At 41.9% G+C, this 121,532-nt stretch overlaps 2 protein-coding genes across 4 annotated transcripts; both read right to left on the reverse strand.

Moving 5' to 3' along the window:
• Positions 1 to 9,512: 9,512 nt before the first annotated feature.
• LOC124280348 lies at positions 9,513 to 30,396 on the reverse strand. The gene is made up of 10 exons (XM_046716254.1): positions 30,293 to 30,396; positions 23,049 to 23,148; positions 22,540 to 22,674; positions 20,973 to 21,044; positions 19,520 to 19,580; positions 17,235 to 17,350; positions 13,522 to 13,630; positions 11,463 to 11,518; positions 10,550 to 10,741; positions 9,513 to 9,836 (listed from the first exon to the last, which is right to left on the reverse strand). The coding sequence occupies exons 1-10, from the start codon at positions 30,394 to 30,396 to the stop codon at positions 9,819 to 9,821; spliced, it is 963 nt and encodes a 320-aa protein (XP_046572210.1). The 3' UTR covers positions 9,513 to 9,818.
• A 3,204-nt stretch (positions 30,397 to 33,600) lies between these two features.
• On the reverse strand, positions 33,601 to 94,817 carry LOC124280347 (endothelin-converting enzyme 2-like). 3 transcript variants are annotated; one of them, XM_046716252.1, is made up of 25 exons: positions 94,485 to 94,817; positions 56,152 to 56,244; positions 55,074 to 55,213; positions 53,709 to 53,804; positions 53,139 to 53,204; positions 51,939 to 51,974; positions 51,243 to 51,404; positions 50,629 to 50,712; positions 49,245 to 49,444; positions 48,628 to 48,807; positions 45,650 to 45,736; positions 44,550 to 44,683; positions 43,084 to 43,177; positions 41,891 to 42,019; positions 41,532 to 41,630; positions 40,918 to 40,995; positions 40,226 to 40,329; positions 39,720 to 39,778; positions 39,065 to 39,116; positions 38,799 to 38,866; positions 37,976 to 38,100; positions 37,624 to 37,689; positions 37,265 to 37,360; positions 36,989 to 37,065; positions 33,601 to 36,396 (listed from the first exon to the last, which is right to left on the reverse strand). In XM_046716252.1, exons 2-25 carry the CDS (start codon positions 56,214 to 56,216, stop codon positions 36,297 to 36,299), a joined length of 2,397 nt encoding a protein of 798 aa, XP_046572208.1. In that variant the 5' UTR covers positions 56,217 to 56,244; positions 94,485 to 94,817; the 3' UTR covers positions 33,601 to 36,296. The 3 variants fall into 3 exon arrangements, with proteins under 3 accessions (XP_046572208.1, XP_046572207.1, XP_046572209.1); XM_046716251.1 differs by lacking the exon at positions 94,485 to 94,817 and adding an exon at positions 68,024 to 68,471; XM_046716253.1 differs by lacking the exons at positions 53,139 to 53,204; positions 94,485 to 94,817 and adding an exon at positions 68,024 to 68,470.
• Between the last annotated feature and the right edge of the window lie 26,715 nt (positions 94,818 to 121,532).

Below are 121,532 nucleotides of genomic sequence, written 5' to 3' on the forward strand. Positions count from 1 at the left end.
GCCATGGTACAAAAATGTGTTAAACCATGGTGCTGTGTGGGAAGCCATGACACAGTGTGTTAAAAAAACTATAGTCTGGGAAGCCATAGTACAATGTGTTAAACCATGGTACAATGTGGTAAGCCATGGTACATTGTAGTAAACCATGGTACATTGTGAGAAGCCATGGTACATTGTATTAAACCATGACACAGTGTGGGAAGCCATGGTAAAGAGTGGGAAGTCATGGTGCAATGTGTTAAACCAAGGTACAGTGTGGGAAGCCATGGTACAGTGTATTAAACCAAGGTGCAATGGATTGAACCAAGGAACAGTGTGTGAAGCTATGGTACAATGGATTGAACCAAGGAACAGTGTGTGAAGCCATGGTACAATGGATTGAATCAAGGTATAGTGTGTGAAGTCATGGTGCAATGGATTGAATCAAGGAACATTGTGTGAAGCCATGGTACAATGGACTGAACCAAGGAACAGTGTGTGAAGCAATGGTACAATGGACTGAACCAAGGTACAGTGTGTGAAGCCATGGTACAATGGACTGTACCAAGAAACATTGTGTGAAGCAATGGTACAGTGGACTGAACCAAGGAACAGTGTGTGAAGTCATGGTGCATTGTGTTAAACCAGGGAACAGTGTGTGAAGCCATGGTGCATTGTGTTAAACCAGGGAACAGTGTGTGAAGCCATTGTACAATGGATTGAACCAAGGTGCAGTGTGGGAAGCCATGGTGCAATGGATGGAACCAATTAACAGTGTGTGAAGCCATGGTACAATGGATTGAATCAAGGTATAGTGTGTGAAGTCATGGTGCAATGGATTGAATCAAGGAACATTGTGTGAAGCCATGGTACAATGGACTGAACCAAGGAACAGTGTGTGAAGCAATGGTACAATGGACTGAACCAAGGTACAGTGTGTGAAGCCATGGTACAATGGACTGAACCAAGGAACATTGTGTGAAGCCATGGTACAATGGACTGAACCAAGGAACAGTGTGTGAAGCCATGGTACAGTGGACTGAACCAATTAACAGTGTGTGAAGGCATGGTGCATTGTGTTAAACCAAGGAACAGTGTTTGAAGGCATGGTACAATGGATTGAACTAAGGAGCAGTGTGTTAAACCGAGGAACAGTGTGTGAAGCCATGGTACAATGGGTTGAAGCAAGGAACAGTGTGCTTAACCAAGGAACAGTGTGTGAAGCCATGGTGCAGTGGATTGAACCAAGGAACAGTGTGTGAGTGAGTGAGTTAATATTTAACGTCACATCGGCAATATTGCAGCCATATCGTGACGGAACAGTGTGTGAAGCCATGGTACAATGTGTGAAGCCATGGTACAATGGATTGAACCAAGCAACAGTGTGTGAAGCCATGGTACAATGGATTGAACCAAGTTGAGGTGAAGATAGGTGAAATTTGGTTTAACGTCGTTCTTGAGAATATTTCACTCATATGACGACGTGCATGCGTGTGTATGTGTATGTGTGGCTGCTTGTATTAGCCCAGACTTAAGCTGGTTTTATAGTGCTAGCCCACTGAGATACCATGCAGCAGTGAAGCATGAATACCCCACTCAGACACATTATACTGACTCCGAGCCGGCGTGACGAGCGAACGCTTTAACCACTACACCACGGAGGCGGTTGATTGAACCAAGGAACAGTGTGTAAAGCCATCGTACAGTGGTGGACCAAGGAACAGTGTGTGAAGCCGTGGTACAATGGATTGAACCAAGGAACAGTGTGGGAAGCCATGGTACAATGGAATGAACCAAGGAACAGTGTGGGAAGCCATGGTACAATGGATTGAACCAAGGAACAGTGTGTGAAGCCATGGTACAATGGATTGAACCAAGGTACAGTGTGAGAAGCCATGGTACGATGGATTGAATCAAGGAACAGTGTGGGAAGCCATGGTACAATGGATTGAACCAAGGAACAGTGTGTTAAACCAAGGAACAGTGTGTGAAGCCATGGTACAATTGATTGAACCAAGGAACAGTGTGTGAAGCCATGGTACAATGGATTGAACCAAGGAACAGTGTACTGAACCAAGGAACAGTGTGTGAAGCCATGGCACAATGAATTGAACCAAGGAACAGTGTATTGAACCAAGGAACAGTGTGTGGAGCTGTAGTAGTGTCTAGTGTTGGGATGAAGTCTAAGAACCCAGTCCTAATGAGACCAACATTGCTTGCATTAACACATTCAACACTAGGCCAAACAGAATGAGGTTTTAACGCTGTGTCACACATTGTACAAAGGTAGGGGTCTTTGGGATGAGGAGCCAACCCTTTAACCACAAGGCTACCCCATCACCTCTTTGGTAAGACATCACACCACCGAGCTGGTCCTATTCAATACAAAATACTAGCTCAGTGGTGAAGCTGGGATTCAAACTATATACTAGCAGATGGATCAGCTGCACCTGAAACCACTGGGCCACTCTTACCAGAGTGATGCAACCTATCACCAGCACACAAAGTCAGCATTCTAACCCACTCAGCCACCACGGCTTCCGTGAAAATGGAAGCCTGACAACTGGTAGTCTATACCAAACGATCCCATTTCTGGTGTCCTCTCTCGTGATATTGCTGGAATATAGCTGAAAGCAGCATAAAACCAAACTCACTCTCTCTACCAAACAGCCAGGTTTAACCTAGGGAGCTTTCTGCAGGAATTCGTGGGAACCTCAATGCAGTAGGATGTCACGACCAGGTCCTTGTACTGGTGCTGTTAAGGTCTGCTCATGCTGAAGGCCTTCAATTCCAACATGACAATACGACACCACACACAGCTGTTCGGACACAAAATTTCATTCAAACTACAGGTATTGACGTCATGAAGTGGCCACTGAGATCACCTGACCTCAATCCCATCAAACACATAATGGATGCTTTTGGAAGAAGTCATCATGCCTTGAGCTGTCAATGCTAAAATGTTCAACCTGAGATTTGTAGCCACATTTGTACACTACATGTATCCACTGTCATTGGCTTCTACATGTAATTCCTTGTCATCACATTATTACGGTACTTCCCAATTATGAACTTCTTGTTGTTCTTGTTAATTAATTAATTAATTAATATATACATATATCCCTCTTTTCTCACCTGACTCATACTTGTTTGATAACGATACAAGAATCTGTATCGAAACGTCGCATCTCCCAAATTATATATATATATATAATCAGTGTATGAAATAAGCCCAAAACCCAGCCAGACATCTGGGCTGGTAACTTAAAAAAATTACCAGTCCAGAAGAGATTTAACCAGTCCTCCTTGAATACTAAATGGACAGTGCCAATGGACACGTAATCTGAATATTTTTTTTCACCCTTCCATCGGGCTGGTTAGCTGTAAAATTAGACCGTCCGGCAGAAATCTATCCCATCTCGGGCAGTCGTACAGGCCTTATATATAACCCTCTTTTCTTACCTGACTCATACTTGCTTGATAACGATACAAGAATCTGTATCGAAACGTCGCATCTCCCAAAAAAAGAAGTTCTTCATCCATAAAATATGTTCTTTTCTGATTCACTAGCTTCTAAATATGCCACTCAAAGAAAATATCATGCTACATCGGAATATTTTCTAAAAGGTATTGTGTCCTCACACCAACTAGCGCACACCATGAATTACTGTCACAAACATCAATGCCATTGCAGAAACAAAACACAACACACGAAACTTTGATAATAGTTTCTTTACTTTCATTATTTCAAAAATAAACTTTTCAGCAGGCTGCAGCTGTCTCCCTCCAGTAAATGTGGTTGTACAGGTATATGTATACAATGATATTACATGCTCTGCCAGACCAGTTCTGTCACCTGTTAATAAGCAAATACATTAGCAAAATATTTTTGTTCTATTTATCTTCTAACAAATATTAAATTTAGGGCAAGTTCATTTGCAGAAAAAAACACAGGCGGCCTAGCCTACATTTTGGTAACACATGTACTTCTGGTGCCATTGGTGTGAAACATTAAAATTACCATCAAACAATAAAACACCAAATTGTTACAATTACCATTAACCACTAAAAAAACACACAAGATGTTAACATTACCATTCAACAATCGTACACCAGGTTAATTGTCACCAAATCTGCAGCACTTCAGTAAAACCTTGTATGGGCTTGTTCACGATCATCCCCTCAGATATGAGGGCTTAAAAACATGCTGCATGCCCTTATTGCTGGTTATATCACAGAACCAAAAAAGGAGAAGCAAGACTAGAATATAAACACTTCCATGAGTCAACAAAATAATAATAAAATGATAATCAAACAAAAACCGTTATGATTTATTAAAAGCCAAATATGAATAAAGCTTTCCAAATGGTGTACATAAAACATTGCCTATTTCACTTAGACTTAATTAGGTTAAACTTCATTTCATACTATACGATAAAACAATGATAAAAAATACTGACAGGTTGAATGCTTGAATATCGCTTTCGTAACTATGACTGATGGAAAAGCACTGCCAAAATTTAAGGTCTGGCTTCATTTCATATTTCTACGATAAAACAATGATAAGAAAATACTGACATGTAGAAAGCTGGAATATCACTCTTGAAAGGGACAATGGATTAGGAGTAATCCCTCTAAAGAGATCACACAACATATATTTTATTAAAACATGAGAATGATGGCCAATGAGCATTGCAAATCATGCCCTCGTTCAAATATCAGAGATTAATAATACTACCTTTATGGGAAATATCTAAGATTATTATATAAGCATGTGCATCGTATTGATTTTACGAAACAAGGGTCAGAATTCTTGTACTTGCAGAATGAGAGCCAGTGTTATACACATATAATTATACAAATTTCTTGCAAGTATATATTTTTTTATTTAAGCTCCCCTCACGAAACATTCACAGATTTTTTAGGCTGCACAAAGACATGTACAAACCAACTACATGCTTTCCAAATACATGCATTAATACTGTCCGAATGTTTATTTGCTATCTATAAATGTATTGCTGTGACAAGACCAATTTATAGATGACACCTCCTAGTTAGCAAAACATCTATACTACTCAAAGAAGATAAAGAACGCATGATTGTTTCATTTGACTACAGTTAATCTGTCATACCCCTAAACCACTATAGCTCAAATTGCTTCTGCTTAAATGTTACTATTGCATTAAACAAGTACAGCAGGGGTGGACATAACCGATTGCCCGACGTCCGAGTCCAGTGTTGTTTTCGGTCGGGCAAGCTTATTTGTATATCATGTTGCACCGGTGTCCAGTTGACTTTCCAATGTTAATTATGTTGTTTATTTAAAAGATCAACAAAAAAATCGGCCGGTATAGTGGAAATATTATCAGGGCAAGTGATTTTACATGTGCCACTGTACCAGAGTACACTAGCAATTTTAAAGTATATTTCCACCCCTGTACATATATGTTTCATGAATTAATTGATCACTATGAGTAGAAAAGAATGGCCATGTGGTCTTTATATTCATGATTATAAAAGGTCTCAATTTGTAGACACAGGATTGACTGTACCAACAATAACAATGCCATACCTCAGATAATATTTAGAGTTATCTCCCTTTGGTAATTTACAACTGACTCTTGACCCATGGCTTTCTTTCTTCGATTTCTGATATTGGTTATTTAAATTAATATTCTGAACAGTCCGAGGAACCAGACCACACGCACGACAATAAAAACACAAACATATAATTAACATACAGAAAACATAGCCAACAACGGTATTCTAATACTGCAGATGATACATTACTGATCCACTGTAAAAACGCATAAGGGACCGTTCATAATTTATGGCCGGGGTGGGGTGGGGTTGTGTGGGGTGGGTGGGTGGGGGTTGTGGTTGTTTGATGATTTTTATGGAGAAGCATGTACAATGTGAATGACCCCCTAAAATTTATGTAATGAAGTAAGTGACCCCCTGCATGTCATGTCCAAAATCAATGACTTCCCCTCCCCCTTCCAATATTTTATAAGCATAATTTTAAAATATTTTATGTACAAAATTGATGACCACCACCCAAGGAACATGTGTACCAAATTGATGACCCCCCTACCTCCCCAGAACAAAATGGGTGGACCCCCCCCATAAAATCATCATCACACCCACACACACCCCACACACCCCTTTATGAATGGTCCCTAATCAACTTTAAATCAGAAAAGACGTGTTGTGTGCCTGTAAACAAAGACACTATTACCAAAATCTGAAAACAATCCATTAAATGATAGTAAAATTATTGGGTTAACAAATTTTCCCCAAGTAGAAGAGATGTAATTCATGATTTTTCTTGATAAAAAAAATAATATCAAAATAAAACTTTGCATTGAACCTCTCTTATAGACATAGAGTGTCATCACCATATTTCGAGAAGTATCCATGACAATGTGTTCACTTTATTGGCAGAACAAAACTTCCCTTGGGTCTTTTTCAAGTTCAAAAGATGTAAATTGAACAAACTTTCCTAAGTTCAATATTTTTACATAGCTGAAACTCTTTAAAGAATTAAAATATCAAAATATGCACCTCTTCTTTAGACAAAGACGGTGGTCCCCAAATAAACAATCTAACCAATAGTTTACAAGTTACTGGTTGAACAAAAATGTCTTCAGGTGGACAAATGAATGGACAGATGGAATTCCATGGTATAACTTGTGTAAAAGGTGTATTACGGTATCAAAACTAGTCCACACATGCATTTTCTACCAACATCAATGATAAATCCTGTTGCCAAATGCATGTGTCTTGATAAACAAGGTTTGACTATTACAAAAAGCTGATTATGTGTTTTCAAAGTGTATCAGTATACATAATCTGTATCTGGATTTCATTACATCTTGAATACAAGAAAAAAATAGTCTTTGATCATAGCTCTGTAATGCCTGTAGTTATACACAGAACTCACTGGGCCCACGTCCACAAACAGGGAGGTGAAATGGGGTTTAACAAGGCAGGGTAACAAAAGTACAGTGGAATCTGTCTTTTACGGACTGGCCTGGGACCGACTCATTTGTCCGGATTGTAAAGCAGTCCGGATTAGACAACTTTTGTCCATTACTGTAGAGACTGCCACGATGAGTTACTGTATATTACCGTAGATAAACCAAATTTTGAGGACCCATAAAAAAAACCAGTCTGTAGAAGGTGGTCGACTTATCTATGGATTACACATTCGTCAAACTTTTTTTCAGGGTAAGAAAACGACATCGTATCGAACAAACAACAGAAGATGACTTTGTCAGTAAAGACATCAAATTTGCAATTAAACATCACTAGACAAGATTATTTACCTTTTCAGTTCTAATTTATTTTTGCTAGGCATTGTCTTGATTGTAGGGATTAAGATTACTGTCCTTTAGCATATTTTGAAATTAAGTGGCCATGGAGGAATCCAAAGATCTTTGTTGTATCATGTAAATCCCACTTCACATCACAGACAGGTATATACCTCACCAAGTTAACAGTTTGTAAAGAAAGCACAGTTACCAGTTCTTTTATTCTTTTTCACCAACTTTAACCCCATATGGGTATTTTTGACATTATAATTCCTGTAAGTTTGTGTGTCCATTGGATAACAAACATGTGAGCTTACACATTTCTCTCAATTTCTTACAAGCAGGAAACATTCCTCTCATGATGTCAAACAGTAGGGATGACTATTGACTGACTGACTGAGTTTGGTTTTACACCGCTTTTAGCAATATTCCAGCAACATCACTGCGGGGGACACCAGAAATGGGCTTCACACATTGTACCCACGTGGAGATTCGAACCCGGGTCTTCAGCGTGACGAGCCAACGCTTTAACCACTAGGCTACCCCACCGCCCCAGGGATGACTATTGAGGGGGAACCAACTATTGCGATAGTGATAGTCTATTGCAACATTCAGACATGAGAATGGCAAAGCACAAAAAACACTGAAAATTTAGCCGGGGATCTTGGGGGTCTTTTAATGCAGATTTACATCGATCTCAAAACGTTCAAAATGAAACAAAAAAAACGGAAATCCACGGAAAAATCTCATGTCTGAACATACTATTGCGATTAACTATTGCAATACTATTGCAATAATGTTTTTCTCCTTGAATTGTCTCATTTGAAGTTATTTCCCAAATGAATGTATAGTTTATATGAAATAGAAACAAGTTGAAGTAGTTTCAGTCTCTTTTGATAACTGACAAGAAACTTGAAACCCAGATCATGTAAACAGATAAAACATAAACTCAATGAAGCTACAAGTCTGCACCCAATGATCCTGTATTTTGCTCTGCACATTTACCAACAGAAATCAATTACTAAACAATCGATACTATTGATGCATCGATAGTTTTTCGTTTCTACCATCGATTAATTGCTATTGGAGACTCAAAAATTGCAATCCACCGATAGTTCGATGCATCGTTACCGCCCTAACAGTGTTATGTCTTGAAACATTTATACAATCGTTACAACTTCATTGTCTGCACAAGCTTTCCATCAACTGGTGTAGATAATGTCAATTATGTGGTGCTTGGTAAGCAAATGGATTTACAAAATATCTGCACTACCATAATGGAATTGTTCTTTTAACTTTACTTTCGAGACAAACACCCAATGTCTGAAACTGTCAGTACAAGACAACAAGCTAGTCATGGTTCCCATGGCCCGTCAGACAACTGGTTTTATGAGTAAAGACGTGTCTGTACCACCTATAACAAAACAAATATCACTGGATAAAACAGTCGGGTCTACGATGCAACACAACACATCTGAGGCAGACTCTGAATTGTTGAAAGGACGCTGCACACAGCCAAAACCAGAAATATTGGCAATACTTCATGCGTTTGTATACACTAAGCTCCTCCATGACATGTGTGCTTGGATATATACTGTATTTCATCTGTATCTTGTCTGTCTACAAACAAACTTTGACTTCACTTGACTTGGGAATGCATGCCAGCTTTGAAAGTAGTTTTGTCGTGTGGAATGATACTGCACATTTCATGGGTTTGTATACACATACATTCCTCTATCACCTGTGAACGTACGCCAGCTTCGCTTGTAGTCTTGTCATGGGTCCACTTTAGTCAGCTAATACAAACAGGCTATGTATACTCACAGAAGTATAATGAAAACCTTATGGTCAAATGAGCAGTATTCTATGAATTGATTTTTGTGCAAATGCTGCCCAATATTTAACAACATTAAGAGCAAATATTGCAAAGTTTGGGCACATGTTTCAATCATCAGTGAGAATCACTGCTTTTTGTGAGATGTAACCTGGGAGCTAATTGGTTGAAGAACATTGTTGTCCTCACACGTAGGCTGAAAACAGGCGTTAAATGTATAGACACACATTTCATACATACTCCTGAAAACTGATGATACCCAAAATAATAATATACTCGAAAGTCGATATGGGGTCAAGTGCAGTTTTCTCAAGTTTCTTTAAAGAGGATGACAGGTTGTTCCGTGAGCTGTCTGAAACATGGCTGCACCCAAAACCACATTGAGCTGTCTGAAACATGGCTGCACCCAAACCACACCACCCTAGATGGCCACACACACACACACACACACACACACACACACACACACACACACACACACACACACACACACACACACACACACACACACACACACAAAATGTTAGCAGGAGCTGCACAAGCAGTAAGGCCACTTTGGTTCAAACAGACACTAGAAGCACTAGGTATTTGTAGAATGGAGCGCCTGAAAGTCCTGACCAAATGAACACAGTTTGGCGATGTCTCTTGTCTGCATCATACACCCTGTCATCTGTTCTCTTCGTCATCAATGTTCACAACATGTTCGCCATCTAAAACAGAGGAAGTGTTTGTTTCATATTTAACATGAAACGATATGCGGTCTTGCTTGGAAAATGTCAAACCTCCCAAACGATATGCGGTCTTGCTTGGGAAATGTCAAACCTCTTAACCGATATGCGGTCTTGCTTGGAAAATGTCAAACCTCCCAACCAATATGAGGTCTTGCTTGGAAAAGGTCAAACCTCTTAACCGATATGAGGTCTTGCTTGGAAAATGTCAAACCTCCCAAATGATATGCGGTCTTGCTTGGAAAACGTCAAACCTCCCAACCGATATGCGGTCTTGCTTGGAAAAAGTCAAACATCCCAACCAATATGTGGTCTTGCTTGGAAAAAGTCAAACCCCCCAACCAATATGCGGTCTTGCTTGGAAAAAGTCAAACCTCCCAACCGATATGCGGTCTTGCTTGGAAAATGTCAAACCTCCCAACCGATATGCGGTCTTGCTTGGAAAATGTCAAACCTCCCAACCGATATGCGGTCTTGCTTGGAAAAAGTAAAACCTCTTAACCTATATGAGGTCTTGCTAGGATAAAGTAAAACCTCCCAACCGATATGCGGTCTTGCTTGGAAAAAGTATAACCTCTTAACCGATATGAGGTCTTGCTTGGATAATATAAAACCTGTTCAGGAGTTATTACAACAAAAGCAAGTCTTGTCCAAAACATGGTCAGTATCCATTATAGGTTATAAGTGGTACTCACTGACTGAGAATTCAGGGGCCACATTTCCTTGTGGGCTGAAGGAATCATAGCGTCTCCGTCCGACAGTGCCGACTTTGGCCTTGGGGATGACCTTGGCCCTTGTTGTGATTCTTGATTCCGAATAATGTCGGCAAGTTTTGGCATCATCGACTGACTCAGAATGGAGGCAAAGTAGACAAAACTTAGCAGCATCTGTAATTCATACAATGTTAGATTACTGAAAAACATATTCTATTTCCAAGGCAGCATAAATGTAACACAGCATGATGATCAAATAAAAAGGGTCAATTTCAGTATTCCAAAGGGAGATAATTGCTGGGTTTTGATATAAATGTACAATAGTTGGCTGGTATTCCTGGTCACATTTGGACCTATATCAGCATCTTTATGACTGTTCCAGGGCGGTGGGGTAGCCTAATGGTTAAAGTGTCTGCTTGTCATGCTGAAGACCCAGGTTTGATTCCCAGGTTTCTGATTTCATGGTCAGAAACTAGCCTCACACTTCATACCCATATGGGGAATCAAACCTGGGCCTTTGGTCTAATGAGCAAATGCTTTAACTACTAGGCTACCCCAGTGACCCTACTGGTGTCAAGAGTGTCATCATAGTTAACAATCAGTTGATTGTGAGTTCAACAATTAGCCTACCAATGGGGAGCTGTGACCTACAGCAGTGAGGAGCCTCCTTGGGAAGTGGTAAGGGAGATAACTCTGATGATGTGTGATAAGAAATTGACATGTTCTATAAGAGTACCATGACTGATATATCTCTTCAACCGAGGGTTATTTCAATAAAATCAAGTCGTGAAGAACTCCCTAAGGATGTTGTTTACTCTTCTTCATTCTATTATATTTAACAAAACCATCAAAAAGCTATCAACCATTACCCGTATTTGGGCCGGATGAGACGTACCTGAGCTGCGGCAAATATACAGTTGTACCAGTCTTTAGGCAGGGCATTGTCAGATCCTGAAAAGATGAGATGACGTGAAATGAGGTCTAACACTGTGATTCAGGGCATTGTCAGATCCTGAAAAGATGAGATGACATGAATTGAGGTCTAACACTGTGATTCAGGGAATTGTCACATCCTGAAAAGATGAGATGACGTGAATTGAGGTCTAACACTGTGATTCAGGGCATTGTCAGATCCTGAAAAGATGAGATGACGTGAATTGAGGTCTAACACTGTGATTCAGAGCATTGTCAGATCCTGAAAAGATGACATGACATGAATTGAGGTCTAACCCTGTGATTCAGGGCATTGTCAGATCCTGAAAATTGTCAGATCCTGAAAAGATGTGATTCAGGGATGATCCTGAAAAGATGAGATTGATTGGTCTAACACTGTGATTCAGGGCATTGTCAGATCCTGAAAAGATGAGATGAGATGAATTGAGGTCTAACACTGTGATTCAGAGCATTGTCAGATCCTGAAAAGATGAGATGACATGAATTGAGGTCTAACACTGTGATTCAGGGCATTGTCAGATCCTGAAAAGATGAGATGAGATGAATTGAGGTCTAACACTGTGATTCAGGGCATTGTCAGATCCTGAAAAGATGAGATGCGTGAATTGAGGTCTAACACTGTGATTCAGGGCATTGTCAGATCCTGAAAAGATGAGATGACATGAATTGAGGTCTAACACTGTGATTCAGGGCATTGTCAGATCCTGAAAAGATGAGATGACGTGAATTGAGGTCTAACACTGTGATTCAGGGCATTGTCAGATCCTGAAAAGATGAGATGACATGAATTGAGGTCTAACACTGTGATTCAGGGCATTGTCAGATCCTGAAAAGATGAGATGACATGAATTGAGGTCTAACACTGTGATTCAGGGCATTGTCAGATCCTGAAAAGATGAGATGATGACATGAATTGAGGTCTAACACTGTGATTCAGGGCATTGTCAGATCCTGAAAAGATGAGATGACATGAATTGAGGTCTAACACTGTGATTCAGGGCATTGTCAGATCCTGAAAAGATGAGATGACATGAATTGAGGTCTAACACTGTGATTCAGGGCATTGTCAGATCCTGAAAAGATGAGATGACATGAATTGAGGTCTAACACTGTGATTCAGGGCATTGTCAGATCCTGAAAAGATGAGATGACGTGAATTGAGGTCTAACACTGTGATTCAGGGCATTGTCAGATCCTGAAAAGATGAGATGACGTGAATTGAGGTCTAACACTGTGATTCAGGGCATTGTCAGATCCTGAAAAGATGAGATGACGTGAATTGAGGTCTAACACTCTGATCGAGGTTATTAAACAATGTGAATACATGAGCATGTGTGTCACTGCTTGTACTAGTCGAGAATTATGCCAGTTTTATAGTGCTACCTCACTGAGATACCATGCTGCAGTTTGATAGTGATACACCAAAGAGGCACATTATCCTAGCATGTCGGCCTTGTGGTATCCCTTTATCACAAAACAAGGCATCGGTGAAAACAAGTATACAAGTAAAAAATGCAGCTTCAAATATTTAGAAGAAGTTGTTAAGATTGTCTTTTATGAGGGGATTCACATCAGCTAGTTTGAAGTGAACGCTTCTCAGTGAATGATTAAATCATTCAGCCAGGGTTTTGCACGATACAAAATAATGCATCCTATTAGCATAAATATTGAATAAGGACACAAATACTTTCAACTGTGAGGAATGTTGGCTGTTTAAAGCATGCTTCTGAACATGTACAACAATCTCACATGAGAGGAATCCCTGCACATACTGACTCCATCCTGGAACCCCAATAATCATGCTTACACACACCCCTTGTCAGTTTGCATTGTGAGTGAGTGAGTGAGTGAGTGAGTGAGGGACACCAGAAATGGGCTTCACGCATTGTACCCATGTGGGGAATCGAACCTGGTCTTCGGCGTGACAAGCGACAACTTTAACCACTAGGCTACCCGACCGCCCCGATTGTTCATAGAATGTACCCATGATGTCTGCTTACCACATAATGTTGCCGTGGAAACGGAGAAGAAGAGGAATTTGGCATACAGGACCACCACAAAGACAGGATCAGAGATCAGATCTTCCTGGATAAACTTCCATGAATTTGGCTGTGGAATTTTAGGTAAGAATTAACATACAAGAACGGTATCAGAAACAGAAGAACAATCTGGGAAAAGTGAGTGAGTGAGTGAGGTTTAATGCTGCTTTAAACAGTATTAAATGTATGTCAGGCTAATATTGGAGGATTGCTAAATTTAAGCAGGCCTCAGACGTTTACCAATTTGGTGAAACCCACAAGCACGAATCTGGTGCTGATGAACACAGAGGCATAATCAGAGTGAACGGAGATTCAGACCTACAATCCCAGGTGATTAAAGGACGTTACTACCTCCCTGAAGCATACAGGTGAGACACCTACCTGAAGCCTGTATGTAATACAGACGCCTACCTAGAAGCATACAGGTGAGACAGACAAATACCTGAAGCATACAGGTGAGACAGACAAATACCTGAAGCCTGTATGTAATACAGACAAATACCTGAAGCATACAGGTGAGACAGACACCTACCTGAAGCCTGTATGTAATACAGACACCTACCTGAAGCATACAGGTGAGACAGACAACACCTGAAGCCTGTATGTAATACAGACACCTACCTGAAGCATACAGATGAGACAGACACCTACCTGAAGCATACAGGTGAGACAGACACCTACCTGAAGCATACAGGTGAGACAGACACTCTACCTGAAGCCTGTATGTAATACAGACACTCCACCTGAAGCATACAGGTGAGACAGACACAATACCTGAAGCCTGTATGTAATACAGACACCTACCTGAAGCATACAGGTGAGACAGACACTTACCTGAAGCATACAGATGAGACAGACACCTACCTGAAGCCTGTATGTAATACAGACACCTACCTGAAGCATACAGGTGAGACAGACAAATACCTGAAGCCTGTATGTAATACAGACACCTACCTGAAGCATACAGGTGAGACAGACAAATACCTGAAGCCTGTATGTAATACAGACACTTACCTGAAGTATACAGGTGAGACAGACACTTACCTGAAGCATACAGGTGAGACAGACACCTACCTGAAGCCTGTATGTAATACAGACACCTACCTGAAACACACAGGTGAGACGGACGGACAAATACCTGAAGCCTGTATGTAATACAGACACCTACCTGAAGCATACAGGTGAGACAGACAAATACCTGAAGCATACAGATGAGACAGACACCTACCTGAAGCATACAGATGAGACAGACACCTACCTGAAGTATACAGGTGAGACAGACACCTACCTGAAGCATACAGGTGAGACAGACAATACCTGAAGCCTGTATGTAATACAGACACCTACCTGAAGCATACAGGTGAGACAGACAAATACCTGAAGCCTGTATGTAATACAGACACCTACCTGAAGTATACAGGTGAGACAGACACTTACCTGAAGCATACAGATGAGACAGACATCTACCTGAAGCCTGTATGTAATACAGACACCTACCTGAAGCATACAGGTGAGACAGACACCACTGAAATACCTGAAGCCTGTATGTAATACAGACACCTACCTGAAGCATACAGGTGAGACAGACAACACCTGAAGCCTGTATGTAATACAGACACCCACCTGAAGCATACAGGTGAGACAGACACTTACCTGAAGCATACAGATGAGACAGACACCTACCTGAAGCCTGTATGTAATACAGACACCTACCTGAAGCATACAGGGAGAGACAGACAAACACCTGAAGCATACAGGTGAGACAGACAACACCTGAAGCATACAGATGAGACAGACATCTACCTGAAGCATACAGGTGAGACAGACAAATACCTGAAGCCTGTATGTAATACAGACACCTACCTGAAGTATACAGGTGAGACAGACACTTACCTGAAGCATACAGGTGAGACAGACAAATACCTGTAGCATACAGGTGAGACAGACACCTACCTGAAGCCTGTATGTAATACAGACACCTACCTGAAACATACAGGTGAGACGGACAAATACCTGAAGCCTGTATGTAATACAGACACCTACCTGAAGCATACAGGTGAGACAGACAAATACCTGAAGCATACAGATGAGACAGACACCTACCTGAAGCATACAGATGAGACAGACACCTACCTGAAGTTTACAGGTGAGGCAGACACCTACCTGAAGCATACAGGTGAGACAGACACTTACCTGAAGCCTGTATGTAATACAGACACCTACCTGAAGCATACAGGTGAGACAGACAAATACCTGAAGCCTGTATGTAATACAGACACCTACCTGAAGTATACAGGTGAGACAGACACTTACCTGAAGCATACAGATGAGACAGACACCTACCTGAAGCCTGTATGTAATACAAACACCTACCTGAAGCATACAGGTGAGACAGACAAATACCTGAAGCCTGTATGTAATACAGACACCTACCTGAAGCATACAGGTGAGACAGACAAATACCTGAAGCCTGTATGTAATACAGACACCTACCTGAAGTATACAGGTGAGACAGACACTTACCTGAAGCATACAGATGAGACAGACACCTACCTGAAGCCTGTATGTAATACAGACACCTACCTGAAGCATACAGGTGAGACAGACAAATACCTGAAGCATACAGGTGAGACAGACAAATACCTGAAGTATACAGATGAGACAGACATCTACCTGAAGCATACAGGTGAGACAGACAAATACCTGAAGCCTGTATGTAATACAGACACCTACCTGAAGTATACAGATGAGACAGACACCTACCTGAAGCCTGTATGTAATACAGACACCTACCTGAAGTATACAGGTGAGACAGACACTTACCTGAAGGCTGTATATAATACAGACACCTACCTGAAGCATACAGGTGAGACAGACACCTACCTGAAGCCTGTATGTGGAACAGACACCTACCTGAAGCATATGGGAGAGACAGACACCTACCTGAAGCATACAGGTGAGGTAGACACCTACCTGAAGCCTGTATGTAATACAGACACCTACCTGAAGCATACAGGTGAGACAGACACCTACCTGAAGCCTTTATGTGAACTGACACCTACCTGAAGCATACAGGTGAGACAGACACCTACCTGAAGCCTGTATGTAATACAGACACCTACCAGCATATGGGAGAGACAGACACCTACCTGAAGCATACAGGTGAGGTAGGAAGCCATGTAATACAGACACCTACCTGAAGCATACAGGTGAGACAGACACCTACCTGAAGCCTTTATGTGAACTGACACCTACCTGAAGCATACAGGTGAGACAGACACCTACCTGAAGCCTGTATGTAATACAGACACCTACCTGAAGCATATGGGACAGACAGACACCTACCTGAAGCATATGGGACTATTGGGAGATACAGACACCTACCTGAAGCCTCTATGTGGAACAGTGAGTGAGTGAGTTTAGTTTTACGCCGCACTCAGCAATATTCGAGCTATATGACGGTGGTATGTAAATAATCGGGTCTTGACCAGACAATATAGAGATCAACAGCATGAATATATATATACGCAATTGGGATACCATGACGTGTCAACCAAGTCAGCGAGCCTGCCCACCAGATCCCGTTAGTCGCCTGTTACGACAAGCATGGGTTGCTGAATACCAATACTAACCCAGATCTTCACGGGTTGGACAACTTGGCCACTCACACCTACCTCAAGTCTGTATGTGAGTGTGTAGAGACCAGCAAACAGGAAGAGGGAAGATATGTAGCTCTGTGCCAGGACGAAGGCCGTAACTCGACGCCTCAGCAACAACTTAGCCAGCAACACTATAACCAAGAGACATTAGGATGATGCAGTTGTTTCATACATGAACACTTAAACCATGAGATTATAGGGAATAGAACATATAGAACATAGCATCAGAGTGAGGGCGTATTTCAGAATGAGGCTGTTCGTCAGAGTGAGGCTGAAACAGGAAATGATTGAAAGTTGATTGAAGGAGTCAGGCAATGGCATATTTCAGTTTTTGTAGTTCTTTCATTGTATGCACACACAAGATAATGTGGCAGGGAACTGTCCAATTACACTTCATCCAGTTTAAGATACTGTTTGTTGGAGAACAAGTTCTACATATCAAACATTGAGTATGCCTTGGAATGAACACTAAAGCTTCCCAAGTGGAGTAGGCATGCCCGGAAACCTGTACTCATACTGACAAATATGTCCCCATCTTCACAAGGGAGATAACTGACTGTAAAATTCTCAAATCCTTGCCTCAAATCCTAGAATTTTATTAGGGCTGGATGTTGCCCTGATTCTCATATTGCTATGTATTGCAATAATTTAAGAGATATTGCAATACACATTGTGATATATTGACATCATAAATTCATAATAGCTCTCTGTGTGCGACATCATCTTCTTAGTTGCTGTTACACCATACTTTCAGGCTCCCCGTCCCCATTGAGTATGGATGTATGCAAATGGTTTACAGAAAAATAAAATGATATAGAGCCTTAATATGGAATTGCAACAAATGATAAATGTGGGAGTATGATATGATTTTCTTGGTCAGTGTTGTTTGCTTCAACAGTATGTAATCATTGTTACTGTATGTCAGTGATTCATTCAGATTCGACCCGTGAAGATCCGGGGTAGAACAGGTCTTCAGCAACCCATGTGCTTGCCATAAAAAGGCGACTATCTTGTCGTAAGAGGCAACTAACGAGATCGGGTGGTCAGTTTCGCTGACTTGGTTGGCACATGTCATCGGTTCCCAATTGCGCAGATCGATGCTCATGCTGTTGATCACTGCATTGTCTGGTCCAGACTCGATTATTTACAGACCGCCGCCATATAGCTGGAATATTGCTGAGTGCGGCGTAAAACTAAACTCACTCACTCACTCACTCATTCAGATTCAACTCCAATATAAACATGTGTTAACATGAACTATTGCAAAATTAAACAAAAACATGATTTAGTTTAGCTTATTTGAGCTTAAAATCGCATGTGACCTCCAATAACTAAGATCCATGACTAGAATGTCTTTATACAGTCCTACAAAATTTATAACACTTAGACCTTTATGATGAATTGATGTCTTATGTCCCATTATGAAACAAACAAAAATAACAAAATACTGTGAATTGTGGAATGGTCACTCAGAGCCAGAGCCTCTACTGTAAGTCCAAATAGAAATCTTATCACTTGGAGACCACTTAATTCCTCCAAATGAAACCATTCAAACCCAGTAAACATAAAGCATTTGGTAGAATATTTGGCACTTTTGGAGCCACTTAAAAGACACTTCCACTTGTAAAATGTTACATGAAACCAACAGAAATAAAAGTATATTTGGCACGTTTAGAGCACATTTTTTTGCCATAGAAATCGAGGGCAGATAATTCAAAGGGAGCTAACTCTGGATGACCCAATACATTGCAGAATCTGAACCATATCCCGATAATCGTATCGCGAGATACTATACCGGTAATATTGCACAGCCCTAAATTTCATTGCTTGATGACAGCATCACCTGTGGCTATTATGAGTTATGTCTCTTCTATGTCTCTCCTAATGACCAGATTTTATCTCGCATATCACATACATCTGCTTCAAACAAAATAGCAGCACCAAGTAAAGATGATCTGATCACGTTTATCTAAAAGTTGTATATCTCAGACACCCTGTGCATGTGGATTGTAGCAGGACTTTAGCCTGCAATTAAGTTAGTGTGGAGTTACTGAGCCTTATGCATAGTCCAATCAAAACAAAGCACAAAATATCTATGGCAATATTGCTTCAGAAGAATAGCGCCATTGTAGCAGGGCATACATGCTAATGGGGTAAACCTCTTTGGTCACGTGGAATAAGCATGGTCTTTGGATCTGTAGGTCAGTGGTTCTAATTCTAGCACGGGACTCGGAATCTTAAAGTCGCTAGATAGTATATTGTATGTATTCTGCTGGCAGTGCCATCAGTCTGCTACTCACCGGACGTATACACAAGAGCTACCAGGTTCAACACCTGTAGCAGTATCATGGACGAAGCACTCTGAAAACAAACAGTATTCAAGATTACAGCAACAAAGAGACAGGTGATATACTACTCAACTTTTGGGTGGGATATTCAGATTTCCATGACAAGATAAAATGGTAAAACAGGTTTTTTCATGAAATATGTATTAGAAGGCTAATTGTGACCAATTTCAAAACTGAAATCTCGTCAAGAAAGTAAACAATTGAAATACATGTACTACATTCGGATGTTTTTCATGGCACCTGTGCTCAGGACCAATGAGAACAATGAATCTTATACAACAGACATTCATTGGGTGGCATTTTAGAAGTTGGGACGTACAATATGGATGACAACTTCTTCTATTATGAGGACATATCTGCTTGACAACGGTACAAGAATCTGTATCTGAATTGTATCGAAATGTCGCACTCCAGAAAAGAACAAGTTGTTATCCATAATGTTTGTTCAATATTTAACAGACATTATAGAACAACCTTAACGGATAGATGCTTGACATGGTACAAGAATCTGTATCGAAACGTCGCACTCACGAATAAAGAAGTTGTTATCCATAAAGTTTGTTCAATTTTAACAGACATTATAGAACAACCTTTACGGATAGATGCTTGGCACGGTACAAGAATCTGTATCGAAACGTCGCACTCACGAATAAAGAAGTTGTTCTCCATAAAGGTTGTTCTATATTGTACTTCTCAACTTCTAAAATGCCACTCAAAGAAGTTTTAACAGACATTCAGTACTGAATCTGAAAGGCACAATGTCACCCATTTTTGACAATATTTTGGCCTATATTACTATTCGCGGTGTATAAACCTAAAATGTTTTTTGAAAAGCATTAAAATAAAACCTGGCGAAATATAATACGTTTACAGTATATATATTGGGGGCATATGCACTCACTTTAGCTTCCTACTGATGCAATAAAAGACTTATTATACCTTACGACTTGCCTGAAATCGATAATCGAAACTTCCAGGCAAACAGCTTCCAAACAGTTCATACACTTGCGTAAATGATTGCTCTGTACATTGAAAACGATCACACACGGTGTTGTTGGTGTTTGCTGAACTGGTTACACTCACAAGTTGTGCGTAGGATATTCGTAAAGAACACTCCAAGGGACATAACTCTGTGGGGTTCGGTTGAAATAATGTTCAACCAGTAGAGGGCGCAAGTGTCGATTTAATGCAACGTTGCATTAATTAATTCAAACATTTTGATTTAATATTGTAATCTAAATACGTAATTTTGGGGAATAAATTTTTGGTAGCTTATCTGAATACTGATAGTTAGTATTATTGAGAGAAATGCATTATTAATTATTAGAGAAGTGTGGTGTGACATTGTGCCTTTAAATATTTGATTGTGAGTGCTTCAAGGAAGAATGTTTTTCAAAGAGCATACCACAATGATCACCACCTGGTCGTCCTTCCTGGGCCAGAAGTCAATCAGTGTAAGGATCACCAGATTCAAGGCCTGCAAGAAAAGCAACCAGTTACCATGGTTACTGTCACATATAACAGGAGCAGCTCATGTCAAAATGTATTTACCAATTTACTGGATGAGATAATCAGTTACATCATTCTGTGTCCTTGTTGTCTGCATATAGACATTAGTCAGTCTGACTGACTGAGTTTGGTTTTACGCCGCTTTTAGCAATATTCCAGCAACATCACGGCGGTGGACACCAGAAATGGGCTTCACGCATTGTGCCCATGTGGGGATTTGAACCCGGGTCTTCGGCATGATGAGCCAACGCTTTAACCATTAGGCTACCACACCGCCCCTGAGTCAGTCTGAACTTTCAAAGTTTCAGATTCCATTATAACAAAGGAACTGTTTAGCCGTATGCTAATTAGGTATAGTTTTATGGTTTTCAGCCTTTGAAATTCATGCTAGTCTGCTTGTAGTTGACATATTCAACTAATGAATGTTGTTTTATGCTGCATTCAGCAATATTCCAGCTACATGGAGGAGGTCTGTAAATAATCGAGTCTGGACCAGACAATCCAGTGATCAACAGCATGAGCATCAATCTATGCAATTGGGATACAATGTGTCAACCAAGTCAGCAAGTCAGCTACCTGACCACCCATACCAATTGGGATATGATGATCCTGTTAGCCTGATCACTCTATTCACCGACAAGCATGGGTTACTGAAGACCTAACCCGGATCTTCACGGGTCTTCAACTAATGAATCAAGCTACAGTATGGTTCCAGCTAGTCACCAAAATATTCAGGACTCTTAACAAAGTGCCTAAGGTAGACAAATTGGGAAATTTGTTGTTTTGGGTTTTTTTTAATTTAGATATTTAATTAGGCCAGATCAATTTTATTACTTGTTTTATGGATTTTTGTCCTCATAAAACCTAAAGGCAGGAGGAAAAAAAAACCCAAAAATAGAATCACCAGTCAAAGTAATATTCCTTCTAAATACTAAAAGTATTTTACTTTTGGCAATTTATGAAGTGTATATGAGGCAAAAAACAATCTAAAACAAATTGTCCTGTAAGTTTACATTTTTGGCCAACAAAAACATCAGGATTTTATTTTTTTGAGCGGGGTAAAATATATTTTTATTTTCTTTCTTATTCTTGAAAAAATATGACTGGCGGATCCATAAAACATGAAACAAACTTGGTCTGGCCTTACCTTCATAAATTAATAAGTATTTTAACAATGTGTTTTGAGGCTCCTTTCAAAAATGTAACATAAAACTAAGCATTAAAAATTCATTCTATTAATTGGTCTTGTTAACAGCAAAAAAAGTTGAAAAAAAGAGAAGTTATCTCAACAGAGTCACAAAATTAGTTCCTAGTGTATATTTTACACATAACTGAAAATCACTGTCAGAGCAGTACCAGATAAATCCATGTTTGTGCTCCCACAAGCTTTTTATTTAAGTTTAACAGTATTATCAACAGTACTGCAGTTATAGCACTAAATGCGATTGATGCCATCCTCTCACCTGGAGGACTATGGTAACTACAGAGATGTTTTTCGAGATCTTGGGGAAAACCTTTTGCTTGAGTACTCGAAAACATGGGGAACAGCGGTTGTTGTGCCTTCCCTGTCTCGCTCTCGTGATCTGTGACTGAGATTCCTGGAAAATCAGAAACATTCAAAGAATCGACAGCTAACCAATTTTCTTGTCTGGCCACACTTTTTGTTTTGTTTCATGGCATAAGAATTGTTAGTTGACCAGTAAGATTGGATGAACAGAATACATTTTTTGTGTGTATTTGTCTTAAAATTGAAACTGAATATAACTCAGAAAATGTAACCATAGTATTATTATATAGCATTAAACTAGTATTAAAATTGCTTTAATAAAAATGCTAATTTTGACTTTATTTTTATCTTTGTATTAAAATCCGGACATGGGCTTCATGGGCTTGTTTGGACATTATTTTTAATCAGCCATATCACAAAAGCTTCAAATTCACAAAGTTAATTATAAGATTTATTGAAACACACCTCAACATTGTCCAAGTAATGTAGGATTATCTCCCTTGTGGAGTCCAGGACACTGATCAGTTCATGTGCCTGCTCACAGCTGAGATATATACTGTCAGCACTGAAACAGAAATGAAGTGAGTGAGTGAGTATGGTTTTACACAGCTTTTAGCAATATTCCAGCAATATCACGGCAGGGGGACACCAGAAATGGGCTTCACACATAGTACCCATGTGGGGAATCAAACCAACAGGCTACCCCACTGCCCCGAGTGAATGAGTGAGTGAGTGAGTGAGTGCTGTCAAGTGAGTGAGTGAGTGGGTTTTGTTTGTTGTTTAAGCCATACTCAGCAACATTACAGACTGGTCGATATATGATAAAGATACATTTTATACGATATATATTTTAGTTTGCTATAACCGTATTTCGACTTAAATATACACCCGAAGAATAAAAACGCCCTGCTTGTTGTATCTGTCAGTTCGTTTTGTTTGTTTGTTCGTTGTTTAACGCCGCACTCAGCAATATTCCAGCTATATGACGGTGGTCTGTAAACAATCAATTCTGGACCAGACGATCCAGTGATCGACACCATGAGCATCAATCTACGCAATTAGGACAATGTGACATGTGTCAACCCAGTCAGTGAGCCTGACCACTCGATCTTGTTAATCGCCTGTTATAACAAGCATGGGTTATTGAAGACCAATTCTAGCCCACATCTTCACAGGTTCTGTATGCAGCTTAAAGCAATATTCTTTCATTCATGGGTCTGAGTGAGTGAGTGAGTGAGACTGACTGAGTGAGTGAGTGAGACTGACTGAGTGAGTAAGACTGTGAGTGAGTGATGCAATGCCTCACATCAAATTCTGGTGCTTTGGAACATTGAGCCACTCATACCTTCATTTGACTAATATATACATATTAATACACAAAAATATTATTAAAAAATACATGAAGATTATACTGAACCAGTGAATATATTCAAAGGAAAGACTAAGAAAAGCCTATCCCAAACCTGTCCATGTTAAAACCACTATATCTCGGTATTCCAACTTCCTCTCCAGTTACACGCAGACAGCCTGGAGGTGTACACTTTGACCTGGTATCTCACCGTGTGTGATAACTGCTGGTTTGATATGACAGATATACCACTGACCAGGGTACACTACTACCCACCACAGACAGTGATAGGTCAAGAAGTCCTCATATTTCACTATGTATACTTGATCATACATCAGCGACAGATATGGTTCGATAACAATGTACGTGCTGCAGTACTCATTATCATATTTTAAGCTATCAAGTTATCACATACCTGTTATCACTCCCCCTCCCTGCCCCCTTCCGCCACCCAAAAAAAATATGGATAATAAGAACTGATATCTCAAGTGCTTGCTGTTCATCGACAGGTGCTCACTGACATTATGACAAAGTTGAAACCACATATCCACATGGTCCGTCTCACAGTCCCTGATCCCTACTGCCTAGCTCTCCATGCAGTGCTAAACCCTGAATGAAGCAAATCTAGATTTCCTGAGGTTCAGGTGAATTTCTCATCTAACTGGGGCTCCTTTTCAATTTGAATGTTACAATCAAAGTGAGTGAGTTTTGGTTTAACTTTAAGCCACTTGTAGCAATATTCCAGCAATATCACTACAACATCTGGGGACACCAGAAATGGGCTTCACACATTGTACAATTGTGGGGAATCGAATCTGGGTCTTCAGCGTGGAGTGCGAATGCATTAACCTCTAGGTTACCCCACCACCCAGTTACTATCAAAATTACATATATTCAGAGACTTATATCCACACTATCCTGAAAGTCTAGTGAAATGCTGAGTGAAAGAGGTGAGTATTTAGGAAAGACTTGTGTACATTGTATTAGGTATGGACCCAACAAATGGGTGATTTGCTGTCAGTGGGCCAGTGGATGAGCAAGTGAGGTTTTATGCCACATAAAGCAAAATTCAACCAATATCACACTCTGTTCATAGCAAAGGGCACTGGAACCAAAGAACATGGATTTCAAACACTTTGTCAGACTAACAAACTGGTGTGCTAGACTTGCCTCTTTAAGGGATAGAATTACAATACATCCGTGAGAAAAGCACTCAGTACAGCCTTGGAGCAAGGCTATCTTACCCCAGTCACGGCCTGGCAATAAGGGATCTAATGACAGGGGGGACGGTGGGGTAGCCTAGTGGTTAAAGCGTTGGCTCATCACGCCGAAGACCCGGGTTCGAATCCCCACATGGGTACAATTCGTGAATCCCATTTCTGGTGTCCCCTGCCATGATATTGCTGGGATATTGCTAAAAGCGGCATAAAACTAAACTCACTCACTCTATCTAATAGTAAAAGGGACAAGGAAATGAAACAAATTCTTCCTGAATTTGGCCAGTCTTAGATTGTGTTTAAATTGATTTGTGTTTATTTTAAAACCATGTTGACATGGTGAAACATTTAAACATGTAAGGCCCAATCCTGAAGACTTGCATTCTGTATTAATACACACTGTAACACAGACCTCAGCAGTATATATACACACTGTAACACAGACCTCAGCCGTATATATACACACTGTAACACAGACCTCAGCAGTATATATATACACTGTAACACAGACCTCAGCAGTATATATATATACTGTAACAGACCTCAGCAGTATATATACACACTGTAACACAGACCTCAGCAGTATATATACACACTGTAACACAGACCTCAGCAGTATATATATACACTGTAACACAGACCTCAGCAGTATATATACACACTGTAACACAGACCTCAGCAGTATATATACACACTGTAACACAGACCTCAGCAGTATATATATACACTGTAACACAGACCTCAGCAGTATATATACACACTGTAACACAGACCTCAGCAGTATATATATACACTGTAACACAGACCTCAGTAGTATATATATATACTGTAACACAGACCTCAGTAGTATATATACACTGTAACACAGACCTCAGCAGTATATATATACACTGTAACACAGACCTGTATATATATACACTGTAACAGACCTCAGCAGACCTCAGCAGTATATATATACACTGTAACACAGACCTCAGCAGTATATATATATACTGTAACACAGACCTCAGCAGTATATATACACTGTAACACAGACCTCAGCAGTATATAAACACACTGTAACACAGACCTCAGCAGTATATATACACTGTAACACAGACCTCAGCAGTATATATACACACTGTAACACAGACCTCAGCAGTACATATATATACACTGTAACACAGACCTCAGCAGTATATATACACACTGTAACACAGACCTCAGCATATATATACACTGTAACACAGACCTCAGCAGTATATATACACACATACTTGTGGATATAATTCGGGTACAGTTACAGAGATAACTGACCTGATATGATCCAATACAAACAGGATCAAGGTTATGTGTTGAGGTTCTGTTATGACACTTGACATCGCTTACCTAACACCGATAATGGTTACAAACACTTACCAGGGCATGTGGAATGTGGTTTGGTGTACTGATATGACAATAATCGTGGTCAGGTTAACAATTAGAGTAACAAGGCTCTGCAGCTCACCTCCATAAAGTGAGTGAGTGAGTATGGTTTTATTCCGCTTTTAGCAATACTCATGGTGGGGAGTGAATGAGAATGAGTGAGTGAGTGAGTGAAGAAATGGACTTTGTACCCATTCTACCCATCTGAGGAATCGAACCTGGGACTTTGGAATGACGAACAATGCTTTAACCACTAGGCTACCCCGATTGTATAATGAAATATATGCAGGTGTAACCAAAGCTTTTTTTGTCTTGTCCAGTGACAAGATACCAGCATGAAGACACTTGTTAAAACCCTTTTGTAATATGGGCCATGGCCTTGAATACTCGAAATAAATTGTCAGTCTGTCTGTAACCATGGTGACCAGAGATCAATAGTGTGGGAAACATGGTGAAGCAAAGTGAATGCAATACATCCTTCGAAAACCAACTGATTTTTGTAACACTGTTCACTGCATAAGTGCCAATCATGATTCTCAAACAAACTTGAATGTGTATTTCCTTATGACCATCCACCAGGGCTTTATTTAAAGGGGCACTGACTTATGGCTTCTGCCATGAGACTACTTGTTAGCCAACACAACAGAAGGGGACATGAGACTTAGCTACATTTGTGAGGACACTGGTAACCATGGTAACTTTGAGTTGGTTGGTTGGTTTGTTGTTTAAATCCACACTCAGCGATATTCCAGCTATATGGCAACCGTCTGTAAATAATCCAGTGATCAACAGCATGAGCATCAGTCAAAGCATTTGGGATATGATGACATACGTCAACCAGGTCTGATGTGGTAAAGCAGAGCAGGTGAGTTAAAAAATATAGATTAAAAGATTAACCAGTAATACGATAGTCAATTACTCACTGTTATCTTGCACAGTGGATTTGTCAACGGTTTGTGTTCATGCATGTGGGTTTTTTAATGCAGACAGAAATACCCACATCCTGTCATTAAGTGCCCGTGTAAAAATAACATCCTTTGTTTAAAGGATCAGCTAATAACATGTTGATTGATTGCTCATTGTTGTTGACCTAAATGAACCACAGACATCATGAAAATAGTTGTCAGGTGTGTTCTTTCGACTGTCCAATGGGGCAAGAGTGAAAAACCAGAAACAAAGTCATGTGAACAGTTGCAAAACTACGAGTTATAATATCTCAAATGTTATATAATTTACAATATTAGATTGACATTTAACACGTTTCTTTGTCATTTAAAGATGGATGGGATGTTGTTTCTTTATGTTATATTGATCGGTACATTCCTTTTACAAGGTAACTGCCGGATATTTTAGATTGTTAAAAGACGTGTGACATGGAACATATTTCTTTGTCAGTTGCAGATGGATGGGCTATTGTTCCCTCATATGGATATTGATGCATACATTCCTTGAACGAGATTTTCCATGTAACTTTCGTTGGTTGTAATTGGCAATATTTGCTTTTTTTGCCCATTCAATTGTTGTACCACTGAACTGAATCGTTTCACTTAATTTTTGTTGATGCAAGACACACAACACAATACTTAGGTTAGTCTTAAGTAAGCCGTGCTGAATCAGGTGGTCAGGCTCGCTGACTTGGTTGACACATGTCATCGTATCCCAGTTGCGTAGATCGATGCTCATGCTGTTGATCACTGGATTGTCTGGTCCAGGCTTGATTATTTACAGACCCATGCCATACACATTAAGCTGGAATATTGCTGAGTGCGGCTTTAAACAACAACAAACCAACCAACCAACACAACACAAAGTTGTCATTTTCACAAGCCTTTTCGTTATAGGCGTGATGTGAAAATATTATTCCCTTAGGGTTTTGTATAATGCTTAGATATTACAGCCATTGCAATAATTCAATAAAAAACAGATGGACAATAATTTTTATGAAGTTCCAAAGTGCAATATAAAAACATAAAAATAGACTAATTGTGCCAGGATTAGAAGCCAGGAACATAATGACATACAATGACTTCCTTTTTCTTCCAATCCTAGCAAATGTTTGGAATTGTTCTCAAAATAAACCAGATGGACTTAATCTGCAGCCTGTTTGTAAAGTAACTGCAACATTAAAGTTTCACAAAGTTCACTATATTTCTCAATTAATCCCCAGATGAAACTGTATTTTATATCTGTTGATCAATCAGAGGATACGCCCTTATACTATCAACTGACGCAGCAGTGGTAGCGAACATGATAAGAATTCTGGGATATCATAGCATCATCCACAGTGAAGTGACTGATTTGAGATATGGAAATGGTGATGTCATTTCACGAACAAAGTATTAATTACTAGGGCTGCGCAATATAACCGGTTTACCGGTATTTACCGGTTCAGACATGAAAACAATACGTACTACAATACGCTGATTGAAAACCGGTATTTTGACATGCATTCGGAAAACTTCAGTAACACTCGGAAATCTTCGGATATTTCTGTTTTTTTAATTGTTCTTTTCCCTGTTTCATTAGTGCCAAATGTTACTTACATTTTTATTTTGTCATGATTTAAAGTTTTTATAAAAGGTTAATCAATCATAGTGATTTTGTTGTGTTTTTGCTTTATAATCAAGCATTAACTCGATTATAAGTAGTTTGTGTTAAAAAAATAATCCTTGCAATATATTGCAATACATATCGCAATATATGCTTCCGCATCGCAATATATTGCAATATGAAAATTCTCTGCAATACCCACCCCTATTAATTACCCAGTTGAGATATAACACATAGGGAGATCGGGGATAACTACAGCTTGGATGACACTGTCAATGAAACTTAAAACATCTGTCTGAGCATATATGAAATCAAGCTGTACTGACTAGCGACAGTGATCACCGTGTAACAGTTATCGCCAACACATCAGTATCACACGTGCACAGTTCCGGTCAATTACAATTCCAGTACTTTTTCCCCATGGTATTTGACAACAATAAAGGACAGCAAAAGAAAATGCTTCACCTTAAGTTATATAAAAGAAAACTGAAATGAAAAATGTTAATCAAACTATCTGCATGCTTTTGGTCATCAAAAGAGGGATGAGTGAGTGAAAGCTGGGTTGGACTTAACTAAACTTTGACCAGTACATCACCAGGGTGTTTTTACTTTAAACAACACTTAATAATGAATTGTAGTCCATTCGGACAACAGAATCCCAGTGCATTCTTACATGACAATGGGATTCGAACTTATAATCATTAAACAGTCTTGGGCCTCGTGTAACTGTAAACATCTTCGAACAATAAACATTTCCGAAATTCTGTAACTCTTGTGTTTGAACATGACTGACTGACTGACTGACTGACTGACTGAGTTTGGTTTTACGCCGCTTTTAGCAATATTCCAGCAACATCACGGCGGGGGACACCAGAAATGGGCTTCACACATTGTACCCATGTGGGGTAAAGCCAACGCTTTAACCACTAGGCTACCCCACCGCCCCTGTTTGAACATGACAGCATCAAGTATCATATATACTGCAAGCGTGTAGTAACGGTACAACTTCCACCAACACAACATGCATGATGTGAGCGAACGGCACCGTCCTTGACTACAGTACAGTATCGATACAGCAAGCAGTACAGTACAGCAAGATTACCACAGCGGGAGCGTGTATCAAGCACCTGTTGCCTGTCAACAGGGATCGTTCCTGCTTTTCATGGCCCCCTCACAGGCACTTTGCCTACCTGTAGAATGTAGAGTGACCATGCTTAGCCCCTTGCGCCATGTCGCTACTCTCAAACTCGACATCGGCCGCGTGATCCCAAAGAAGTTCTGTGTCGTCCGCCATTTTGACTGTTTACATCGTCACATGACACATTTTCACCGGAAATCGAAAGTTGGTCGCGAACCTGGAGCGACTGTTCAACTTTCGATTATGCTTTAAGACAGGAACTAAATTATGTGTGTGTAACTCATGAGTTTAAAATAATATTTCTGTATTTGAATGCAGAATATAAACTTTCAATATCATGTTAAACACCAGAAAAACTGCTGAATGCCAGTATAATATCTATTTAAATTCAAAGACTAGAATCTATATACATTTTAAGAAAATACCAAGATTTATGAAGTCTGTGATATTTAAACATAAAGCTAAAATCCGCATTCGTTTCACTGATTCAATTACCGCATTGGTTATTACAATGCACACGCATGTAAATTACCATAGGTCTAAAGGTTATAGATTGGCTGTGTATGACGTCACTATTTATACATTATATGTTATTGAGCATGCGGAGAAATCAATAACTACGAGAATCCGAGGCAAAACGACACAATTAACCATATTTCAAATGTTCAGCATCACTCGTAGCCGTATGCATATGACAGTGGTGGACTCCAGATATTTGATTGACATATTGTACACATGGAGAATCGAACCCACCAGACTAAGCAGTCCTCCTTTTAGTTTATGGGGCGGTGGGTAGGCCAGTGGTTAAAGCGTTCGCTCGTCACGCCGAAAACCCGGGTTCGATTTCCCACTTGGGTACAATAATTGGTGTCCCCCGCCATGATTGTTGGAATATTGCTAAAAGCCGCATAAAGTCCTACTCACTCACTCACTCCATTTATTGTGTTAGGCGTCGAAATGTGTTATGCTGAGTTGGAACCCATTAGGGACCGTTCATAATTTATGGCTAGTGTGTGTGTGTGTGTGTGTGTGTGTGTGTGTGTGTGTGTGTGTGTGTGTGATATGATTTTTATGGAGAAGCATGTACAATGTGAATGACACCCCCTAAAGTTTATGTACAAAGTAAGTGACCCTCCTGCTTGTCATGCACAAAATCAATTACCCCTAAGTTTTAAGCATAATTTTAAAATATTTTGATGTACAAAATTGCTGCCCCCACCCCAAGTGCATGTGTACAAAATTGCTGATCCCCTTACATCCCCAGAATAAAATGGGTGGCCCCGCTAAAAACATCACTCCTCCCCACCCCAAAAAAGAAAAAAAAGAAAAAAAAAAAAGCCATAAATTATGAATGGTCCCTTATAACGACTGGCGGTATGATCTAGCATGACTTCCGGTTGGCTTTGATCAAGTTTCTGTGTGTTTCAGCTCCATAACCCGTGCTTGTGGGTTTCACCAGAGAAGTTAAGTCCAAGTTGAGCATCATATTTGGGATTTTTGGAAATGACCAATGGACGGTTTCCAGACGAAAACTGTAAGTTCCTTTTTGCAAAATCATCTTCCTGACAAGGCCTTTCGTTGATATATCAACATAAACTATTAACACTTTTTAGCAAATTTAAATGACTTAGTCCGTCGGAATACAGATCGGCCGGTAATATTCTTATTTTACTTTTGAGTGTAATCGTTCATTTGAGGTCAAAATGATTTGTTTTCTGAAAAAAAGGTCAGGTGTAGTCAGGTCCAATCTTTGACCCTTAGCTACTAAACGGTTTGATATAAATATCATATGGTCGTGGTGATTGCAGATTCAGCGGGGTCGTGGCCTAGTGGTTAAAGCGTTCGCTCGTCACGCAGAGGACCCGGGTTCGACTCGCCACGTGGGTACAATGTCTGAAGCCCATTGCCGGTGTCCCCGCCGTGATATTTGCTGGAATATTGCTAAAAGCGGCGTAAAACTAAAATCACCCACACTCAGTTGTGATTGCAACAAACAAATAAATCAATTTGCTTTGGTCATAGATGTGCTTTGGTTTGCCTCAGTGAGTGGAATTTGTAACAGAATTTTATTTTCTTGTTTAAAGAATGCGATGGTTTTTTTCCTGACTTGTCGTGCACTTAATTCCACAAAAGGAGACAAGCACGGTGTAAAGGGGACCTGTTGTGTCTCGTATACATAAACAAAACGATACATTCATCAGGTACTTTGGACCTGTTCTGCTCAATATTCCCGAATTTAATATGAGACGTTCATTAACTACACGGGGCGTTTTCTGGCCCGTGGTCATAGAAAGGAGGGACCCGTGAAGATCCGGGTTAGAATTGATCTTCAGTAACCCATGCTTGTCGTAAAAGGCGACTAACGGGATCGGGTGGTCAGGGTCGCTGACTTGGTTCACACATGTCATCGGTTCCCAGTTGAGTAGATCGATGCTCATGCTTTTGCTCACTGGATTGTCTGGTCCTGACTCGATTATGTACAGACCGCCGCCATATAGCTGGGACATTGCTGAGTGCGGCGTAAAACTAAACTTACTCACTCACTCATAGAAAGGAGGGACCCTAGAAGTCCCTCAAAGAAAAAAGTACAGGACCATGCAGGGCACGGTTTCACAAAGCGATCATAGCGCTAAGGAGATCGTAACTCCAATACGTTAACAAAGGCTTACGATTGTCGTAGAGCTAAGATCGCTTTATGGAACAGGCAGCAGAACATCAAAGGAGGTTAGGCTACAGTAAACTTCGGCTATAACGAAGACAAAGGAACCACCTATTCCAGTTCGATATAACCGTAGTTGGTTATTCGTATTTCGACTAAAATATACATCCGAAACATAAAGTTTCACTTATTTTAGTTCGTCAGTTCGTTATGTTCGTTTGTTGTTTTACGCCGCACTCAGTAATACTCAAGCTATACGGCGGCGGTCTGTAAATAATCGATCTAGACCAGACAATCAAGTGATTAACAACATGGCATCGATCTACGCTGTTGGAATACGATGACATGTGTCAACCAAGTCAGCGAACCTGACCACCCGATCCCGTTAGTCGCCTCTTCCGACAAGCATGGGTTACTGAAGACCAATTCTAACCCGGATCGGGGCGGTGGGGTAGCCTAGTGGTTAAAGCGTTCGCTCGTCACGCCAAAGACCCGGGTTCGAATCCTCACATGGATACATTGTGTGAAGCTCATTTCTGGTGTCCCCCGCCGTTATATTGCTGGAATATTGCTAAAAGCGGCGTAAAACCAAACTCACTCACTCACTCTAACCCGGATCTTCACGAGTCCAGTTCGTTATAAGCATGTTCTGTGTATGCGTAATTTACTGCTCATGATGTCAGAGAACATAACACATCCTGTACGATACGACAGTTTATTCCGTACAAACACCTGTAGCGTTCTTTACGTCTATATCCCTTGTAAAGAACACTGAACCTGTAAAGTAAGTCTGCTGATCAACACAGATTATGTACAGACATCAACACAGATACAACACAGAGTTATGTCATTGTATTATCTTACATGTACCAAACTAGAGTGTAACGTTTTGATAAATTTCTACGAACAGGGGGTGTACCACGTCGTCATAGCAACAGTTTGCATTCGTTGTCGTCATTCTTAGGGGGTGAGTGAGTGTGGTTTTACGCCACTGTTAGCAATGTTCCAGCAATATTACGGCGGGTTACTCTAGAAACGAGCTTAACACATAGTACCCATGTGGGGAATCGAACCCGGGTCTTCTGTGTGATGAGCGAACGCTTTAACCACTAGGCTATCACAACGCCCCCATCATATTGAGGTATAGGGGTAGAACAGTGGTTAAAACGTCGACCTGGGTTCGATTCCCCACATGGGTACAATGTGTGAAGCCCATTCCTGGTGTCCCCCGCGGTGATATTGCTGGAATATTGCTAAAAGCGGCTTCACATCAAATCATAACCACTGGGCCTACCAGCCTTTAGGTACTGGTCGCTGGCCTCCTTGTTTAGAAATGCTATTCGAACAGTTTTCGATAGTGTCATGGAGCTAACTAAATTTAGTTATATTTCAAGTTGAAAGCAAAGTGCACCCTCGGGTATCCAGTGAAATGTATCTCCATTCTATAACAGCGTTCCATGAAAATCGTTCGGGAGCTCACATCTCTTTCAACTTCACATAGAATCTCTCTCGCTTGTTGGAGTTATTTGATTGGACGGCTATTTTTAGCATCGTCTCATTTGATTGACTGACTGAGCTTTAGTTTTACGCCGCTTTTAGCAACATTCCAGCAAATATCACGGCGGGTGACACCAGATGTGGGCTTCACACATTGTGCCCATGTGGGGAATCGAACCCGGGTCTTCTGCGTGACGAGCGAACACTTTAACCACTAGGCTACCCCACCGCCACCGTGTCATTTGAATATGACTCAAAACAAAGGTGTGATCGCAAACAGGTCCAGGGCATTTATAACAACAGAATGGATAGAGAGTGCACTGGATAACTGAGGGTGGTGAAAGGTTATTTTACGCCCCTTCGTTAACAACCACATGCATGTCGGGCTTAGGGCAAGGACCATACATTCTGGCGATTATTATTATCATTACTGGCAAAATATAAACCAATGTTAATTGCTCCCTGGGCTGTTTGGTCTTAGCTCATTCATACGTAAGATTATGATCTAGTCCAGACAAACAAATACATAAGTCTCAGTCCAAGTATACTATAGAAGTCCTCTACAAAAGCAAAAGCACACCGTATCTACTGAACAAAACGTTAATAAACGTAATATATACACCACAAGGCTGTATATTTTGAAACTAGATTATTGGATACAAGAGTACTCCTAGAGTACCTGAACCCGCGAAATGCATTGAATAATTAGAGAATAGACACCATCAGGGGAGTGGACTTTATTATTTATTGACAATGGAGATCATCCAATCTTACTTTTTGTCATGTCGCTAAAAATATACGCCCGAAATGTCAGACCTACAAAGATATATTTCGCTGAAGATTGAGTGGTTGGTTTTGCCCTTAAGCAGCCGCTGAGACAGAATGCCAGTCTACGCAGAAGATGGCGTATGTTCAACGTCACACCAATGTCGTAAATTTACATTACGTCATCACTTGTTTGTGTAACGTCGTTCAAACAACTGCTTGAGTAAGCTGGTTCCCGGCCCCCTTTGCGCGCGCTAACTTTCCATATGCGAGACGGGGCCCAGCTTACTGTTTGAGCTGTTGTCATTTTTTCAGAATGACGTCAATGGGTAATATGCATTCTATCCATAACTCGGATTGCTGATTAATTTTGCAGTTTTCATTTTCCACTATTTTTATAATAATGTTTTCCATATTCACAAGAACTTATCTCGGCTTATAATAACACGTCCAACCGATGAACAACATGAATAGCATCAGACAAAGGAAATATTCTCCAGAAACAAGTATTTTCATAAAACCAATAACCAACAGATATAAACAAAAACAGAAACAGTGACAAGTTATACCAACAATAAACTCACGTGACGTACATGTATATTATCACATATGACAATAACATGTTCTACAAAGATATCAGAACGGACACATCAATAGTACCAAATAATATCAACATATACTGATGAACAAAAATAAGGGAACGGCAGTTAAGTCAGTATATACCTCTCCGATTATGTGGCGATATAAGCCACATATATTTCACTTTCAGTCTTAATAATGTCGATATGAAGCTTTTGTTGCTGCGAAACTATGTGTTCCGTTACTTAATTTCAACAGTATATGTATATATAATATACATATTGTCATCTTCTTGTTCCTTTGTTTCCTTGTCTTGTATTCTAAATTGATGCACTGTTTATATTCGATATATAAGAAACATATCATCCACATTAATGCCACTTGTCAATATAGTGACTCCACATATGGAATCTCAATTATCCATTGAATTGTTCACATTCACAGTGTTTGTTCTGTTTTAATATCCAGGTTTCACAACACACGATGTCCATGTAGATGTGAACCAATCACATTGCGTCAACTTTCAACCAATCAGACTGCTCCATGTCATAGCCAATCACCACACGCCACATTTCTTGTCCGGATTCATCTCTGTTTGGGGAGTACATTTAAAAGCATCTCTGAAGTAGTCCGAATTTGACACAGTACCGATAACCCTGCAACATAGTAGAAACATACATCAGTGAGAGGGTGAGTTTATTTTTACGCCGCTTTTAGCAATATTCCTGCATTATCACGGCGGGGGACACATGAAATGGACTTCACACATTGTACGCATGTGGCGAATCGAACCCAGGTCTTCAGCGTGACCAGCGAACGCTTTAACAACTAGGCTACCCCACCGCCCTTCATGACCAAAGAGATTGACAACGAGGATATAGAGGATAACAACAGTCTGATAGGGATGGCAACCCCCACACTAACAGAACCACACCCTTTGATCCCATGTCACCAGCTGCAGGTCACACGTTAAGATCCCCGTTAAAATGGCTTCAGCAATCCATGCTTGTAGTCACAGTCAACTATGAGGATCGGATGGTCAGGCTGTATTAGTCATCGTATGCATGTATAGATCGATTCTCGTTATGACAATCACTGGATTGTCTGATCCTGACTCGATGGTTTACGGACCAGCATCACAAAGCTGGAATATGTGCGGCGTTAAACAACAAACAAAACAAACATATTTCATATTCCGGTAGATTCTGATAAAGACACTGATAAATGAAGCTGAAATGTCTGTCTCACCTGAATTTGGAGGGACTGTGTGGGTCTGTGATGATCTGGTTGTGAAGAGCCGCATCAGTGCTCAGTGAACACCATCCCTGCAAAACATTCACGTTAAAGAAATCTTACTCATCTCTTATTCATGTTCCTGACCAATCTGAACCCTGTGGACGTTTTCAAAGAAGATCTAATTCAGCGAGTGTTTGGAATCTAAACATGGTCAAAGAATGGAGGACATTTTTGTTTATGAATGAAATGTAGACTAGACATTACCACCATAATTTTAGCATCCATTACCTGAGCAAAGTTGACGAAGAACAGCTGCTCGTGAGATAGTTCCAAACCCGGAAGTGGTGGTTCCTCCCCATTTTCCGACACCCACTTCCGGTAAGCCTGAAACAGATAATGACATATCGATGTCATTCGACACTTTACGCTCCAATCCGTAACCTGCAAGAAGACTGCTGTATCAGCCATCGTTATGTGTATTATTACGACAAACCAAAGAAAATGATTACGAGGTCAAAGCAACTGATTCAGGACTGCCATTGTCGAGATATACGCGTTGACACTAGCATAAGTTCTTTAGTCCAGGCATTCCTTCCTCCCACAGGGTTACACAGAGAAAACCCACCAATCTGACAGGCTGTACCCACCTCGAAGGATGCCTTGATGCCACCATTGTCCGCCATATTTTCTCCAAGAGTCATCTTACCATTCACCTGCAATGCCATGTTTATCAAACTGAAGGAGGCGGCATCGTAAAGGATAAAGCAGAGAAAACTAGGAACTATTGTTAAAACATTTTGAGCATTAGTTTGAACATTCATTGACTCACCATTAAGTTCACAAGGGACTGATAATGTCATATTTAAAACCGTGAAGGTTATTTTAAAGGATGACGTAATTCCTGAGATTTTCCTTATTTCCTTAGAACAAGGAAGTTCAAGGATAGCGTACATGCCGGGAATTGTCAAGGGTAACCTAATTCCTTCAGAGGGTACTCACGTGATCTCCGTTGATGGAAAAGCTGGAGTACTGGTCCACTAAACACTTGGCCAGACTGGTGAACTTCGTCAAAGAGGAGTTGGTCCACCACTGATGGAAGTTCCCCACCATGTCGTACTGGCGACCTGCAAACAAAGTGAGTGAGTGTGTTGGGTTCAAAGCCACCCTTAACAGTAGTATCAGGACAAAATCACACGGTGTGGAGGGAAATCCCAAAGTGATGCTCTACTTAGGACTATCACTCTGGTGAATTCACGAGCAAAGGTTATGGTGCTGAAAAACACAGAAACGTGATCTAAGCCAACCGGAAGTCATGCAAGATCATACCGCCAATCGTTCTAAGGGGCGCAACTCTGCGCAACAAATTCCGACGCCTTATGCAACAAATGGAGTGTTGTTTGACACAAGACCCAAGAGCTGTCCCAGAGACAAACGATCTGTACAGCAGACACTGTACGCTTATGAATACATATTTCATATAAGACCCGTGAAGATCCGGGTTAGTATTGATCTTCAGTAACCCATGCTTGTTGTAAAAGGCGACTAACGGGATCGGGTGGTCAGGGTTGCTGACTTGGTTGACACATGCCATCGTATCCCAATTGCGTAGGTCGATGCTCATGCTGTTTGTCACTGAACTTAAAGACGGGAATATTGTTGAGTGCGCCGTTAAACAACATACAAAACAAACCATACTTCATATTCCTGAAGATTCTGATAAAGACATTAAGAAGCCACACCCTTGCCATTTCCAGCACATACAGTTTCAGGTGAGTGAGACATTAATGAATCACTTTAATCGTTCTTAAAACGTCTACAATACCTTCGTCATCAAAGCCGTGCGTGATTTCATGACCAATGACCATCCCAATCCCACCAAACACAAGTGACCTGGAACAGACACGAATTGAACATGAGTGAGTGAGTGAGTTAGCAATATTCCGACAATATCACGGCGGGGGACACCAGAAATGGGCTTCACGCATTGTGCCCATGTGGGGAATCGAACCCGCGTCTTTGGCGTGACGAGCGAACGTTTTAACCATGGGTGTATGACGGGGTACATGGGGGTATTACTGGGTTACTTACATGGGGTACTCCTTGCTGTAGAAGGGAGGCTGAAGAATAGCTGCTGGGAACGCTGGAAGTAGAGACGTATTGCAAGGTCATACAGGAACACAAAGACTGACTGAGTTTGGTTTTACGCCGCTTTTAGCAATATTCCAGCAACATCACGGCGGGGACACCAGAAATGGGCTTCACACATTGTACCCATGTGGGGATTCGAACCCGGGTCTTCGGCGTGACGAGCCAACGCTTTAACCATTAGGCTACCCCACCGCCCCAGGAACACAAAGAAAGCAAACTGTCTTACTTTCCGACAGTGGAAGGTTACCTCTGTCTTGTCTCACCGGATGTCAGGATAAATGATCCCAGGATAAATGATCCGAGACTTAATTCATGGATAGTCCTCGCTTTGATTCAGAAATAATTTCAACTTTGATTAGTACTAACTAAGATTTAAAGATAACCTTTTCCTTGATTCATGGATAAACCCGACCTCGATTTATCGATAATCACAGCTTTGATTCAGGGAAAATCCTAGCTTTGAGTCCTGACTGATTTATTTTAGTTATTGTGACAAAACACATTAAAATGAATTCAATTCAAATTTAATTTCTTTACAATGCAAAAACAAGAAGAAAAAACATTTTCTGAGGCTGGTGGTGAAGTTGCAACATACTGATGGAGTTTCTGTTGGGGCTGTAGAACGCGTTGACAATAGCTGGGGTCGTTGTCCACCTGAAACAAAGGCCATCACGTAAATTCATCGCCAGTAACAAATCACCGGATTATATGGCCCTGCTAATATATCTAGGTTTGTGTGCGCCATACTGGAAGTGAGTTCCTTAGGACTGCATTAATTCGGTAACTGCCACGCCGTGACGTAACTAACATATTGTCCCGAAGCCACGTAAACACCAACTTACTCACTCATTATCTCCTTATTTTGTCCCTCTCGCACGCACGCACGCACGTACGCGCGTATTCACTCATAAGCATTCCTGAATTCTATCATGAAAGGCCCTCCTGTCGCAGATCTAACACTGACGGCTTCAGAACATTGCCGCATTCACTCTCCCATGATATGCTTGACCAGGGTCCTGCCTAATCAATTTATTGAAATTATTGAAATTGATAACTACAAGCTTAGCTACATAATCATGACTGTGGAGTAGTCTCCCTTACTCTTCCCTGTCCACCAGGAGGCGCAGATAAAATGCGTTATCTCTGACGCGGTCCTTCAACAGCGTCAGAACGTTCTCAAAATAGGTCGTCTCGTTGAAAGAAACCTGGAAATATAAAGAAATATCAATATCAATATTATACAATTATTGACTTCTAGTGAGGTTGATCCAATGATTTATCGACCTTGGACATGTCATATTCACCAAGGCGAAGCCATTATATAGCGGAAATCTACCCGTCATATAATAAAAATTTTAACAAACATAATGTATCGTGAAGTGGGTATTTTTTGTACAGTTTTCACTACGAGAGTGTGAACAAAAATGAAGTCAATTTTTACGTTTCAGAAAAGGAATTCGGCAGACCAAGTGGAATAGATTGTGTAGAGCAGCGATTTATCTAAACCTGCTCAAATGTCGATAGACACTCCAAACTGTTGTTATATAATAAGTCTGTACGAATTTATGACTTTGTTTCCAATTTCCCTCCCGCTCTTAATTTTCATTCCGACATGAAATAATAGCCCGTTTTATTATCTAAATTTTCTCAGTCGTGGACATTTATACCAAGATGTGGTAAAACAATCATTGTTAGCCTTGCCTGGTGTGGTAACCATGGTAACCCTGACTCAAGAGTTGACATAGATTTCGTCACAGAAATACTACAGAAACACACAAAGTTCAGTTTCTTACATCACCATACTCGTCGTTGAGAACGGTGTCGTTCAGCATCTTGTCAGGGTAACCGATTTTCTCCAGTATTGCCTCTGCCTGAAACAGAACAATGTTCAGTATAATGAAGAGCTCTTAAACTAACATAAGGCCAAAGCGTTTGCTGGACACGCCGAGAATGGGTACAGCGTGTTTCTGTGTACCCCGTTTTTGTGTACCCCGCTCTGATATTGCTGGAATATTACTAAAAGCCACGTAAAACCATAATCACCATAAAACCAACACAGGGACCGTTCATAATTTATGGCTTTTATTATTTTTAAAAAAAAAAGGGGGGGAGAAAGAGATGATGATGACGATGATTTTGAGGGGGTGTCACCCATTTTGTTCTGGGGAGATAGGGGTGGGGTGTCACCAATTTTGTACACATGTACTACAGGTGCTGGTGGTTTTCACGTTAAAGACCTGCATCAGATCGGTTGTCCGGACAACAGGTAGTTCACACGCCTTGATACAACTAATGTAATTTCCATCCGTGAAGATGCGGATTAGAACTGGCCTCCAGCAGCCCATGCCCGGGGTAAGAGGCGACTGGTGGGATCGGGTGGGTTGATCGCTCTCTCACTCAGGTGTACCTTATGGAGGGCGTATTTCCGGGTCTGCTCGTCCATCCAAGTGGCCTTCCTCAGCAAGTTTTCAAAGGCTTCTCTCAGGTACCGGATCATAGTAACAGCCTGCAATAACATCAGTATCGACGCAATAATAATATACCACAATGCAGATATTTTACGAGCGCTTCATACGATAAAACAACAATTTTCCTTACCATACTGATAGCGGTATGTTTTCTCTAATTGTTTGAATGATCAGATTTATCAAGTCGTGTCAAGGAAACGACAATTAAAAAGGCATCTTTGTAATTTTCAATAAAAATTAGTAAAAGAATGTTTTGAGTTTGAAAGACCTTCCCCAGTGCTACTAGATGATTTCTTACATTTTGCTTGGCCTCTCTGTCGAAGTAGTTGTCGATGAAGAGTCTGCCCACGGCATCACCCATGTTGTTGTTGACGTAGTCCACGCACATCCGCCACTTTGGTGGCATGCGTTTGGTTCCGAATATCACCTGGAATCATGGGACTTGTGAGTGAGTGAGCGACGGGAGGACATGGTAAATTTAAATTGCACAGCCATATAGCGACGGGAGGACATTTTACATTCGTTAAAAACTCATACCATGAAAAGCAGTTTAACTGTACTGTGTCAAACTCTTTGGGTTCGAGGCAATTGGGGATTCGATTCATTAATTTCGACAGATGCGAACATAAAATATCACAGATATAGAAAAAGTTTTCAGGGACTGAGACGAAAACAACCGGGAATTCGACACTTCCGCGCTCTACACACAGCAGTTAAAAACAAATCAGTGCCTCTGGGGACTACAAGAAAAGCATAATATTTTTACACATATTCATAATTTACAAAACACATCAATTTAAATATTACAAAATTAAATGTCCGCAAGCATGGGTGGCCAGATTGTTCAGACTTGCTGCTCTATAATACACGCTTGCAACGTCCACGAAGTCAAACAAACGATGCTGGATTTACAGGAATGCCGCATTAAGCGGGGTATGCATTGAGGAGATCCATGATGACAAAATGTTACAAACAGTACAATCCCGTGAAGTACTAACGATGCAACTCAGGAGGCGATTCAAATGAGTAACGCGGAATATTCCACCTATTAGTGCACACATACAACCACGCACGCACGCACGCACGCACGCACGCACGCACGCACGCACGCACACAGAAGCATATCTACCAAATTCTCTCCACTGGTTGTGCCTCACCGATCGCCATTACCTGTATTAATTCAATTCAAATCCTGTCAACATCGTCATCACTTTATGTCAAATGTTATGGTTATTTTATTTCCCTTTGCCATGTATTCATATAATAACAACGATAAATATTCTAGTCTCAATATGTCTGAAACGTTGTTCACGTGACGTTATTGTTTAAATTCCGGTGGTGATTTTCCGAGCGCTTCCATTGGTTCTCATTTCGCTCTTGTCAGTCAGGCAATGTCTGTACATCGTCATGTACGTGCTCCCCAACCCTCCTCACCGTCACAGGGCTGTGGTGACCCCCGGCATCTGTGACGACAGTGCAGTGAACACTCACCTTGTTGTAGTCCCTCTGGCTGTCACGGATCCGCTCGTCCAGGTTGTTGACTCGGTTCATCATGATCCGCCACATCATGTAATTGACCACCGTCCTGTGTGGGACATTGTTACAAGACCATTACATGAAGAAGCTAATACAGAGACACTGCAGGGAGGGTGGGGCTACGGTGAGGGTGGGACAAGGGCTGGATGTTGGGGAAGGGCCCGAAAAAGAAGTAAAGGCGCATGTCTAAACCTAGACTTGCACAAGTTTCTAAGGTAATAGGTGAGGTGAGGTGAAATTGGATTTTACGTCGTACTCGAGAATATTTCGCTCATATGACGACGTGCATGCGTGTGTATGTGTAGGTGCGGCTGCTTGTACTAGCCCAGACTTAAGCTGGTTTTATAGTGCTAGTCCACTGAGATACCATGCCACAGTGAAGCATGAATACCCCACTCAGACACATTATACTGACTCCGAGCCGACCAGTCCTTGTTGTACCCATTAATGCCGAGCGCCAGGCAGGGACCAACAAGTACCATATTTTAACGTCTTTTGGTATGACGCGGTCGAAGATCGAACCCACGACCTTCCGCTCTCCAGGCGGACGCTCTAACCACCACACCACAGAGGCGGTCTTCTAAGGTAATAATTAATAGTTATGATAGTAAATGATAATTTCTATAAAAATAACAGTAATACGTAATAACAGACTGAGGTCCTTGTACTGTCCGCTTATCTAGACTTGCCTCTTTAAAGGACAGAATTAACATACATCCATGGGCTTGGCACTCAGTACAGCCTTGGAGCAAGCCTAGACCAAAACGTTCATACCATTTTGTCGAAACAAAAGAGCAGGTTTAAGGTGTTGACAAACGAATGGTCTTAATTAAATCAGGGACAAATAACCAGCAGATCCTGCTGCGGCAAAGGAGTGCAACTTCACAGCGATATATGTAGCTTAAGACACATGTCACCAGTGTGCGAAATAGGCACTGGCCCACTAGCCCGTGGCTTGTAAAAATCCAGTCGGGCAAGTAAATCTCCACAGTCACTGGCCCGACTGGCTATACTGAATTTTTATGGGGCCATTTTGTAAATATATCACTCTCTCCGACTTGATAAGTTATACTTCTTTGATGGGCATTTTAAAAGCTGAGTTGATGAAGAATAATGACAATTATTATGGATATACAACTTCTTTTATTCTGTGTACACTTGCTTGACAACGACTTTAGAATCTATGTCGAAACGTCGCCTCCACAGAATAAAAGAAGAAGTTATAATACACTTTTAAATCATGCAAGATAATGGCCGTGATGAAACCCGTGTCTACATTCAAATTTCGGGCTAGAGAATTATGTTGTTGGCTAGTAACTTTCAGGCATAGCTAGCCCGAAATATGGAAACTAGCAAAATATGGAAACTATTTCGCACACTGCATATCACCAGGTAATATAATGAGGGCAATGATAACTCACTTGTCTGACGTCTTCTGGATGACTTGAAGCATGTTCCTGATGTAGTCGGGCGTGTACACGACGACTTGCTCGGAGTCTGTGATGGTGTGGTTGAAGGGACCGAACATGCCCTTCAGATACCGTAGCCAGTCAAACTGAATGTAAACAGACAAGAGTGAGTGAGTGGGTGGGTTGGGTGAGTGAGTGAGTGTGGGTAGGTGGGTGGGTCGGTGGTTGAGTGGGCGGGTGGGTATGTGAGTGAGTGAGTGAATGAGTAGGTGGGTGAGTGAGTGAGTGAATGAGACACCTGAAATGGGTTTCATACACGGGTTAAACACATTGTATTGATGTGAGCAGTCAAGCCAGTCTATGGTGTCAGCGAACAAGTAAACACTAGGCCTAGGAGTGTTTGAGTGACATCACAGATGTTTTTCTGGATATCATCAAGGGAGATACCTACGATTACTTTTCTGATATCCTTATATTGCATTAATGATCTGATATCCATTCATTATTTCTCTGATATCCATTCATTATTTCTCTGATATCCATACATTTGATTTCTCTGATATCCATACATTTGTTTTCTCTGATATCCATTCATTATTTCTCTGATATCCATACATTTGTTTTCTCTGATATCCATTCATTATTTCTCTGATATCCATTCATTATTTCTCTGATATCCATTCAATATTTCTCTGATATCCATACATTTGTTTTCTCTGATATCCATTCATTATTTCTCTGATATCCATACATTTGTTTTCTCTGATATCCATTCATTATTTCTCTGATATCCATTCATTATTTCTCTGATATCCATTCATTATTTCTCTGATATCCATACATTTGTTTTCTCTGATATCCATTCATTATTTCTCTGATATCCATACATTTGTTTTCTCTGATATCCATTCATTATTTCTCTGATATCCATTCATTATTTCTCTGATATCCATTCAATATTTCTCTGATATCCATACATTTGTTTTCTCTGATATCCATTCATTATTTCTCTGATATCCATACATTTGTTTTCTCTGATATCCATTCATTATTTCTCTGATATCCATACATTTGTTTTCTCTGATATCCATTCACTACATCTCTGGACTTACCCCGGGAATCGAGTCTGTCAGTTCCTTGACGGTCATGCGATGGTACAGCTTGTCCATGTTTCTCCTCTCAGCCTGGGCCAGAGTCAGCTGGAATTGGAGGAAGAGGAATGAAAGTTGAGGGACACCAGAGATATACTATGTTGGTGGAAGTCCATGAACCAAGGCCCATAATCACAACACATGTAGCGTTCTCTGTTTAATCGTTCAGAACATGGCTAACAAATAATGAGAACCATCAGGTACGATTATCTGTACAATACAGTGGTGAAAAATGATGCGAGTTTATCACTGAAAATCCGTGATGACACCAGGTGTTCGCGAAACGTTAACTCGCTGGTCATCTTAGACGTGCGAAAAGAGTTTACACCTGTGCACGGCTCTTGCGTGAGGGAGCGAGCGAGTAAGGTTTCGCCCATCTTTTAGCAACATGCTAGCAATATTCCAGCAATATCACGGCGGGGTACATCAGAAATGGTCATTACATATTGTACCCTTGTGGGGAATCGAACCTAAGTCTTCAGTGAGACGGTCGAACGCTTTAACAGGTTAGGTACCCTATAGGGTACAGCGTAAAATTAAAACTGAAGTCAATTCTTAAGTATGATATACTAGTCAAAAGATCTTAATATAAGGTTCACCTTTTTCCTATTACTGTAGTTATTATGGCCTTCACGTTTGTAGCAGTCTTAACAATGGAGTAATGAGTTATACGTAAAACAGAAAGAACGCAAAATGATCACCTGATTCGTTCATGTTTCTAAAGTCAGTCTGTACATAACTTCTTATGAGAGAGTGAGTTTAGTTTTACGCCGCACTCAGCAATATTCCAGCTATATGGCGGCGGTCTGTAAATAATCAAGTCTGGACCAGACAATCCAGTGATCAGCATGACCATCGATCTGCGGATTTCGGATACGATGACATGTGTCAACCAAGCCAGCGAGCCTGACCACACGATCCCGTTAGTCGCCTCTACGACATGCATGAGTGAGTGCGTTTGGTTTAACCCTGCTTTAAACAGTATGGTATTTTTTTTGTTGTTTAACGCCGCATTCAGCATGGGTTACTGAAGATCAATATTCTAACCCGGACCTTTATGGGTTAACTGTTTATAAGAAGCATATGTACTGTACCGACAAAAAATAAGGGAACTGATGAAATGACAGTGAATGTGTAATTGCTCTTAATGTCCACAAAATCAATTTCGGGCGTGAAGTTCAATATCTGGTTTGTCCACCATGTTGGACGACACGTACACGACACCTTGATGGCGTTCTGTTGATTAACCTCCGGATGGTTGCCCGTGGTATTGCCCGCCATTCCGCCTGAAGAGCTACCCCAAGCTGGGTGCGGGGTCCCTTGCGTAGGCTACACCTTCCGGCCGAGAACGTCCTACAGATGCTCAACTGGGGACATATCTGGGGACTCTGAGGGTCAGTCCAATGTCTGTATGCCCTCTCGTTGGAGATAAGCGTGACGACTTGGGCCCGATGTGGTCTGGCATTATCATCTTGGAATTCAAACTTCCTGCCAATAATTCTAACCAGTGGGGCCACAACAAGACGCAATATTTCGTCAACATATCGCTGACCAGTCAATTGTCCATTAACGATGACCAGATCCGATCGCCTGCCATGTGTAATAGTACCCCACACCATGACACTACCGCCCCCATACCGATCATGGTGAATAATTGCCGCTCTGGCATACCGCTCACCGCTACGTCGCCAACGACGTTTTCTGCCGTCTGTGAGTGAGTGAGTTTAGTTTTACGCCGCACTCAGCAATATTCCAGCTATATGGTGACGGTCTGTAAATAATCGAGTCTGGACCAGACAATCCAGTGATCAACAGCATGAGCATCGATCTGCGCAATTGGGAACCGATGACATGTGTCAACCAAGTCAGCGAGCCTGACCACCCGATCCCGTTAGTCGCCTCTTACGACAAGCATGGGTTACTGAAGATCAATATTCTAACCCGGACCTTCACGGGTAATTCTGCCGTTTGGAACCGGAGGCAAAACCTTGACACATCCGAGAACATGATGTAACGCCAATGGCTCAAAGCCCGTCCCTGATGCTCCCTAGCCCAGACCAATCTTTGGTGCATATGGTGAGCTGTGATGGTGACACCCTTCACAGACCGCCTTGCTTTCAGAGGGGCTTGATAGAGTTGGTTCTTAACGGTTGATACGGGAATTCGTCGTCCAGTTATTGTACGGAATTCCTTATTGATAGCAGGTGCTGATTTGAATCTGTTGCGTAGGGCCATTAATGTACCACGCTCAGGCCTCATTGCAACCCCACCCATTTGACAGTACTTGTCCCACAGGCGTGAATTACACTTTTTGATTTACCCAACATTCGGGCAACTTGGCACAGTGGTGCTCCCCCCTCTATCATACCCACAATTCTCCATTTTGTCTGTCCATTGAGATATTGCCTCGGAGGCATTTTTCAGCGTGTGTTCACCTCAACTGCATTAGTGATTGTGAGTTCTCCAATAGGTGGACACAGTTTAGCTTCTGTGTGCACGTGCATCACGTGTTGTTCATGCATCATGTGGAATTTCATTGTGATTGGATGTTGCGTTCCGCTGCAACGCAACGGTATTGCACACGTCGACGCAACGTTAGCTGCATTCAAATTCTCAGTTCCCATATTGTTTGTCGGTAGCATGAATTTAACAATGGTGTGTTACGAATCACGCATAATATACATGTACTAAAGAAATGAATTCCTGATTCCTTCGTATTTCTATATGAAATATGTTCTTAACTTCTGTTGCGTAGTATATATGAGTTACTTCAAACGTAGCTACGTCTCTGCTACGGAGACCTGGCGCCCGTTTCACGAAGCTCTCGTAGGCCTAAGATCTCGTAGCATTCGTACTTCCTATACTGTAATATTGACTTACGATAGTCGTAGCGCTACGAGAGCTTTGTTAAACGGGGCCCTGCAGGTTAGGTTACTAACGTTAGCAATGGTGATTTCAAAGTCCACCATGTCCTTCATCTGCTGTTCAGCCTCTGTCCGGTCAGCTCCGAACAAGACGGCGACATCAGTGGCCAGGTTTTGGTACACCATGACGTGTTCATCGTTTCGCGGCTTGAGGTAGTAGTCACGTGACGGCATACCAAGCTGAGCCTGGTCAATCTGGGGAGAATACATACGTGAGTGAGTGAGTAAGGTAGTGATATAGTGAGTGAATGAATGAGTGAGCATGATTCTACGCCGCTTTTAACAATATTTCAGCAATATCACGGCGGGTGACACCAGAAATGCGCTTCGCACATTGTACCCATGTGGGGAGTCGAACCCGGGTCTTCGACGTGACGTGCGAACGCTTTAACCACTAGGCTACCCCACCGCCCCAGTGAACGAATGAGTGAGTGTTTAATGACTTCGCATTCAGATCGTAAATGATGTTTATAATACATGATGCATGAGCTCCCTAGATTTCAACAGGATATTCCAAAAAATAATTGTTTGCTTCTATTAAAATCATTTCTCTATCAAAATCATCATCTATTTTCAGAGATCAAGCGCAAGTCTAGGCACAGGATAATGTAAGCCAGTTCCACTGATCTTACCACAATGATATGGACAGAGGAGTTCTTGTCGTCGGGGGACACGCCGGTATCGATGAGGACCATGTTATTGTACAGGCCCAGCTTAATCAGGAGGTCAACAAAATTATATTTGGACTGATCCCACCCTCCCGCCACCGGCCAACCGCCGAGCTCACGGATCAATGCGTCTGTCACGTGAATTCCCTTCTTGGTGATCGTATCTGAAAAAGGTCATCGCGGCATGTCAACATATGGCATCATTGAGGGTACCAACAACTTCCGGGTCGCCGGATGACCTCTTGAGGAAGCCCGACATCCATGTGGCATGAGGGGGTGGTGTCAAGCGTATCTCAGGTCTGATTTACGAAGAGACCCGTCAGGTTTTCCGAATGCATGAAATGTTTATATCAAAGATGTCATTTTACATCTTTGATTCCTTCAAAGTGTGACATATTGATTAGACCTAATCTTGAGTGAGTGAGTTTGGTTTTACGCCGCGTTTTGCAATATTCCAGCAATATCAAGGCGAGGGACACCAGAATACGCGTAATCTGGTAATTCAAGCACCTTATATGAAAACCCCTGTCTAATTTACCCACGTTAGCTGACACGTGACTCAAGAGTGCTTAGACAAGATGCCAAGACAAATTTAGGGGTACATGTATACCAAATACACAGTGACATCAGAATCTTAGCAACTAGCATAGCAACCGGAATATACACAGGTTCCCAAATTTAGTTCCCTCTTAGAACTGTCAAATGGGTGTTGGGGGCATACGATAATTCCCATGTGGGTATTCTGTGCCTCCGAGAATATATGTCGATTTTGAACTAAAAATGCGATTTGTCTGTAAAGCATAGTATCTGTCAAGGTAGTAACTGACTGACTGACTGAGTTTGGTTTTACGCCGCTTTTAGCAATATTCCAGCAACATCACGGCGGGGGACACCAGAAATGGGCTTCACACATTGTACCCATGTGGGGATTCGAACCCGGGTCTTCGGCGTGACGAGCCAACGCTTTAACCATTAGGCTACCCCACCGCCCCGTCAAGGTAGTAACTTTAAGAACATATTGACATGAGTATGAGAATTAATGATAGGAAGCTTCTTGTAATCTGTTAATAAATAGAGACGGCGATCAGTGAATAGGTTTATTTGACAAACAGAACCTCATCAATATCTACAATTTAAAACAGAATCGAACGTTTTGTAATTGTATTCTCAATCCTTCGATTTTACTTAATGCGCTTTTAAAGAAGACGGATTGGGCTTGTATAAAGCTGTGGAAGGGTTGATCGAGGTGGTTACATTAGAAATTAATTTAAGGAAGAACTGGTTTTCCTTTAAATCAGTTGCAAAAGGAAATCTGTTTAATCATGTAACAATCAGTGGTTGTATTCACCTTCATCGATGCAAGACTTGTACATGACCTTGACCTTCCGTACCGCTTCAATGTCGTTTGAGGTGATGGGTTTCTCCAACTCAACTGAAAGAATACGAAGCATGACAAGAATGTTGCCCAAGTATTTCTAGTTTGGTGAACGAACCATTCTGGTTAAATATTGCAGTATTTTAGTAACGAGCCCCGACCTTTCAGGTCATAGAAATTTTCCACTTTTGTCGAACTCTTGAAGAATCATTTCGTTATCGTTCGGATCGGGTTTCGAACCCGCAGTCATAGCATCCGAACGCCTATAAGGGGACGCAACTCTGTTCACCAAAATACGCAGCCTAAAACGAGTCGTACCCCATAAACGACATCACTTTAGCACCAAATTAGCAGACTACCCCATACTCAGTAGATTTGAACACAATCAAGGTCACAGTTAAGGGTGAGTGAGTGAGTTTAGTTTTACGCCGCATTTAGCAATATTCCAATAATATCACGGCGTTGACCAGAAATGGTCTTCACACATTGTACCTATGTGGGGAATCGAACCCGGGTCTTCAGCTTGATGGCCGAATGCTTTACCCACCAGGCTATCCTACCACCCCACAGTTTAGGGGTGTCAGTACCTTTCAGTTTGAGCTGGACGCTATCCCGGACCTCGGTGAACCTCTGGTATGCTGACTTGTCGTCCGGGATGGTTCGACTCCGCATCCAGTTCCCGCAGGCAAACTCATAGAAGTTTTCACATGGATCAACGGTGAAGTCTATGGCGTTTATGAGGCTGGCGGCTGTAAAGTTCAAAGGGTTACATTGAACCAAACAATTCGTAATCAAACTCTGTTGGTGTTGCCTCACAAAAATACTGTCATTGTTTAGAAAAAAGTAAATTATTTCAAAATATTTCATTCATTCATTTATTGACAGATCATTCTTAAACACATATCAAGTGATCACTGTTTAGTTTACAAATGTTTCGGAAAACAATCAACCCGAGAAGAGCGAAAACTGTGACACCTCATTCAGCAGCAAGTGAGTGAGTGAGTGAGTGAGTGAGACTGGTTTTACGCCGCTTTTAGCAATATTCCAGCAATATCACGGCGGGGGACACCAGAAATGGGCTTCACACATTGTACCCATGTGGGGAATCGAACCCGGGTATTCGGCGTGACGAGCGAACGCTTTAACCACTAGGCTACCCCACCGCCCCTTCCAGCAGCAAGACAAGAAAGGATGTGAAATAGGTTGCAGTTTGGAGACAATGTGACGACCGGTGGTTTAGAATACATGTTTTTCCCCAATATCCCCGACTCTGCGTAGCTCACCTTCCCTGACGCAATCTTTTGAAGTGCAGGCTGCTTCTGAAAAAACAATGCAAGTATCAAAATACTGCGACATTGTTTGATTGATGACCGAATCAACAAAAATAAAGATCCCGATAAACTGACATTCAGAAGTTGCCAGTTGCAACAATTTCACAATCTATTCTGGGTATGACAGACCGGTGATTGATATAATGAGTAACGCATCCACGTGGTCGTGGCTCTATTGTACACCGAGAGCCAGGTGTGTTATCACCCCATACCCAACCTGGTCGACTCTTGCAACAAGCATGTCATTGAGGTACAGTTCCGTTCTTAGGGGGTAGAAAGCAGCAGAAATATGTAGTTGTAACAGACAAAATATTACAAACATATTGCAAGAAGCGCATGCGCATATACGATATTTGACCACCCGATACCCATCCGGTCGATTATTACGTCAAGCGCGAGGTACCTTTTTCGGCCTTACGGGATTTGTAAGTGTAAAATGATAGAAATATGTAGATGTACAGATGTACAATGTTTCAAGGATGATGAACAAGACAGTATTCTTCATTTGCACCACCCGATCTCCAAACTAATTTGCTGTTTCGAGACCGTGGGCTGCTTGGGACATGTTCCGTTCCACGTGGATAGCCAGGGTAGCCATTAGTAGAACATTCTAGATGTAACAGCTGAAAAAGAATTCCAATTGTGTTGCATTGATTGATTGATTGATTGATTGAGTGTTGTTTAACATTGCACTCAGCAATATTCCAGCTATAATCGAGTCTGGACCAGACAATCCAGTGATCAACATCATGACCATCGATCGACGCATGTGGGATACGATGACGTCAACCAAGTCAGCGAGCCTGACCACCGAATCCCTTTAGTCGCCATTTACGACAAGCATGGGTTGCTGGAGGCCAATTCTAGCCCGGATCTTTATGGGTAAATTTGTTTCAAGACGAACAGAGACGTAAACTGCATATAAGCCGTCGTTGTTGCTAACTTGCTAGCTGACTCACGTTCACCCTTTGTTGCTTGTGTGCCTGGCGATACTGATGCTGAAATCTACAGTCAAGGCTGTGTCTGTAATCACTGATCAATGTCTCCCAACCAACTACTTTCAACTTTCAACTCACAATTCGTGTATTCGGAAATTAGTTTATCCGGACCGTTTTCGTCTGGATTACCAGGGTTTCAGTGTATTTGACTTACTTTGACCGGAAGGAGCTTTCGTTGTTGGTGGCACCGGGCCCTGATTCTGTCCAGCGCCTTGACCACCTACAGAATTCATCAGCGGTCACTAACAAGAGGGAAGTCCAAGGAGAAGAAGCTACAACGCGTCTACAGTGATCTTGAGTTTACAGACCTGCTATGTACCACTGGTAGATCATCTTCATGGGTATAAAATAATATTTTACCCAAACTGGTCTCTATTGACAAACAGCGATGGAAGAACAGCGTCCAGATAACGCCCAAACAAAGAGCTTCCTGCCACCTACATCAACAAGTCACCTGCAGCCCCTAGACGCTGGGATTATCCAGTCATTCAAGGCTCATTACAGGAGACATCAGCTCAATCACCTTGTTGATTGCATAGGGCCTCTAACTGTCCTACCTGGTTATAATGCCACCCTGGATATAATGCCATATTTTCCACTGGACAAACGGTGGCATTATAACCAGGGTATACTGTACTTTCAACTCATAATTCGTTTATTCGGAAATTAGTTTATCCGGACTGTTTTCGTCTGGATTACCATTGTTTCAGCGTATTTGACTTACTTTGACCGGAGGAAGCTTTCGTTGTTGGTGGCACCTGGCCCTGATTCTGTGCAGCGCCTTGACCATTCTGAGACACGGTGCTTGTAGACCCAGAGGCTGAAAACACAGCAGTAAGTGACTTAGCTTCTACGCCGCTTCGAACAGTATTTCAGTTAAGTGAGTGAGTGAGTTTATTTTTACGCAAGCTTTTAGCAATATTCCAGCAACAGCACGGCGGGGGACACCAGAAATGGTCTTCACACATTGTACCTACGTGGAGAATCGAACCCGGGTCTTCAGCGTGATGAGCGAACGCTTTAACCACTAGGCTACCCCATCGTCCCGTATTTCAGTTAAATAACATAAACGACAATAGTCATAGATATTTACAAACTAGGGAGACCAAGGAGAAATTACAATATCAACTAATTTTGAATGAGCATATTCTTGTAAGCAACTCCGAAGCATTCCCCTAATCAAGATGTGAGTGAATGAGTGAGTTAGCTTTGCGCCACTTTTAGCAATATTCCAGCAATATCACAGCGGGGAACACCAGCGGGCTTCACATATTGTACATATGTGAGGAATCGAATCGCAAAATAGGTATATAGTTCTTTTATTTAAATGTTATGTACTATTTGCAAGACTAGAGACTTGTGCGCATGCGCATCATTGGGCAGTTGGGGTGCTGATTTTTACCAACTCTTGTGATTCCGGAACAAGTCGAATGACTTCTTGCAGGAAAGGGTCTCGTGTTAGGGTAGTGGGTGATGATGATGATTTGGAGATTTAACGTGCGCTTTTCGACATAATACGTATTTCGCACACCGATGTTTCGTGTGCATGCGATATGAAAAGACGGAGCCCAGCCGTGAAAGACGGCACACTGGTGATAACATGTACTCCAGGCACCCTATCCACAGAGCGTTCGTAGTACCATGCAATTCTTTAGCCTACTATAAAGTAAAGAGTTACGATAGGTCGTAACGTTACGAACGCTTTGTGGATCGGGTCCCAGAGCTTCCAGGTCCAAGACAGACAAAAAGCTTGAGATGCCAGTGTCCAAATGCCGGGTCCAGGGTGGAGCCTAATAGGGAGAAGCAAGTCCATAGGACTTACTCTGAACCAATCAGTAAGCGTCTTACATTGCAGAAACCTTGATTCAACTCATAATTCGTTTATTCGGAAATAATTTCCTTGATTCCAGAAGAGTTTCGAAAGAAACTTTTAAATCTCTGCTAAAGACCCATCTATTCACTGCTGCCTTTCTGTAAAGTTATATGAACTATTTCCTTCACCAATATTGTCACAGCGCCACTGAGCATCTCTATGGTGGATATTAGGCGCTTTATAAATACATTATTATTATTATTTTATTATACTCACAGCAATCGGACGTTGTCTTCGTCTCCAGTTTAACGATGAGGCCGATGATGAGGGTGAAGGTGCAGATGGCGAGGAAGACTGAGAAACACAACATCACCTTCTCCCTTCCCGTCATTTTCTGCGAGCTTTTGTAGGACACGCTTAAATAAAGAGTGAGTGAGTATGTTTTTACGCCGCTTTTTTAGCAATATTCCAGCAATATCACGGCGGAGGACACCAGAAATGGGCTTAACACATTGTACCCATGTGGGGAATCGAACCCGGGCCTTCGTCGTGACGAGCGGACGCTTTAACCACTAGGCTACCCCACCGCCCCGCTTAAATAAATAAGACACTCTGGTGAGCAGCCGTATATATCTACAATAGCTACATGTACCATAATCCCCCTCGTCAGTGTATTCTAATATCAGTTTTTATGTTTTATGTAAAGTTGCCAGACAGAATATTAATTTCCGCCATCTAGGAATCCGCCATCTTCTTTTCCCCATACTGTACTGGCCATTGATCTGGAATCCTTATTGCATGATCAACATTTAATAGAACTATTACATGTATTTGCAGAAAATTGATTCAAGAAATTGTTTGTTTTTAAGATTTGTATCCAAAATCGGTTTGCGCTTTAAATCCCAAAGCGAGCATTAGCAGACATTTCTAACAACACGATCGATAGCCCCAAATGAGTGAATTTAGTTTTACGCCGCTTTTAACAATATTTCAGCAATTTCACGGCGGGGGACACCAGAAATGGGTTTCACACATTGTACCCATGTGGGGAATCGAACCCGGTTCTTCGGCGTGACGAGCGATTGCATTACCCACTAGGCCAACCAACCGCCCCTCACCACAACGACATTTTGCAATCACAGTATATATACGTCCATTGTCGGAAACTTTTAAAGGACCTGGTAAACTAACGCTTAGTTTCGAAAAGTACTTAATTTTTATGAAAACAAATATCAGTATTTTAATTAAAAGGAGCTCTTGTGAGTTGGCAGATTCAGAACCTGATCTTGAGGATAAGTACTTTGCCGAGAAGCCTGAGCGGAAATTATGTGGTTCACGAACTATGCATACTGACCTGGGTACAACCTGGCCGTTGCCACCCTCCGTGAACCGGTAGGAGTTAGCTCCCTTTTCGTCCATGACCGAAGACTAGGTAAGGATGTCGAACCTGGAACAGAGCAAATTAATATACATTAGTGAATAATAATAGCATCAACAAGAATATAAATTTTTAAAAATAATCATGAAAGAAGAAATATTATATTAAAAGATGGGGACAAGGGTGGTACATTCGTCTCAGACACCGCAAATTTACTTGTAAAGTTATGCCCCCTCCGACCTACAAGTCCCCAATATCCAAAGACTAAAGCGACGACTAAAATGAGTGAGTACAGATTTACAGCAATATCAATACGGGTAAACATATATCAATACGGGTAAACATATATCAATACGGGTAAACATAATGGACTACATACATTGTATACCGGGAGGAGTCAAACTCGAGTCGAGAACCCGTAAACCAATAGGCTTGCAACGTTTCGATTTCGTTTGTAAGCGTTTGGTCACATGTAAACTGATGCACAAAAGAAAGTTCAAAACTTAGGCTTTACAATTATTTTCCAAAAGACCCAAAGTACATGTATATCTAGCTGCTTATTGCAGAGCTATGGCTTGGGAGAGCCTGTGTAAATAGTGTAATAGGCTAGGTGAGGTGAGGTGAAATTGGGTTTTACGTCGTGCTTGAGAATATTTCGCTCATATGACGACGTTAGGCTAGGTGAGGTGAGGTGAAATTGGGTTTTACGTCATGCTGGAGAATATTTCGCTCATATGACGACGTGCATGCGTGTGTATGTGTATGTGCGGCTGCTTGTACTAGCCCAGACTTAAGCTGGTTTTATAGTGCTAGCCCACTGAGATACCATGCCGCTGTGAAGCATGAATACCCCACTCAGACACATTATAGTGACTCCGAACCGACCAGTCCTTGTTGTACCCATTAATGCCGAGCGCCAGGCAGGGACCAACAAGTACCATATTTTAACGTCTTTTGGTTTGACGAGGTCGGGGATCGAACCCGCGACCTTCCGCTCTCCGGGCGGACGCTCTAACCACTACACCACGGAGGCGGTCTTAGGCTAGGTAGTAGTTATTGATAACTATATGTACATGTAGTTGTAGGGGCGGTTGTGTAGCCTTTTGGTTAAAGCGTTGGCTCGTCACTCGCAAGACCGGGTTCGATTTCCTACTTAGGTACAATGTCCGTGACCCACTTCTCATGTCCTTCTGCTACAAAACTATACTCACTCACTACTGAAACGCCGCAGATGACGGCAGTTTGTAAATAATCGAGTGTGGACCAGACAATCCATCACGGACATATTTCTACACTATGACACATCAACAAAGTCAGCGAGTCCGTTAGACGCCATTTACGACACGCACTGGCGCCACCTTTGACAAGAAAGAGTTGCTGAAGACATCTAACCCAGATGTTTACGAAGCACATGTATGTATTGAACGTGTATACATAAAGTCAAAGTATGCATTCAAAATGTATTTTAGTCAACGTATGTTGTTGGCGAGCAACAAAAATAGTGGTCGCTCGACAAGCGTGGGTAGCTCTCACTTTCGAATGCATCTACAAGTCAATACCGTGCGCATATTCTGATTCCAATGTATATTTACAGATATTTATTTTCATCATTATAGAGGAAATGCGACCTTATTTAATGCAATTTAGAGCAAGCCGTTTTGAAAGTATGTTAGTGAAATCCATTTGTTCATCAGCCTACTTATTTCGATGGGGTTCTCATTGATGAGGATCTATTTGGGTTGTAATCAAATTGTACAGAAAAACGTTTTGAAGTTTCTTGTAAAACATCAAAATACACGATTCACTACTCGCCGAGTGCTACAATCTACTAGATATACGATGATTACATATATTTTTGATGGAATATATTTTAAAACTATTATGGAAATGTATAGTGCAGGTGTTCAACCCATAAATGGCCCCTCCAATTAACCGAGGATGACAGCTCACTTGTCACCGAAGAAGACGGAAGTGTGATATTTTGCGCACTGGCAAATACAGATGTGCTGATGTGTGGGTCAAGTTGATTGGTTAGATTTACGAGGCGCATTCGATTGGATTGACTGACCTAAACTGCTCACACGGGAAACGGGTCGGCACATTACGGCACTATTTCGTTCACGACTGAGTTCGGTCCTGTCAAAAAGCAGTAACCATCTCGTGTCATTGACTTGTCCTCGCGTATTTTATGTCAAGATAAAAACTGTTACGAGCTGTCAACACGAAAACAAAGTCAGATATTTCAACCTTGATATGACAAGAAATGGCGCAAAGAGTCTAGAATGAGCGAGAAAGAAGATTTGACCAAATTTAGGCACTTAATAACATACATGTCGGCCATTCCGACACAAGTCAAGGTGACATTCGGCAAGAGAACGAAAGAGGTTCATGGACTAGATGATGGACGAGAAGGACCAACAACAGTCTTAAAGGAAAGTCCACCATCATCCTCGGTGATTAGGGTCGATATACGATTCGACCCACAAAAACAAGCTTCATATAAGACCGAACTAATGAAATATGTGTCATGATTATTTGTAATATATTTAAAGTAATATGAACTCACAAAATTGTTCATGCGAAGGAAAAAGTAAAAATGGGTCTTCTCAAAGGAGGTTACTCTAAGTGAAACGTGCCGTTGTCTGTATTGTCTGTGCCTTGTGGGCGTGGTCTCTTTTCTTCTCATACATCACCTTTTTGTATTTGTTGTTTACATTTCGTCACGATGAGCTATGAAACGCTGCTATTTTCTCATTTATATTGAAAAGGAGCCCTAGTGAGATGGGAGAACCTGCGGAAATCTAGACTTGCTTCATTTAGGGCTTAAGCATTGCAGAAAGGTATGGACAGAAGGAAAATTAATGCGGTTAGGGACTGAGACAGACTAAGTACCTATGAGACAGAAGGAGTTATAAAAACGGTCAGCCAGGTAACAGGTGAAATGGGGTCTAAAATTATTTCACTGAGATGATGACTTACATGCAGTGTTTGGTTGTTGGTACCAGCCTGGACCACTGCCATCCTTACAGTGCTAGTCCATAGGGAGACCAGACAGCAGTTTAACCCCTTACTGGGTCATTGCAGTCCTTGTTTCATCCTCTTACAAACGAGCACCAACAGGTCAACAACAAGTACCATCCTTAAACATGGTTTGTATAACGCGGCCATTGGAGGTGAGGTCAGGTGAAATTGGGTTTAACGTCGTGCTTGAGAATATTTCGCTCATATGACGACGTGCATGCGTGTGTATGTGTATGTGCGGCTGCTTGTACTAGCCCAGATTTAAGCTGGTTTTATAGTGCTAGCCCACTGAGATACCATGCCGCAGTGAAGCATGAATACTCCACTCAGACACATTATACTGACTCCGAGCCGACCAGTCCTTGTTGTACCCATAAATGCCGAGCGCCAGGCAGGGACCAACAAGTACCATATTTTAACGTCTTTTGGTATGACGCGGTCGGGGCGCAGCCATTGGATCGAACTACTGACCATCCACTCTCAGCGGACGGGAACTTGATCCATTAGAATTGGTTGGTTTCTTGTTTAACGCTGCACTCAACAATATTACAACTATATGGCGGCGGTCTGTAAATACCTCGAGTCTGGACCAGACAATCCGGTGATCATCATCATGACATGGATCTAAACAATTTGCATACGATGACATATGCCAACCAAGTCAGCGAGCCTGAGCACCTGATCCCGTTAGTCGCCTATTACGACAAGCATGGGTTACTGAAGACCAAATCTAACCCGGATGGTCACGAGTACGATCCACTAGAACACGAAGTGGAGTTGAGGTAAGTTTCTCCATAGCGCTAAAGGTTAGTACTCTCCTCTAACGGCATCCACGTGGAAATTCCATTTCAAGTTTCTCTACCGTTAAATTAAAGAGGTCAACTTTACCCATGCTCGAAATGATGGGTGTTTGAGACTAGAACACGAAGTGGAGTTGAGGTAAGTTTCTCCACAGACCTGACTAATTCAAAGTAAGATATCATGCCGCCACGGAGTGAACTGTTGTTCGAATATTTCAAGTCTGCCGTGACAGTTCTTGGATAGCCAATGCGGCGTAAAACAACATGCATTCCGTCATAGTTATGCCAGCGCCTTAATTATCTGTTCTGAGCACTGAATCCAGAACGGAAGACAAAGTCAGGACCATGTCCAAAATGTGGACGAATTTCCTGCGGTGAGCGAAAAACTCCCAAGCGATGTCAGATTCAGCCATTAGATATCGATATTTGTCAGGCTCAAGTCTTTGGAGACAAAATCAATTTATTTGAAAACTATCACCTCTGTGGTGCGCGTTCCCCTGGAAGTATCAGCTTTGCGGTATTCAATATTATTAAGTGCTTGTTAAAACAAAGGAAAGCTTCAAAGCACTCTGTCGTCAGGGGCACAACCTAAAGGGAATGCGTATTTATTTTGGGAATGGGTAAATCGGCTTTGCAGCCCTGCGCTCTGAGAATTCCGTATTTGCTGAAGGTACTACAGGGATTTTCCAGCATAAAATGAGAAAATCCCCAATCAGCCAAGCCTCCATTAGGGACGCGTCCTTACCAAACAACTAGAAACAATTTGTCAAGCCTAAAACATAAATGTCACCAACGCGTTTCCTAGTGAGAAACGTCGGCACTAATTTGACCTTGACATTACTCGTCAGTGATCAATATAATCTCCCTTTGATGAGCTCTTTTCTCAAGGAGGGGGGTTTGTTATTGAAAATTATGCCACGATGCCCGAGGCGGCGATGAGTGTAGCGCGACGTTAGCGTTAAAGGTTAGTACTCTCCTCTAACGGCATCCACGTGGAAATTCCATTTCAAGTTTCTCTACCGTTAATTCAGAATTAAAGAGGTCAACTTTACCCATGCTCGAAATGATGGTAGTTTAAGACGGCTCAACAACGGAAGGCTAATTATGCCCAACTATTAGAGGTCGTATCCAAGTAAGCGGTGATGGTAATGGTGTTACCACATAACGTTAACGACGTCGGACGTTGATGAAGACGTTGGCGAGGTGGCCTACTGATGAGTTGGGTGTAGTAGTACTCAGAACAATGAGTACGAACTATTTTGTTTTCCTGGAGGTCCATTCCAAGCTGTTTAGCAAAACACAAGTCACTGTGCACTCAGGCGATATGCATTGTTTTTAGCTGTGGAGATTTCATTCGGAACCTACGGTACACAACTTCAGAAACATCATGACGGAATAAATTAGTTCCTTTTCCTCAATGAAGCTGCATGGGTGAGTGTGTGAGTTTAGTTTCACGCCGCACTCAGCAATATTCCAGCTATATGGCGGCGGTCTGTAAATAATCGAGTCTGGACCAGACAATCCAGTGATCAACAGCATGAGCGTCGATCTGCGCAATTGGGAACCGATCCCGTTAGTCGCCTCTTACGACAAACATGGGTTACTGAAGGCACATTCTAACCCGGACCTTCACAGGCGTGCATGGAATATATTGAAATCAGATTTAAAGTACGAGATGCACTCTGCGATGGGCGTCAGCACGTGAAGATTCGGGTTAGAACTGATCTTCAGCAACCTATGTTTGTCCAAATAGGCGACTAACACGATCGGGTGGTCGCTGGCTTGGTTGGTGCATGTCCACATGTTATTTGCATGTGCGTCTTTATGTGTGTGTGTGCATGTATGTGTGTGTGTGCCTGTGCGTGAATATGTGTGTTTCTGACAAACACTGGATCTGTTTAGAAATGGCACGTGGAGTAAAACGAACTCCCAATAAAATTTACCACGATAAATTATATAATCAGAAGCACATGCAAACTGATAGCCTTTAATAGCAGTTTGTTCCGCGGGCTATCTTCTGTACATATTAAGCTTGAACATCAAACGTTGATTGGTACCGTATTTCGATAGAAATTATATCTGTTTCTAATCTCGCTCTGTCAGGCATTTAATTTCAAAGTACGGTTTATCGGCAAAAGAAATGCAATCACGACAGTTATCAAACTACTATTACACAGCTATTATACTTGTTATAAATAATGCGGTTGGAACTTTGATCAATAAAACATACAAAATAGCGATATCTTTCTAAACAAGCGGTTTCTATCTGTACAATATGTGTTGTAGGAGAAACCCATCATCTACCAAGGTGTCATTGTCTGTGAGTGAGAGAGTATGATTTTACGCTGATTTTAGCAATATTCCAGCAATATTACGCGTGGGACACCAAAAGTGTACCCGTGTGGGGATTCGAACCCGGGTCTTCGGCGTGACGAGCGAACGCTTTAACCACTAGGCTACCCCACCGCCGGGTCATTGTCGTGAGTGAGATGGGTAACAACGCTACTGTTAAGATATTTCAAGCGGATGCTGACGTCATACGTCTACCTTGTCATCACTATATACAGTTATCTCCCCTTTTCTAACAACGGTTGTCACCCATGTGGTTTCAAGCACGATTATCTCCCTTTTTATTGAAAATACGGTTACCTCCCTTGAAATCTGAAACCCAATTATCTCCCTTGTTTGAAAATCGATTATATTGCTTGTTATCTCTAACTATTTATCAGTCAACTCAAGTTCCTCAAAACGTCTAACTAAATAACATCATTCTCTTGTTTTTCTGTTCGTAGGAATTGTGACTGCGTTGCTTCTATTTACTTTTTACTTTAAAAAATTCAAACAACCTACATACTGTGATATATGTTTCAGTCTGATGTTTATGACGTTTCAAAGGTAAACGTGAGTGCAAAGCGAGGCAGGGCGAACACACGTTTGAAGATGAAACGAAGCGCATGTGCTAGGGGTGTCCAATCAAGGGATCACAATCGGGATGGAAATGGGATTCGAACCCATGATCTGCTGATCTTAGCAACAAAGGGAAGCAACTCATACCTAGCTCTTTCGACCGATTAATTAATTCAAATAACTGTTTATCAATAGATAACATACTTAAAATACTCAAGTATTTCAAATTAATGACACACTATTTCTGGACTGGGCTCATGTCTATCATGCGCTTATCTTTAGCATGGAGATCTAACAGTTGAACACGTTCAACTCACTTGTACTTACACCGCCCTCAATGTCTGGGTACCTCTGATATATTTCCGAAGTGATTTGCCTGACGTTGTCTGGAGGTTCTAGAACTGTGAAATTCCCGACGTTTTCCGAGTGTAATACCAAAGCGCCGTGGGGACAAAAAGGACCATTAGTTCCTTGGTTCAAGGATTAACGGTAATCCGTTGTTGGCCAAAGTTGGAAGTCAAGTCGGGGGTTTCTCGAAGAGTGAGCGTTGGGCAGGGGGCGACATCTCCTGAGACGTTTACTGTTGCTATTCCAGAACACGGTCAGTCTGTGGACATTAACGTGATGCTGCTCCGATAGCTCGAGTGAAGTTTAGAGAATGAGTGCAGTTTAACGTCGCTGTGTTTAATTAATTTGTATGGTTTGTAAGTTATCGAGTCGGAACAGAGCAAAACCGGTGATCGATAGCTTGAACACAGATCCGCGGAGCACGAACGACACAATATACACCAGGTGATATATAGTATACTGTAAGTTTAATTGTAAACGACCTGTTCTCTACAATGCATTTCCATTTGCAAATTTCGTGGCTCGTCACAAGCAGCCTGAGGTCGAAGTTTAAAATGTTCACTTAATGAAATCCACAATTGGAAACGTCAAGGCTCAATAGAGGTCTTACTGCACATCCACACCCACAGCTCCTATCGCACACATGCACACGCATACGTACCCAGCTACCCCTTCCACTACAACGTATGTGCTCCAAAGAGCTACTTCTTTCACAGGGGCGGTGGGGTAGCCTTGTGGATAAAGCGTGGGCTCGTCACGCCGAAGACCCGGGTTCTATTCCCCACATGGGTACAATGTGTGAAGCCCATTTCTGGTGTCCCCCGCTGTGATGTTGCTGGAATATTGCTAAAAGCGGCGTAAAACCAAACTCAGTCAGTCAGTACTTCTTTCACATTTCACGGTATGCGTACATCTGTGAAGTCGATTGATGTATTCACACTTGCAAGTATTCCACACATGTTTTTACACATTACACACGTTACTGTATTAGATGGTTGCGACATATTATGGATCTTGTGGTTTGCCTAACGCCGCACACAGCAATATCCTAGTAATGGCGGAGGTGTGTAAATTATCGAGCCTGGGCAAGGCAATCCAGTGATTGACATCATGAGCGACGATCATTGGAATATCATGACTCACATCAACCAAGTCAGCATGCCTGACAAACGCAATTAAAGGGGTTGATTGCAGTTCGCGTACGCATTGACATGTAGTAAGTAAGTTACGTAGTCACGCTGGTATCTACGGTCCGTTTGGTTCAAAAGCGGACCGATGAATTACAATCTAACTCGAAAACTAATAAACATAAAATAGTCAATGAAACGCTGATCATAATCAAAACATCATACCCACTCTGTGAGGTTTTTGCAGAATTTTTGTCCTAAAATTAAAAAAGTTGTTTTTCAAACTATCATTAAAGATTGACACAGTTCACTGTTTGTTACGAGGGAGGAGTGCAGAGAAAGGGACAGCCAGGTGTTCGAGAAGCACGTTCACAGACAAAGTTATATATTCATTAACCTGTGCTGTGCCGTCTCCATCCGTTCTCGAACACCTGGCTGTCCCTTTCTCTGCACTCCTCCCTCGTAACAAATAGTGAACTGTGTCAATATTTTAATGATAGATTGTTAAACAACTTTTTTATTTTTAGGACAAAAATTCTGCAAAAACCTCACAGAGTGGGTATGATGTTTTCATTATGATCAGCGTTTCATTGAGTATTTTATGTTTATTAGTTTTCGAGTTAGATTGCAATTCATCGGTCCGCTTTTGAGCCAAACGGACTATAGTTATCGCATGTATTCATACACACACGAAGTGAGCGTATATATAAATTCACACATGTATGAAGACAAAATAAAATAAGTTAATTAGGTACAAATATGCCTCCACACACTTATGTACGCATTCACATGTATATATGCAACTACGTATTCACACATGTAAATGGTCAACTACATATTAGCACATGTATGAAGTCAGGTACGTATTCGCACCTGCATTGAGTCAACAACGCATTCATACATTTATATAATTAACTCCGCATTTCACATGTATACATGTATATTCAACTACGTATTCACATACCTATATAGTCAACGACGTATTCACATATGTACCGAGTAAACTACGTATTCACGCATGTATATAGGCAACTACGTATTCACGTATGCACATAGTAAACTACATATTCACATATGTATATAGTCTGATACGTATTCACACAGCCATATAGTCAACTTCGCATTCACAAATGTATACTGTCAACTACGCATTCACAAATGTATACTGTCAACTACGCATTCACAAATGTATATTTTCAACAACGTGTTCACATATGGACACAGTAAACCACATATTCACACATGTATATGGTCAACAGCGTATTCTCACATCTATATGGTCAACTCAGCATTACACATGTATATACCCGTGAAGATCTGGGTGTGAATGGATCTTCAGTAACCCATACTTGTCGTAACATGCGACTAACGGGATCGGGTGGTCAGGCTCGCTGACTTGGTTGACATATGCCATCGTATCCCAATTCCCAGGTCGGCGTTCATGCTGTTGATCAATGGATTGTCAACGACGTATCCACACATGTATATAGTCAACAACGTATTCACAAATATATATAGTCAGCTACGTATTCACACATGTCTATAGTCAAGGTATATATTCACATATACATGGAAACAACGTACAGTACAAAAATATGAGTCAATGAAATCATTTCAAAGAAATGTACGCCAAGAACCTTTTGCCAAAAACAAAAGCATCTACAACTCTACCACAACCTCTTCAACTAGTACCAATATTTACTGCTACAATTGCTTCTACTACTGCTGCTGTTGCAACTGCTACTGCTAGTACTACTACTACTACTACTACTACTACTACTACTACTACTACTACTACTACTGCTGCTGCTGCTGCTGCTGCTACTACTACTACTATTACTACTACTGCTACTACTACTACTGCTACTACTACTACTACTACTACTACTACTACTACTACTACTACTACTACATTGTACTACTGCTGCTGCTGCAACTGCTAATGCTACCGTTACCACTACTGCTACTGCTACTGCCTACTACTGCTGCTACTGCTACTACTTCTGCTTCTTCTACTACTACTTACTACTGCTAATCATACTGTTGCTTTTGCTACCAGTACAAAACCCGCCAGTTCAACGGATTCGTATGATCATCGTATGAGCAGTGGGTATAGTTTTACGACGCATTTAGCAATACTCCAGCAATACTCCAGCCATATCACAGCGGGATACACCGGTCGTCACCATGTCCTCGGAGCGATGATCCACCTCTCTATAGTGAGATGAAGTCATCACATGCTAAATGTGAGGTGAGGTAAAATTGGGTTTAACGTCGTGCTTGAGAATAGTTCGCTCATATGACGACGTGCATGCGTGTGTATGTGTATGTGCGGCTGCTTGCACTAGCCCAGACTAAAGCTGGTTTTATAGTGCTTGCCCACTGAGATACCATACCGCAGTGAAGCATGAATACCCCACTCAGACTGTCTCCGAGCCGACCAGTCCTTGCTGTGCCCATTAATGCCGGGGCGCCAGGCAGGGACCAACAAGTACCATATTATAACGTCTTTTGGTATGACGCGGTCGGAGATCGAACCCGCGGCCTTCCGCTCTCCCACATGTTAAATACTGGGACAGTGCGGTAGCCCACTGGTGAGTAGACAGAATGTTAGCTGTTCCGTGATTCCCAGGTAAACCCTATTGCATAACGAACACAATGCTCTACACTGACAAATTACATCTATAAAGACTCAAATGTCAGGATCCGGGCAAACCAGTGGTTGATATTATGCTCAACGTCCGGGTACAATTACTCTCAGTCAACCATCCCACCGACCCTGACAGCCCAAGTCCAACACCACAATAGTGAGTGCGTTTAGTTTTGCGCTGCACTCAGCAATATTCCAATATATGACGGCAATCTGTAAATAATCGATCAACAGCATGAACATCGATCTACGACTTGGGATACGATGACGTGTGTCAATCAAGTCAGCGAGCCTGACCACCCGATCCCGTTAGTTGCCTCTTACAACAAGCATGGGTTAATGAAGATCAATTATATACCGGATCTTCACGGGAGCAACACCACAATAAGACAGAAGATCCTAACACAGTCTATCCAAGCTAGTCCAAAACATAATTAGGGTTAAAAAACAGCACTGGGTCGTTTTATAATCTGTTTTAGCCTCAGGTGGACTCAATCCATCCCCCGGCTGGACCAAAGTGGCCTGCCGGATCACCGTGTGAATAACCAGGGAGACTATATAAGGTTGTAGAGTATCCCTGGAATAACCCACTGTTTGAAGCGAGCACACATTTCCTTCTCTTTTCACTTTATGATAGTTTTTGACATTTTCCAGAAAAGAGATATTGTCAAAAGAGTCACTGAACAGTTGTTATCCCACGTGAAGTATATCGTTAACGGTGTTTGGTGAGGTAAGCGGAGAGCTTAAAACTTCGCGGAAGCGTATGGTGCAAGGTGATGAAAAAGGGAGACAGGTGCGCTGTAAGGACGTTTACCTATCTATTATAAAGATTACGCAACAGACAGGAAATCCGGGAGTTACAATACTAATTTAGTGTATTTATAGGTTTTGAGATAAGATTTTATGGGAATTATGGCCTATTTCTTGTCAAACTTTAATTAGGAAATTAATTTAAAATGTCACGCTGTATATCTCACGGGCATTGAAGTGCTTACCTTTCTCTACTGTAAGCAAACAGGTCCAATACTCCAGTCCGTCCAGAGGGCACACAGCACCGACCTGCGCACTATCAGAATCCAAATGAGCCCCACAGCCTCGCTTATCTATATTTATAATCTCAAACTGATAAAAGGTCCGGCTCTTCTTGCATTTATCTTCAAATTTCTTGGTTGAGAGATTTCTTTTAAATCCCTTCGTAACCGCGTTGGGCTTGCCCGTCCACATGCCATGCTTGCTGGGAGCGCGTGCTGCGATCCTGTCTCAGTGCTTGTCACGGGAGCGAGGGTCGGGAGGGAACGGAGTGTTGAAGCAGTTGCTCTGAGCTGTAGAAGCGTGGAGAGAGATGGTCACGACGTCAGGGGGACTCTACCCTATCACTGGGTTAAAGACCTGTGAGGTGTACACACACATCACGGCTTTTGTACGAAGTACGGCTATACACACTACACGATACACGATGTATGAGGCTGTACACACACTTGGCAGGATATATACTACGTATAAGAGCTGTTAGGTTATACACACTACACACATCATGTGTGTAAATACACGATGTATGAGGCTGTCACACAACTGACAGGATATATACTACGTATAAGATCTGTTAGGTTATACACACAGCATGTGTGTAAATACACGATGTATGAGACTGTCACACAACTGACAGGATATATACTACGTATAAGAGCTGTTAGGTTATACACACTTCACACAGCATGTGTGTAAATACACGATGTATGAGGCTGTCACACAACTGACAGGATATATACTACGTATAAGAGCTGTTAGGTTATACACACTACACACAGCATGTGTGTAAATACACGATGTGTGAGGCTGTACACACACTTGGCAGGATATATACTACGTATAAGAGCTGTTAGGTTATACACACTACACACAGCATGTGTGTAAATACACAATGTATGAGACTGTCACACAATTGGCAGGATATATACTACGTATAAGAGCTGTTAGGTAATACACTCTACCAACAGCATGTGTGCAAATACACGATGTATGAGACTGTCACACAATTGGCAGGATATATACTACGTATAAGAGCTGTTAGGTTATACACACTACACACAGCATGTGTGTAAATACACAATGTATGAGGCTGTCACACACCTGGCAGGATATATACTACATATAAGAGTTGTTAGGTTATACACACTATTTATTACAGAATTTGTGTAAATAACGATGTGTGAGACTGTAAACACAACTGGCAGGATATATACTACGTATAAGAGCTGCTAGGTTATACACACTACACACAGCATGTGTGTAAATACACGTTGTGTGAGACTGTACACACAACTGACACGATATAAGCTACGTATAAGAGCTGTTAGGTTATACACACTTTTTTATTACAGAATTTGTGTAAATACACGATGTGTGAGGCTGTACACACAACTGGCAGGATATATGCTACGCATAAGAGCTGTTAGGTTATATACACACAGCATGTGTGTAAATACACGATGTGTGAGGCTGTACACACAACTGGCAGGATATATACTACGCATAAGAGCTGTTAGGTTATGCACACTACACACAGCATGTGTGTAAATACACGATGTGTGAGACTGTTAACATAATTTACATGATAAACACATAGGACACCTATGTATAAGAGCTGTTAGGTTATACACACTATTTATTAAAGCATGTGTGTAAATACACGATGTGTGAGGCTGTACACACAACCAAAGCATGTGTGTAAAGTGACTATTAAACCCAGCACACTCACTAATTGTTTAACATCTGTACGAGAGTATACTGTGGTGTACACCTCTCATGGGGCTGTCCATACAGACCACCTAAGGGCATTTAACACCTAGTTTCAACATGGTATGTCAGTACAATAACATAAAATACATACCACTCAATCTCACCTCACCTCACCTCACCTCACCTCACCTTAAAATATCGCATTATGACAAGCAGCCCCTTATCAATATATATATTGAGTAGCTCAATAAATAAACTAATGTGGGATTTACTGGAGGGAGAATTCATCTGCTCGATTAACTTCGGCTTTTACGACAAGCAATGGATATATAATTTCAATATAATTCAAATCAACACTGGAACGAGTGAAAATGTTGGATGAGTGAGTGAGTAAGGTTTTGCGCCGTTTTAGTAATATGCCAGCAATATTCCAGCAATATCATGGCGGGGGACACCCGAAATGGACTTCCAACAGTGTACCCATGTGGAGGATCGAACCCGGGTGTTCAGCGTGACGATCGAACGCTTTAACCAGTTAGCTACCCCATCGGAGATATCAACATACAAAACAGCACTTTGAGTGGGTGAGTGAGTTTGGGTGGGTGAATGAGTGAGTGAGTGAGTGGGTGGGTGAGTGAGTGAGTGAGTGAGTGAGTGAGTGAGTGAGTGAGTGTGTGAGTGAGTGTGTGAGTGAGTGAGTGAGTGAGTGAGTGAGTGAGTGAGTGAGTGAGTGAGTGAGTGTGTGAGTGTGTGTGTGAGTGAGTGTGTGTGTGTTTGAGTGGGCGGGTGAGTGAGCGAGTGACTGAGTGAGTGTTTAATGGATCAGATGAGGTGGGAAACAGAGACAAAAACAGCCTCAGGTAGGAAATTGAAATGAACGTGGCACCTGCTGGTTGAATTCACACTAAGAAATGTAATCAGGATATGAAGCTGCAGGTATGAAAAAAGGGATGGGAACGGGAGCGGCTGCTGACTCCATCCTAGTCACGACTAACACGTGTTTCCTTATAACATAGAACGCGCCATATAAAAACTGCTGAAATCTTCTGTATAATGCAGTTACAAACGAGCAGACACTGTTTATGATGGGTGCCGGAAATCTGTTTCCACATTAACGTGTCATCGGGAAAGAAAAAGCCCAGAAGTGTTCTAAACCAAATACGTTTCATATCTAACAGTCCTATATCAGTTAGCATGTGAAAGGTGAGGGGCAACACGAACGCTACCTCTAGTTATTTTATCATATGTTTGATTTTTAATTGAACATACGATAACTTTTGGTGTGTCCAAACCTGAAATGTACAGGTGGTTAGTAAGCTCTAAAAGAGTGAGTGAGTGAGTTTAGTTTTACGCCGCTTTTAGCAATATTCCAGCAATATCACGGCGGGGAGTGAGTGAGTGAGTTAAAGTTTAAAGTCACTTTGGCAATATTTCAGCCATATCGTGACTAAAACAACATATATATTAACAATAATTAAAGATAGATTATAAACTCCTGTCAACGAAGGACAGTAAAACAACTAGAATATCACAGATATAAATGTAAAACTAGTAATTAAATCTAAAACATTTTAACAATAGAGGACAACACAATATAAAACGGGCTATAGATCGATAACAACTGAAGGTAGATCACCATACTAGGGACCATGGGGACTTACAGTACTTTTGCTACCTGCATGGACCCTAGATGGATTTACAACATCCCTTCAGCCGTTGGCGATTGTACAAAATGTTAGCCAAACACGGCGGGGGACACCAGAAATGGGCACAAAAAAGAATGCGCGTACATGGTTATATATTTAAATAGTTTAAAATCGAGAGAAATCGCATTACATACAAAACTGTTGTTGGGTATCGTAGACGCCATATTTTAAAAATCAGTAAGTGTACTTTTTCGGCACAAATTTACAACATTTCAAAGATGGTATGTGTCATGTTGTTTCTCATTCATTTCTTACGACAGTCTCCACTGAACCAATTCAATTTGGCGCAAGATTTCTCAGCCACACGAGAGTTTTTACAATCTGCTGCGGGAATGAGTAATGTTAAAATTAACTCAATGAAATTTAACAACAGCTCTTTCATTTTTCAATCACGTAAAAAACAATCTCGGCATACTTTCTGTTAACCTCATTTAATAATAGTTAAGACCATTGAAAGAGAAAAGGCTTTTTTAGGATGTGATTGTATGAATCATCAGTGGTGTTGACGAGAGGCTGCATGCTGTTTGACGCGGCCCAATCTATGTAGGCCAACACGGTGACGAGAACATTTAAAGAGTGAGTGAGTTTAGTTTTACACCGCTTTTAGCAATATTCCAGCAATATCACGACGAGGGACACCAGAAATAGGCTTCACACATTGTACCCATATGGGGAATCGAACGCGGTTGTTTGGCGTGACAAGCGAATGAATTAACCACTAGGCTACCTCACCGCCCTGAACATTTAAAGAAGCTTTCATATATTTTCAGGACTGACCAGACAAACTATTGTGTCCGATACCCACACAAACCGAGAATGAGCCCAATTAATATATATTGGGAGCCATGAGTGACTCACAAAAGCTTGACAATCGTTCAACTCATTGAAATTATAGTTTGCAAACTAACTGTTCAAATCTGGCAAGAAATACAAACTTCAGAGTGCCACCTTTCATCCATCTTATGTGTAATAGGAGACATTGCTGTCAAAGCATTGTCATGTTTCATGAAAAACGACTTAGATAAAACTTCAGGATATAATATTGTGCATCTACCTACCACCCGATCCTGTGAGTCGGCTCTTACAAGCATGGATTGCTGAAGAACAATTCAAACCTGGATCTCCAAGGGTTCGCAATCAACGGGAAGACTATTAGAATTAGAATATTTAGAAACCGCAGCTGTACATAATACTCTAAATTAAACAGGTGAGAAAAACTACAGCTGTCAAGCTTCCAACAAAGAAACAATATCTGCGAAATTTTAGTGATAAGAGAAATGAATTGTTTTGGAATACTTCACCGCCAGCGTGTTGATCACGATTCATTGATAACATGATATTTCAGATCAATTCAAAATAACCAAAAAGGTGATATTGCTTCATGGAGATCGCTGATTCCCTGGCAACTGTCTCAGTGGAAATGTCATCTGGAAAACTGCCACACACACATGGAGTGAGTGAGTGAGTTATGTTTTACGCCGCTTTTAGCAATATTCCAGCAATATCACGGCGGGGGACACCAGAAATGGGCTTCACACATTGTACCCATGTGGGGAATCGAACCCGAGTCTTTGGCGTGACGAGCGAACGCTTTAACCACTAGGCTACCCAACCGCCCACACACTGGTGGAAATAGTTGTACTTGTAATGTACACCTCTACATGTATATTGCATACAATGGCAAAAAGAGCTGCACTTGTACGTAAATGTACACCTCTACATGTATATTGCATACAGTTGGGAAAAGAGTTGTACTAGTGACATACACGTGGCACTGTATGCTGCATATATGCCAGCCAAAACAGTTGTACTGGTGAAAAGTTCAAACTATAACATAACGTCCACACACCTATTTTCGCCAAGCTTTTAATTCAATTACATCAGAGGCAGGATACGTTTCAACAATACGTCAATATCCGTTCAAGCCAAATTAACAGGCATCGTAATCAATGGACAAAGCTGATTGCTGTATACACCTGTACATGAACTGGTTTCAATAACTGTCTTTATATCTACACAAATCATAACATTGAGCTTATATTTACAAACTGCTTGAAGGAAAAGCTATTGACCAATTATAGTCAGTATTTCCAGTTAACGATAATTGAGGACATCTCATGGTATAAAGTATTTATTTTGAAGACATTTAGTGTTATAACGTTATATTTGGGGGACATATCATGTTATAACGTTATATTTTGAGGGCATCTCATTGTATGAAGTATATATTTTGAATACATTTAGTGTTATAAAGTTTATATTTGGGGGACATTTAATGTTATAACGTTATATTTTGAGGGCATCTCATGGTATGAAGTATATATTTTGAAGACATTTAGTGTTATAACGTTATATTTTGAGGCATGTCATGTTATAACGTTATATTTTGAGGGCATCTCATGGTATGAAGTATATATTTTGAAGACATTTAGTGTTATAACGTTTATATTTTGAGGACATTTCATGTTTGAAGAATTTGATGTTACATTGTTTATATTTTGAGGACCTTTCATGTTACGATGTTTATATTTTGAAGAATTTCATGTTATAATGTCTATATTGGAGGCATTTTAATGTTATAACAATTACATTTTGAGGAATTTCATGTAACATATGTTATATTTGGGATTTACATATGTTACATTTGAGGACATTTCATGTTATATTGTTTATATTTTGAGGATATTAATATGATGTTTATATTTTGATGACATTTCATGTTATAATTGTTACGATTGAGGAATCTCATGTATAATGTTTAAATTTGAACGCATTTCATGTTATAGTGTTATATGTGCAGGACATTTCACGTTAAAATGTTTATATGTAGTTCATGTTATAATGTTTAAATTTGGACGAATTTCATGTTACAATGTTATATTTTAAGGAATTTCATATTATAACGTTCATTTTGTGAGGACATTTCATGTTCTGATGTTCACTTTTTGCGTGATTTAATGTTATGATGTTTATAATTTGAGTAATTTCATATTATGATGTTTATATTTTGACCAATTTCCTGTTATACAGTTGTATTTTTAAGTATTTTATGTTATAATGTCTATATATTGAGGACATTTCATGCTATGATGTTACATTTGGAGGAATTTCATGTTATGAGGTTTATATTTTGATGACATTTCATGCTGTAATGTTTATATTTTGAGGAATTTCATGTATCATATTTTATATTTGGGATAACATGTAATGATATTTACAATTTGTGGACATTTCATGTTATAATGTTTATGTTTTGTGGACATTTCAAGTTGGAATGTTTATATTTGGAAATCATTTCATGATATGATGCTTATATTTTAAGGTCATTTCATGTTATTGTGTATATATTTTAATTACATTTCATGTTGTAATATTTATATATGGAGGACACTAAATGTTTATATTTGAAGGACACTTAATGTTTATGTTTATACTGTTATACTGTTTATAATATTGAATAGTTCCGTTTTCTGTGGCCATTATACTTTGCTGATAGTTGCAATTCATTCATGTTCTTCATGTTAGGGGCAGTAGCGTATCCAACTGGTTAAAGCGTTCACACGTCACGCCCAAGACATCCAGGTCCGACTACCAAAATGGTTACAACACGTGGTCCCCTATGTTTGCTGCCCCTCTGAAATATTGTGGAACATTGCATTAAGTGGTATCACTCGCTCACTCACTCACTCACTACCGAACTTCCTACCTACCAAATTGCAAGGAGATTGCAGGGAGTAGACTTTAAATAACTTTTCCAAGATTTCGACGGAGATTAAGCCAATATTTTTTTACTGGTATTCCATGAATTCTGAAATATTGACAGGGGCCAGGGAAGAAGATCGAAAGTCTACAGCATCTTCAAGAGCTTCGCCCCAGGCCCAGAAAAAAGATATCTGATTTTATTTCTGGTGGTTAACATGTATGTAACACCAAGTTTAACGAGCCACATTTGACTTATGGTGCGACTTGACACTTAGATCAGTCTTACGCTGCAACAAAGGAATCCAGTTTTCAAATTATTCTTCCAAAGACAGGTAAACAATACGTCTATGCTGTCCTCTCACCAACTCTGTCCAGAAGCATGCTACAGATCGTCTAGACCAATTCCTCAAGTGAAATGATGTGTACGTTTTTGTATGAGACCTAATTTACAAACTCAAATCAATATAGTTCCACTTGTCAGAACGCCTGATCGACTGCAGCTCAGGTATCTGTGTGAGAGAAATTGAAACCTCTATCACATCTTCACATTCCTCAACGAAGCTTAGTGAAATATTGAGAGTTAAAGTACACAGAAGGCTGGTGGTGCGTTTGAGTAATTTCACGATACGACTGAAGCTTTCAATATCAACTGCCGTCCACTGGAGCAACAAGCTCCTTGCACACACTTTTCTTCATCCGCAGTTCGCTAGATTAAATCCTAGGGCTCCTTCCTTCCGCTCAATATTTCACTAATCGTTTCTATTACGCGCGTCAGATTTCACTTCAAGGGCACGTGAATTACATAACAAGAATATTGCTTGTTTTTCTGCTTCTTTCATTCAGTGTAATGACGTGAGAAGTTGTTACACAACGCGTAGGAATTAACTGACTTCCTGTCGTCTGCCAACAGCGCCGCCATTTTGGAAAATGAATACGTAACTTGTTTTTCAGTCTGAATTAGTCCACTTACTAATAGTATTTTCAGCACAAGTCACATTGTTGTATGGCACGCACAGGTCTAAACACATCCTTTAGGGTTTAGTGAGTGAGTGACTATGGTTTTACGCCTTCTTCTAGCAATATTCCAGCAATATCAAGGCGGTGGACACCAGAAATAGGCTTCACACATTTTACCTAAGTGGGGAATCGAACCCGCGTCTTCTGCGTGACGAGCCAACGCTTTAACCACTGGACTACCCTATCACCCCCTTTAGGGTTTAGACAGAAGCAGCTACCCTGGAGCAACTAGCGGTGTAGCATGGTAGAAATCTAAAAACCAAACGCGAATGAGCTGTAGACATCATTTAAACACTTGCGCAGATCGATGCTCATGCCGTTGATCACTGGATTGTCTGGTCCAGACTCGATTATTTACAGACCGCCGCCATGTAGCTGGAATATTGCTGAGTGCGGCGTAAAACTAAACTCACTCACTAACTCACTCATTTAAACACAATTTAGTTTAAATCTTTGACAAATAAGTAATAACTGATTCATATATAAATACAGTTATATTTTGCATGGATGGCCCAAAGATGTAATTTAAGGAATTTAGCTGTGAGTAGTTGCCTCCCTTTTCCCTGTCAGGATCCATAAGAAAGTTGAACGACTTGCGCAATCTGTTGTTACTTGTACCAAGGTTGTGCAACATCATCGACCTGCAGATTAGGCTTAATATTGTTAAAAAAATGTAATTATTAAATGAAACCTGGTTACAACGAGATCTTTTACTCTGATGCGATACCTCTCTGAATGAAGGACACCCCGTACAAGGTCGCGTCAAGTGAACCCTGAGCAAGCCTTGACCATCCAGTCATAACGAAGGATGTGTGGGTCCAGGTGTACCGTTCTAAAACGATTCGTCTTCGTTTCTTTACCACAAGATTAAGAAATTTCGATCTCAGCAAATAGAACCAACCAAGAAAACAACTGTACCTCAACTGTACCTCCTTTTCGAAGCGGATGATGCTCAGAGACGATAGGGAGATTGGTAGCCTATCCACACTACAATAACAGGGTCTTAAAGTTTCGCATTTGGAGTGAGTGAGAGTTAAATTTATAGTCACATCGGCAATATTTCAGCCATATTGTGACTTAAAAAGTTATAAATTAACAATAAACACAATTACATTATAAAACACCTGTCGACGAAGGACAGTAAAACAACTAGATTATCACAGGGATAAATTTAAGACTAGAAATTAAATCTAAAATATGTTACTTTTAAATGACAATACAATATAAAAACCGGCTATAGATTGCCAACAACTGAAGATAGATCGCCATACTAGGGACCATGGGGACTTACAGTACATTTGCTTCCTGCATGGACCCTAGCTGGATTTACACCATCCCTTCAGCCGTTAGCAATTTAGCAAATCTAGCCATACATTAAAAGAACAGGTATTCTACGATTAAAAAAGTGGAACGTTTTGATTTACTTCGAATGTTTTGGGACTTACATACCCTCTCAGGAGGACAATAATTTTACAGTACTTTAACCCCCCTCGAGGATACATCCGCTAACAATCTTAGTTACTAATTCAAACTTCCAATCTTAAAATATTTATGTATTTACAAATCATTTAACAAATCTAATTCTTTTATAAATGCAATAATTAAATGAGAACTGATACTATTAAAAAGATCCTTCATAGTTCGTGATGTAAAATATTTATCCCTTGTGATGGAATATTCAACACAGTCAAGCAAGACATGCTTGACCGTGATTCTTTCATCACAAGGGATACAAAACCGAGGATCTTCACCTTTCAATAGGTATTCATGAGTATATCTTGTGTGGCCAATACGACATTGTCGTATGATATCCTCTTCAAATCTGGACTGACAACCCAAGTAAGGGATTTATTTCATGTAATTTATTGATACCTACTTGGGTGTCCTACTTCTTCTGCATCAGATCACGGATGTAAGTTCTAATGCTAGCTTTGTAATCAGAGTAAGGAATAAGAAGTGGTGTCACAGATTTGTTGAGTGCTGCCTTGGCAGCAAAATCGGCCATTGTATTCCCAGAAATGCCAACGTGGCTGGATAACCAACAGAGGACGATGTCGTATTGGCCAGTTGCAAGATCATTATATAATTCTAGAATTTCTATTAAAAGTGGATGTTTACAAAAATATTTTTAATCGCCTGAAGACAAGAAAGAGAGTCAGAAAAGATTATGTATTGTTTATATTTAGGGTGTCTATTTATATATTTAAGAGCTGTTAGTATTGCGTTTGCTTCTGCTGTGAAAATTGAACTGTCATCGGTTAATCTGGAAGATATTGTTTTGGACCCAATGACAGTGGCACAAGCTACTGCGTCACCATCCCTGGACCCATCTGTAAATAAGGATTTATATGTATTATATTTACTTTTTAATTGATTATATTCTTGTTTATATTGTAATTCGTTAATTTCTGATTTTTTAAATGTAGTGGGTGTTAGGTCGACTTGTGGCCTCACCAATTGCCAAGGAGGAGAAGAAAGAAGACGGGAAGGAGATATATTTTCCAGCTCAATGCCGGCAGCAGTAATGAATGGCTTACGCCTGAGCCCAAGAGGCGGAACAAGAGAAGATTTCTTGCTGTACAAATCCACATAAAGAGGTTTAAAGATACAGTGAAATGCAGGATTAGACTCGTTAGAATATAGTTTGGTAATATATTGTAATGATAATTTTATACGGCGTTGTGCAAGAGAAAGCTCATCAGCCTCGACGTAGAGACTGTCAACAGGAGATGTTCTGAATGATCCAAGACAAAGTCTCAGACCTTGGTGGTTGACAGAATCTAATAGTATTAAGTTGCTTTTGCAGGCTCCACCATATACGATGGAGCCATAATCAAGCTTCGAGCGGACCAATGATCTATACAGGTGGAGGAGGGTAGTTTGGTCCCCTCCCCACTTTGAATTAGAAACGATTTTCAATAAATCGAGTGTCTTCAGGCATTTAGTTTTTAAGGATTTGATATGCGGAAGAAAGGTTAAACGGGAGTCAAAAATCAGACCCAAGAACTTGGCCTCTTTTACAACCTTGATGTGAGTGCCATTTAAAAACAGTACTGGGTCTTTATGTGGTTTATATTTACGGCAGAAATGTATCCAATTAGTTTTTTAAATTTGGAAAATTTAAAGCCATTTTCAAGACACCATTTATTTATTTAATTTAAACACAACTGTAGTTGCCGTTCAATAGTATGCAAATTCTTACCGCGACAAGAAATGTTAAAATCACCCACAAAAAGTGATCCATCAATTGAATCATTTAAAACCTTGGATAAACTGTTGATCTTGATACTAAACAATGTTACAGACAAAATACCGCCTTGTGGGACACCCTGATCCTGATTATATTGATCAGACAGGGTCGAACCCACTCGGACTTGAAATTGCCTGTCTGTTAAAAACTATGATATAAATTGAGGCAAACGGCCTCGTAATCCAAAGTCATGTAAATCTTTTGAAATGCCATGCTTCCAGGTGGTATCGCATGCTTTCTCGAGATCAAAGAATATCGATACTGCATGTTGTTTATTTACTATTGCATATTTGACAAAGGATTCTAAACGTACCAAATGATCAATGGTACAACGATTTTTCCTGAAACCATTTTCAATATTTGTTATAAGGTTATTGGTTTCAAGATACCATGTTAACCTATTGTTTACCATTCGTTCCATGGTTTTACAGACACAACTCGTTAGAGAGGTTGGTCTATAATTTGACGGATCAGTATGATCCCGACCAGGTTTTGGAATAGGGACTACAATGGCATTACGCCACGAAGCTGGGAAATTCCCTGAAGTCCATATTGTATCAAAAATAGTTAGAAGTGTTTCCAAACATGATTCTGGTAAATGCTTCAAGAGCTGATAGTGTATATTATCAGCTCCTGTTGCTGTATCATGAGCTTGCTCAAGGGCAGTGTGGAGCTCATGTAATGAAAATAATTCATTATAGTCTTCGCCATTGTCTCAGTTAAAATTTATTCTCTTCTTCTCCTGTTGTTTCTGGTATTGTTGAAATTCCGGGACCTAATTTGACGAAGAAGAATGTTTGGCGAGTGTTTCACCAAGCTTATTGGCAATGTCAGACATACCAGTTAATATATTGTCACCATCTGAAGAGTAGATTAGGAACGGTTGCCCTTAATTCTTTGGATCATGTTCCATACCTTCGAAATTCGTGTACGGGAATTTATTTTGGAAACATAGTTCCTCAAAGACTGACGCTTATTCTGCTTAAATGCGTGTCGAACCTTGGCATTTAAAATTTTAACTTTATCTAAATTATGGACTGTAGGATGTCGGCGAAAATATTTTTCTGGTTTTCCTACTTTTTCTGGCCAGTTTACAGTCATTATTAAACCATGGTTTACGAATATGTGGAATTGCAGAGGACTTGGGTATACTTTGATCAGCAATGTCATTTAGTATATCGAAAAACAACTGTATAGGATCTTCGCTGTTCGCAAAAACATCGTGTTTTAAGTGATCATTACATAGTGTTTTATATAATGACCAATCAGCCCTGGCAAAGTTCCTTCTGGATAAAGGTGGATCATCTCCAGGGCTTATTGTTTTGAGAAAGGTGGGGAAGTAATCACTCCCACATAGGTTATCATGGACCATCCATTCAAATTCATTATATAAAATGGAGTCAACAAGTGATAGATCCAGGGAAGAATATGTTCCCGTAGCTGGATGTAAATAAGTGGCTGAATCGTCATAGCAGATACATAAATTATTATCAGAAATGAATTCCTCGATGATTTTACCTTTATTATTAGTATGGACACTTCCCCAAAGCGGGTTGTGTCCGTTCAGATCACCAATGATAATACATGGTTTTGGAATCTGATCATACATTTTTTGCAGGTCTGACAGTCGGATATCAGAAGACAGTGGGATATACAAGCTGCACAGCGTCAACGCAATGTGTAAAGTGAGACGAACAGCTACAGCTTGGAGATTGGTATTAAGAGGGAAAGGGCTATGTATCATACCCTGCCGTACCAAAATAGAAACACCTCCAGTTGCTCTATCTCCTGGAGGGGAAAAGAAATGATAATCACTGTATTGTCTTAAGTTGAATGTATCTGTATTTTTAAGAAAGGTTTCTTGAAGACAAAATGCTGATGGATGAAAGTCTTGTATCAATAATTGTATTTCATTAAAGTTATTTTTAAGACCTCTGCAATTCCCCTGAATTAGATTGGGCAATTGAGTCATGGTGCCTTAATTGGTGATCGCCCTCATGAATGTGAGGATGAACTGTTCCTCCGCCTGTCCTGAAGACGGAGTGACCTCCATATCTAGAGGTCCAAAAGGGTTCTCCAGAGGAAGCTCTGAAGGTAAAGGGACGGCAGTTGTTTGTTTCCGATGGACTTTTTTTCCTTTCTTTTTTATTGATTGACTTGAACTTTGCTGTTTGTCCGATGTTTCAGGTGATGTCAGGCTGATTCTGAGGCTGATTCTCAGTCTGAGATCCAGAGGAAGACTGAGTTACTGGGAGAGGGAGTGATACAACTGAAGTTGATGTGGTGAGTTTCTCCGACTTCAAATCCGTCTGGCATGTAACTGATGATGTTGATACAGAAAGTGACAGCAGCAGAGTATGTCATATTTACTGGACTTGAAACCTCATTTGCAAGAAGTTTTTTGGCATCAAGATACGATATGACACCTTTTGCCACACAGGGCAGGATTTAGATGAGGCATCGTGTGGGCCTTGGCAGTTAGCGCACTTAAAACTCTTGTCACAGTCTGTGTTGTCGTGGCTCTCACAACATCTATGACATACCACAGACCCACAACAAGAGTTTGACCCATGACCAAACTTTTGGCATTTGTAACACTGGAATGTACACGTCCACTCCGATATTAAAATATCATGCTTTAATTGACTGCGGCAGTGAAGCACGAGCAAACGTCAAGAGATAAGTGTTTGTTTTTATAGTGGTACCTTCTTTCCTGATAGTGAAACGTTTAACTGCTGTCACACCCTGATCGTGAAGCTCTGCGGCAATGTCCTACTCGGGCATGTCAAATAGACAGCGAGCTCTGTCGCGAATGATACCACGACAGGAATTTAAAGTTCTGTGCACGGACACAGCAGCCTCTATATTGGCAAATGTTTTAATCGATAAAAGATTGAGAGATTGCCGTCTCCGTGCGCATTCCACCAGAAGTGAACCACTTCGGAGACGGGTGACGCTTTTAACATCTCAACAAATTCCAGAAACAGCATTCGATATAGCGAAAGGATTTAGTTTTATGGGCAGAAAATCAGTTGCCTCAATCAAAAGGAAACGAGCCCATGATTCAAAATTGGCAGAAACAGTTTTGTTAGAGTCATCAACATTTTCATACCGGCGCATTTTTTCATTTCGCAAGGAACCAGATGGAGTGGGATCCATGATAATAGTCAATAAGTTCAGCACCCCTGCTCCCCATCCACCACGGAAAATCAACAAGGACAGCGTCATATAGCACCGGATCTCCGAGATGCTGACACCAGGGATACAGGGGTGTTATACTCCAGAGATAAAGACTTGAAAAGCTATGAAAAACTAAAAGCATAAATGCCAGGCTGGTTCGGCCCATGACACCATTCTTAAGAATCACAGATTCCAGAGGTCTATTATCAACAGATTGGCCCATGATCCACCGCCTTCTGGCACAGGACTCTAGGCAATTTAAAGTAATAACATTTTATACACTGTAGATCCAAAAAATCCAAGACCCAATGATAATATTATAATGTGCAATATAGTCACCACGCACAGGGCTTGGCGTGACCAGCCGATTGATAGAACAGGGCCAGTTCTACCGCGCGAAGTGGTGTGTTGGGCAAAAGGAACACGGTTCCAGGCTCCCAGTGCCCTCAACCACCAGACTCCCGTCCTCCACCGACACAGGGGCGCAACCCACGGCAAACGGGTTGGTGAGACCAAATATACCCCCAGGTCCACAACGGGGGATTGAAGAGCACTTAGCGTTACCCAGCACCCACCACGAGGAGGTGGCTCTTCACGGGTGCCTTCCGCATTTGGAACTTTTACGATTGTCCTTGCTTTGTATCTTAACATATACTTACAAACATAAGTACCACTGAATCCGTCTGTTTTCTTAGCGACGTGACCTGGCTGTCTGTCCAATCATAATAGATTCATGGATAACGGAATAAACCGACTGGATCCGATTGACTGCTGCTGAGAGTTATCTACCCTTGACGTGTACTACAATCTGATCTACGGTCTACAGTTTATCTGATATACCGTTTAATATTACTTTTGCAGCAACTGAAGAAATCCTTTGGGCTACCAGGGTCTTCGGCGTGTCGAGCAAACGCTTTAATCTCTAGGCTACCCCAACACACCCCTTTGAAGGAGTATGGATATGGCTATCAGGTTGGTCAGTTTTGTGGACATAAAATGAAATATAACTGACTGTGTGAGTTTCGTTTTACGTCGCTATTCCTGCAACATCACGACTCAGGACACCAGAAATGGGCTTCACACTTTGCACCCATGTGGTGAGTAGTATCCAGGCCTCTGGCCGGATGAGCGAACCCTTTAACCACTTGACCTGCCCATCTCATGAAATTAGAACATTAATATGGAACGACAATGTTATGTACACCTAAATAAAGATACTTTGAGTTCATTAATGTCATGCACAAACAATACAATAACACATAATGTCTAACGGTCTGTATATGATTTAACGATAAGATGTCCATCATTAAATACTCTTTTACCGCTTCTGTACTCTTTATATTATAGTGGCGGTGGGGTAGCCTAGTGGTTAAGGCGTTCGCTCGTCACGCCGAAGACCCGGGTTCGATTCCCCACATGGGTACAATATGTGAAGCCCATTTCTGGTGCTCCCCGCCGTGATATTGCTAGAATATTGCTACAAGCGGGGACAAACTAAACTCACTCACTGACTTTTATGTTATGTACTTTGCCATATGACTTGTAGTCTGACTGAAACTGTCTTTCAATCTTAGTCAAATAGGGTATGTATGCTATCAACGAACACAGAGTGAGTGAGTGAGTGGGTGCATACCGTTGTGTGCATGGCCCATGCTATATTACAATGCAAGCAAGACACAGATCCTGAATAAGGAATCAGGTATCAGTGTTGGGGACATATTCTGACCTGGAGCCCGCAGAGTCATGCATACATGCATGGGTTTGTTCTGAGAAATATTCCCACAGATAGACAAAATTAAGGACAAGAGACCTATTCTGAACCGAATCCCTGAGAAACAAGAATGCATGACGGTGACGTCTTCTCACCCGAAATCCAAAGGGCCCAAAGAACAGGAAGCTGACTTTTCTGTACAACCTTACTGCTCACAGCCTACCAGACAAAACTGCACTAACCCGTGATGTCGTGCGTGGTCAGAGGGAGACGGCCGTCCCAGACAAAGCCAAACAACGCTGATTAAACGTCCAGCAAGTCGGTATGATATTCCTCTTTATAAAAGTGAGGTGATGTGTGCACACACAGAGATTCATGTCACTCCGAGCGAGAAAATTGCCTGGGGGTCACTCTGGAGCTAAACGTTGTCTTTCAGGAGACCACTTGCTGAGGAACTCGGCCGTGTTATTGAGTGTTGCCTGTGGATCTCGTGTCTTCAATAACATCAATTTAGGCTTGTTTGGTGATGTGGATAGAGGTTTTCACTTTGAAGTGATTGGAATATTAAATCGATTCTGCCCGTGAACGTATTTTGACGGGAATTGCTAATTTGAATACATTTATCTAAATTTGTATTAAATAAACCTAAGTGTCATTTTAATTGTGGTGGGACTGTGAGGCTTAATTTCAGGGTGATATATTTTGGATGTTTAATATCTGCAGCTGAATTAATATTTTGTTTGGGGCAATCGTTTGACTTGAATAAAAAATTTAAAAATATAGTTCACACATAGACCGATTTTGACCACAATATTCAACGTTTGATGGGGATGGATAAGATATATCATTCTATTGAAATATACACTTGTGATTATTAGCTGTTTGGATGGATTATCGGTTTTACAGAAAGACATAACATAATCTTCTTCTCAGTTGGATTAGTATACACAGGGCCTTTTAAAGCATGTACAACTAATGGATACAGTGCTAAAACCCCGTCAGTGACAATACGTACCTTGATGCCAATATCGACTCAAAATATCCACTCATGGATTAATGGGGAGAGACACTTTACAGAAAAGACCCTTATTTCTTGTCACCAATTGCAATTCGCTCATTATACAACTGACAATAAATAGTGCAACTAATGCTTTCAATGTATCTCTCGTGGACGTGGACATCTCCAATAACATGGTGTTGAACCTGGAGGATACATCTAACCACAATGAAATTTCATATTATGCTGAATATCACATGATGCACGAGTGTGTAAGTGAGCCGCACTTAGCACTATTCCAGCTATATAGCGGCGGTCTGTAAATAATCGAATCTGGACCAGACAAGCCAGTGATCAACAGCATGAGCATCGATCTACGCCTGACCACCCGATCCCGTTTGTCGCCTCTTATGACAAGCATAGGTACATGATGCACGAGCATACGAGATCCAGTATACATGTCCCTACAGAGGTCCTCACAATGTAAGGTCTACTTTTAAATATCTCCAAGACAGTATCTCAATGAACAGCCCAAACTTTGGGTAAGCGTATCTCAACATATATCGTTAAATACCAAACTATGCACTCAGACTTAAAGCGGGACTTCGTGAGAAGGGTGTGGCCCTAACAGTTTACCATTGATGCCATGAATTGGTTTGGGCCAAGCAACACCAATGGTATTACGGATTCCAAAATAGCAGAAAATGTTATTAGCGACGAGGGGGCAAGCTGTAAAGCAATACATGAAATGTTGACCATGATCGGCCGTATGGGTGAGTGAGTGAGTGAGTTAAGTTTAACGCCGCTTGTAGCAATATTCCAATAATATCACGTCGGACGACACCAGAAATTGGCTTCACACACTGTACCCATGTGGGGAATCGAACCCGGGTCTTCGGCGTGACGAGCGAACGCTTTAACCACTAGGCTACCCCACCGTCCGGCCGTATGGGGCTGGTAGTGTCATGACACACGAACTCATTTGGTTATTGTGAAAGGACATTTTACAAACCAGTGATATGTTATCAAACGTTTCTGTAGTGCCTCAGCTAAATTCCCTGCCATGTCCCAAACAGGGCCTTGTTCCACAAAGACTTTAAGCCATCGTAGTGCTACGACTGTCGTAAGTCTATGTTAAAGTATGGGAGTTACGATCATCTTAGTGCTACGACTGTTGTAAGTCTATGTTAAGCCATGGGAGTTACGGTCATCTTAGTGCTACGACTGTTGTAAGTCTATGTTAAAGTATGGGAGTTACGGTCATCTTAGTGCTACGACTGTTGTAAGTCTATGTTAAAGTATGGGAGTTACGATCATCTTAGGGTTACGAGCGCTTTAAGGAACGGGGACCAGGGCCTAGATTTTCGAAGCTCTGTTAGCGCCAAGATAGTCGTAAATGCCATACATTAACATTAACCTACGACTATCTTAGTGCTAAGAGAGCTTCGAAAATCTAGGCCCAGGTCATCGGTGAGATGTTCTCGGGCGGAGAATGCTGGAGGCCAAGCACCCAATCTCGCAGAGCTTGAGAAGGACAGTCTATCCACAGGCAAAATGTAGCGCAAATATGGCTGCGCAACAGAGAGAAAAATGACCAGTCTTCGCTCGCATATAGGAAGACTGGTAATTTTGTTTCTGTTGCACAACCCGCGCTACAGTTTGCCTGTGGTCTGTCTCACAGCCCCTAAACCGCATCATTTTTCTTTCTGCCCTTCCCCTTCTGCAATACTAAAGCCCTAAATGAAGCAAGTCTAGATTTCCTCCATTTCAGGATCTCCCATATCACTGGGTCTCCTTTTCAATTTAAAAGGAATTGTTTGTTTCCATCAAAATTATATACATGCAGAGACTAAGTGTTGTGTAGAGGAAGGTCTTCGGGTGAACAGGCGTATATACCAACAGCAACCAAGTTAATCAACTGTATGCCATCAATGTCGCATTCATGAATGGAATTGATCCACACTCTAGAAATTAAGTTTACAGACATTTACACCTTTGTAACTGCATCACTTCCCTTATGTACATCGGATAAACATTTTAATCACAAACAATTCTGAATATTGTTTATTCGTTGTCCACAAGACACTTATTCTAATGCAGTATGAAAGGGCCTGGCAGACCTTGAACTCGTTACTTAGCCAAGTGCTAAAGCGTTCGTCCGTCATCTCTAACATTCAGGGGTGGTTGGGTAGCCTTGTGGTTAAAGCGTTCGCTCCTACGCCGAAGACCCGGGTTCGATTCCCCACATGGGTACAATATGTGAAGCCCATTTCTGGTGTCCCCCGCCGTGATATTGCTGGAATATTGCTAAGAACGGCGTAAAACAATACCCAGTCAGTCAGTCGAAGATTCGGGTTCGATTCCCCACATGGGTGCAATGTGTGGATACCATTTCCGTCATACTGCTGCAGCTGGAATATTAAAATGGCATAAAACCAAACTTATTCCCTACAGGGTTTCTGTTTTTACATAAACTGTGTACGAGAAGTGTAAAACGATAATAAAACGTTTCAGTAAATTTCCTTCCTGCAGGTTTTTGAAATAACACCGAAATGTTCGAGCATAAACACTTTGACGAGGAGGAAACACAAGTTTACCCTTACAGACCTTGCGCCCAGGAGATACAGTTGAGTGATGATAGTTCCAGAAACCAATAAACAGCCACATGAGTGACATAGATCTCTGATAACACATTCTTACATTGAACAAAGACTGGAAGCATCAGCGTTTATAGTCGCGTGACAGTGTTTGCATCAATCGGCAGATACAGGCTATACATTAGGGTGTGTCAGTAAAATGTGTGAGGTGATCTTTAAGTGATGCATTTCTCGGATGTTTACAACTTCGTGAAAGACGTGATCACGGATAAGTTGGTTGGTTGGTTGTGTTGTTTAACGCCGCGCTCAGCAACACTCCAGTTAGGGACCGTTCATAATTTGTGGGGGGCGGTGGGGTAGCCTAGTGGTTAAAGCGTTGGCTCGTCACGCCGAAGACCCGGGTTCGAATCCCCACATGGGTACAATGTGTGAAGCCCATTTCTGGTGTCCCCCGCCGTGATGTTGCTGGAATATTGCTAAAAGCGGCGTAAAACCAAACTCAGTCAGTCATAATTTATGGCTAGGGGGTGGGGTGAGAGATGTGTGATGATGATTTTAGGGGGGGGTCCATTCAGTTCTGTTCTGGGTCATCCATTTTGTACACATGTACTAGGGGTCAGCAATTTTGTACATAAAAATATTTTAAAATTATGCTTAGAAATTATGGGAAGGTGAGGTGGGGGTCATTGACTTTGTACATGACATGCAAGGGGGCACTTATTTTGTACATAAATTGTTGGGGGCTTCTCCATAAAATCATCATCACCCCCCTAGCCATAAATTATGAACGGTCCCTTATATGGCTGCGGTCTCTTAAAAATCGAGTCTGGACTTGACAAGATATTGTTTATTTGGGTGAACGTAGCGTAAAACAATATTCACTCACAACATACGACGGGTTAGAGATCCCATAGTAATTGGAACGGCAGGCCCCCACTTCGGTTCAGAAAATCGATAAACTAGGCCCCGGTTTAGTATCCACACACCCTATGGTTTTAAACATGTCTGCTGCACTTGGAATAGATCGGAGACACGCAGCCGTTCTCGGACTTCCAAGAGCAAATTGAACCTACACGTGTGTTGCGATCGTAAAAAACATAAAACAAACTATTAAATGGCGGCGCGGTGGCGTTCATTTGGCACTTAAACACGGAAGTGCGTGTAACTGCTGCCATTAGAGAATCTTTTTAAATGATGGTGATGATATCGTGTTTTCTACCGGTTGTAGGTGTTCTGTAATACACTGAGTCTACAGCAATCGATGGGCAGTAAACTCAACTGTCTGTTGGTTTATAACCCATCATTGTACCAGTCGTTGTGGCCATTTAAATATATGTATTTATGAGTGGGTGAATTAGCGTTTACGTCGCTTTTAGAAACATTTTAGCACTTTCATGAGGAGGGAAATATGTATCAGAAATGTGGGGACTCGAACCTGGGCTCTGGGCTTGACGAACGAACGCATTAACCACTAGGCTACCTATCACCCCTTATGAATTATGGGGGCCTAGTGGTTAAAGCGTTCGCTCGTCACGCCGAAGACCCGGGTTCGATTCCCCACATGGGTACAATGTGTGAAGCCCATTTCTGGTGTCCCCCGCCGTGCTATTGCTGGAATATTGCTAAAAGCGGCGTAAAACCATACTCACTCACTCACTTATGAATTATGCATTCAGTGATTAAGTACATCATATAATTTGACTCACTTGCTTGATAACGGTGTTAGTATCTACACCGAAACGTCGCATTCATTGCAATCAAGAAGTTGACTATTAATAGAGCTAGTCTAAGCTTGGTTTACCTTATCTCATTAGAGGGGAAATAATGCTATTTCACTATTTGTATTTAATAATTAATAACATTTTTCACGGGAACTGCTTTCAGTTTGCCTCACTGGCACATTGGTTTTCAGAAATTAATTATGAAAACCTGTAAGTAAAATATTCTTAACTTTTGTCCTTACTTATCGAATTACTGGCTCCTATCATCCGAAACTGGCGCCCACGGGAAATATCGCTTTGGAGAGATCAAGCGATATTTCCAACGAGACTTTTCATGTGGAAACTATTCTCAAGCTGTTTAGTTGACCACTTACAGGTGGTCAACAAACACGTGGCGCAACTCTTCGGTGTTGTCTCACGAGAGGCTCCAAAAGGAGTTCGTGCATTCATACCATTGACCACTGGTTTGCGAACCAATTACATATTCGCGGTAGACGTGAAGGATGTCCATGAGTTCGTGAGTGGTTGAGTGAAGGAGGTTTTACGAGAAGAAGAGAAATATTTCATTTTTGAACGACGTGCTGTTAATAATCGAGTCTGGATCAGGCTCGACCAGGGGCTAATAGCATGAACCTCGACAGAGACACAGCCACAGACACCGTCACAGCCACAGCCAGTCACAGAACACAGAAACAGCACACATCAAAGCCACAGTCATAGCCACAGACATAGTCTGTCTCACAGTCCCTGAACCACATTAATTTCCCTACTGCCAAACCGTCTCTGCAGTGCTAAAGCCCTAAATAAAGCAAGTCTAGATTTCAGCCAGGTTCAGGAATCTGTGGTCACAGCCCTAGGGCTCCTTTTCAATATGAAAAAATGGGCTTGTTTGTTACTATCAAAAAATTATATATATTCAGAGACTAAGCGTTAGTCTACCACAGCCTCAGCCACAGCCTCACACACAGCCACAGACACAGTTAGACACAGACACAGACAGCCACAACCACAGACACAGACACTGTGTATCTGTAGCCCCGATCCCAATCAGTCGGCGCGTATTGCTTGTCTGTGGTAATGAAGCTCACCTTTTTAGATTTTTCAACGGGTTCATAAAAGCCGTTTCTAAAATATTTTGTTTGCTGATCTTTCCATAAAGGTTTGATGCTGCTATGTTGTGACGGATATAACATGTCGACATGCACTTCACAGTGTTTTCATACTGGGTTAATATTACAATAACAACGTTACACATACAATATACAACGGCAACACAAGAGAATGTGTCTTGATTATCTGCCCAAACAGGTTCCATTGCCAGTCGTCACGATATGGCTGAGATATTGCCGATGTGACGTTAAATATTAACTCACTCCATTGCCAGAAAGAAAAAATGGAGATGAAAATTAAATAAATGGATCCCTGAAAATCAATGATGAGACCAGATTTCGCGAAAAGAGTTATAATGCCCTTCCAGTCAACGGTAGCCACCATTCAAACAAACTGCATAAATAAGAAAGCATTTGACTGACGATGACGCAAAACATTACTTCCGTATGGCGAAACTAACCTGTAAACCAATCGCGCGAAATGTGGCACAATCCAGAGGCATGATAATGCATTTACTGCTTTTATTGACACTAAAACAATATTTCACCGCCACCTTTAAATGACTAAATGATCGAGTCTGGACCATGCAAACAAGTGGTCGATATCATGTGGCGGTGGTGTGTGGTCTTGTGCATAGAGCGCAGGTCACAAATCAGGTGAAATTAAGCAACGCTGGTCACGGAGAGTCCTTGGATGGGTGAAAGTGTTTGGCAACTTGACCCCTGAGAGTTTCTAGGACTTCTGTCCTGTCCCACAACGACGCATATGTGGTCTCACCTTTAAGTGAGTTTGTTCAAAATTGCCTTTGTTCACCCAGCAGAAAACGGGTACCAGGTGGTATAAGTTAGATGAATATTAACCTTTTAGCGCCTCACAGGCAGATTGGGTTATCCGGGTGATCATATTGAGTTCAGCGCTATGTAAGTGGCCAATTATCATTATTATTATGTTTTACAGATTAAGATGAAAATGCAGCAGAGAGGGTTCGGGTGATCCTGGCACAGTCAGGCTGGTAAGGCTCATCATCAGCTCAGGACCCTTGCCCCCTCTACACGCAGCCCAGACAGCGAATGGGACTTCTCCCTGGAAACGCTGCCTAGTCGAACCCACCAAGAACTTTCCGGAGAATATGTAGACTCCCCAACACTGCAGCCTTCTGCATTACCCAGAGTGTCAGAAGGGCTGTACTCCCGGTTGAGAACCCGTACACTCTCCTGATCTGCGCCAAGAGATCAGGAGGTACCAAACCAAGGGCACCGAGAACAATGGGGAGTCTGGCGACAGTGTACGTGGGATGCAAGCGAGACATTTCAAAGGCGAGGTCCGCATTTTTAGCATGCTTTTCCTGAATCTTGCCAATCACGTTGCTGTCAAAAGGGACAGAAAATTCAATGATATAAATATATTCATTGGCTTTTCAAAAAGGACAAGATCAGGGTCTCCTTTCACGCAGCAACCTTTACTAAGGTTAACCTTAACTCCCATTCTTTAACATTGCACTAAGGTTACCTTCGTGACTTACGATCACCTCAGTGCTTTGTGAAAGGAGGCCCAGGTTTGTTGGCAGGAATTCTTCTAAGGTACAAACCACAAATATTTCCAGAACCTTTCATTGCCATCCATGGGAGGCCGTTTATCATGCTCACCATCACCGTTTGTTTTCAGTTGCCTGTAGAAGTGCTTTTCATTATTTCTAAAAAGTATATTCTGTTTGATGAATTTATTTTTCTTCTCCCATTTTTTATCTTTCTATCTGTCCAAACCTTTATTTTGGCCTTTAGGGAATCGAAAACCTGGAGAAATATCTTTTCTTTCGTTGTTTTGTATTTCAGTTTTAATTTTCTCCAAATTGCCTTTTGCCGTTTTGACATTGGACTCCCTGATGATCTTAACTTCAGGCACAGCTCTATCCAGGAAATCTATTTCTAGTTTCTGTTAGTTTTACTTGAAACCGGTATTTCTTTGGTGTATTGTTCTTAGTATTAAATGTTTTTTCTTTGGAAACTGTGTGAAGTTCCTCCAAGGTTCGAGCGGCAGCATAGACACAACAATTAACTTCGTGTAATGAACAGTCGGCAGAAAGTTTCATAGAAATAATGTCATTCAATAAATTAATTTCATTTCGGGAAAAGATTCATTTGTTTGTTTGATTGGCCTCCGTTTTCTAAAGGTATATCCGATATTGTCTCACAAATAGAATTGAACAGAATATACACAAGATTTTCGGAAAGATCTGCAACTGAGGAAGAGGAAGAGTGAGGGTCAGAAATTTCGGGGCCAAATGGCTCTACGCCGGAAATGTTTGCTCCAGGAACAGAGAGAGGTTAACGCGAACGTCCATCAGAAGTTTTGGGTCTGCTGCCACTTGAGTATTCTGCTTATGCAAAGGTTCCTGACGGGCTCCAGTTATGGGTTGAGCTGGCTCAAGGGGCATGAGAAATTCAATGATATAAATATATTCATTGGTTTTATCAAAAAGAACCAGATCAGGTTTGTTGGCAGGAATTCTTCTAAGGCTGTATATAGGCCTATTCCACAGACGTTTGAAAGCATCATTTTCCATGAGCAACTATCGACGGTTTCATGGTACGATGACACACAATGGGCCAATTCGCGGAGCCCGACCCAGATCGCCCTAAAGCAGGGGTCATTCCTAACCCTCGAACACCTGGGGTCAATGTTCTCGTGTACTGAATACCGTCTCATCACGTCATACACCGCACTAAATATTTTCGTTGTTTTTTTTACATAACTAATGCACGTGATGTAATAAACGTCAGCAGCGCGTGTCTGTGCAGTCCTTAGTATGAGGTAACTGACATAAACCCCACCTGTTCAAGTGCAAATAAACTGCGAGGATGAAACATATTTATCACATCGGCGTGTGATGGGCAGATATCTTTGAGTACTGAAAGTCATGTGAAAACCAATAAAAGGCATATTTCGTTAGATACATGATGTGGATGGTATTTGAAAAGTTCATAAAACAGAGTTATATTCCAGGGGAGGATTCAAAGGACTTTAGTATGGAAGAACAGCATTCAAGCGCGTTTGACTATCTCCACTTTTCTCGGGGGGAAATATACATATGTTTGCATGGGTCAGACTCAAACGTTTACACGTCGCGGTGAAATATTGGTTTTCACGAGTGTAAAATCAGGAAACGCATTCCACTGTATTGTCTGACATTTCACGTGATTGGTTGAGGACAATGCTTTACCACACAAGCGGTGAGTAAGGTTTACGATGTTTGAAAAATAATCCAGAAACAACACAGTGAAGGACAACAAAACTGGGATTCACAATTTGCATCCATTTGGGAATAAAACTTGAGTTTTAGTGTGACGAGCGAACACTATAAGCACTGAGGTACTCCAGAACTCGTTCCTTTGCGAAATGAAAGCAGCTATTCTTCAACATCGACACAATTAACGTAAAGACGATTTGGACGTTTTTACCAAATAATTAACTTTTTACAATTGGAACAATTCCTGCCTACGTGCTGCAAGAAAAATATAAAATTCTTACATCTTTATATCCTTGTAACCAACATCATCTCAACCAAAATCCACGTCTACCAAACAATCATGTCATTAAAAGTTTCATAAAAACATCGCTTTGTTTCTTTGTAGTTAAAATATGTACCAAAATACAGCCAAACGAAATACGTAAACAGCCATTCTGGAAAACTGCTGAAAGAAATTCGAGACAGTATCAATCGCTTACCTTGATATTGCCAGAATGTTATTCCAACATGCTCGTAGATGATGCCGCCTTTTTCTGTCACGTCATTAACTCCCTGAAGTCCTCTTGCATTGACATTTCACTATAGCGCGTTTCACAAAAGACGACTCGGCGTTCGGCGTCTTCGATTAGGTTCGCTAACCGAACCACGTCCATAAAGCCGGTATAATATCGCGGGAAAAGTCTGGTGAAGACCTCTGAAGTGTTTCACCGTTGTATCCGTTGAGCTTACAAGCAGCGTCTGTCCCTGCACCGGAGTTGTCACGACTAAGCTAGACCCGGTGTTCAAGATTGACTGCAGCAATTAAGATGCATGCTAGCTCTCTCTGGTCTAGGCATCCTGCTTTTGTGGCAACATGTCGACTGATTTATCTCATCGAAGCTGCCGTCGCTTCAAAGATGACTGATATGAGAGAGATTCTTTTGCTCTTACACTGTGAGTTCTTGCTTTAGAATGTGGGTAAAGCTATTAAGTATTTGCAAATATCAAACTCATATTTCATCCGAAATCGAATTTGTGTTACGCGTGATAAAAATATGTGTCAATTTGAAAATCGACGTGCCGGTATTAGTTCGCTCTGAACGACGGAAGGGCTCGGCTGAGCTCTTGTAAACAGATTCGTTAGGAATCACATTGTCGCTGTATGGAGCTTGGGGGAATGGCGCGGTTTGGGATCGAACCCATAGCCTTCCGCTCTCAGGGCTGGTACTCTGTACGAGGGACCACGGTCAATATTTAAAGGACTTAGGCGAAGTAGTTTTCCATTAGATTATAGGTAACCAAACTGAATTAAAATCCCATACAGACATACTGTTCGCCGGAACTTTCAACGTACGAGGGGGCGGTGGGGTAGTTTAGTGGTTAAAGCATTCGCTCGTCACGCCGAAGACCTGGGTTCGATTCCCCACATGGGTGCAACATGTGAAGCCCATTTCTGGTGTCCCCCACCGTGATATTGCTGGACTATTGCTAAAAGCGGCGTAAAACTGAAATCACTCACTCACTCAATGTACGCAAGTCTCTGGGGTCAAGTGGATAGAGTGTCTGCCCAGAGAGCGATGGTCGGTTGTTCGAAGCTCTTCCGCTTCATATCACAATACGTTAATGGTTCATGTTGTTAGCCTTCCTGGCGTTCGGCAGTTAGTTGAGTGAGTGAGTTTGGTTTTACGCCGCTCCTAGCAATATTCCAGCAGTATCATGGCGTAGGACACCAGAAATGGGCTTCACACATTGTACCCATGTGGAGAATTGAACCCGTGGAACTTCGGCGTGACGTGCGAACGTTTTAACCACAAGGCTACCCCACCGCCCCATGGAAACAAGAACTATTCGACACGAAGTCAGTATCATATACCTGTTTAAGGCATTGATGTTAAACTCCATGGTATCTCAGCCACCATAGTGGAAGCTGAGTGTAGAATGGCCTGGCTTCAGAACTGAAGCCACTACCAGAAATGGGCTTCACACATATTTTGGACAGAAGTCCTCTTTTGTAAACCTCGTTAATCCTTCGATCAAAGCATTCAAACGCTAATTAGTTCACCTGCAAGAAAAACAACATTGTCGAGAAACATCATGAAACAGATCGCACAGAAGCTAGTTTGTTTCCAGATTGTTATATTTTTAACACAACATAATCAACAAAAATTCATTAGAACGTCTAACTCCAGTGGTTTCTACACACGTGTCGGTTGCTTAACGATATAATCTCACAGCAGTTTGAACATTTGTTATACATACACACAGTGGGATAAATACGTATATTTACCTCTGCTAAACATTCGATAAAGAGCGATAACGGTATTTGTTATTCACAATGACGCACGTTGTTATGAGAACGCTGGGGTGAGACAGGCCACTTACCTTTCTATTTACAGATCGGATAACCATTTGTATGGTATACCTGTTAAAAACAACTGTTTTGAGAAAACATATCTTCACCTGCTTCAGCCAGTGCATTAAACTATAGTTAATATTTATACGGAAAGACAACTTCCGATAAATACGGACATTTGTCGTATACCAGAAGGATATCGGTTACGAAACGAGAAGCGATCCCGGATGGGATATTGACTTTAATCTACATAAATTTATTACTGCGCTACATAAACCCGTCTGTATTTAGTGAGACACATATGCATGATGGATCATGGTTGGTTTTTGTTTTTGACGCCCTGTCGGCATTCCCTGCATGACGCCCACTCATGACGCCCACTCGGCATTTCCCTGCTACATGACGCCCACTCGGCATTGATGCTACATGACGCCAAACGGCATTCCCTGCTTCATGACGCCCACTCGGCATTCCCTGCTACATGACGCCCACTCGGCATTCCCTGCTACATGACGCCCACTCGGCATTCCCTGCTTCATGACGCCCACTCGGCATTTTCGGCATGACGACGCCCACTCGGCATTCCCTGCTTCATGACGCCCACTCGGCATTCCGCGCCCATGACGCCCGGCGGCATTCCCTTTGCTTCCATGACGCCCACTCGGCATTCCATGACGCCCACTCGGCATTCCCTGCCATGACGCCCACTCGGCATTCCCTGCTACATGACGCCCACTCGGCATTCCCCTGCTACATGACGCCCTTGACGCTTCATGACGCCCACTCGGCATTCCCTGCTACATGACGCCCACTCGGCACTCCCTGCTTCATGACGCCCACTCTCGGCATTCCCTGCTACATGACGCCCACTCGGCATTCCCTGCTCATGACGCCCACTCGGCATTCCCTGCTAAGCATCCACTCGGCATTCCGCTACATGACGCCCGTTCGGCATTCCCTGCTAAATGACGCCCACTCGGCAATTGCCCTGCTGCATGACGCCCACTGCATTCCCCTGCTACATGACGCCCACTCTGGCTCGGCATTCCCTGCTACATGACGCCCACTCGGCATTCCTGCTTCATGACGCCCACTCGGCATTCCCTGCTTCATGACGCCCACTCGGCATTCCCTGCTTCATGACGCCCACTCGGCATTCCCTGCTACATGACGCCCACTCGGCATTCCCTGCTTCATGACGCCCACTCGGCATTCCCTGCTTCATGACGCCCACTCGGCATTCCCTGCTTCATGACGCCCACTCGGCATTCCCTGCTTCATGACGCCCACTCGGCATTCCCTGCTTCATGACGCCCACTCGGCATTCCCTGCTTCATGACGGCGGTCTGTAAAATAATAGAGTCGAGGTAATACATTGACATCACGTCTTTGTGATTGACGTAGAGTGAGTGAGTACTGTTTTATGCCGCTTTTAGCAATATTCCAGCAATACAACTGCGGGGGACACAAGAAATGGGCTTCACACATTATACCCTTGTGGGGAATCGAACCCGGATCTTCGGCGTGACGAGCAAACGCTTTATCCACTAGGCTACCACACCACTCCAGGATTGACGTAGATGAGTCGGAATATGTTTGTGATGTTTATGACTGTAGGATGAACGTGAATGACTGAGCGTGACTTGTATGTCGAGTTGTAAAGAAGCAAACTCGTTTGGCAGCTTCAGTTTCTAGGACTTCAGTCCTGCCCCACAACGAAGCACATGTGACGCATGTGGTCTCACCTTAGGCAAGTGAGTTTGTTCAAAATTGCCTCTGTCCACCCAGCAGTAAAATTGGGTACCTGGTATGATACGATGGTAGTCTGAATTTGAACCTTGAGCGCCTGACAGGCGACCGGTTGTATTCTCCACATGAAGTGTTCTGTACTCGTTTCACCAGGGGTTATATGTCAGCGCTTTGAGCATGCAATGTGCATGGATAAACGCGCAATACAAATGGACTATTATTATTATTATGTTTTAAAAATCTTAAAAATCTTTTAGAAGTTGATAGTAATAAGGAAGGCAGTATATTTTATGGAACACCTTGATTATATTATGATACGATTGTGATTCGATATAGACTGATATACCGCCAAGCGGTACAATAACAATCTATACCGAAACGTCGCATCATGATATTAAAAGAAGTTGCCATTCTTAAAGTACCTTGCCTTTCATTTAAAAAGAATTTCAGAATTTTATACAAGAGATATGTCGAGTGCCGTATCAACATCTCGCTCTGACTCTTGCCCCGAACAGTTTATGGAACATGCCATCGTTGACGAAAGCGGTTCCGTTTGTTCAGAGTTGTCTCCCCTGCTGCTTACAGGCGCTAAGTCAACTCGTTGAAGAGACAAATCTCAGAACAGGTTACTGGGTTTGATTTTCAATGTTTAACAATAACTGTCATAAACGTATTGATTTTATAGAAAATACAATAAAAACTTTCGAGAATCATTTTATTCCGTAAATAGAATCAAAAGATTCGAGTCATTTCTCCGACATAGTTTCCGAAATATATAATAACTGATATATAATTACTCTATAATTTAAAATAATGACCCACAGTTGCGTCAGATGTTGTTTTGCTCAGCATGCCTGTTCAGAATGTCTAGTGACTGCCTGCATCAGAAACAGCTGTTAATAATAACGATTTGAATAATGAGAACTGTGACAGGCCACTCATTACAGAGTTTGGGTTAAAAACGTTGTAATTGAAGATTACCATTTGCATACTATGCACCACCCTCGTTTTACGCTCAGAGTGACCACGGCATGAGAAAAGGCTTGTGCACATAATAACCACGTCATAAAGTGACGATGATGGGACCGCAGTTGAATTTCTGTGTCTGAGAAATGGGGAGAAGAGCAACTGTTAGTCTGTCTCACAGTCCCTGAACCACAATACTGCCTATAGCCCTCCCTGCACTGTCTCATAGTCCCTGAACCACAATATTTTCCCTACTGCCTATAGCCCTCCCTGCAATGCTAAAGCTCTAAATGAAGCAAGTCTACATTTCCCCATGTTCTCCCATCTCACTCGGGCTCCTGTTGAATTTAAATGCGCGTCTATTTGTTACTATCGAAATTATATATATTCAGAGGCTAAGCGTGAAGCTAAGCTTCCGCACCAGTGAAGATCCGGGTTAGAATTGGTCTTCAGTAATCCATGCTTGTCGTAAGAGGCAACTAACGGGATCGCTGGTCAGGCTCGCTGGCTTGGTTGACACATGTCCCAACTGTGTGGATCGATGCTCATGCTGTTGATCACTGTATTGTTTGGTCTAGACTCGATTATTTACAGACCGTCGCTATATGGCTGGTGTGCGGCGTTAAACAACAGCCAAACCTAAGCAACTGCAAGATGGCGGTAACCGGTCTGTTCTGCAATGACACGAGTTGGTCAGGACCGACAAAGAGCATGGTATCCACGTCCAGCGCTTCACCCTCCAAGGAAGATATCCAATGTAGTACAATGTATTCCCCTCACGCGGCACCGCTGCTGTGCACAAACGCTGATACTGATCTTTCTCAAGTTTGTTTAGCAGAAGTTAATCACCCCTCTTGCAGAATGTCTGTTTGTATACAAACACCGTTTGCCACCGCGCAAATAAGTCAGATATTCCTGTATGTACTGAGAGATCGTACATTGAATTCGTTTTTTGTTTACAATAGGAAAGGAATTAGGTTGACATTATCAATCTTATCGGTTTCTATTTATCGCGAAAACACAAAGAACGACGTTTTTAATTTAATCACCACTTGCTCATGAAATACTTCCATGGGACATAATCCCTAGGACCAGTGGAGGTCTGGGTTAGAGTTGGTCTTCAGCAACCCATTCTTGTCATAAGAGGTGACTAACGGGATCTGGTGGTCAGGCTCGCTGACTTGGTTCGCACATGTCTTCGTATCCCAGTTGCGTCGATCGATATCCTTGATGTTGATCACTGGATTGTCTGTACGATTTTGTACATGACAACGCTGGGGGTTCACTTTCTTTGCACATAAATATTAGGAGGCGTCAATCACATTGTACATGCCATAACAATCATCATCACACCCACACTCCCCCACCCCCTTAACCGCCTCCGTGGTGTAGTGGTTAGAGCGTCCGCCCGGAGAGCGGAAGGTCGCGGGTTCGATCCCCGACCGCGTCATACCAAAAGACGTTAAAATATGGTACTTGTTGGTCGCTGCCTGGCGCTCGGCATTAATGGGTACAACAAGGACTGGTCGGCTCGGAGTCAGTATAATGTGTCTGAGTGGGGTATTCATGCTTCACTGCGGCATGGTATCTCAGTGGGCTAGCACTAGGAAACCAGCTTCAGTCTGGGCTAGTACAAGCAGCCGCACATACACATACACACGCATGCACGTCGTCATATGAGCGAAATATTTTCAAGCACGAAGATAAACCCAATTTCACCTCACCTCACCTCCCCCACCCCCTAGCCATAAATTGTGAATGGTCCCTTAAGGCAAAGTGTATGAGGGTCTTTCTCACTTTTCTTTCCTCACCTTTCTATTAGCAGTATTCCCTGCTGTATAGCGGCGGTCTGGAGTGAATGAATGAGTTTAGTTTTACGTCGCTTTTCTATTATGAAATTCACTTCGCTTTTCTCAAATGAAATTCACTTCGCTTTTGTGTGCCCATATTATGCTGATTTAAAAAAAATATATATCCCCAATAATTACCTGTTAAAATATCCTTTAACTGCCTTTGTTTCCATTCTATCCTCCAAAAATGAAAATGTAATACGTAATCTTGCGCTTTATGTAAAACATGCTGTTATCCTTAGAAGCAATATCTTATCTGAACTGTAATTTCTTTTGTGAAATGTCTGTAACATGTGCTGTATATATACTTGTATTACTTGTATATGTGCCGGAGGCCTTAAGTACAATAAATATCTTTGATCTTGATCCTGAATGAGTTTAGTTTTACGTCGATTAATTTTCTATTAACCGTAATCCAGATTTTGGACTGGGGCCACGTGCACGAAGTGATCTTTACGCTCAGTCAATGGCTATGCCATATTTTAAGATTGACTTACGACCGTCGTCGTGCTAAGGGCGAGTGGTCATTGATCCTTATGGGATTTAATGCATTTTCATTTTAACGTATAACTCATTATGCGTTATTTATTATTATTATTATATCTCTAAAGAATTATTATTTTTATAAACCGCTCTTTACATCTACATCAGTCTAGCTATATCTGGAAGGGACAAACCAAGAATCGAACCAGTGTTCAGCATGATGAGCACACACCTTAACCCCAAGGCTACCTCACCGCACCTACTTTTGAATGATAACAGAATATTATCTTTGTCATCAAGTTTAATTGAAAAAGACTATACAGTGATGCCACTTAGACCTGCTCGAGCAATGTTATCCTCTCCTGACGTCATTGATTGGGAGATATTCCTCGACAATGATGAACTTTTACAGGTCTGGTGAACAATGTTTATACACAGTGAAGAGCAAGAAATGTAAGGAATTGTGTGTTGAGAGACAAACGGCAAGCAACAGGAATCTGGAACTGCTAAACAATGCACACACGAACAACCCAGCTCTCCTGGAGATTTACTATAACGCCACATTTCATAATTAACCCTTTTCTTAACCGCTCCTCCCAAGGGGAAATATAATTACCTCGAGAGGCACTGTCTGAGTTAATTATATTTGTGTAGTGATAGCGTAAACTCCGCACAGGCACGCTGTGTGGAGCCCATTAAGACACGTCGTAACGTTGTATGCGTCGGGGGGTGTTTTCAACACAGCGTTAAACGTAACCGTTTTCTTTTGCAAATGAACCAGTTACATGTAGGAGGGCTGTTAACAGACAAGGCTTATAAACTAAAATGGTAGGCCATCTTGGTGAACGTTTTGCATTTGTGTTTATCTTATTTTTGCAACTTATGTTACGGTTCTGACGTTATTTGTTGTCCTTCGAGGTTACGTTTGTGACGCACTGTATCTAACGGAAAATACGTTCATGTCAGCAATGTTTTAGGGAAAAAAGGTTCCAGACTATCACGAAGCATGTTCTTCATACATTGTAAACAAATTGGCGAATCTTGTGCCGATCCGGGTTAGAATTGGTCTTCAGCAACCCATGCTTGTCGTAAGAGGTGACTAACGGGATCCGGTGGTCAGGCTTGCTGACTTGGTTGACACATGTCATCGTATACCAGCTGCGTAGATCGATGCTCATGATGTTGATCACTGGATTGTATGGTCCAGACCTGATTATTTACAGACAGCCAATTGTCTGGTTCCTTGTGTACGACTGCCGCCATATAGCTGTAATATTGCTGAGTTCGGCGTTAAACTGACTGACTGAGTTTGGTTTTACGCCGCTTTTAGCAATATTCCAGGAACATCACGGCGGGGGACACCAGAAATGGGCTTCACACAATGTACTCATGTGGGGATTCGAACCCGGGTCTTCGGCGTGACGAGCGAACGCTTTAACCACTAGGCTACCCCACCGCCCCCGACGTTAAACAACACAGAACCCTGGATTTCGACGAGCGAACACCATCAGGTACCCCTCCCTCCTCCCTCTTTCGGGATTTCATGGGTAACTTTAAAAATAAATATAAACAATGGGGAGACTGGTGTTGATCAATCTACAAAATAACACATTCCATGTCCACCACAAACACATAACTAACGAGAATAAAAATACCAACATGACGTAATTCCTACTGCATTGTGTAGTCTACAAATATCGCCAGCCTAAATGGATTTTCATGTAGCAATAATTGAAAGGTTACACGGGGAAATCTTATATGTGCAGCCATGTTGGCTGCGAATAATCTTTGTTACCACATTCATTCCACAGAAGCCCTTTAGAACATCGCTTTGAACATCGAGTAGACTGCGTCTTGCATTCATGGGAATATACAGCAATACCACGTTAAGTTCCTTACTGCCATTAATTGGTGTTCAATGCGCTATGCTGCATGGCGGTGGTCTATACGGTAGTCGACCTACGCAATAGGGATACTTGGTTGATGCATGACGTCGTATCTCTATAGCGTGGGTGGGTGATCGCGACGTTAATCACTGGATGGTCTGGTCCAGACTCGATTGTTTATATGTAGCTGGTTGCACGAAAACATTCGGGTCAGAACTGGGCCCTGTTTCACAAAGCAATCGTAGCGCTACGACTGTCGTACGTATATGTTACAGTATAGGAGATGCGACAGTTGTAACGTTACGATAGCTTTGTGAGTGAGTGAGTGAGTGAGTGAGTGAGTGAGTGAGTGAGTGAGGGAGTTTAGTTTTACGCCGCACTCAGCAATATTCCTACTATATGGCGGCGGTCTGTAAATAATCGAGTCTGGGTCAGACAATCCAGTGATCAACAGCATGAGCATCGATCTGCGCAAGTGGGAACGACTAACGGGATCGGGTGGTCAGGTTTGCTGATTTGGTTGATGCATGTCATCGTACCCTAATTGTAGATCGAAGCTCATGATGTCAATCACTTGATTGTCTGGTCCAAACGATATTATTTACAGATACAACGGCAAACTAAAATATGATATAGCTGGAATGTTGCCGAGTCCGGAGTTAAAAGAACAAACAAACAAAATGTACATGAGTACACTGTCTCACTCACTCATTCACTGTGGTCCATACCAGTATATGAAATAAGGCCCGTCCGACAGCCCGTGATTAACCTTTACATATTATATAGTAGGGTGTGTGGATACTAAATCGGGGCCTAGGTTATCGATTTCTGACCCGAAGTGGGGGCCGGTGATACCTCCCTCCCTCAATCGCACCTTGCAGAATTTTCATGAAAAAAATTCCACAAATCTTTGAAGGAAACGATTACGTGGACGATAGCATATATTTTCCAACATTCTAACTGTCTTGATTTATGAACTACTGACTGACTGAGTTTGGTTTTACGCCGCTTTTAGCAATATTCCAGCAACATCACGGCGGGGGACACCAGAAATGGGCTTCACACATTGTGCCCATGTGGGGATTCGAACCCGGGTCTTTGGCGTGACGAGCCAACGCTTTAACCATTAGGCTACCCCACCGCCCCGATTTATGAACTAAGAATGTCATATTGCAACCACAGAATACCTACCCATGTTTTATGAAAATACTGATATACGAAACAATATACATTCATAAATTTTGGTCTAGATTTAGTAACTAAATAATCATGAAAATTAAAACATAAAATAAAAGTCTGGCAGTGACTAATCGGACGTGACATATTTATTATAGAAATAAGAAGGAATTGGGTGGTCCTTAACTTTATTTGAGCAGCATAAAACAAGCCGCTGACCCGTTAATACCTGCAGTGACGTGCATGGCTACTATGTGTTACATGCGTTAACGATTCATTAACGCGGTGATGGGAGAACCATTATCGCTAGTTAGATTAGGGATTCGCTAATTTGGCGATTCCCTAAAGTCTGTATCACGAGGACACTCCGCCATTGATATAGGAGACGTGGTCACTAGCTACAGGAGAGGTGATATGACAAAGTATGACAACAGGCATACAGACACTGGCGGTCAGTTGCCGCTGTATTGTCCACTGTACGAGGACTCCAGAACAATACAGCTGGATGTCCGGCCCTGTACTGGTGTGACGTAGCGTTCTTCGAAGTATGGTCGAAGTTGTATATCAGTACAGCATATCAAAACAGTATTGCTGAGACGGCGATGTATTCAGGCCAGACGGACATAATGGCGTCTTGGGTCAGAGTGAATTTGTTTAGTGTTAATACTGGTGAGTGTAGCCTTGAACAATTAACAAACACAAGATAAAGGTGGAATGTTGCTGAGCCCGCAGTTAAACAGACAAACAAAATGTACATGTGTATGGATAGTCCGTCTCACAGTCCCTGAACCACATTATTTTCCCTAATGCCTGGCCCTCACCGCAATGCTAAGCTCTAAATGAAGCAAGTCTAGATTTTCCCAGGTTCTCCCAACTCACTGGGGCTCCTTTTCAATTTAAATGGGTTTATTTGTTACTATCAAAGTTATATATATTCAGGGTGAGGTGGGGTGAGGTGAAATTGGGTTTAACGTCGTGCTTGAGAATATTTCGCTCATATGACGACGTGCATGCGTGTGTATGTGTATGTGCGGCTGCTTGTACTAGCCCAGACTTAAGCTGGTTTCCTAGTGCTAGCCCACTGAGATACCATGCCGCAGTGAAGCATGAATACCCCACTCAGACACATTATACTGACTCCGAGCCGACCAGTCCTTGTTGTACCCATTAATGCCGAGCGCCAGGCAGGGACCAACAAGTACCATATTTTAACGTCTTTTGGTATGACGCGGTCGGAGATCAAACCCGCGACCTTCCGCTCTCCCACATGCTATCTGCCGACATGCCAACCGGCGAAGGCGACCTCAAAAGCACCAAACTCAACAACAACAACGACGCGGTCGGGGATCGAACCCGCGACATTCCGCTCTCCGGGCAATATTCCAGCAATATCACGGTGGGGGACACCAGAAATGCGCGTCACACATTGTACCCATGTGGGGAATCGAACCCGTGTCTTCGGCAAGACGAGCGAACGTTTTAACCACTTGGCTACCCCACCGCCTCTCTTGGGTCAGATGTATTATGTATATGAGTGCAGCGTCAAACTACAAACAATGCTGGAGTCACCTTCTATATACGTCGCTCCCTGCACCACCAATATATGGCTTTTGAAAATATCTGGGTAAACTACGCCATTCGATGCACAGCCAAACAGTAGAAAACAAACTGAAAATTATAACATACGAGTTACAGTCAACAGATGATGCATTATTGTAAACATTTCCCCCAAAGAAACAATGATATATGATCGTGTTTTGCAAAGGAAGGTCGTGTCTCATATCTTCACTTTGAGTACGAGCAATGGAGTAAGGAGGCCAATGTTTGATTTAAAAAATAACATGTAAAGTGTTCCAGTGTTTTTGTAACTAAATGCAAATACAATATTAGTCACAGCTGGATTTCTTTATTTAGTTTTTTTTCTATTGAGTCTGTTGTGTGGTTACTGAAATACGTCTGACAATGGCTAAGAGACTTAACAAATAGATAGTAAACATATATACTGAGTCAAAAAAAAGAAACTTCACAAAATGTAATTTGAAAAATAATGAATAATTTTTCTCTGATGATACATCTATGCATCCGAAATGGGATCCCTATCTTTCGACTCTAGAAAAACGTTCGCAAAACCCACTCAAACCCATCCATTCGTCGTGCAAAGGACGTTAGTGCCAAATCAGGTTTTGCACGTGCAGTCGATCACGTGATCTTCGCATCGAAGTTTTCTTCATATGCACGTGTTTGCATTGGCCTCAAGAATTGCAAAAACACTTTTAAACCACAGTTCTAACGGTACTTGAAATGCCACGATTGTCAAATGTGCAACGTGAACGTGCCGTTGGCATGTTGCAAGCGGGAAGATCAGTTATTGACGTCGCAAGAGCAATGGGATGCAGCCGTCGTACTGTGTATGACTTGCGAGGTCGTCTACAACAAACTGGCACCACTTCTGATCGCCCAAGGTCGGGTCGTCCACGTGTGACGTCACGAGCAGAAGACCGTCAAATCGTCCTACGTCACCTACGGGACAGATTTCCGCCGGCTACACGAACCAGGGCTGAGATGTTTAGAGGTCGACTGTCCTCACAGACCATTCGAAATCGGTTGCGGGTTGCCAATCTCCATTCTCGACGTCCATATCGTGGGCCAATATTGACGCCGTTTCATCAACGTCAACGTCTGCTGTGGGCCCAACGTCACCTCCGATGGACCCAGAGAGACTGGAATCGAGTCGTCTTTAGCGATGAATCCAGGTTTACCCACTGATTCGCGGACGGCAGGCATAGAGTCTGGAGACGATGTCGTGCCCAATGTTGTGTACAGAAAGTCGACAGATTCGGGGGCGGAAGTTGCATGGTGTGGGTTGCTTTCTGTGGGAACAACCGTTCCCGACTTCTGGTCATCCGTGGAAACCTCACAGCTGCTGCTTACCGCGACCAGGTGCTCACCCCTGAACTCGTTCCTTTCATGGCGGCTCGTGGCCCAGGTCTACAGTTCCAGCATGATAATGCTCGGTCGCATACCGCGATGTTGACACGAAATTTCCTTCAAAACGCTGGAATCAACGTCATGGACTGGCCATCGAGGTCCCCTGACCTTAATCCAATAGAGCACGTTTGGGATGCACTTGGGAGAAGGCTTCGTGGTCTTAGGAACCAACCTCAGAATTTGCAGGAACTTGGCGCTGCCTTGCAAGAGCAATGGTGCAGAATCCCCAACCACGTGTTCACAAGCATCAGGCAGTCGATGAGGAGACGGTGTTTGGCAGTGGTGAATGCGCGGGGCGGCCATACACGATATTGAACTGAGAAATTTCGCATTTTTATTCTTGTGACTTGACATTCTGTATACCCATGTTTTGGAACGGCGGTGTAGCCTAATGGAACTGATTATGGCACTGTCAGTGTATCGAGTACATCACACAGATCTCAGCAATGAAATAATAACAATTTAACCATCTTACCATCTCTTGTTCTTTTAAGGGTGCCCTGAAGAAAGAATGTGAAGTTTCTTTTTTGACTCAGTATATAAGCGTGACTTGGCTCGGGCCAATCAGTTGTTGAAGCACAAAACGGTTCGTGAATGAATATGATTTTACGACGCTTTTTCAGCACGGCGAGGACAACAGTAATGTGCTTCACACATTGTTACTATGTGGGGACTCAAACCCCGATCCGTCGGTGTGACGAGAGAACGCTTTCACCACTTGGCTACCCTACCGTACAAGTGCAAAACAGCACATTTGAGTTTACATATCGGTATAGCACAAAACAATAATTTAGTTCCACGCATGGCACTACTTACATGTCTACGCTGAATAGGGGGCGGTTGGGTAGCCTAATGGTTAAAGCGTTGGCTCGTCACTCCGAAGACCCGGGTTCGAATCCCCACATGGGCACAATGTGTGAAGCCCATTTCTGGTGTACCCCGCCGTGATATTGCTGGAATATTGCTAAAAGCGGCGTAAAAACCATACTCACTCACTCACTACGCTGGATAGATCGATGTTTAGATAGATCGATGATCGACGGGATTTTCTGGTGAAGACTGTTATTTACATCGAGTCATGAAGCTGGAGATTTATGAATGATGTTTTAAACAAACAAAAAGAAACAGCGTACAGAAAGGAGTACAGTGACGTATTTCGCCCACGTGATATTTTAGATAGTCCAGTCTTTGTGTACCGGTCGATGACTACCTTTACTTCCTAGATACAGTACCTACATGTAGGGACATTCAGGCATAAACGGATAATGTTAAACTGATTTGCCTATCAACAGAGCATGTCTAGTGAGGGCTGCCTTGTATGTCTGTTAATACGCTAGCCGTTATGGCAGCAGTTTCCCAGTTTGGTTGACCTCTATAAGCCCCAGTTGCCTCCCGGACAGCCGGATTAACGCTGCCTGACAAAAGGCTAACGGTTAGACTTAGAGATTCTCCATGTAACCTGTCTGCATCTGTCACATGCCATTAATATTACTGGAGCCGAGAGGTCACATTCATTGGAGACCTGTAATAACATTTGGCAAAATGGATTTCTGTCAACGCTGCATGCTGCCGTTTATCCAGATCAATAACCAGGAGGATCCCGTAATACCCTCGCATCTAGCTCAACCTTGCCCCCCTCCAACTCAACCTCCTCCACTTCTAGCTCAACCTCCTCCCCCATCAGACTCAACCTCCCCCTTCAACTCAGTCTCCCCCTCCTCCCCTTTGCGTCTCACCTTCCTCACCCTCCAACTCAACCTCCTCCCCTTCCAGCTCAATCTTTTCCCCCTTTCAACTCCCTCCTCCGTCTCCCCTCCTCCCCTTTGCGTCTCACCCTCCTCACCCTCCAGCTCCACCCCCTCCCCTTCCAGCTCAACCTCTCCCCTTTAAGGTCAAGCCTCCTACCCCCTCAAACTCACCCTTCTCCCTCTCCAACTCACCCCCCTCCGTCTCACGCTCCTCACCAACTCACCCTCCTCCGTCTCACCTCCTCACCAACTCAACCTCCTCCCCTCCATCTAAATCTCTTCCCCTCCATTGAAACCTTCTCCCTCCATCTAAGTTTGCCCCCCCCTTCCAATTCCACCTCCTCCCCTTCTAGTTCAACCCCCTACAACCTCAGACTCACTCCTCCATCTAAACTTCCTCCTCTAACCAACTCATCCATTTATTGTTCCCTTGACAGAAGCAAGCGGAGCTAAGCGCGCACGTGTTGGTTCGAGAATACACACACAAACACACGAACGCAGAAACACACATGTCAACAAATGAGAATGATTGACAGCAAATGTTTCAAATTGATTGAAAGATTTCTAACGAATAATATTTTCTCTCTTTCGAATTCCGGGACACATGCGTTCCTCGCGACTACTTGAAATTCAGCAACGTTGGTCACGGATAGTATTTGGATGACTGACAGCGTTCGGCAGTTTGACTCCTGAGAGTTCCTCGTGTTTGGGTCCTGCTCTAAACTGATGCACTTGTATATGTGATATGTGATATATGTGATATGGGGTGATCAGTTCTAACCCTGATCTTCACGGATCTACTAACAGCATGTATTGTAATGTGAGCGTGTATTTTTGTATCGTGTCGCAAGTAGGAATGTCTTCATTAACGACCTATTTCCGTGAGCCTACAAGTCATCTCCTAAAGTCTGTCAGAGATTACCTCGCCGTCACCTTCAACCTGTGTCAGGTCTTCGGAGGCAGTTAGAAAAGATAGAAATATTTATAACCAGGGTCATTTTCTATTAAAATAAACTAGGGAATATGCCATTTGGGGTGATATGGTTTGAGAATTAAGTTGCATAATTGTATATGGATTGAAAAAATATTATTCCATTCACAACGTATTATTAATTTCGTGCAAACGCGCCAATTTCCTGCATGATGGTCGGGGTAAAATTCGAAATTTACGGTGAAAGTTGTCAGTGTGTGGAACACCTTTTCATGTTATTCACGGACGTGTCACAGGGCAGTAATACAGAGACAACATCCTGGTGCCAACTGCGCTCCGACATGGACATTGGCGGATCCAAAGGGGGTTGGGGTGAGGTGTTGTGTGTTCGAACCCTCCCCCACCCCCCTCATTTTGAAAATGACTAAAGACCAATGTTTTGCAATGGCGGAGCCAAGGGGGTAGTAGGTGGAGGCTTCGACACCCCACCGCCCCCACCCTCTTTTGAAATTTCCTGAATCCGCCTATTATGATGGACGTAGGTTTGTGTTTCCGGATGACAACGCAAGAGCAATCAGGGCTCCTATTTTTACCTAGTACTTCCAACATCAGGATATAACCACCATATCATGGCCAGCACTCAGTCCAGACTTGTCACCCATCCAACATGTCTGGGATATCCTTAGACGTTGCGTACGTCACCGTCAACAACCACCGACCACTCTCAACGACCTTGGCGCTGACCTGCAGGAAGAGTGAGTGAGTGAGTTTAGTTTTACGCCACAATCAGCAATATCCAAGCTATATGGCGGCGATCTGTAAATAATCGAGTCTGGACCAGACAATCCAGTGATCAACAGCATGAGCATCGATCTGCGCAAGTGGGAACCGATGACATGTGTCAACCAAGTCAGCGAGCCTGACCACCCGATCCCGTTAGTCGCCTCTTACCACAAGCATGGGTTACTGAAGATCAAATCTAACCCGCACTGCAAGAAGAATGGGATGGAAGGACGCAAGTAAACAGTGGACGTTTGATTTGGAGTATACCGCGTCGAATGCGGGATTGTTTTGGGAATAGAGCTAAAACGTATACGCGCACATGGCAGTGCATTCCATGTGAAACTCCCACAATGCAACTCCCACAATTTGCACGCACGAATACGACACAAGCGTTTTAAAATCGACTAAAATGACAAATCATGTTTTTATGCCGATTGCCCAGAGAGATGGGGATGGTACCCTCTAATACTTCAGTACCACGTGACTGGCACAGATAACCCAAAGATGCCCTATATTTACACACTGATAATTTTGTGTTTATATAACACTTATATAAATGGAAAATCGGCGTCGTATACCGCCTGCCTGAAGTGTCGTTGCCCCCGATGACAATACAAAAATTAAGTTTCAATATTATGCAATGACTATGTTCTATGCATAATGCTACGTGTTCATTCCCAAATTGAAAGTGAGAGTTAACCGGGAATTTGTCCGTAAATGAAAATGTGAACCCAAGACAACACAGCTATGTGCTGTAATTCAAAACTGTAGGGAACCGTTCATAATATTTGGCTAGGGGGTTGATGATGATTTCTATTTTAAATTTATTATTATTTTATTTTATTTTATTTTTTTTTTTGGGGGGGCACCTATTTTGTTCTGGGGAGGAAGGGGGAAATCAGTTTTGTACACATGTACAAAGTCAGCAATTTTGTACATAAAAATATTATGCAATAAATATCATGTGTAACAGGGTCATTGAGCGGGTGTGGGGGGTGTCATTAATTTTGTACATGACATGCAGGCGGGGTAAATTACTTTGTACATAATTTATTTATTTATTTATTTTTTTCTTTCTTTTTTTTTAAAATTTTTTTTGGGGGGGGCATTCACATTGTACATGCTTCTCCATAAAAATCATCATTACTCCCCATCCCCACCCCAGCAATATATTACTTTTAAGATTGATTAAGTGTACTATTCAATACAGTCAGTAGGTATCACTAGAACAGTATAAATAAACTCTGTCAAAAGAAACGCAACACCTGTATTTTAGAGATTTTGATCTGAAGTTTTAGGACGACACGGCATTTTATTATTTAAGACAGAAGTCTGAAATTTGGCAGAATAATAACCCAGATGGGCATGTTTAAAATTGTCATTTCAAAGTCATCTCACAGACACCAGTTTGTCACCAGGGGGCGTCTTTCTCAGTATCTCGTATGAGCACCACGCGCTGCAATCACTGCACGGCATCTCCTTGGACAAGAACGGATAAGACGCCGGATTCTTTCCTGGGGAATGGCTCTCCACTCCTCCTGCAGTGCAACGGCGAGCTGTTGCAGCGTCTGTGGCGGCGGCTGACGTTGACGTACGCGTCGATCCAGAGTATCCACAGGTGTTCAATAGGGTTGAGGTCTGGTGATTTAGAGGGTCATGGCAGGAGACATTGACGTTGGAATTCTGCAGAAAGTTCATTGTTGCACGTGCAGTATGAGGCCGGGCGTTGTCCCGTTGAAAAATCTGTGTCTGTTGGTCAATAATCGGGAGAAGGTGAAGCTCTAACACGTGGTTGATGTAACGTTGGGCTGTCAGGTTCCCTGGAACGATCACCAAGTCTGATTTCTGGTTGTATGAGATGGTTCCCCAAACCATGACGCTTTCTCCGCCAAATCTGTCCACCTGTCGGACGCAGATGGGCGCAAAACGTTTATGACGTCTCCTATACAGACGCTGTCTTCCGTCGTGACGTTGCAAAAGAAAACGTGATGCATCAGAAAACCAGATTCGCCTCCAGTTTTGTAAAGTCCGTATCCTTACGTTGTTGCACCACCTGAGTCGTCGGCGTCGATGTAGGGGCGTAGTACAGGTCCAACAACTGGTCTACAGGCACGTAAACCCGCTTCTTTCAGACGGTTCCTAATCGTTTGAGCTGACACTCTCCTCAAACCTGGTATTTGTGTGGCAGTCACGGTTGGTAGGGCATGCCGATTACGCAGGTGATGGACCCGGATGTACCGATCTTGAAGGGGGTCGTGATTCTTGGCCTTCCACTTCTCGGGCGATCGTTGGTCAAATTGAAGTTGTTGTAGCGGCTCCAAAGTCAGGATATCGTTGTTTTGTGAACATTTAGGTGCCGTGCAACAGTTCCAAAACTTTCTCCGGCTTGAACACGACCAATGGCGATATTTCGGTCGGCAGCACTCAATCGTGGCATTTTAACACAGCTTTTCGGCGACAAATGAATGAATATAATACGGAAGCACATGGGCTTTTATACACCTACATTAACTGCCATTTTTCATGATTTGCATGTGTTTTTGTGCAGAAGTCACCATGAGGGTCATTTCATGCGTTGTGACGGAATAAGCAATAAAATACACTTATGCGTACAAATGCAGTTGTTTGGATGGTAATCTTCATTAATTACGTGTATCATTTCAATACATTCGAATAAAATTTAGTTTGGAAGCAATAACTTCATTCAAACGAATTTTTCATATCTGAGGACAGGGGTTGCGTTTCTTTTTGACAGAGTTTATGTGTTTTTCTAATCATGCAGCCGCCAAAAAGTAAACACGAGGTATTCCGGGATGAACCACTGATGAACGTTCGAGACCTTGTATAGCATCTGGGAAAAACTGCCAGTCCAGGCCATCTGTCACACAATTGGTTTTGTTGGTTTGTTGTTTTACGCCGCATTCAGCAATATTGCAGCTATATGGCGGCTGTCTGTAAATAATCGAATCTGGATCAGACAATCCATTGATCCACAGCATGAGCATCGTTCTACGCAATTGGGATGCGATGACATGTGTCAACCAAATCAGCGAGCCTGACCACCCGATCCCGTTAGTTGCTTCTAATTCTAACCAGGATCTTCACGGGTTTTCCGATTTATTATGGGCGCGATTTGGTAAATATCTGAAGTTTAGGGTGCCGAGCTTTACAACAATGCTCGTTTTCTGTTTCATTATTATCAGCACCAGCCTCAGACAGAAATAAAATTACCTTTGTTTCAATACACATCTACAAAAGAATACTTCAGAATTTCAGGCTCATTTAAAGCAGCATCTCGGGCAGTCTCGGAAACTGAGGAAGCCTTTATTGCTCGAAAAAACCAACTTCCAGTCTAGTTTCACTTTAACATCCCCCCCATCACCTACCCACCCCTCATTAGGTTCTCATATCTCGCTAACCAAGATGATGCACCGCACTCAGGAATCTACGTGTTACGATACGAAACGAAATGACAGCCTTTGAGATTTAACATGTCTTAATTAAACAAGGCAAGGCCGTGCTAGGGCCTAGAAGCGGATGGGCAGTAGGGGTTGTTCACTCGACACACATATGAACACCTCCGCTTTATTCTTGCTAAGTCAACAAGTATATTATTTAAAGTTCTCTTTCGTTGGATTCTTTCTTAATTTTGCAAAGAAAGATTTGTGCAAAGTTTACTTAGTAATTTTCTACTTTTTCGAATAAATGTTGCTGATGCTATAAGATGAACCTCTTGGCCACTAGATGCAACAAGACTGGTCACTAGAGCTACAATATGAAGCACCTCATGTTACAAGATGGAACACCAATACTACAAAATAGTCATCCAATGATACAAGCCACCAGTACAACAAGATTGGCCACTGGTGCTTCAAGATTGGCCACTGGTCCTACAAGATTGGCCAATGGTGCTATAAGATTGGCAATGGTGCTACAAGAATGGCCACTGGTGCTTCAAGATTGGCCACTGGTCCTACAAGAATGGCCACTGGTGCTTCAAGATTGGCCACTGGTCCTACAAGATTGGCCACTGGTGCTATAGGATTGGCAATGGTGCTACAAGACTGGCCACTGGTGCTACAAGATTGGCCACTGGTGCTACAAGCTTTAAGATTGACAATGGTGCTACAAGAATGGCCACTGGTGCTACAAGATTGGCCACTGGTGCTACAAGCTTTAAGATTGGCAATGGTGCTACAAGATTGGTCACTGGTGCTACAAGATTGATCACTGTTGCTATAAGATTGGCCACTGCTGCTACAAGATGGGCCACTGCTGCCACAAGCTTTAAGATTGGCAATGGTGCTACAAGATTGGCCAATGGTGCTACAAGATGGGCCAATGGTGCTACAATATGTACCTCGTGTCACAAGATGGGCCACCAGTGATACAAGAAAGGACACCAATGCCTCAAGATGCGACACCAATGCTACAATATCCCACACCAATGTTACAAGGTGGACCAACATACAACAAGACTGGCCATCAAAGCCACAAGATGGGGCACCAATGCTACAAGAACGGCCACCAATACTACTAGATGGAATACCAATGCTTCGAGATGGGACATCAGTACTACAACATGGGACACTAAAGCTACAAGATGGACCAACATGTAACAAGAACGGCCATCAATGCCACAAGATGGACTAACATGCTACAAGAACGGCCATCAATGCCACAAGATGGACTAACATGCTACAAGAACGGCCATCAATGCCACAAGATGGACCAACATGCAACAGGACTAGCCATTAAGGCCACAACAAGGGGTAATAGGGTTACAAGGTGGGCAACTGGTAATATAAGCCACCAGCTCCCTCTACTGAACTAAATATCAAGCACAGATTATAGAAGCTCGTGCTTCTTTAAAATCTTCATAACACGCATGTTTACAAGCCTCGTGCACACTGCACTGCAATTGCCACTGCTACTAGCAACATGGTAATGTTATCAACCTTGTTTATGCACATCCCCAAAAATACATTTCAGAAGTGATAAATATATGTCCTTTGTCAGCTTTATCTAGGACATCTCGGAAAAAATGTAAAAAAGCAATGATGAGACATGGGATGAACAAATATTGCCCAAGATTACAGGCCCAAATCCAGAGGCCATTCACCACAGACTGACTGACTGACTTAGTTTTAGTTTTACGCCGCTTTTAGCAATATTCCAGCAACATCACGGTGGGGACACCAGAAATGGGCTTCACACATTGTACCTATGTGGGGATTCGAACCCAGGTCTTCGGCGTGACGAGCCAACGCTTTAACCATTAGGCTACCCCACCGCTCCATTCAATCCAGACAACGTTCAGGTAGACTATTAGTGGAGCGGTCTGGTAGCCTAGCGGTTAAAACGTTCGCTCGTCCCGGTTTCGATTCCCCACATTGGTACAATGGGTGAAGCCCATTTCTAGTGTCCCCCGCCGTGATGTTGCTGGAATATTGCTAAAAGCTCAAAAACTAAACTCATTAAATTATTAGTATGTTTACCCCAGTTTTATGAGCTGTTTCTGGGTTTTTTAATTCCAAAGGTTCAGCATATGTGTCCTCATATGATCGGAAAGGTAGGTATATGATTCATATGTTTCATGTGTTTCATAACAAACGTCACGCCTTTTGACCTCGTGACTTATCGTGTCACGTGACAGACACGTGCTTGTTGTTGCCATGCTGCGCTGTCGCTGAGTCTGTGTACTCTCTGTCTCACTTTGTTGTCACTGGCAATTTATTATCAAAAGAAAATCCAATTGTTCCAAGCGCAGATTTTATGCTCAAGTCAAGATGACCGTAATCTCCCGTTTTTGAAAAACGGTCAAAGACTTAATGCATGGGAATTCGTATGGAGACCAGATATATTTCAGATACATATCTACAGTTGCAGATCCAGATATTTTTAATTGACTTTTGATTTTTTTTCATAAAAGTTCTTGCGAAAATGTATTTTATGACGGACTACTTTTCTAATTCTAATTTGTTGCACAATCCTGTGCAGTGATTACTGAACATAGCGAGACCGCATGGAACACTGAGTAGAGAGGTGTTATACTGATACCTTTGTCGTCCTCAGGTCGAACTAACCTTTGTCTGTATCGAGACTTATTGATTTTGGTGTATTAAGACATGTTATTAGGCTTTATTTAGTTTACATTGTCATCTTAGCCTTGTGGTCAAAGGTATGACGGAACGTTTGTGTGGAGGGTAACACTAGGTATGAACGTATGGTTTCAGTAGAAGACAGTAGCCCAGTAGTCTGTCATACCGACCCTGAAGCAAATATATCCAAGAAATCCCACGCAAGTCTAGAAAATGTGGCAAGTCTAGATTTCCACAGCTTCAAAAAATGAAGAAAGTCTCAGGGCTCCTTTTTATTATATTTTGATTTTTTTCACTTTGAGCCTTTTGTCTGTAAAATATGTTCATTTCAGAGACTAGTTGTTAGTCTAGTAGTCCAGTAGCAGTGACGTCACATATTACCGTTGTGGTATGCATTAATTCGCCACTGTGATTGTAGTAATAGTCAAACTATATGTTGATTCGATGCTAAAACGGTGTTCTTTCCCTTCGAAGATTAAAAATGAGGCGACGACCAGTCCGTTGCTACCGCTATTGTAAAAACAAGCCCTATTTTAAGTCGCGGTTTTGCGGTGGTGTCCCAGATCCAAAGATCCGAATCTTTGATTTGGGCAGGAAGAGGGCTCGTGTCGATGACACTTTAGGGTCTGTAAGGAACAGATTACTTCACTGATGCACGTTGGTCACAAACCCAAGTGAGATAGGTGGTATCACACATATGAGAGAGATCTATTTCCAGGTCTGTGATTGGCTACCCCGAATCCATGGTGATGAGTGAGTGAATGAGTTTGATTTTACGCCGCTTACTCCGCTTTTAGCAATATTCATACATTCTACCCATGTGGGGAATCGAACCCGGATCTTCGACGTGACGAGCGGACGCTTTAACCACTATCGCCTTGTTAATGGACAGGTATGACAGAAACATTTTGCGTTGACGTGACGACGAAGAATGTAAGGATATTAGGATGAATGACGTAAAACGGCCGTTGTGTTATGTATTAATACGCCCATGGGGTGATGAAAATAGGCGGAAACGTATGTCGATTTGATAAAACTGTGCCCTCATAACGAGTGTGGAAACAGATTGCTTCACTCGTGCCTGTTAGGTACTATTTATCATACAACTCGTTGTAAGATAAATGGTAACTGACAGCCACTCGCGAAGTAATCTCGCGTGGTAATCTCTGTGCATATATGTGTCCAAATATTTCAACGGAATGCACTAGAGTTCAAAAGGACCTTTGTGGCTTCATGTTTTCATCCCGAACTAAGTCACTGTGATGAAACCAAAATCCTAAAATCCGTTCAAATTAAGCCTAAAGGCACTCCAGTTGAGTGAGTGAGTTAAAATTAAACGTCACATCGGCAATATTTCACTCCAGTGGAAGATGGCGTCGTGGTATCCCGTATTCTATCAGTTCCCTTTGACGACTTATTTTGGTAAGGTATATTTTTTTCTAGACGATGGAAGATCGAGACGAAAGTAATATTTTTAGCGATTAAAGGGAGAGTCGTGCTTTCAAATATCTCTTTAAAAATATGGTATGGATTTAATTAGGCTCTTCATATTGATCAGAGGAATGTTCTCGGTATTTTCCCCATGTGGTATGTTGGCGAATATATTTAGTCGTCTTGAAATGCAGCACCCATCAAATATATACTTTGTTGGCATTGGGGAAAAACGCCACAAAGAAAACATTGAACGTCGCAAGTACATCATGCATTTCTACAAGATGAAATTGCCCAACCTCTTCTAAGGAGATTCAAGGGTCTGTTTAGAGGGTATTCGGGACCCAGCAGTGATGTACGTGGTATACGAGGATTTGTGTAAATGGCATTCGGCACTCAGCAGTGTGATGATGCCAGAGACCATATAATAGAATAGTCTCTGATGATACGCTGGACTCTGGAGTGGTATTGGGACTATCAATGTGGTACGCGGGATTTGGGGTCTGTTTAGAGGTTATTCGGGACTATCAATGTGGTACGAGGAATTTGGGATCTGTTTAGAGGGTATTCGGGACTATCAATGTGGTACGGGGGATTTGGGGTCTGTTTAGAGGGTATTCGGCACTATCAATGTGGTACGAGGGATTTGGGGTCTGTTTAGAGGGTATTCGGGACTATCAATGTGGTACGAGGTATTTGGGATCTGTTTAGAGAGTATTCGGGGCTATCAATGTGGTACGAGGGTTTTGGGATCTGTTTAGAGGGTATTCGGGACTATCAATGTGGTACGGGGGATTTGGGATCTGTTTAGAGGGTATTTGGGACTATCAATGTGGCACGCGGGATTTGGGATCTGTTTAGAGGTTATTCGGGACTATCAATGTGGTACGAGGAATTTGGGATCTGTTTAGAGGTTATTCGGGACTATCAATGTGGTACGAGGGATTTGGGATCTGTTTAGAGGGTATTCGGGACTATCAATGTGGTACGGGGGATTTGAGGATCTGTTTAGAGCGTATTCGGGACTCAGTCGTAAGGTACACGGGATTTGAGGTCTGTTTAGGGGGTGTTCGGGACCCAGCAGTAAGGAACGCTGGATTTTGTGGTCTGTTTAGAGGGTATTCGGCATTCAGCAATGTGATACGCGGGATCGGGGTCTGTTTGGAAGTATTCGAGAATCTGAAGTGTGAACATTTTATGAATAGGGATCATGAAAGATATACATAATTACCAACCATTAGAGTTAGATAAGTGTTGACGACAAAACATCCTACCTCAAAATTCTAAAGCCTGTAAAATGTAACACCAAGCCGTATCGTTTGCTGTAGTACCACAAAATCCATTCCTGATTTGACACTTCCCAAGAATTGTCCATGTTTCACAGTCTGTGATAAGCAGACCATGGAACATAGCCTACGCCAAGTAACCATATTTTTTTACGATCTGCCTCGTTCATTAAGTCCAAGAACAACAGGCGTACCACATCGATTGGTTCGAAATCGCTCTACGAAATCGACCTTAAACTGAGAATCAAATGTAAACTTTCACAAAGCTATCGGGTTATGAGTTATGGGTCAGACGATTAGAAATCGTCGATATTCAACTCATCTCCATGCTTGGTGGCTACGCTTTACCGTTTCTTACAAATAGCCATTTGCGAACAGACGTCAATTGTGTACGTGATGTCAAAAAGTTGGGTAGTCGTCGCTGGTCAGGTGGCATGTTTTCAGATGAGTCCCAATTCACTCTGCGCTTCGTCTGCGCACTCTGCGGCCGTCTTCAACCTGGTTCCCTGGGTCTGTTGCGCCTGCGCTAACGCTCCTACTGTGTTGGAGCTTTAGCGCAGGTGCAACAGACCCAGGGAACAAGGTTGGGTCGTCTTTGGTGACGTCGAAATCGACGTCAAGCCGATGTCAACCTGAAACCTTGTAACAAAGGTGTTTAGCGTGTCCAGTACAACATAGATCATACCCAGAAGTGTGCGAAGATCATACATTCACCCTGGACATCCAGCCTAAGCTTGTTTTGGACAAATGACCAACGTATTGCTTGGTGAATATCATAATCACCACTTGTACTGCCATTGAAATTTCTTTGCAGTATCAGGTCTTTGAATGACATTTAGAAGTGATGCATATGACGAAGAGAATTTATGGATGTCAGCTTCTTTGTTATGAGGAACATCAAGTTTCGGAGTATATCCTTACTCCATCAGGTGAATGAATGGTATGAGGCAGAGACCCTATGATTAAATCCCGGTTTCCATCTTTCCACTGTTCATCACCTATCAACACTATTTAACTGTTAAGTGTTGGCTTCCATTGTTTAGCCTGCATCTTTGTTGTGTTAATACTTTCGTTGTTCTTACATTCACATATATACTAGCTACATAAAGAAACTGCACACAGAAAATTCCTTCAGAATTAGAATACAACACAGAAAAGACGAAATGATAGAGACACTTTATAAGCTGAAGTATCGGACCACAACAAAATGTCAAAAGAACATGAACAAAATCCGTAACGATGACGTCAGAAGTTCAAAATCGAGTAGGTGGTCACATGACGAAGTCACAAAGTCAATAACGGGTATGACCATCCTGCGCGTGAAGCACAGCAGTGCATCGACAACGCATAGGGGCTACCAAATGAGGATTGAAGGCCTGGGGAATGGTTTGGGACGTGGTCACTGCCGTCTGGAACCTGTGTCTGAGATGAGTCACCCGAATCCATCTGTCCTGTCTTGGCGTCGTTACGTCGGGGACGCCCTGAACGTGGTTGGTCGGTGACGTCATTACTGTTTCGATAACGCCTGACCAATATCGCAGATATCGTGTTACGATGGCTTTGGAAATGTGCTGCCACCTGTTGTTGGCTCATTCCTGCTCGAACCATTCCAATGGCTTCATGACGTTGAGCAGATGTTAATCTTGGCATGATGTGCATGTGACTTCTCATGTGAATTTGTGAACGTTTGAATGACCAAAGATCAAGCTTTCGACAGTGACTGCAATTTCACATGTTTCACATGTTGTGTGCGGCTGCACGGGCTGCACGTGCAGTAACACATTGCAAGTCCATAGGCCACCATCAATGACGTCACG

The sequence above is a fragment of the Haliotis rubra genome, unplaced genomic scaffold (genome assembly GCF_003918875.1).
Source record: "Haliotis rubra isolate DU_JTF1 unplaced genomic scaffold, ASM391887v1 Scf265, whole genome shotgun sequence".
NCBI lineage: Eukaryota > Metazoa > Mollusca > Gastropoda > Lepetellida > Haliotidae > Haliotis > Haliotis rubra.

Excerpts from the sequence above, each read along its gene's own strand:
- LOC124280348 (XM_046716254.1), bottom strand. The coding sequence starts at position 30,396 with ATGGCGGACGACACAGAACTTCTTTGGGATCACGCGGCCGATGTCGAG. Across the intron at positions 19,581-20,972 it reads ACCAGGTGGTGATCATTGTG|AGTGCTTCGTCCATGATACT; the intron begins GTATGCTCTTTG and ends GTTTGTTTTCAG. Across the intron at positions 11,519-13,521 it reads TTCCACGGCAACATTATGTG|GATCTGACAATGCCCTGCCT; the intron begins GTAAGCAGACAT and ends TCATCTTTTCAG.
- LOC124280347 (XM_046716252.1), bottom strand. The coding sequence starts at position 56,216 with ATGGACGAAAAGGGAGCTAACTCCTACCGGTTCACGGAGGGTGGCAAC. Across the intron at positions 53,805-55,073 it reads GAAGACAACGTCCGATTGCT|CCTCTGGGTCTACAAGCACC; the intron begins GTGAGTATAATA and ends CTGTGTTTTCAG. Across the intron at positions 39,779-40,225 it reads CTCCTGGTGGACAGGGAAGA|GTGGACAACGACCCCAGCTA; the intron begins GTAAGGGAGACT and ends CCTTTGTTTCAG.